This window comes from Sciurus carolinensis, chromosome 2 (genome assembly GCF_902686445.1).
Source record: "Sciurus carolinensis chromosome 2, mSciCar1.2, whole genome shotgun sequence".
Taxonomy (NCBI): Eukaryota; Metazoa; Chordata; class Mammalia; order Rodentia; family Sciuridae; genus Sciurus; species Sciurus carolinensis.
Genome location: NC_062214.1, coordinates 124,131,536 through 124,275,714, shown reverse-complemented (window position 1 = coordinate 124,275,714; position 144,179 = coordinate 124,131,536). Strand labels below are relative to the sequence as shown.

At 38.2% G+C, this 144,179-nt stretch overlaps 6 protein-coding genes, 1 long non-coding RNA gene, 1 other non-coding gene, 2 pseudogenes and 1 gene segment (V, D, J or C); 7 read left to right on the top strand and 4 right to left on the bottom strand.

Annotated features, from left to right (window-relative positions):
- The first annotated feature begins 25,798 nt into the window (after positions 1–25,798).
- Positions 25,799–26,746, top strand: LOC124978159 (olfactory receptor 4E1). The gene has a single exon (XM_047542286.1). It carries the CDS (start codon positions 25,799–25,801, stop codon positions 26,744–26,746), a length of 948 nt encoding a protein of 315 aa, XP_047398242.1.
- Positions 26,747–39,776: 13,030 nt separating this feature from the next.
- On the bottom strand, positions 39,777–40,703 carry LOC124978156 (olfactory receptor 1509). The gene has a single exon (XM_047542282.1). It carries the CDS (start codon positions 40,701–40,703, stop codon positions 39,777–39,779), a length of 927 nt encoding a protein of 308 aa, XP_047398238.1.
- Positions 40,704–57,753: 17,050 nt separating this feature from the next.
- On the top strand, positions 57,754–58,041 carry LOC124977465 (small ubiquitin-related modifier 2-like). The gene is made up of 2 exons (XM_047541024.1): positions 57,754–57,907; positions 57,965–58,041. The coding sequence occupies exons 1-2, from the start codon at positions 57,754–57,756 to the stop codon at positions 58,039–58,041; spliced, it is 231 nt and encodes a 76-aa protein (XP_047396980.1).
- A 1,585-nt stretch (positions 58,042–59,626) lies between these two features.
- On the top strand, positions 59,627–62,095 carry LOC124976508 (ankyrin repeat, SAM and basic leucine zipper domain-containing protein 1-like; annotated as a pseudogene).
- A 5,220-nt stretch (positions 62,096–67,315) lies between these two features.
- Positions 67,316–68,109, bottom strand: LOC124976507 (T cell receptor alpha variable 1-1-like). The segment is given in 2 exon segments: positions 67,316–67,686; positions 67,986–68,109. Coding segments are annotated over 2 exon segments (444 nt in total).
- Positions 68,110–77,951: 9,842 nt separating this feature from the next.
- Positions 77,952–78,908, top strand: LOC124977652 (olfactory receptor 10G2). The gene has a single exon (XM_047541353.1). It carries the CDS (start codon positions 77,952–77,954, stop codon positions 78,906–78,908), a length of 957 nt encoding a protein of 318 aa, XP_047397309.1.
- A 9,156-nt stretch (positions 78,909–88,064) lies between these two features.
- LOC124976790 (elongation factor 1-alpha 1-like) lies at positions 88,065–89,565 on the top strand (annotated as a pseudogene).
- Positions 89,566–92,269: 2,704 nt separating this feature from the next.
- LOC124972127 (uncharacterized) lies at positions 92,270–92,979 on the bottom strand. The gene is made up of 3 exons (XR_007106439.1): positions 92,850–92,979; positions 92,484–92,548; positions 92,270–92,394 (listed from the first exon to the last, which is right to left on the bottom strand). It is a non-coding gene; the product is annotated as an uncharacterized LOC124972127 (long non-coding RNA).
- Positions 92,980–109,717: 16,738 nt separating this feature from the next.
- On the top strand, positions 109,718–110,674 carry LOC124977655 (olfactory receptor 10G2). Its single transcript, XM_047541362.1, has one exon. It carries the CDS (start codon positions 109,718–109,720, stop codon positions 110,672–110,674), a length of 957 nt encoding a protein of 318 aa, XP_047397318.1.
- Positions 110,675–122,460: 11,786 nt separating this feature from the next.
- On the top strand, positions 122,461–123,402 carry LOC124977897 (olfactory receptor 10G3). The gene has a single exon (XM_047541817.1). It carries the CDS (start codon positions 122,461–122,463, stop codon positions 123,400–123,402), a length of 942 nt encoding a protein of 313 aa, XP_047397773.1.
- A 5,312-nt stretch (positions 123,403–128,714) lies between these two features.
- Trnaa-cgc (transfer RNA alanine (anticodon CGC)) lies at positions 128,715–128,788 on the bottom strand. Its single transcript has one exon. It is a non-coding gene; the product is annotated as a tRNA-Ala (tRNA).
- Positions 128,789–144,179: the final 15,391 nt, after the last annotated feature.

Genomic DNA, 144,179 nt, shown 5'->3' with positions numbered 1-144,179 from the left:
GACAACGAAATAAAATCCTTCCATGATAAACAAAAGCTAAAAGAATATACAAAAAGAAAGCCAGCATTACAGAACATTCTCAGCAAAATATTCCATGAAGAAGACATGAAAAACAAAGAAGCAAATCAGCAAAGGGAGGAGATATCCTAAAGGAACTCTCAAATAAAGAGGAACCAAGTCGTGGTCAAAAATAAGCAAATAAATGAATAAAATGAGTCAAATGACCGGGAATACAAATCATATCTCAATAATAACCCTGAATATTAACGGCCTGAATTCATCAATCAAAAGACATAGACTGGCAGATTGGATTAAAAAGAAAGATCCAACAATATGTTGCCTGCAAGAGACTCATCTCTTAGAAAGAGATACCCAAAGACTAAAGGTGAAAGGATGGGAAAAAACTTACCATGCACATGGACCCAGCAAAAAAGCTGGGGTATCCATCCTCATTTCAGATAGAGTGGACTTCAAGCCAAAGTTAATCAGAAGGGATAAAGAAGGACATTTCATAATGCTTAAGGGAACCATAAATCAGCAAGACATAACAATCATAAATATCTATGCCCCAAACAGTGGCTCACCCATGTATGTCAAACAATTCCTTCTCAATCTCAGAAACCAAATAGACCACAATACAATAATACTAGGCGATTTTAACATGCCTCTCTCACCACTGGACAGATCTTCCAAACAAAAATTGAACAAAGAAACCATACATCTCAATAACACAATCAATAATTTAGACTTAACAGACATTTACAGAATATACCATCCAACGAAGAGTGAATACACTTTCTTCTCAGCAGCACATGGATCCTTCTCTAAAATAGACCATATATTATGCCACAAAGCTAATGTTAGCAAATACAAGAAGATAGAGACACTTCCTTGTATTTTATCAGACCATAATGGATTGAAACTAGAAATAAATGAAAGAGCAAAAAACAGAAATTACTCCCACACCTGCAGATTAAACAATATGCTATTATATGAGGAATGGATAACAGAAGATATTAGGAAGGAAATTAAAAAATTCTTAGAGGTAAACGAGAACAAAGAAACATCGTATCAAATCTCTGGGACACTATGAAAGCCGTACTTAGAGGAAGATTTATTTCATGGAGCGCATTTAATAAAAGAAGTAAAACTCAAAAAATAAATGAACTAACACTACAGCTCAAAGCCCTAGGAAAAGAAGAACAGACCAACACCAAAAGTAGTAGAAGACAGGAAATAGTTAAACTCAGAGCTGAAATCAACGAAATTGAAACGAAAGAAACAATACAAAAATTGACAAAATAAATAGTTGGTTCTTCGAAAAAATAAACAAAATTGATAAACCTTTAGCCACACTAACAAAGAGAAGACGAGAGAAAACCCAAATCACCAAAATTCGGAATGAACAAGGAAATATCACAACAGACACGACTGAAATACAAAACATAATTAGAAGCTATTTTGAAAATCTATATTCCAACAAAATAGAAAATTTCGAAGATATCAACAAGTTTCTAGAGACCTATGAATTGCCTAAACTAAACGAGAAGGACATACACAATTTAAATAGACCAATTTCAAGTAATGAAATAGAAGAAGTCATCAAAAGCCTACCAACAAAGAAAAGTCCAGGACCTGATGGGTTCTCAGCCGAGTTCTACAAAACCTTTAAAGAAGAGCTCATTCCAATACTCCTCAAACTATTCCATGAAATAGAAGAGGAGGGAACCCTCCCAAACTCATTCTACGAAGCCAATATCACCCTGATACCTAAACCAGACAGAGACACATCGAGGAAAGAAAATTTCAGACCAATTTCCTTAATGAACATCGACGTAAAAATTCTCAACAAAATTTTAGCAAATCGCATACAAAAATGTATTAAAAAGATAGTGCACCATGATCAAGTGGGTTTCATCCCAGGGATGCAAGGTTGGTTCAACATCCGGAAATCAATAAATGTAATTCACATATCAACAGACTTAAAGTCAAGAATCACATGATTATTTCAATAGATGCAGAAAAAGCATTTGATAAAATACAGCACCCCTTCATGCTCAAAACACTAGAAAAAATAGGGATAGTGGGAACGTTCCTTAACATTGTAAAGGCCATCTATGCTAAGCCCATGGCTAATATATTCTTAATGGTGAAAAACTGAAAGCATTCCCCCTAAAATCTGGAACAAGGCAGGGATGCCCTCTCTCACCACTCCTATTCAATATCGTCCTTGAAACTCTAGCCAGAGCAATTAGACAGACCAAAGAAATTAAAGGGATACGAATTGGAAAAGAAGAACTCAAACTATCCCTATTTGCTGATGATATGATTATATACTTAGAGGAACCAGGAAATTCCACCAGAAAACTCTTAGAACTCATAAGTGAATTCAGTAAAGTAGCAGGATACAAGATCAATGCTCATAAATCCAATGCATTTTTATACATAAGTGATGAATCTTCAGAAAGAGAAGTTAGGAAAACTACTCCATTCACAATAGCCTCAAAAAAAATAAAATACTTGGGAATCAATCTCACAAAAGAGGTGAAAGACCTCTACAATGAGAACTACAGAACACTAAAGAAAGAAATTAAAGAACACCTTAGAAGATGGAAAGATCTCCCATGTTCCTGGATAGGCAGAATTAATATTGTCAAAATGGCCATACTACCAAAAGTGCTATACAGATTCAATGCAATTCCAATTAAAATCCCAACGATGTACCTTACAGAAGTAGAACAAGCAATCATGAAATTCATCTGGAAGAATAAGAAACCCAGAATTGCTAAAGCAATCCTTCGCAGGAAAAATTAAGCAGGGGGTATTGCAATACCTGAACTTCAACTTTACTACAAAGCAATAGTAACAAAAACGGCATGGTATTGGTACCAAAATAGACAGGTAGATCAATGGTACAGAATAGAGGACACGGACACAAACCCAAACAAATATAATTTCCTCATACTAGACAAAGGGGCCAAAAATATGCAATGGAGAAAAGATAGCCTCTTCAATAAATGGTGCTGGGAAAATTGGAAATCCATATGCAACAAAATGAAAATAAACCCATATCTCTCACCGTGCACAAAAACTAAACTCAAATGGATTAAGGACCTCGGAATCAGACCAGAGACCCTGCATCTTATAGAAGAAAAAGTAGGTCCAGATCTTCAACATGTCGGCTTAGGACCAGACTTTCTCAACAGGACTCCCATAGCACAAGAAATAAAAGCAAGAATCAACAACTGGGATAGAATCAAACTAAAAAGCTTTCTCTCAGCAAAGGAAACTATCAGCAATGTGAAGAAAGAGCCTACAGAGTGGGAGAAAATCTTTGCCAATCATACTTCAGATAGAGCACTAATCTCCAGAATCTATAAAGAACTCAAAAAACTCAACACCAAGACTACAAATAATCCAATCGACAAATGGTCTAAGGAAATGAACAGACACTTCACAGAAGAAGACCTACAAACAATCAACAAACATATGGAAAAATGTTCAACATCTCTAGTAATAAAGAAATGCAAATCAAAACCACCCTAAGATTCCATCTCACCCCAATCAGAATGGCGATTATCAAGAACACAAGCAACAACAGGTGTTGGCGAGGATGTGGTGAAAAAGGTACACTCATACATTGCTGGTGAGGTTGCAAATTAGTGCAACCACTCTGGAAGGCAGTATGGAGATTCCTTAAAAAACTTGGAATGGAACTACCATTTGACCCAGCTATCCCACTCCTTGGCCTATACCCAAAGGACTTAAAATCAGCATACTACAGAGATACAGCCACATCAATGTTCATTGCTGCTCAATTCACCATAGCCAGATTGTGGAACCAACCTAGATGCCCTTCAGTTGATGAATGGATAAAGAAACTGTGGCATATATATACAATGGAATATTACTCAGCCATAAAGAATGATAAAATTATGGCATTTGCAAGCAAATGGACGAAATTGGAGAATATCATGCTAAGTGAGATAAGCCAATCTCAACAAACCAAAGGAAGAATGATCTCGCTGATAAGTGGATGATGATACATAATGGGGCGTGGGAGGGGTTAGTTTTAGGGTTAGAGTGAGGGTTAGGGAGGGGGGCAAGAATGGGGGAAGGAAGGACTGTATAGAGGGAAAAGAGGGATGGGAGGGGTGGGGGAAGGGAAAAAAAATAACAGAATGAGTCAAGCAACATCACCCTATGTAAACGTATGATTACACAAATGGTATGCCTTTACTCTATGTACAAACAGAGAAAGAACATGTATCCCATTTGTTCACAATAAAAAAAAATAAAGTAAAAAATAAAAAATAAATAAATAAATAAATAAAAAGCCACTTAAATTTGTGAAAAAAAAAAAAAAGAAATAAATAATAATTCAAGAATAATGGAAAGGTCAGCATGTGACTCATGACAAAAGAATACTTGTGAGTTGAAAGTTAGCCAAATCAAATGTGACAATTAAGCATATTTAATTGTGTTCAGCATCTCACTTCATAAAAACACATAATGATAAAGTTGCAAAATACCTTCAAGGAGTTAGTGTAACTCTGATTATGTAAGTGAAGGTATTGAGAGTAGCCAGGCATGATGGTGCATACTTGTAATCCCAGCAGCTCAGGAAGCTGAGGCAGGAGGATTGCAAGTTCAAAGCCAGCCTCAGCAACTTAGCAAGGCCCTAAGTATCATAGTGAGAACCTATTTCAAAATTTCTTTTTTTATTTTAAAGGGCCATGGATGTGGTTCCATGATAAAGTACCCATGGTTTCAATCCCTAGTACCAAAAAAAAAAAAAAAAAAAAAAAAGATATTAAGAGTAAAAAGGTGGAAGGAATTGTTCAAAATCAAACCTTTAATGGAGGCAGGCTAGAACACAGATCTCGTTACCATAAGCAGACTGCACAGTCTGGCCACAATCAGGAGATCTGCCCACACCATACTTTGTTATTCCAGCCTGGTTGTCAAGAGCTCTTATGAAAATCAGTGGGATATGAGATGAAGAAATTAGTATAACCCCTTCACCACAGTCTCCCATAGTATTTATCAACAGTGCAAACCCTCCTAGAAATCTCATTTATTAGATAACTAATTAAAGAGCAAAATATATATTTAGGGAAAGGGGGTGTAGCTCAGTGAACAGATTCCTGCAGATTCCTGCTAAGCATGCCTAAGGCCCTAGGTTTAATCTCCAGCACCAAAAAATAATTTTATACATATATATTTTTAATTAATAAATATTTAATTATTTAACTAAATTAGTTTGATTTTAATACATTAGTTAGATGTACAAACTATACGAGATTTTAATGTACTGATGTTCCTATCAGTCTTATGAAATATATTTTACTTCTCTCAATTTTCACTGAACAAAATGAAATTTGGGGAGGTTAAGCAAATTTCTTGGGACCAATCCATCAGTAAGAGGAAGAGTCAGAACTTGAACTCAGGTCCTTGCAGTATCAATTTCTATAAACTTCCCACTTCTACCCTGTCATTTTCTCCTATTAAGCATTAGTATTCTTACCTGTAAATACATTATTTATATTGTAATGAATATTTGTGTCTAAAAATCTTTTATATGTTTATCAGTATCCATGTGGGAAGGCTCAAATTTTTAAGTGTGTGAAACCAATGAAAGTGATTAAAGTTTTTTCTAACAGTTTTGCTTCCAAATCACTTGAAAACCTACCTTAGAACAGAAGCATGGAGCATGGGGTTGGGTTTCTCATGAATCTGAAGAATAAAATTCACAGACACAGGGTGAGAACAAAGTAACACAATTTATTAGAGTAAATAGAAAGAAAGCAAAGATCCCAAACAAGGAAGGTCCTAAGAGAGGATACCCAAGAGTGGCTATTATCTAGGGTTTATATACATCTGTAGGTTTAAAGAAGTTAGCCCATGCTCAATCCTGGATAAGACATCCAGTGTCCATGAGGTATTCATGCAACCTTTAGCCAATCAAAATATGTCAGGCATTTTTCCTTCTTTGGAAAGTCATGGACCCCAGTCATGTAAGTCATGATTTTAAAATAGCCTTTTTGTAAGTTTCTTAGCAAATATCTACAGGTGCTGTTTGTGCTCTACTGCTCAGGAAGTTATCCAGGGACCCATCTCCCTGTCCTTCCAGCCTTATCTCTTCTGCAATGGTGGGCAGGGTGGGAGGTGGGTGAGGACTAGGATCCTATCTTAATTTGCTTCTCTTCCCAAGGTTGTCACAGATAAATCTTTCACAAATGTTTTCAAGAATGCAGATGGTGCCAAAAATATGCAATATATCATATTTTATTAATTCGGTTGTGGACATAATTTTCAGGGTGGACATATGTGGCAAAATGTGTGGTCTCTTTTAATGAGAAATTAGTGAGTTTGATTCGTATCAAAATCATTCAGCATGATTGTCGTCACTTATTTGTTAAAATGCCACTTTATTTACATCTCTTTGACCAATTATGTCTCTCTAAATAGAGTAATCACAACATAAGCAAGAACATGAACAGCTAACAGCTGAACTCATTTTCTCTATTAGCACTAACAGCCCCAGAGAGCAACCCAACACAGCGCCTCCCCAAATCAGGCTCTCACTGTCTCACTCCGGGGCTAGGCAGACTCCTTCATCATGGGAAACAGGCTGGAGACAGACTCCACACAGCCACAGGGTTCCTTATTTACTCTAGAAAAAGATAGAAATGATCCCTCCCCAGTGTATCAACTGGGTGAGAAAAATTCTAAATTGAACAGATTCCTGCAGAGGTAGGACAAAGATCTGTTTAGGCAGCGTGTCTGTAGTTTTGAAACTGGTAATGGTTTTGTGCCCTGCAGGTGGTGGGGATCGGAAGAGAAAGAAAGCAGGGATACATCTAAGAACACTTTTGTTGCTTTTCATGCCCATTTTTTGAAAGACGTGAAACAGAAAATACTCTCCAGAACCAGTCACAACTTAAAGTCATAGGACATTGTTAAAAGTTGAAAGACTATAATCCATTCCTTTTTCTTCCTTATCCTTCTCCTATAATATTTTAGAGAAAACAAATTCCAGATTTTTTTTCTTTTCAGATTTTTTTTAATATTTGCCAACATGAAAAAAGAAAAATTATTTGCCAACATGTACAGATGCCAGAATTAAATTTTCACAGTAACTGATAAGCGGATGATGACACATAATGGGGGGGGTTAGTGTTAGTGTTAGGGTTAGGGTTAGTGTTAGGGTTAGGGAGGGGGGCAAGAATGGAGGAAGGAAGGACTGTATAGAGGGAAAAGAGGGGTGGGAGGGGTGGGGGGAAGGGAAAAAATAACAGAATGAATCAAACAACATTACCCTATGTAAATTTATGATTACACAAATGGTATGCCTTTACACCATATACAAACAGAGAAACAACATGTATCCTATTTGTTTACAATAATAAAAAATAATGATAATAAATTTTCACAGTAAGACTCTGTAGGGGGTGGGGGATGTGGTAAAAGAGAGAATAAAAGGGAGCTAGAAGACCTATAGTTATGGATGAGAGAAATAATATAACTAAATGCATATATTATGCATAATATATATGTAATGAGCCTAAAACTTATGAAGCCTCTAAAGAAGAAATTTTCATTTCCATCACAATGCCCAAGATGAGTGACATAGCCTCTCAATTGTAGTTAAAACAATAACATCCTACATCCCATACAATAATATGAAGTTCAGATTTTTCAAAATGCCCAGCAAGTTGTTTATATCTTATTTTTCTCATTATTCTAACAGTATCAAACAAGTTCCAATTACATATCAAACTTTCGATAATAATATATATTTAAACATGCATGAAATAAATTGGGAAAAAAAAGTAATACAAAATACAACTTCTTCCATTGTTCATAACATTAAACGTCAGTTGTTGGGTTATATTGTAATTCTGTTTAACTTTTTAAGCAACTACCAAACTGTTTTCCACAGTAGCTACACCATTTTATATTCCCACCAACAATGGATAATGATTCCAATTTCTACACATTCTCAACAACATTTATTTTCTTTATGTTTTAATTACAGTTATCCTAGTAGAGTATAAAATGGTACGTGATTGTTTAAATCAGCATTTTTGCTGCTGTGACTAAAAGGATCTGACCAGCACAATTGCAGAGGAGAAAGGGTTTATTTGAGGGATCATGGTTTCAGAGATCTTAGTCCATAGAAGGCCGGCTCCATTCCTCAGGGCTCAAGGTGAGGCTGAACATCATGGCAGGAGAGGGTAGCAGAGGGAAGCAGCTCACATGATAATCAGAATGCAGAGAGAGTCTCCACTCTCTGAATACAAAATGTATACCCCATAACCACACCCCAATTCCCACCTCCTCCAGCCACACCCTCCCACTGCAATTAATCCCATCAGGTACTAATTCACTGATTTGGTCAAGACCCTTACAACCCAATCATTTCTCCTCTGAACTTTCCTGCATTATCTCACACATGAACTTTTGGGGGACACCCCCCATCCAAACCATAACAGTCATCATTTTGATTTACAGTTCCCTAATGACTAAATATGTTGATTATCTCCATATGTTTGCACATCTTTGTAGAGATGTCTATTCTGATCTTTTGCTCATTTGTTAATCAGATTATTTATCTTTTCATTGTTGAGCTATAAGGGGGTTTTATATGTTCCGATAGTAGGCCCTTATCAGATACATGATTTGTAAATATTTTCTCACATTCTTTAGATCGTCTTTTTACTTTCTTGATACCGCCCTTTTATGTAAAAATGTTATTAATCTTGAGGAAGTCCAATGTTTCTACTTTATCTTTTATTGCTTGTGCTTTTAGTGTCATTTCTGAGAATCCATTACCAAATCTAAAGTTATGAAGATTTACTCTTATGTTTTCTTCTAAGAGTTTTATAGTTTAGTTCTTTAATTTGTTTTTTATCCATTTTGAGTTTATTTTTATAAATGGCATAAAGTAGGATTCCAGCTTCATTCTTTTGCATAGAAATATCCAGTTGACCAAACACCATTCATCAAAGACACCATTCTTCCCCCATTAAAAGTTTTAATCAACAAATACATGAAAAACTGCTCAATATCTCTAGCAATTAGAGAAATGCAAATCAAAACTACTCTAAGATTTCATCACACTCCAGTCAGAATGGCAATGATCAAGAATACAAGCAACAATAATGTTGGCAAGAATGTGGGGGAAAAGGTTCACTCATACATCATGCTGGTGGGATGCAAAGTGGTGCAACCATTATGGAAAGTGGTACAGAGATTCCTTAGAAAACTTGGAATGGAACCACCATTTGACCCAGCTATTCCACTCCTCAGTTTATACCCAAAGGACTTAAAATCAGCATACAGCAGTGATGTAGCCACATCAATGTTTTTGTTTTTTGTTTTTTGGATACCAGGGATTGAACTCAGGGGCACTCAGCCACTGAGCCACATCCCCAGCCCTATTTTGTATTTTATTTAAAGACCAGTTCTCACTGAGTTGCTTAGCACCTCACTTTTGCTGAGGCTGGCTTTGAACTCAGGATCCTCCCGCCTCAGCCTCCAGAGCCACTGGGATTATAGGTATGTGCCACTGCACCTGGCTCCGCATCAATGTTTATAGCAGCTCAATTCACAAGAGCCAAGCTAAGGAACCAAACTTATCCAACGGAAGAATGGATAAAGGAAATGTGGTATGTATACACAATGGAATATTACTCAGCCTTAAAGAAGAATGAAATGATGGCATTTGCCAGTAAACGGATGGAGCTGGAAAATATCATGCTAAACAAATAAACCAATCGCAAAGAAACAAAGGTCAAATGTTTCCTCTGATATGCAGATGCTAACTCACAATAAGGCGGGTGGCATGGGCTAGGGAAGAATAGAGTTAGTTTGGATTAAGTAAAGGGGAGTGAAGCAAGGGGAGGGAGTATGGGGGTAGAAAGAATAGAATGAATCAGACATTCCCTATGTACATATATGACTATACGACCAGTGTGAATCTATATCATGTACAACCAGAAGAAAGAGAAATTTTACTCCATTTATGTATGGTGTGTCAAAGGGAATTCTACTGTCATATATCACTAATTAGAACAAATTTTTTAGAGTGAAAAAAAAAGTTTTTGAAACTTGGGTCAACCAGGAACAACTTGACCCAAGGACTCTGACATCACCTTTGTTTAATATCAGTTGACCATAGATAAATGGTCTATTTCTGGTGTCTCAATTCTGTTCTATGAATTATATATCTATCCTTAAGCCATTACTACAAGCAACATTGTTATAGATCAGTGATTCTTAAAGTGTGCTCCCCAGAACAGCATGAACTGGGCACGAACTTGTAAAAACGCAGATTCTTAGGCCCCACCTGAACCCAAACAAATCAGAATTTTGTTTTAACAAGTCCCCCAGGTGATTTTAATACATGCTAAAGGTTGAGAACAACTTTCTAGTCTGCTGTTTTTTGAAAAACTATGACTGGGCTGAGGTAAAGCTCAGTGGTAGATCATTTGCCTGTTGTTTGTGAGACCCTGGATTTGACCCCCACTACTACAAGAAAATAAAAAATTAAAGAAGCTATGACTGACAAAGTACAGGATCTGAACCCAGCTCCAGCATGAACCCTGACTCAAAGCGCACATCTTCCTTTCCACCAAGTTTTATTGTCACTGCTTTCTTGACTCGTCCCAAATCTTCAGCCAATGTATCCGTTCTATAAACACAGAAGAGATTGGTGTCAGGCTAATTATTTGTGAATTCCTAGTTAAAATACTAACTTTTTGAATTTTGAACTATTTACCCAAATTTAATCTTCTAACATTTCTTTTGTTCTCCAAAAGATAACAGCAAAACAAAACTGTTCCTCCACAAGCAAGCTCAGTACTCTGCAATCTACTTTGTCTTGGCCTTGGGACACAGAGTCATTTTAAATGAATGACTCTACCTTATTTAAATGAATAAGTATCTCTACCATTTTTGAGATTCACAACTTTATTAATCATGTTTACCAGTTATAGAATGATTATCCCTGATTCAAAACAATGTTTCCCAAATTTCACACATCATGTCACATACTGAAAATTATGTTTGAGCAGCACACTGGAATAAACACATGCAACCAGGAACAACTTGACCCAAGGACTCTGACATCACCACCACCCCCTCACCGGGCCTTACCTGGATGATTCTAAGATCTCTGGACCTTTACAACATGTTAAGTGTACTAACTCGCAGGACAGAACAGGAGTCAAACTTTTATTTAGAAGGTGGAAGTTAAGCCAAGATTAAATTACATCAAAGACCAACCCTTCTTATCTGCAATGAGTTTTACTTTGGTTCATTCTGTGCTTACAGGTTCAAGAAATTACTCTGTACACACCAATGACAGCCTTTAAAAACACACACAAACCTGCACTTTGATTTTTAAAATGTGATCTTTTTTTACAGATACATGAGTAGAATACATTTTGACCTGTTATACAGATATGGAACACAACTTCCCACTCTTCTGATTGCACATAATGTGGAATTACATTAGTCATTTATTCATATATGAACAAAAAACAAAGGCTGAATGTTCTCTCTGATATGCAGATGCTAACTCATAGTAAGCAGGGAAGTAGGGAAAAATAGAAGTACTTTGGTTTGGACTAAGGGGAATGAAGGGAAGGGAGGAGGGTTGGGAGTAGGAAAGTTAGTAGAATGAATCAGATGTTACTTTCCTTTGTTCATATATGAATACACGACCAATGTAAAATGTGATTTTAACTGAAAACCACTCATGAAATCATAGTGTCTTTAGATAACTTTGCCCTTTCCTTCTTTGCAAGATTATCAAATTGCCATAATTTAATTTAGAAAGTCTATAATTTATATTCTTTTTTAGCATTCCTGGCCATGATGGAATCATATTTATCCTTTCCTTAATTTTTTTAGATTGACTTTCCTAATATCTAGGGAACAACTAGCTGTGCCCAACTGTTCCTCCCTGTTGTTGCAAACTCCAATTATGTTGAGTCATATTATCTTCCAAGATTCTGAAATTTCTATGACATATTAGTTGCTTATCGCCACTATGACCAATTACCACAAACTTAGTGGCTTAAAGCAACACATATTATTATCTATTATCTTACAGTTATATAGGTCAAATGTACAAAATGAGTCCCCTAAAACTTAAATCAAAGTGTTGATATGGTCACTTTTTCCTAGAGCTCTAGAGAAGAATCTAACTCCTTCAATTTTCTAGCTTCTAGATGCTACCTACCTTTTAGACATGTGGACTCCCAACCAACAGTCTCATTCCTCATGTCTCTGTCCCTGTCATTCCATTTTCCTCTCCAACTCTACATAGGGCCCACCCAGACATTCCAGGAAAACGTCTCCAACCCAAGGTCTGCAATCTAATCACATCTGCAAAGACCCTTTTGCCATGTAAAGTAATTATTCACAAGTCCACCAACATTAGGATACAGACATCTTTTGGAGGAGAATTATTCTACCTTCCACACATGTCATTAACAAGTTATTAACAGTTCTTTCCTAATAATCAGAATTAAATTCAGAGTTACAGTGTTCTCCATTATATTCTTGGCAATAAAATTGTCAGTGAGTCAAAATTTATTGAATTTTTTATCTTGTAGGATAATTTCAGTTGCAAGAAACAGAAATCTCAATTCAAGTTCATTGACTCACAAAACTAGAGTGCCCACAAAAGAAATAGGACGTTTGGTAAGGCTTAAAGCAATATATCTCAATGACTCCACTTATTGACTTAGATCAATTACACCTATTACTGGAATGGGAAATTGGACCAATCAATTAATTCATCCTTCCCAAACTTCAAGATGCAACACAATAGAGAGGAGTGGTTAGAAATTGGGAAGGCAACCAATATTGCCCATGAATATTCATTCATACTTAGCATAATAAGACTCCTAATGGATGATTTTATCAATAGCAAACACCTTATAGTGTTTTATATCTTAAAAAGACTTTCCACATATACATAATTGTTACTTTTATTTTTCTTTTGTGAAACAGGGTCTTGCTATGTTTCCTAGGCTGTCCTCGAACTTATGATCCTCCCACCTCATCTTCCAGAGTAGGTAGGTTTACAAGCATGCACCACAGTGCCCTGGATTTTATTGTTTTGAACAGTTAAAATAAGTGTAATTAAATCCCATTTTATCTGAAAATCCATTTGTAGCAGAATGAAATTTAACCCCTATCTCTCACTCTGCACAAAATTCAACTCAAAGTGGAACAAGGACCTAGCATTAAACCAGATACCCGACACCTACTAGAAGAAAATGTAGGCCCAACACTCTATCACGGTGGTTTAGGAACTGACTTCCTCAACAAGACTCCTCAAGTGCAAGAAATAAAATCAAGACTCAATAAATGCTGGGCATGGTGATGCATGCCTATAACTCCAGCAGCTCAGGAGGCTGAGGCAGTAGGGTTGTGAGTTCAAAACCAGCCTCAGCAACTTAGCAAGGTCCTGAGCAACTTGATGAGTCCCTATCTCAAAATAAAATATAAAAAGTGCTGAAGATGTGGCTCAGTGATTAAGGGCCCCTGGTATGGTATCTTCACAACAAAGGAAATAATCAAAAACATGAACAGAGAGCCTACAGAATGGGAGAAAATCTTTGCCACCTGCACCTCAGATAGAGTGTTAATCTCTAGGATATATAAAGAACTCCAAAAAACACAAATAACCCAATCAATAAATGGATAAAGGAACTGAATAGACACTTCACATAAGAAGAAATATGATTAGTCAACAAATATATGAAAAAATATTCGACATCTCTATCAATTAGAGAAATGCACATTAAAACTACACTGAGATTCCATCTCACTGCAATCAGAATGGCAATAATCAAGAATACAAATAACAATAAATGTTGGAGAGGATGTGGAGGAAAAGTTACCCTCATACATTGCTGGTGGGACCACTCTGGAAAGCAGTATGGAGATTCCTCAGAAAATTTGGAATGAAACCATTTGACCCGGTTATCCCACTCCTCAGCTTATAACCAAAGGTCTTAAAATCAACATATTATAGTGACACAGCCAAATCAATGTTTATAGCAGTTCAATTCACAATAGCCAAGCTATGGAACCAACCAAAGTGCTCTAAAACAGATGAATGGATAAATAAAATGTGGTTTATATACACAATGGAATATTATCAGCCATAAAGAAGAATGAAATTATGGCATTTGATGGTAAATAGATGGAACTAGAGAATATCATGCTAAGTGAAACAAGTCAGTCCCCAAAAAACCAAAGACCAAATGTTCTCTCTGATATGTGGATGTTAACCATAACAAGGGAGGGTAGGGAGGGGAAGAATAGAAGTTCACTGGATTAGACAAAGGGGAATGAAAGGAAGGGAGAGATGATGGGAATAGGAAAGACAGTAGAATGAATTGGACATAACTTCCCTATTTTCATACATGAATACACAACCAGTGAATCTCCATATTATGTATGACCAAAAGAATGGGATCCTAATTAGAATAAGTTATATTCCATGTATGTATAATAGGTCAAAATACAGTCTACTGTCATGTATATATAAAAAGAACAAATTAAAACATTAAAAATTTAAAAATAAATCCATTTTATGAGTGAAGAGAAGCATAAGTTGCAAGTACTGAGACTCAAGTTCAGGTATTCTAAGACAGGGGCCTTATGAGAAATAGTCTTGAGATTCATACCTCACCTGATGACTACCTTGCCTCTTTACCAGATTTGTGATTCTGATTAAGCAATATGTAGTATTTGTTAAGAAAACATTCCTTTTGCTCTAAAGTAACCTCATCCAAATTCACTCTGACACACTTCACTCAGTTTGTGGGTTTCCATGCAACTGTGTGCTTGTCAACATGCACCCTGCTTCAGATGTATCTTACAGATGATGGAAACTTTCTATTCTAATCCTCAATCACATCCTGATGAGACTTGATAAAAACATATCAAAGCATGTTTTATAACAACCATTAATTTTCAAATTCTTTCTCTATTATTGCTAAACTGTATGCCATTGTGTAGAGATATCTTACATCTCCTTTGTATTTTTCAAAGATACTCATCATACTAATCTTTCTCTACCATTTTCTTTTCTGTGCCACACCTGATTTTCTCCATATTATTTAGCATTGTGGTTTTATCTTGACATTCTTTATCCAGTCTGCCTCAAATTTCAGTCTGTAGTGCAATTATGATAAATATGCTGATTCCTTCACATGAGCAGATTCTCTACTTCATTGATTATACATTCTCTGAGATATTACCTATTTTTAAGTGTTTAAGGATGACCTCTTTTCTTGGGGAGGCAACATAGCACATAAATGAGTTCAAGTTTAAAGCTCAAGTATAATCCTAGATCTGTGACAAAATTACTGTAGAAAAATTACTTCACTTTTTTTTTTTTTTTTTTTTTTTTTGGTACTATGGATTGAACTCAAGGGTGCTTTACCACTAAACCACATCCCCAGCGCTTTGTATTTTTTAATCAAGGTCTCGCTAAATTGCCAAAACTGGCCTTGGAGTTGCAATCCTCCTGCCTCAGCCTCTAGAGTCACTAGGATTAGAGGTGTGCACCACCACACCCAGCAACTTAATCTCTTTTAACTTTAGTTCAGTGGTAATGATAGTATCTACTTATGAATAACCATGAGGATTAAATGATATAGACAGGGGCCTGACACACAATAAACATTCAACAAATGTTAGTATCTGTATTAGGGAGCTATCAACCACTTCTGTTCATGGTCTCCTCCTGCGCTTGTGTTTCAGTCAGCCTTTTCACTGCTATGACCAAAAAGACTTGACAACAACAATTAGAGGAGGAAGTTATTTGGCTTTAGAGGTCTCAGTCTATAGATGGGTAACTCCATTCCTTGGGGCCTGAGGTGAGGCAGAAGGTCAAGGTGGAAACAGTGTCGCAGAGGAAAACAGCTGGGAACATGGCACCAGGAAGCAGAGAAAGAGCAATACTCGAGTACAAAATATGCACCCCAAAGGCATGTGCCCCAATAACCACCTCCCCCAGCCACACCCTACCTGCCTACAATTACCACCCAGTTAATCCCTATCTGTAGATTAATTTACTGATTACATTAAGACTCTCATAACCCTGTCATTTCACCTCTAAGCTTTCTTGCATTGTCTCACACATGAGCTTTTGGAGGACAACTCATATCTAAACCACAACAGCTTGTAACAAAACCATAAATATACCTAATTGCATTTTTAAGCATAGGGTGCCCTTTCTGTTCAGGATATGCACTTGTAACCTATAGCTGGAGTCTTCTGCATACTCGCATAATGTTTTTATTTAAATAGCCTTAATAACCCATTCTAGCCATCCAAATTATGTTTGAATTCTCATTTAAATATCTTAAACAAATAATAGTCCAGTTTTTATTGGAAATTTCTCTATTCTTCCTCATTCTCTAATAAGAAATGGTTCTGTGAGCTTCAAGTCTCATTTTCTTCAGTCATTGTAAACTTCCACAACAGTATAATACCTATCACATAAGAGTGCTCTCACAGGAGACAGCTAATTGGTTTGTCTCCATCTGAAACCATTCTTTCCAAGTTAGAAGCAACATTTTGAGGGATACAGGGTCTTTCCATGTTGCCCAAGCTGGCCTCAAACTCCTAGGCTCAAGCAATCCTCCTGCCTCAAGCCTCCCAAGTAGCTGGGACTACAAGTGTGCACCACTGCACCCAGCTGCAGCTGCATGTTCTTGTTGAAGCTCAAAAGCTAGTTCAAAAACCATCTTCAAAAAGATTTGTTTCCAATTTTCTGGATTCACCAACACTTTTTTCCTTTTTTGTTCATGAGAGGTTTGTACAAGCACTAGAATGCTGACTCAAATATAAGAAAATCATCCAATGTCAGCTTCTAATTTTAGTCTCTCCCTTGATCCAAAAATTAACACACATCACCTTGTCTATAAGCTGGATCAGCAGTGAACAACATTTAGTTAATTTACTTCTCAGGTTTACATGAAATTTAATAGTTTCCCACACTGTACAGACTCTTCAAATAACAAAAGTCCCTCAAACTCAAATTCCCCAATATTTTAGGACTATTTCCTAAAGTGCTTTTCTTGCATGCCCTACCATCAGTAACGTCACCCTGGGACAATTGTGAAAGTGGAATACAGAAGGAAACAAAGCCTCAAGGTCCCCTTGAACATCTCCAAATGGACTTTATGCAAATGTCCCAGCAATGGGCTATAAATACGACCTGGTTATTGTTATTAATTCTCAGAATGAGAGTTAGGTGTAAAGTGTGACCAAAATGTTGATTCTCTTTTTGTTCAATTTCAAAAATTCTAACTTATCATTCAAGTAATGAGGTCTGTATTCCACTGTACTGTTACCCAAGAACTCTGTAAATCTTTACCTTTTACTCAAAACTTCACTATACTTACCTTCTGTAAACTCCAGGAAAAGTGAGAGGCTAGGTGTGTGATGCTGCACATCTGTAATCCCAGCAGCTCAGGAGGCTGAGGCAGGAGGATCACAAGTTCAAAGCCAGCCTCAGCAATTTAGCAAGGGCCTAAGCAACTTAGTGAGACCCTGTCTCAAAAATAAAGTAAAAAGGGCTGGGGATGTTGGCTCAGTGGTTAAACGCTGAGGTAAGTGGCTAATTCCTGGTACAAAAAGAAAAGAAAAGAGAGTAAATGAAATTCTAAAACTAAAATTAGAATAGTTTTGAGTTGGGCATGGTGACACACACCTATAATCCTAGCAACTTGGGCGAGTGAGGCAAGAGAATCACAAGTTCAAGATTGATCTTGGCAACTTCTTTTTTTTTTTTTTTTTTTTTTTTTTTTTTTGTGGTGCTGGGGATTGAACCCGGGGCCTTGTGCTTGCAAAGCAAGCACTCTACCAACTGAGCTATATCCCCAGTCTGATCTTGGCAACTTATTGAGATCCTGTCTCAAAATAAAAAACATAAAGGACTTGGAGATGTTGCTCAGCAATAGAGTACCCCTGGATTCAATCCCCAGTACTGGAAAAGGAAATCAAACTTCTATCAGCCTTAAAGTCATCAAAATCTGCCTTCTCAAGGACCCACATGTCATCTCATGAGCCAAAAACAGGCTACCCCATTGAAAATCCTACTTCTAAACCTAGATTTTACTCTATATTTTACCAACTAATGTTAGTAAATATCACAAGACTTGTGTGAGATCTCCAGCTCTATTACCAACAAGTTCAAGCTGCATTTCCAAACACTAACTATGTGATCTGAATCTGGAGATAATATGTTTTCTAAAAAAGACATCAGAAAAAAATCGCCCTTGAGCCCCAACAAAAAGAACCTTGGTAGGGACTATTAACAACAGACAGAACATTAAATCTTCAAGGTATTGATCCCCAGAGTCATGCTTCCTAACTAAATAATAATCATAATAATAATAATAATAATAATAATTAATAAATAAATAATCAAATAAATTTAAAATATTACCAGGTTCTTAAGCCCTAGAAATTACCAGGTTCTTAAGCCCTAGTTGGGAGCCTTTAAGTTGAAAATTCCTAAAAATTCTCCAGAAGCTGACAGAAGTGAATAACTGCTACCCAAGACAACAAAACAAGATTTTCTCATTCTGGTGTCCTTTTTCATTCTTTTTGATCTACCATTAAACTTGTCTATTATTGTATTCTAATCTTCTTTATTAGCCAACTAAAAAGTTTATCCATATGGTGTTCCTGCCTTCATCCTGTTAATTTTGATATCCTTTGGTCTTCCTACCACTTGGAAGAAAAGCAAACTTTTCACATGTGTCTTTTTGGGACCCTTCTCCAAATACTACTAACAAAAGTAGTTGTTTCTTTAGATAGTTCAGAAAGTTATTTTTTTTTTCTACATATCTGACCGGGTACTTAAGTTTTTCTCACATAATTAACCCCAAATTTCAGTCTTATAAATTTAAAACTGGGAATGTGAATCAGTGATAGAGTACTTACCTAACATGTATAAGACCCTGAGTTCCATCCCCAGCACTGCAAAAACAGAAAGAGAGAGAAAGAGATTTTAACACCATATCAACAAAACGCTTCTTCTGAGTTCAGCATAATCCTAACAACAAAACCCAGGCCATCAGAAATGGAAACTAATATTAAGGCTCTCTTTGTTATTGTATTCATTTGTTCTTTAGAGAACATCCACACTGCTTTGCAGGAAGCATTTAACTCACTTTAGAAAATCTTCTTACCTTAAAATGGAACCAAGGGTTACCTCCCTCTGTTGAGTCAGGTGACACACGCCCTGTGCAGGCAGTGCTCTGTAAGTCACTACTGTTGGTGGAAATGCAGCAGACGCTCTGGAATCCCCAACAGCAGTTTCAATTTATGTTCTTCATCACGGATAAGCATATTACTCTGAGTTTCCTCTGAGCCATGAAATGGAAAATATATGCTTTCATAAACACTTCTTGATGCACCTATAAAAATACTGCAGATCCAGTAAGACAGTTAGTTACTAAGCTAAAAGAAAGGTCTTACTGGCTCTCTGCAAAGATCAGCTCCCCTTTGGTTTATGTTTTTATTTCCTGAGTTTGATCACTTAAGCCCCTGTCCTCAGGATTCATTATAAGAACTAATTACCATTTTGTTCCTGTTTATTTCTTGTGTTGCAGTTAACCAATGTATACCATTCATATTCTGTGTGTGTATATGTGTGTGTGTGCATGCACGCACATGTGCGCACGCATGTATGTGTTACCAGGGACTGAAATCTGTCATGTCAAAGGATTAAACAATGCATCCTGCAAAAAAAAGAACAAAAGAGACTAATCCTAGTCCCAAGACAAACAACATTCTCTGAACAAACTTATGATTGACAAAATTTTGACACCAGTAATAACATGGATAACACAGTTTAATATCCGGCTGCCCACCTTTGTCTGGTTTCAGCTAAAAAGGAAAAAACTGTGAAAGACAACTAGAAAATAGCCTTGTCAAAACTAGAAGATAGACCTGGCACTATCATGGAGGAGTTGATGCATCTAGAAGTTAGTCCAGAGCGTATTGTTAGGCCATGATGAGCTCCCACAAAACAACAACTTCTCGAAACCCCGACATCTGGCAAGTCCACCCTATCCCATAAGGCAGCAGAAGAAAAACAAGACTGTCCCATAGTCATGTCTGAACACAGATGATATGAGACCATATCCAAACCATAGTAACAGTCAAATACTATCTTGGCCCTATCTTGGCTTTTTGAGTAATTGTTTCTTTTTTTGCCAATTAAAATTTTAAACTTCTCTGTTCTTCCTGCTTTTAGATGAGAGTCATCAAGATAACCAATCATAGAATTATCCCCACTTCCTAACAGCATTTATTCCAGAGGAAAAAAACTACTGCTTTTAATTCTTCCCCTGACCACCAAACACAAGCCCCAATCCTTTAAGTTCTTTCTAAAATCCTCTTACTTACTGAGACTTCTGTTTTAGCCATAATGTGATGTGATTGGAAGGAGCCCATGGACCTGGTCAGTTTGACTGCAGGTTTGTTTCTGGTGGTCATTGTCTGGAGGTCATTGACAACAGAATTAGATTGGGAAGGTGTCCTTTTTTGGCAACCTAGTCAAAGAAGTCCTCTCTCAAGATGTTTTGTCAGAGGTCTGAAAGTGAAGCAGAGATAACGTGGAAAAGTATTCTAGACAAAGGGAACATCCAGTGCAGGGCCGTGAGAGAAGAGATACATGTCAGAAAGACAACGTGGCCCATTCAGTGAGCAAGAAAGGACAGCTTGGCCTGGTGGCACAGGCCTGTAATACCAGTGACTTAGGAGGCTGTGGCAGGAGGATAAGTTCAAGGCCAGCCTCAGTAACTTAGTGAGACCCTCTCTCAAAATAAAAAATAAAAAGGACTGAGGATGTGGCTCAGTAGTTAAGTGCCCCTGGGTTCAATCCCTGGTACCAAAACAAAGCAAAAAAAAAAAGAAAAGAAAAGAGGGAAGTGATGACTTATGAAAGAAAATATCTATAATATATATAATGTGTATATTATATATATAATAATAAGTAGAATCCTCAAAAAATTAAAAATAGATAACATATGATCCAGGAATTCCACTACTGGTATATTTCCAAAGAAAATGTTAATAGTATGTCAAAGAGACATCTACATTCCCAGGCTTATTACCGACTATTCACCATAGTCAAGAGATGGAAACAACCTAAGTTCTTTTAACTGATGAGTGGACCAAAAAAAAAAGAATCATCATGGTGTGTGTGTACAATGGAATAGTGCTCAGCTATTTAAAAAAAAAAAATGAAATCTGCCACTTGAGACAACACGGATGGAACTGGAGATCATTCTGTTAAGTAAAATAAGCCAGGCACAGAAAGACAAGTACTGCATGATCTCACCAATATAGAGAGTATTTTTTAAAAGGTCTCACAGAAGTTGAGAGCAGAATGGTGGAACCAGAATCCATGGAGAGTGGAGGAAGATAGGGTGAGGTCGATGGGTGGGTATTAAGGTATGGTTAGATAGAAACAAGAAATTCTGGTGTGCTCTTGCACGGTAGGGTGACTACAAGTAATAATAATGTATAACATATTTTTAAATGCTGGAAGAAAGAATTTTGAATGTTTTCACCATAAAGAAACAACACCTTTTTGAGGAACTAGATATTTTTAATCTGATTTAAACATTACACAACGTACACATGTATCAAAACACCACAAGAACCCGGAACAGTGGTGCCACCTGTAATCCCCACTACTCAAGGAGGCTAAGGCAGGAGGTTAGCAAGTTCAAGGCCAGTCTAGGAAACTTAGTGAGACTCTTTCTCAAAATAATAAATAAATAAAAAGGGCTGGGGATGTGGCTCAGCGGTGGAGTGCCACTGGTGCCACTGGGTTCAATACCCCATACCAAAAAAAAAAAAAAGAAAGAAAGAAATCACGTGGTACCCCTAAATATGTATGGTTTATGTTTTTTATGTATTAGTTTAAAATAACTTTAAATTTAAAAACCAAAGAATAATCTTTAACTCTCCCCTTTGGATTCTTCTTTCAGCAATTTAAATCACCAAGCTCATATAGGGAGAGAAAGCAAAGGAGAACTGGAGCAGAAAATTCTAAATTTTCACTGTTATCTAAAATAACAAATAATTGAAGTCAGAAATTATGACTGGTAGTTGGCAGTGGTTATTATTGCTATTGCTGTTTTGCTTTTTTTTTTTTTTTTGCTTAAATTGCATATTATACAGTTATGCGAACATATGTAATACACTAATGCCAAATGCTTTGCAATGATTTCAAGAGTTCTAAAAAATTTAAGCATTATTATTCATGCTTTATGGATGAGAAAACTGAGGACCAGAGACATGGAGTAGCTTCCCCAAATTCACACATCTAGGATATTGGCATTTTCACCCAATCTGGCTCTAGAATCAAAGCACTTGCCCTCTTTGTTAGAGAGCTGACTGAAATCTCATCTCCATTACCCTTCTCTCATCTCTGTTTTTATATGAATTAAATAAGAAAACATGAAAGCCCATCACCTAATAATTAGCACTTAGTAGGTGATCACTAAATAGTAGTTCATTTGATTATAAAAAAATACAATACCTCCTCAAGAGTCAGACGCTTAAGTCCTGCATTTTCATTAAATTCTCTTAGCGATTGCAAAGTCTGTTATGTCAGTCCCCACAGAATTAACTTTTCAACCAGGGCAAGCTGATGTCATTGCTGAAAAGTTTCCATGTACATAAAGCCTATATAATTCAGGTAGAAAACACCAGCACTACAGCTGCCAATCCCAGCTGCCTTCTTTCTCTATGATTCCCCTTCAGAAATTTAAGGTGGAATATTCCATCTAAAAATAACAATACAACACTTGGCAACTAACAAGTGTGCTGCCATGGAAAGATGCTTCAGTCACACGGGTTTTCTGAATAATTACATAAAGCTCTGTTTTAGAAGCTCCCTAATAAACTAGCATGGCCAATGAAAACAGTTTATTGTATCTTTTAATCCTATCTCACATCTCAGTTAACTGGAAACCAATCCTAGAACATCCTACTGCAGAGTTACATACCTTTATGTATTGAAAGCAAAATATGTTAATACTATAGGAACAAAAGTGTGATATTTTTCATCTCTGAAAAATTCTGAAATTCTACCTCTCACCAGAAAATATTACCTAATACATCTACTGTGACCTGCCTCCAACTGTGAACAAGACTCAAAGGAATTGCGAGAGCGCTCACCTTCCTTATGGAAAAAACAAGGTAAATGAGGTTATTTGACTTGTCCAACTTCATATAGATTGTTATTTCTACGGGAAGATAATAATCTTGGTATTGAAACTACAGTCGTTTTTGGAAGTACTGAAAGCATCAGAAACCACTCAGAGTGAGTTTTATCGACATTTTAGTTCTATTCTAGTTTTACTCTTAATAATTTTCCCCCTTCTCCTGAAATGTATGCAGTTTGTGCACCATACTCTTGACATAAACTAACACCAAATTTCTACTGCAGTCAAACACAGTCCCATTTTTCAAAGTATTTTTGCCTATGGCTCCACAAAAATAGAAAAAAAATGCTGATGGTAAATAAAAGTTAAAAAGGTATATCTATATCCTATGAGGAAGAGATGGAAGTCTTTATTTCACTTGGTTCTTGGTCCACACATACATTCCTATACAGTTGAAATTTCTCATACTGAGTTTAAAATATACCTCTGGCACCATTCCTGGTCAGTATTCTAGCTTTCAATTTTGCAACCAGGAAAACATGTAAATCTTTTAACAAAATAGTTTTTTGGAGAAAAATCTTTAAATCATGCTCTGAGAAAAGTTTCTAAACAGTAACATTAATCCATAACTACATTAAGATGTTAGTGTATTAATCAAAGCAACAGATCTATTTAATGTTTAAATGTTAATTGAAAGACTTCTCCTGCCCCAAAACAAAAAATGTATCACAGATCTTCCTTGCTAGTTCCTTGCTTTGACACTATCATTTTGTCCTCTGATATAAACAGCAAAAGGGACCATTACCTGCCGGAGACCTGCCTGGTGAGATATAGGAAATATTCGAGAAGAACAGAGGGAGCTAGGAGCAGAAAAGAAGGTTTCTCTAATCTTTTTTCCGTACATGATGTGGAGTTTATTGATATATCTGGCAGTAAACCTGATCTCAAGGGCTGACACAAAGCACGAGTATTGATCTATGATAGGCAGGAGGTAGCATAAGATGAAGCCCAATGAACCATAAGAAACAGTCTCCTGGAAGGCTGTGCACCAAGGCAGGATGAGGGGGCAAAACTTCCACAAGCTGGTTCAGGACACCTTGGAGAGGAAGAAGGTCACTAAGACATTCTACTTAACTCCCTGGTTATGCCAACCACACAGAATTTCAGATCAAAGTGGTGGTAGAGTGGAAAAGCCAGGACCAGAAGTCTGGAGACCTGAGTCTGAGACCCACCTCCAGTTGTCTTGCCTATCCATGCCTCATTTTTCTCTATTTGTGAAAGGAAAAATATGGGGGCTGGGTATATAGCTCAGTTGGTAGAGTGCTTGCTTTGTAAGCACAAGGCCCTGGGTTCGATCCCCAGCACCCAAAAAAAATAAAAATAAAAAAAAATAAAAGGAAAATTATTTAAAATTCAGGAAACTCTCAGGTATCTTTAAGGATTAAAATTCTGTGACCCTATATGATGCATAGAACTTATTATTTTTAAAAAAATATTGACACTGGGGTCATACATAGGCTAATCCTGTAAGTTTTGATTTACCTGTGGACCAGTAATTATTTACTTAAGGTAAAGACACCTTAATATTTCCTCCAGTAAAAATCTATAACTTAAATCTAAGCCCTGATATCTAAGCATAGACAGCAGAATCGGCATTTTTAAAAAGCTGGAGATAATCTAGTCAACAGTGAGGCTAGTGGGCCTGGGCCTGAACCTTGACCTCCAATTTAAGGAGGTACCTAATTTCAGCTGAGGGCTGGAGGATTAGCAAGTCTCCTTGCACTCTCTCTGGATTTTCCAAGACTTCCTGAATTTTATTCACCCTCTTCTAAAGAATTGTTCAAAAAGCATCACAGCTACCTTGTCAGTTATCCAGTTGCTTCATGAAACACTGCTACCCTCTGAAAACCAGATCATGCAAGGTACTGTCTCCAACATCAGGGCAGAACCAGCAGGGAAGCAGAAACGTTGGCTTATCAAGAAGTACAGTTGACATTACAATAAAGAAACTACGTCTGAGGATCAGATTTATGGGTTCTTGAACAAACTACTTATTTAGGGTAAGGAGAGCCTTACTATCTCCTCTTGTAAAATTTTGTAATGTAAATCTAAGCACTGAGATCTTGCTATAATAAGGGAGAAATTGCACCATTGGTCTTTCCATCTCCCTCTTCAAGGAGGATTTATGGCTCTTAGTGAATCAAGATTCTGCACTGTGTTATTCCATAAGTGTGTTTTCAGCACCTACTATACATTTAGCATGATTTAAGAAACACAAGGCTGGAGGTGTAATTCAGTGGCTGAGCAAGTGCTTAGCATGTATAAGCTAGCATCAAATCTCCAGCACCAAAAAAAAAATTTTAAATAAAATAAAAACAGAAGGAAGTAAGGAAAGGAAGGAGGGAAAGAGGGAAACACAAAACAATTGGCTACCAATTCTTCTAGGTGGATATAGAAGCTGCAAACATGCAAGAAATTCAATAACTAAATGATTAATGCAGATATTAAGTGTTACATTGACTTAATTTTTTACTTCTCAGCAGGAGTGTTGAACAAAGAGAATGGAGGAGGCTGTCCTACTCAATCAATCTTCTTTAGTGACGTATTTCCGGCTTAGAGGTTTATCTGTAAATCAGAAGGTGCAGATGGCTGTGTTTTCCATATTCCTTGTTTTCTATGTCCTGACGCTGATCGGGAACATCCTCATTGTCATCACTATCATCTATGATCGCCAGCTCCATACCCCTATGTATTTCTTCCTCAGCAATCTGTCCTTCATCGATATCTGCCACTCCACTGTCACTGTCCCCAAGATGCTGAAAGACACCTGGTCAGAGGAGAAGCTCATCTCCTTTGATGCCTGTGTGACTCAGATGTTCTTTCTGCACCTCTTTGCCTGCACAGAGATCTTCCTCCTCACTGTCATGGCCTATGATCGGTATGTGGCCATTTGTAAACCCCTGCAGTACATGACAGTGATGAATTGGAAGGTATGTGTGCTGCTGGCTGTGGCCCTCTGGGCAGGAGGAACCATCCACTCCATATCCCTGACCTCCCTCACCATCAAGCTGCCCTACTGTGGTCCTGATGAGATCGACAACTTCTTCTGTGATGTACCACAGGTGATCAAATTGGCCTGCACTGACACCCACATCATTGAGATCCTCATCGTCTCCAACAGTGGGCTGATCTCTGTGGTCTGTTTTGTGGTCCTTGTGGTGTCCTATGCAGTCATCCTGGTGAGTCTGAGGCAGCAGATCTCCGAGGGCAGGCGGAAGGCCCTGTCCACCTGTGCAGCCCACCTCACTGTGGTCACGCTGTTCCTGGGACACTGCATCTTCATCTACTCCCGCCCATCCACCAGCCTCCCAGAGGACAAAGTGGTGTCTGTGTTTTTTACTGCCGTCACCCCCCTGCTAAACCCCATCATCTACACCCTTAGGAATGAAGACATGAAGAATGCCTTGAACAAGATAATGGGGAGGAAGGAGAGGAAAGAAAAAAAATGAGAATGTCTAAGCCCTCAGAAGGCCTGGTGCTCCAAGTCACAGAAATGTCTGGCAAAGAATGCATTATATTTATCAGACTACATTATATATATATATATATATAATATATTATATATATCAGACTGATTATATTTATCAGACTATATGGCTTATAAAATTATCCTCTGACCCAATATCTAACATCATAGCAATAGCTATGATTAGTAATACCTTTCATTTCCTATAAATTATTCTAAGCACTGTGCATCAACTTAATTCTCACAACAACCCTGTGAGGTAGGTATTATGCTTATTTATACATGAGAAAATTAAAGCTTAAAAGAGCAAATAGACTGCCCAAAGTCACCCAGTTAGGAAATATTGACTAATTTTTACTGAGCACCTTATTTGTGCTAGGTACTAGGTTTAGAGTCACAAATAAAACATATATATAGTCTCTCCACCAAAGATCTAGTGGAAATAAAAATGAAAATATGAATAAATACATTGTAATTATAGATGGGATGAATGCTGTAAAAGAATGGAGCAAGGGAGAAAGGAAGAGACTAGAGTGTCTTTAGACTGATTGGACAGGAAGGCCTCTCTGGGTTGATTTAGGCTGAGATAAGAAAGATGAAAGGGAGCCAACCATGGGGAAGGAGAGGTGATGGACATTCCAAGCAGAGGAAATGGCAGGTACAAAGACCAATGCTGGGAAAGTCCATGGCTTGTTCTAAGACATAGAAAATCAGTGTGGTTATAGCTTAGACTATAAAGCAGAGCGTGGCAAGAGACTGTAGGTAAAGAGGCACGAAGCACTTTCCAGGTTCTCTTGAGGAGTTTAGAATCTTCCAGTACCATGAGAAGCCACGAGAATGAGGTAAGCAGAGAAATGCTATGATATGATTTACATCTTAATAAATCATTTATTCATTATGTAGTGAATCCATACATTACCACATCCTTAATAATCACCCAACATTGCTCTAAGAGTTAGGAAAAAATACCAACTTGAACGAGACATGATTCAAGCCAACACTTTGAATTTAGCTGTGGTGGTACACACTCTAGCAGAGTGTCATGTGCTGAGTGGACAGGGAAAACCAGGAATATAAAGAGAGTATTGCAGGCAGTGGTATCTCTATACATATTTACAAAAGAGTATGGCATGTTGGACATCACCCTTTCATTCTGACTGTGAGAAAGTCCCTCTGAAGTTCAGCAGGGATTTCCTAGCCCATCAGTGAGGATGTGATCAACAAAGTTTTAAACCAAAATACACACACTGAGGATTGAACTCAGGGGCAGTCAACCACTGAGCCAAATCCTCAGCCCAAACCCTTCACTTTAAATGGTACTTTTGCCAGAAAATGTGTTACAGAGGAAATTCCAGCTACACAAACCATTTCAGTTATCCAGGGACCTGGAGAGGTTTTCAGATAGCACAGGTTAACTTCTAACAGACGTATCTAGTGGGTAATAGAACAGTCTCTTTCCCAAAGATAACTCTGAATAGTATAAAACTGTTCATTTGTACTGGTTGATGCAACAACTGAACCAAATTAGAGAATTATAGAATTTGTATAAAATAAATGCTTTAGTATAGGAAAGACAGATAATAAGGAGAAATAGCTTTCTAAAGAGCCCATATGGAACTGCTCTGTGTAGGAATTAGCCACACAGAGGAACATATACAACATGACAGACAGTGCTTCTGACACTCATTAAGGCCGTAGCTGGTAACACTGTGACAGAATGATGTCCTGTGGCTTATTTTTTCATAGGAAGCAAAATTTATAACACTACCCATTTTCAGTCACATTAATTTTCACAACTGTCTGAGGAGGTAAAACTAAACATTTATTCTCCATTTTTCAAAAAATATTTTAAACTTGGGGATAAGATAAAAATGAAATGAGTCCTTGCATAAATAGAAAGTAAAGAATAAAATGAAAATGTCTTGGCTCTGTAGTTCACTTATTTAAAGGAGAAAGGGAGGTCATTATCAATATAAAAATGTGTTCAGCAAGTTTTTATTCAACAATTAAATTTCTCAGATGGCAACAATCTTCTAGTTATAGACTACAGTAACTAATGTTGCCATAATACAAATAAACAAAGCACTGGGAATTTATTTCTGCATGAAAGATAATAATGTATATGAATACCTTTGCATATTAAAGTCCAGAAGGCAAGGTATAATTACATCCTTTTTCTCAGTTTTCAACTTGTGTAAAGTAGTAATATCTGGACTTCATCACATCATAGATAAATAAAACTCTTACTTTACTTGGGTTTTATGTGAGAATCATAGGGTATTGACAATATTCTACCCTTGTCAGTTAGCAAGTCATGATATTTAAATATTTCATGAGCTTCTCCTGATTTACTTTGAAAATTGCTATTGTCTCTTTTTCTGCTTGAGTACTTTTGTCATTTCAATCTTTTATTGCCTTTCAGTTAAGGTTAATGGATCAGTCACTCTGTATTGTGTATGTCTATGATGTATGGATGTCCACGTTATCTGGAGTTCCATTCTCCATAATAAGCACCATTTCTAGAAGTGAACAGAATAACTGGAAAATAGTGACCTGTTATGGTTTGGAGATTAAGTGTCCCCCAAATGATTCATGTGCTGAAGGCTTGGTTTCCCTAGTGCAGCAATATTCAAGGGTAAGTATTTGGAGATGCAATTGGATCATAAGGTCTCTGACTTCATCACCCAATTAATCCATTGAGGGATTCATAGTTGAATGGACTATTGGAAGGTGGTGGAAAACAGAGAGTAAAACTTAGTTATAGAGTATGCCCTTGGGAGGGTCTCCTTAGGGACTATATCCTGTCCCTGGTCCCTTCCTCTCTCTGCCTCTCCCTGCACTTCCTGGCTGCCACAAGATGACAGTTTTCCTCTTCTATGACCTTCTGCCATGATGTTCTCCCCCACCTCAGGCCTGAAACAATGGAGCCATCTGACCATGGACTGAAACCTCTGAAACCATGAGACAAAATAAATCTTTCTTTAAGTTGTTCATGTCAGACATTTTGTCACAGCGATGAAAAGCTGATTAAATTATAACCCATAGGTCCATGGATAATGTAAGCCATTAACCCTACCTCAGGGCCAGCTGATTAGCAAACTTATCTACAACCTTAATTTCCCTTTGCCACACAACCTAACATGTTGACAGGTACCAAGAATTAGGATGTACACATCTTTGGGGGACCATCACTCTCTGCCTAACACTCTATCTGTATCCCTTTTTTTTTTCCTAGAATTCCAATGTGTTCAAACTAAATTTAGTTTTTAATTATAACTAGCTCATCACTATTTTCTGATACATGCATTGCTCAATCCTTATAAATTTTGATTTCTATTTTATTTAACAGAAGTGTTATATTTTGATATTAACATTTTTATAAAATAAAGAGGTACAGATAGTGTATTCAGACTCCTATTTGTTTCATTCATCTTACTAAGTAAAAACAACCTAGAAATCCAAAAGCATTATATGCAAGCCTCGGGCATGGAAAGATTGAGAAAAGTTACAGGATTGTTTTCTGGAGACTTGCACTCATGGTCTTCAGCATCACCTGAAAGCTTACTAGAAATGCAGAATCTCAGGCCCCAATCCAGATGTTCTCAATCAAAATCTGTAAAAAGTCCCCAGGTAACTTGTACGTATACTATGTTTAAGAAAAAACATCTAGACCACTATGTGTTGTGGGATGAAAAGAAACAATGTTAGAAACAGATGCTTTGTAATGAATAGTGTTATCTTGTTTACCTACCAAAAGTTTGAACTTGCACAAACATAGACCTTTGGACAGACTTAGTTTTTGCACATAACCTTGTATAATCTCACAACAGAGCCCAGACACATGAGATAAATATCTGTACACTCTTTTATTACAGATTTTTTTTGTTCTGGATATCCTTGATATTACGACTGTCAAAAACAAAAACTGGCATTTCAGATCTATTTCTGAATTTTTTTAAGTTATTGGGATTGAACCCAGGAGTACTGTACCACTCTATCCTCATCCCTTTTTATTTTTTATTTTGAGACAGGGTCTCATTAAATTGCTGAGGCTGGCCTGGAACTCCCAATCCTTCTGCCTCAACCTCCCAAGTAGATGGGATTATAGGCAGGCACCACTGGTTCTGACTGCTGATGAGATCATTTTTTTCTAACAAAGGATAATCAATTCATTAAAATAGTTGACTTAGACACTTGGAATGGTGACTTCAGCCTCCACTCCTGGCTCAGTACTGGTGAAAGTAATCTGCTTAACAACCTCGGAAGGACTGTGCAAGTCAATGAGTCACTTGTGGATGGAGTCTCATCTGGACACCATCCTATGTCTTGGAATCTTCATCACAAGGTGTTTTTTCTTATAGTGATCCTCAAAGTCTTGATAGGTGTGCAAACAGGTTCTTTCACTTTGAGATTCTTTTCCTTTACGCCTCTGATCAAATCAGCACACACTTTCTCCAGTAATTTCACATTGCAGCTGGTGAGGGTAATTCTAATTCGATGAATCGCCACCTCTGGGTTCCACAGGTGTCTTTCTGGTATCTTAAAAGCCAGGGGTGCAGTGCAGCTTCTTAACTGACCTGTTCCCCAGGGAAAGAGAACAGTGGTGAATCAGGAACAGAAGCCAGCAGAAAGGTTCTCCAATGCACACACAACCATGTTGCTTTCAGAAATCTGTTTCTGAAATCTTTAAAGCTAAAATCACATGCAAGAATTGACTTGCACCACTCTGGAAAGCAGTATGGAGATTCCTCAGAAAACTTGGAGTGGAACCACCTTTTGACCCAGTTATCCTCTCCTCCGCTGATACCCAAAAGACAAACTCAGCATACTACAGTGACGCAGTCACATCAATGTTTATAGCAGCTCAATTCACAATAGCTAGACTACGGAACCAACCCAGGTGCCCTTCAACAGATGAATGGATAAAGAAAATGTGGTACATACACACAGTGGAATATTACTTAGCCATAAAGAAGAATGAAATGATGGCAATTGCCAGTAAATGGATGGAAATGGAACTATCAGGTTAAGTGAAATTAGTCATTCCCAAAAAACCAAATCAAATGTTCTCTCTGATATGAAGATGCTGACTCAAAAGGCCAGAAAGAGGGAGGAGTGGAGGTTCACCAGATTGAACAAGGGGAAGTCGGGGGGAAGGGAGAGGAATGGGAACAGAAAGGCAGTAAAATGAATCAGACATAGCATTCCTATGTTCATACATGAATACATAACCAGTGTAACTCCACATCATGTACAATCACAAAAATGGCAAGTTATACTCCATGTATACATGATATGTCAAAATACATTCTACTGTCATGCATAACTAAAAGGAACAAATAAAAAATGTTTAAAAAAAGAATTGACTTGCAGGGCTGGGGATGTAGCTCAGTGGCAAAATACTTGCCTAGTATGTGCAAAGCCCTGGGTTCAATCCCCAGTACCACATTAAAAAAGACACACACACACACACACACACACACACACATACACACACACAAACTGACTTGCAGTTATTAATTTTGACACTTGTAGAGCTGTATAAAATTGTGTTGTGTTGAATATTTAGTTTTATCTTTATGCACCACCAGTATATTCATTTATACCATCTAATATATGACAACCTGTTGTAGTACATATAATTTTGTGCTCTTTATTTCCCTTAATATTCATTTTAATTATTTAAATAAATTGCTGAATTGTGATTTTAAAAAAGAAAGAAAGAAAAGATGCAAGTGGTGAGAGTAGTATGCAAGTCCCTAGAACCCAGGTTAAAAAGGAAAATAGTGGCCAGAGCCAGGGGTCAGACGGGTCACTGCTTTATTCTATCAGGATATTTCAGATATTCTTCGTTCTTTATTCTCTGAATCCTGAGGTCCCCAATACTATCTAGCAAAAGTTACAAGAGTCATATAATATTCATGGAAACACACCCGTTTCAAAAAGAAGGATGTCCCTGATGCTACAGGGATCAAGCGTGAGAGAAAGAACCTCCACTTCCTGTCAAATAAAGTCTGCTTTTCTGATCTGTCATCAAAAACACTCCACGAGTTTCACTGCCCCTCCAGGTCGTGTATCCCCTACCACACTTCAGTCACCCCACTCCCCAGGAAAACTATCCACTCTGCTTTGCTTCCAAGAGTCCAGAGCTTTGCTCCTTGAGTCCTTTTCTCTCTCCAGTGTCTCCTGTTAAGCTTTCGTTCATCTTTCAATCCCGTCTTAGAGCCAGCCTCTTCCTCACTTCTCTGCTTTCCCCAATAGCAAGCAATCTCTCTCACTAATGTACTGGCTTAGAAATATATCTGTACCTTTCTTAACACACTTATCACGTTCAGTCTTGCATGCATTATAATTATTTGTATGTCTAGAATTTCAAAAACTGAGACTGGTTCATAGTTTTATTTATTTAGATTAGAAAAAAATCTTTCCTATGAGTTTGACTTATAATTTTGGTTTATTTCGTTTATGAGTTAATTCTCATGCCTATCACTATTTCCAATAGTGCTTTATTATTTTGTTTGACTTTTATTTAATCTCCAGTTAAGATTCTGGTGTAAAATGGAAGGTACAACCATCATAAAGTTTTACCAAAAATTAATTGGGCTTCTGGATGTACACATTTCCAGTGATAAAATCTTTAAATAACATTCCCTTCTATTGATGTGACTTAAGTCAAGAATAACAGTAAGTGAAGGGGGTTCATAGTCCTACCATAAAGGAGTAAAAGCTAAAGTAAATTTTAATTATATACTCACTGACTACCCAGCATATGCAAAAACAGAATCTGGGAGTGATGAAAACAATAGAAGCCTCTATCATCCTCCAAAAATGACTATTTGGTTATACTTGAGATAATTAGATCAATATGGACAGCTAATACATGATGATGATATATCATGTATTACTTTATAACAAAATGTGTTACTTTATAACAAATCACCACACACACAATAACATAAAACAACACACACTTATTACCTCTCAGGCTCCGTGGGTCCAGAATCTCAGCACAGTGTAGATGGACTCTCTATTTCAGTGTCTCTCACAGGCTGTGATCAAGTTATGAGTGGAGATGAAAATCTCACCAAAGGCTCTGCAGGGAAGGCACGCTTCAAGTTCAAGTAGTTTGGGGAGAATACGTGCCTCAAGGGCAACTGCCCCTGGGTTCCTGTTCTTATCTGTCAGTTGGTCAGAGACTGCCTTCAGGTCAGGGACTCACGGGCCTTCCCAACCTGAGGACTTGTTTCATCAAAGTAAGCAAGAGGGAGAGTCAGCTAACAAGAAGAAATCACCATTGTATCTGACCTACTTATGGAAATGACACCCCATCTCCTTTGTCATATTCTACGATGAAAGGAAATCACAGGTCCCAGTCACACTCAAGCAAAAGGCGTCACACAGAGGCATGGGTGCCAGGAGGTGGGGGTCATGAGGGATGGGTAGAGACCTGAAAACCCACACATTTGGAATAGAAATAAACTAGCCACAGAATACAAGAGATTCAACACTCATCCTGATAAAGCTTCCAAAAATAAACCTCAAAAGTTTGCCTCAGGTGGCTCAGGAGGCTGAGGCAAGAGTTCAAAGCCAGCCTCAGCAACAGCGAGGGGTTATAAGCAAGACTCTGTCTCTAAATAAAATACAAAATAGGGCTGGGATGTGTCTCAGTGGTCAAGTCCCCTGAGTTCAATCCCCGGTAACTCCCGCAAAAAAAAAAAAAACAACCCTTAACACCAAATAAACAAATAACCCAATCAATAAATGGACTAAGAATCTGAACACATTCACAGAAGAAGAACTACAATCAATCAACAAATAAATGAAAAAATGTTCAACATCTCTAGCTATTAGAGAAATGCAAATCAAAACTACCCTAAGATTCCATCTCACCCCAATTAGAATGGCGATTGTCAAGCTTTCTCTCAGCAAAGGAAACTATCAGCAATGCGAAGAAAGAGCCTACAGAGTGGGAGAAAATCTTTGCCAATCATACTTCAGATAGAGCACTAATCTCCAGAATCTATAAAGAATTCAAAAAACTCTACACCAAGAATACAAATAATCCAATCGACAAATGGGCTAAGGAAATGAATAGACACTTCACAGAAGAAGATCTACAAGCAATCAACAAACATGGAAAAATGTTCAACATCTCTAGTAATAAGAGAAATGCAAATCAAAACCACCCTAAGATTCCATCTCACCCCAATTAGAATGGTGATTATCAAGAATACAAGCAACAACAAGGTGTTGGTGAGGATGTAGGGAAAAAGGTACACTCATACATTGCTGGTGGGGTTGCAAATTAGTGCAGCCACTCTGGAAAGCTGTGTGGAGACTCCTTAGAAAACTTGGAATGGAACCACCATTTGACCCAGCTATCCCACTCCTTGGCCTATACCGAAAGGACTTAAAATCAGCATATTACAGAGATACAACCACATCAATGTTCATAGCTGCTCAGTTCACAATAGCCAGATTGTGGAACCAACCTAGATGTCCTTCAATTGATGAATGGATAAAGAAACTGTGGTATATATAAAATGGAATATTACTCAGCCATAAAGAATGATAAATTTATGGCATTTGCAGGCAAATGGATGAAACTGGAGAATATCATGCTAAATGAGATAAGCCAATCTCAAAAAACCAAAGGACGAATGATATCGCTAATAAGTGGATGATGACACATAATGGGGGGTGGGAGGGGTTAGTGTTAAGGTTAGAGTTAGGGTTAGGGAGGGGGGCAAGAATGGAGGAAGGAAGGACTGTATAGAGGGAAAAGAGGGGTGGGAGGAGTGGGGGGGGAGGGGAAAAATAACAGAATGAATCAAACAACATTACCCTATGTAAATTTATGATCACACAAAGGGTATGCCTTTACTCCATGTACAAACAGAGAAACCACATGTATCCCATTTGTTTACAATTAAAAAAAAAGAAAAAAAAATGAGACTTTACAAATTAAAATCCATGCTTTGTTCAAAGTAACACAGAGAATTGCTTAAAGAGATAATCGTTTCTTTGAAAAAAAAAAAAAAAAAGAATGGCGATTGTCAAGAATACAAGCAACAATAGATGTTGGCGAGGATGTGGGGAGAAAGGTACACTCATTCATTGCTGGTGGGGTTGCAAATTAGTGCAGCCACTCTGGAAAGCAGTATGGAGATTCCTCAGAAAGCTTGGAATGGAACCACCATTTGACCCAGTAATCCCGCTCCTCAGTTTATACACAAAGGACTTAAAATCAGCAAACTACAGTGACGTAACCATTTCAATGTTTATAGTAGCTCAATTCACAATGGCTAAACTATGGAACCAACATAGGTACCCTTCAACAGCTGAATGGATATAGAAAATGTAGTATACATACACAATGGAATATTACTCAGCCTTAAAGAAGAATGAAATGATGGCATTTGCCAGTAAATGGGTGGAACTGGAGAATGTCATGTTAAGCAAAATAAGCTAGTCCCAAATAACCAAAGGCCAAATGTTTTCTCTGATATGTGAATGCTAATTCACAATAAGGAAGGGTGGTTAGAGAAGAATAGAGGTACTCTGGATTAGACAGAAAGGAGTGAAGGGAGGGGAGGAGATATGGGGGTAGGAAGAATAGTAAAATGAATTGGTCATTATTATCTTATGTGCATATATGATTACAATGACTAGTGTAACTCTGCGCCATGTACACCAGAAGAATGAGAAGTTATACTTACCAGGTGTGGTGATGCATGCCTGTAATCCCAGCAACTCAGGAGGCTGAGGCAAGACAATCTCGAGTTCAAAGCCAGCCTCAGCAATTTAGCAAGGCCCTAAGCAACTCAGCAAGATCCTGTCTCTAATAAAATATAAAAAGGGCTGAGGATGTGATTCAGTGGTCAAGCATCCCTGAGTTCAATTCCTGGTACCAAAAAAGAGAGAAAAAGAAAGATATTATACTCCATTTATGTATGATCCGTCATAATGCATTCTGCTGTCATATATAACTAATGAGAACAAATTTTTAAAAATAAAAAAAAAATCCAGTACCCATTCATGTCAAAAATTCGTAGTAAATTACCTATAGGAGTTGTACAAAGACTATCTAGCAGAACCCTATGGTTGACATCATACTGAATGGCGAAAAACTGAAAGTTTTCCCCTGCAATCAGGAACAACGTTGTTCTCATCACTTCTACTAGCCACTGTCCTGGAAGACCCTGTCAGTACAATAAGACAAGAGAAAGAAACAACTATCATACAGATTGGAAAGGAAGAAGAAAATCCATCTTTATTTGCAGATAACATCACTATGAAGACAAAAAACTCTAGAAACCTGCAGAAGGGCTAGGGATGTAGCCCGGTGGTAGAGTGGTTGCCTAACAGACACAAGGCCCTGGATGTGACCTCCAGCACTGAAAAAAAAATCTACTGAAACTTGTAAGTGACTTTAGCAATGCTACAGGCATAAAGTTAAGATATACAAATAAATTGTATTCCTACACACTACAAATAAACAAAAGAAAATGAAATTAACAATAGGATCAAAAAACATAAGGTAATTAGGGACAAATTTAATGAAATATGTCTGACCACAAATGACTAACATTGCCAAGAGACCTTAAACTAACCTAAATAAATAAATTCATAAATTGGAAAACTGACTCTCCCAAAATGATCTATAGATTCAATGCAATCCCAATCTAATTTCCAACGTTCTTCTTTGTAGAAATAGAAGACTTTTTCTGAAATGTATATGAAAATGCAAAGGGCTTGAAATAGCAAAGCAATTTTGAAAGGACATTGAGGGCTCACTTTATATAATGTACAGACTGGTATAAAGTTCAAATAACCTAGACAACGCGCTAGTGGTGTAAGTACAGCCATATAAGTGAACGGAACAGAATAAAGAACCAAAAATAAATTCGCACTTGAAGGGTTATATTATTTTCAACACAACTGCCATTTGAAAAGACTAGAAAGATTGATAAAAATGAATCTCAACCTTTATTTCATACTATAATAAAAGTAAACTCAAAATAGATCACATATCTGGAATTTAAAACTAAAATTATAAAATATTTAGAATAAAACAGCAGAAAATCTTGAGACTTTGAGGTAGCCAAGGATTTCTTAGGAATAACAAAGCATCAACCAAAAAATAAAAGCTGGTTAATTAATCAAAATTTTTAACTTTTCCTCTTCAAAATACACTATTAAGAAAATGAAATTGCAAAGCAGGAAGTGAGAGAAAATATTGGGAAAATATATGCTCAACAAAGGTCTTATATCTGGAATATACAATCTACTTGCAGGAAGTCAAAAATAATAATAAATAAATGAACAAAGTATTTGAACAGAAATATCACAAAACAAGGTATATGAAGGGATAATAAGCAAATAAAGAGAAGCTCCATATCATCAGTCGTTCAGGAAATTAAAATTAAAACCATGTGCTCACTAGAACGACTAAAATTAATGACCAAAAATGATTATCATTAGATGTAAAACCTTCATAAAATCATACAATCTTTTATGTTTAAATTAATTATTGATATTGTTGAAAACAAAGAACACCTGACATGAAGGTCAGTTGAAAATTGGGTAAATGTTAGATTTGATGATATAACATTCAGGAAAACAGGTTGAATAGTCCTGCTGTCAGGCTCAGAGAGAAGATTGTTGGAATGCTTTTGTTGCAATTGTTCATTCTCTCATTTATCATATAGTACACAGCAACAGATTTATTGTTTGTTAACACTTGTTATTTTGCAAATAAAAAATAATATGTACATAAAATAATAATTTAAAAAATCATACAATCATTTCAAAAGAAGTCTTTGTTTCTAACAAAATTAAACATTCACTTACCATGTGATCCAACAACTTTCGCCCTAGGCATTTATGAAATCATAAAAACACGTATCCAAAATAACCAGTACATAAATGTTTATACCTACTTTATTAATAATTGTCAAAAACTAGAAAAACCAAATGTCTATTAATCCATGAATAAAAAAATTATAGTACAACCATATACTGAAATATTACTCAATAATGAAAAGGAACAAACCACTCATATTCACAAAATGAATTACTCTCAGAGACAGCACACAGAGCAAAAGAAGACAGGCACAGAAAAGTATATACCATACGATTCAATGTATGTGACACTCTAGGAAAAACCACTCTTATCTATAGTGACAAAAATCAGATCCTTGTATGCTTGAGTGGAGATGGAAGGGTCTCAAAAAAACTTTGAGGTAGTAAAAGTGTTCTATATCTTGATTGGAGAAGTTGTTATATGGGTGTACATATACCCTTGACAAAACATCAGTCAGGCATGGTGGTACATGCCTGTAGTTTCAGCTACTTGGGAGGCTGAGGCATGAAGATTAATTAAGGCCACAAGTTTAAGATCAGCTTAGACAACATAGCAAGACCACATCCTCTCCCAAAAATTTATCTAACTGTACAATTAAAACATGAACCTCCTATGTCACATAAATTTTACCTTAATAAAGTTTACTTTGAAAATAAGTTCTTTACACATCTTCACCTTGATTTCAAAATTAAAGTATTATAAAAAGTGCAAAATAGACCTAGACATAATGAGAGAAGTACATTCAAAAGTGAGTGTAATTCAACATAAATAATTAAAGCTTTGTTTATTTTATTGAAAATATATTTAAAAGCAAAACGGAAACCACTGTAAGGCATAAAACACAAATGTGATGTACAGCTTCCCAGAGGCAAAGACCCAGGAGAAGAGCTGTTCCCAAAAATGAAACTGAACTGGGTTCTTCAAATGGTATTCTTTCACTGGTAACATATTCTTTAAACTTTTCAGGGACCTTGTTCCTTACATGTTCCACTATAACCTTTTCCTTTATTTAAATAATTAATAAGCTTCTCTCTTTAATGCAGAAGTCTGTCCCACCCAATCCATCTTCTTCTTTTCTTTTTTCTTTCTCATTAAGGATGTAGCCACAATTATGTCTATAATCCCAGTGCCCAGGATGTATATGACTTCATGAAAACACTTTTCTCTGCCTCAGCTGCTTCATGGCACTTTTTACCTCCTCATTCCTCAAGGTATAAATGAGAGGATTCAGCAAAGGGGTGACCACTGTGTAGAAGACAGACACCATCTTGTCACTGGAGAAGCTGGTATCTGGCCGAGTGTAGAGGAAGATACATGGCCCAAAGAAGAAAGCGACCACCATGAAGTGGGCTGAGCAGGTAGACAGGGCTTTCCGACGTCCTTCAGCTGACTGCTTTCGAAGAGAAACCAGGATGACTGTGTAGGAAGTGACTAAGGCCAGGAAACAAGTGAGAGAGATGGTTCCACTGTTGGACACAATCAGCATTCCTGTGAGGTATGTATCTGTGCAGGCCAGCTTGATGACAGGAGGCACATCACAGAAGTAGCTATCAATAATGTTGGGGCCACAGTAGGGCAGACGAATGGTCAAGAAGGTCTGCACTAGTGAATGAACAGTGCCCCCCAACCAGAGAGCAAAGACGAGTTGTACGCAGATCCTCATGTTCATTACACTGGGGTAGTGTAATGGATTGCAGATAGCCACGTAACGATCATACGCCATGATGGTCAACAGAAAGATCTCAGCACAGGCAAAAAGATGGAGGAAGAAGAGCTGTGCAATGCAGTTATCAAAGGAAATGGTCTTTCTTTCCAAAAGCAAACCCTCCAGCATCTTGGGCACAGTGACAGATGAGTGGCAGATGTCAATAAAGGACAGATTGCTCAGGAAGAAATACATGGGGGTGTGGAGACGTGGGGTAAAGAAAATGGTAACAATGATGAGACTGTTACCCAAAAGGGTTAGCATATAAGTGACTGAGAATGTCATGAAAAACAGTATCTCCAGCACCCAGTTCTCAGTGAGTCCCAAGAAGACAAATTCAGGCACTCTTGTTTGGTTTAGAGCTCCCATCCAATGAACTTTCCAAAGGAACTTGCAGGGGAAGGAGGGGGAAAGTTAATTTAGCTTTAATCTTATAGGAATGGAACTAATCGATATGATTTTGTATTCCTATCTAAAATGCTTATTTATTATCAAGCCTTAAAAGGATATAAGACCAACTTAATAATAATTGTTACAATATGCCCACTACATATCAGGAGCCAGGTCAAGCACTTCCTGTACACCCTTCTATTTAACCACAATCACACCCTTGCATAGATGTAATTGTTTCTGTCTTGCAGATAGGATCAGTGAGCCTTGACCAGAATAAATAAACTGCCCAAAACCCTTACCCATTAGTTAACTGGCTTTTTCATTTCAGACTAATCCATTCTTAGCATCAAATTATAATCCCCAAATAAAATCACTCAGTATTTGACTTGCTATCAAGTTAAATGCACATCCAAAGCCTGTAATGGTCTATTGCATGCTCATCTTTTCTAATGTGGTGTATTTTTTTATTTGTTTTCTTCTCTCCAGTCAAGCAATTCACTGTGCTCCAGGCATACTACCTCCACCCACCTATTTTCCAAAATCTTTGTTTGCATTTATTATTTTCCTTCCACTCAGAAAACATATCCTGTGGGAGGGTGGGAAGGGGAAGAATAGAAGTTCATTGGATTAGACAAAGGGGCATAAAGGGAAGGAAGCAGAGAGGGGGAATAGGAAGGACAGTAGAATTAATCAGACATAGCTTTCCTATTTTTGTATTTGAATACACAACCAGGGTAACTCCACATCATGTACGGCCACAAGAATAGGATCCTAATTAGAATGAGTTATACTCCCTGCATGCATAATAAGCCAAAATATACTCTACTGTCATAAATATCTAAAAAGAACAAATTAAAAAAAAAAACATATCCTGTAACTAAGTGTACTCTCCTCACCTCATTGCTGACTATTAAAATTCTATTCATCTTTTATCTTTGACTCTCTCAAACAGTACTACCTTTAAGAAAACTTTCCTCGTGAAACCGAAGCTTACCTTTTCCTTTTAGTGTTTCTTTTATGGTACTTGATTGTAAAGGAAAGTAAAATAAGAGATTTAATTTAGCTCACAATTAAATTAAAATTTTCTTAAAAAGTAATGTGTGATTTATCCCTCACAGCACTTAGTAGATGTTTTACACACAGTAGGTATGCAAAAATATTTTCATTTTAGCCAAACCTAATTTTTTAGATAGACTAAAGAAGAATCCAATCCTTCCTACATAATGAAGTTCATGTTACTTGAGAAATTTAATTGTTTTAATTTTGTAATATGATTTGTCCTCTAGGAGATATTATTGTTCAAATATTAAAGTTATATTACCCCTAAGTCCCTAGTGGTTGACTGGCCAAAAACTAAAACAGCTTGGGAAATAATCTTCACAAATTAAAAAAAAAAAAATTGTACTTTATCCAATTACTTCACTTGTAGGAATCTCCTAAAGCATTCAAACACAGAAAAAAGCTAAACTCAAGGAAATATTAACTATAATGTTATTTTTAAAAACCTAATTTTTTAACTCGAATGAATGTAGAAGAACTTGACTAGAATTGTATGCAGCCATTAAGAATTATAGTGACAAATGCAGTCTGTAAAAATAAAAATAAATAATTTTTTTAAAAGAATCATACTGACAACTAATGAAATAGTGATAGAAGGAGGTCACTTGAGTAGAGCAAGTTAATCAGGGCAGGAAAGAGGAGAAGGAAAGGAAATGTACTTGGGAATGAGACTGATCAAACGATGTTATATGCAGGTACAAATGAGGCAAAATGAATCCCACTGTTATATATAATTATAATGCAACAATTAAAATTTTTAATAGAAAGAATGATAGTAACAAAAGATTATCAATATGAAAGACATTGAAATATAATATATATAAGATTTAATAATATATTCTCAACAACTTGAAATAGAGTTAATGTTCTGTTATCAAAAGATAAACAGGAAGCCAGAAAAAAAAATATTAAAACATGTATGTCCAAAAATAGAGAACATTCCTTTATTCAAAGATCTCAAAACTTGATAAGAAAAGACAAGCAATTCAAATGAAAATGAGCAAAGAATACGAATAGAAAAACCACAGGAAAACACTTGTGAGATGTAAATATGAATAAAAAGCTATTTAACTTCAATAGTAGGTGAAAAAATACATTTTGTCTTTCATCAAATTGACAAAAATATAAAGAACTGAGCACTCTTTGCATGTTACTCTGAAAGCAAGTATTATTAAGACTTTTGGGAAACAATCTGGCAGGACCAATTAAATTTTTAGAATCCAGACCAAGGAATTTCAGTTCCTGTAAGAAATGTATTTTGCAAAAATAAAGAAATGGTAACTAAAGGTACATTTTTAAAAAAGAATACAAGTTTTTTAAGCATTTTAGTAAAACAAGATACTGGAAACAAACTGAATGCTCACCAACAGGAGAATAGATAAATACTTCTCATAGCATGGAGTATTATGGAGTCATTAATGAGAATGAGTTGGATCTACATGTATTAACCTAAAGCAGTAGTTTCCAACATGGCTACATATTAAAACCTCCTAAGGAATTTTTACAAATTTGATGCCCCAGGCTCACTCCAAACAATTAATTAGAATCTCTGGGATTGGACCCATCAGGACTGTTAAAGTTCCTTAATGATTCCAATGTAAGTCAGGATCACAGATTACTAACTTCAAGGAATGCCAGTAACATATTGTTGAGTAAAAAGAATCTATAATGAATCTATATTTTAAACCTGGAAGAAGGAATAAAAGAATGAATGAAAAAAAGGAACAAAGGAGTCAGTGATTTGTGTGTGCACATGTATAGATAAATGCATGTATGTATGCACATATGCTTGAACAAATTCAAAAATGATTACAAATTTATGAATTATGTTTGTATATATTTAGTCCTAAAAGGATAAAAGATAGATAGTGAAGAATACACACCAATTTTCACATTGGTTCCCTCCAGAAGTAAAGAATTGAAGGGAATAATAAGGTTTTATTAATTTTCACATTATACTCTGTAATTGTTTAAGTTTCTGTATTAGTATGAGTTACTTTGTTATAAAAAAAAGTATTAAAAGACTGTATAGGGGAAAAGAACAAGAAGCAAAATTCTCATTTCATGGAATTACAATTTTCCCTTCTGTGTCTAAGAGATTATGTTTTGAGTATTTTTTACTCTTTTTTTTTTTTTTTTTTTATGTATTGGCAATTGAATCAGGGCCTTGCTCATACTAGGCCAGCACTCTACCACTGAGTTATTGAGGTTCTTTCCCATACACTCCTGGTCAGCAATTCATTAGAGCAGAGAAACAAGAGCTTTTTTTACTTTCATTGAGAAAGGAGAGAATTTAGGTTAGTCATAAAAGCATATACAGTGCATTCATATGACTGATCTTTAGCATTTACCTTCCTGAACCACAGTTTTCTGAGTTGTAAAATGGGAACCCGATGTATTATTCTGTATGATTATGTGTGTGTATACATATATATAATCATATATGTGTGTGCACATTATATATATATATTTTATATATATACACATATGTATATATACACATATATATATGTGTGTGTGTGTGTATATATATATATATATATAATATATATATAGATGAATGATGGCTGGTCTCCTGTTAAAAGGACTGAAAAGTAGGGAATGGAGAGAATTTCAGGCTTCAGGGTCTCCATGGCACAGAAGATCCAGAGGATCATCATTAAAAATTGGAGCCAATCGTGCACATTTTTTTTTTTTTTTGTAGAAAAATCTAACAGGAAGCAAGAATCTTGGGATTGGCTGAAATTCACAAAACCAAGGTAATTTCCCTTGGTGTCCCTAGGCTGTTTCCTCGCAGCAGACGGTACCTGTTATGTCTTCATCACCAGAGTGATCTAAAGTGTTAGCAAAAAATGAGTTTGAGTTCTAGATTTTGACTCAAATCATTTAACTTGGGAAAAATATGTGGCCTTTCTGGCCTTCATTTTTCACATTTGTACAAATAAAAATATTCAAACCTGCTTCACGGAACTGTAAGAGAAGAGCTTAACATATTGCCTGCACTTGAAGTGCTTAAAAAGTTGGTCATTTTCATTGATAACTAAGATATTCCTGTGAGAAAATGTCTCATAAAGTTTCCCTAAGTGGGGCTGGGGTTGTAATTCAGTGGCAGAGCATTTGCCTCACATGTGTGTAGATTAAGTGAGAGTCAGAGCAGGATCTTAGCATGTGGAAAATTCTTCCCTCAGATCTTCTCTTGGCTCTCCTTTCACATTTTTAAAGTCCCAGATATCTCTCATGGAGACCCTCCTGACCATTATTAAGAAAAAAGACACTCCCTGATTACACATTATCCTGGTTCATTTTCTTTATAGCACTGGATTTATCCAAATTATTTGCATACATGAATTATTGTCTGCCTCTCCAAATATTAACCCCTCGAGGGCAGGGGCTAGGCCCGTCTTTACTGCCATTTCCCCAACACTTGTGTTCATCAGGGGATGAGATCCCAACACTCAATCCACAATATTTTTGTCAGTAACTAAGATCAGTACTCCAAGAGAATAGAAGCCACTGCAGAAATGTTGAGAAACTTCTGCCCTAAAGACTTGTTTCAAACAAAAACATTTAATTGAAAGATGGTGGAATGAGACAGACATCATTACCCAATGTACATGTATGATTATACAAATGGTATGACTCTACATCATGTACAACCATAGAAATGAAAAGTTGTACCCCATTTGTATACAATGAATCAAAATGCAGCCTGTAAAAATAAAAATAAATAAAATAATAAAGGAGAAATGCAAAAAAAATTGAAAATGATAAACAAGAATATAGGCCTGTTGGAAGTAGAGATTTATCACTCTTACGGCTTTTTTGTTTGGGGGGTGTTTTTTGCAGGGATTACTGGGGATTGGACCCAAGGCCTCAAGCATGTATGTGCTTCATGCCTAAGCTACATCACTAATCCCTGGTTTTTTAAGATTCTATTCTGTTTGTTTGTTTGCTTTGCAGTGCTGGAGATCAAACTCAGGGTCTCCCACATGCTAGACAAGTGCTGACCACTGAGCAACATCCCTATCCCTTAAAATTCTATTCTTCTAGCCAGGTGCCGTGGTGCACACCTAACATCCCAGTGACTCAGGGGGCTGAGACAGAGGATCACCAGTGTGAGGCCAGCCTTAGCAATCTAGCAAGACCTTCAGCAACTTAGCAAGACCCTATCTCAAAATAAAACAAAACGGTCTGGGGACAAATCTCAATTGTAAAGCATCCCTGGGTTCAATCTCCAGTATCCCCCACAAAAAATAAAAAAACATTCTCTTCTAAAAGTTGCAGAGTGCCTCCTTCAACCTTTCCACTACACCTTACTCTACCTCACCATTCTTTCCCAGTCCTTGCCTCCCATCATACTAATAATTTTCTCTTCTCTTTCCTATCCCCCGAAAGTTTTTTTAAAAACTAACCTAGCTAACTTAGGAAGCATTAGAAAAATTTGAATAAGTGAGATGTATTGGGGTGGTCCAATAAATCTGCAGAAAAGAAATGTGCCCACAAAGATGTTGTCAGTGACATTTGAGCAGTGTTGTGTTGCTGTGAACACCTGAAGTTTGGCTCCTTGACTCACCCAGTGAACACATAGATGAATAACTTAGCAGACGGGGACTTTCATACGGAAAGAAGTTAAACTTAGGGCTTACAAAATAAGGGTGGGCTGGAGTCGTGACTCAGTGGTAGAGCACTTGCCTACCATGTGTGAGGCGCTGGGTTCAATTCTCAGCACCACATATAAATAAAGTACCTTGACAACCAAAAAATATTTAAAAAAATAAAAAGCATTATTTCCTTAATTCTTTCAAAAAAATAAAGATGTTAAATAGAAAATACTAAATTTAAACCCTTGAGTTAAAAATGCCCCTTTGAGGCTGGGGATATAACTTAGTAGTAGAGTGCACAAACCCCTCTTTTTTAATATTTTTTAATTCAGTACCAAGGATGGAACCCAGACCTCACACATGCTAGGCAAGTACTGTCTCACCGAGTAACATCCCTTTTATTTTTTATTTTGAGACCGACTTTCGCTAACTTGCCCAGGCTAACCTTGAACTTTCAATCCTCCTGCGTCAGACTCCCGAGTAGGTGGGATTAAAGGTGTGCACCATCACACCTGGTATAAAACCTCTTTTATCGACTTAGTAGTAGAACTTTGAAAGAAAAAGTAGCTTCATTTTAAACTCACACTCCAGTGTATAAAAATTGAAGCCTTGAATTAAACTTTCACTTGTAATTTAGAATTCTCATCTTTTAATCTACCAATAGATTTAAAAAATAATTAGATCATAAGTGTTGTGTTCAGAAATTAATCATAGAAATAATATAGGAGTAAGCTACTGCCACAGGGAGGAAGAACGCCGACTTCCTCTGATGTAGTAACAAGTCCTTCCTTTAGAAGGTGTTCTTTAACAAGCACCTTGGTGGCGGAAATCATTTTTAAGGCATCCATTCTGCCCTGCCCCTTCATCGAAGCTACCTCGAAGAAGGCAGGGTGGTTGTTCTTTTTTACTCCAACAATGATTTTTCATGGAGTCCTTCATAGGACCGCAAAGGTTTGATGGGCTAGTAGAAGTTGTGAGAACTCACAAAGAGATACAAAGACATAACATTAGCAAGGATGAAGAACCGGAGTGGAGGCGCAGAGGGGAAGAGGCAGTCCTGGGGACTGAAATGAAGGAACGCACAGCATTATGCAAAATTGGACTGCACCAATAAAAACACTGAAAAAAGAAATGGAAAGACATAATATTTGAAAGGATAAAGAATGAAAAGAACCAGAAAATCCACCAGGCACAGATGGGTCTTCCAGATGCAAGCTCATGCTCCTCCCAGCCATGGCCATGACCACTACTCAGAGAACTCAAAGAAATGAAAAGTCCCAAGTGCAAATGTATTAGTAGCAAGCAAACGCTGCCATTCCAGTCCTCTGACACCTTCCTCCTCTGTTCTCCAGGCCTCCTTCTGCCCTTGACTCTCTCCATCATTACTATCTTCTACTCCAGACTCACTGAGCCTAAACTTTTGGCCTCTGCTTCTCTTGGCCACCCCTTATCTTTAACACCACATTCATCCTGATCTCATATTTTTACATAAGTTCTTCTTAGAAAACTAACATGAGTACATAAAGTAAAATCTAGTGGGAAGAATACCTCTGGTCCCATAACCTAACTTGATTAGTATCATATTCTTGACTTTGATTTGTTCTAATTGCATTACAAACATCTAATTTTATATTCTATTTTTCACTCAGTCTTTTAAGCATGTGCCTGATTGATATTTCATCATGTGTATATACATATCAGAATGTACCTACACATTCTGTCTTGTGGCCATCATGATGTTTCTAATTTCACTTTTTAAAAACAATAATATAGCCTGGCATGGTGGCACACACCTGTCATCTCAGCAGCTTGGGAGGCTGAGACAGGAGGATCACCAGTTCAAAGTTAGTCTCAGAAATAAGGTGAGTAACTTAGCGAGACCCAATCTCTAAATAAAATATAAAAAGGGCTGGGGATGTGACTCAGAAGTTTACTGTCCCTGGATTCAATTCATAGTACCAAAAAAATACTAGTAGTATAATCTGTTCTTAACATAACAGGGAGAAATTCTATTAAAATACAGTTCAGACCATGTCATTCTACTAATCAGACTTCCAATTGTTCCCCATTCATACACTGTAAAAGTGAAGTCTTCACAGTGACCTCCAACACCCTAAATGATGCAGCTCTCCATCTATGACCTTGTCTCCTACCTCTCTCCACTTCATTGCTTTACTCAACTTTAGTCATTGCTCTCATCACTAGTCCTCAAATACTCAGAGAACAGTCCCTCATTAGGACCTTTGCACTGGCTGCTTCCTCTCTTCAGAATCTCTTCCCCAGATACCACATGGTCAGCTCCCTCACCTTTTATTGCCTTTGCTGAAACATCACTTTCTCAGTTTATACTGATGCGTGTATTTAAAACAAACTCACACAGAATCCCCAGCATTTATAATTCTCTTTACCTTGATTTACTTTTTTTCTTTTTGAAAGCGCCAATCACCTTCTAGAATACTATGGAATTCACTTATTTAATTAGCCTATTGTTTATTTTCTATATCTTGCTGCCAGAAATTCAACACGACATAGACAGGTTTTTTTTCATTCAATGAAATATCCAAAGTATCTAGGAAACTGCACAGTAGTAGCTCCATAAATACTTCTGAAAGATTCAAACTTCAGGGCTGGGGATAGAACTCAGTTGGTAGAGTGCTTGCCTTGCAAACGCATGGCCCTGGGTTCAATTCCCAGCATTGCAAAAAATAAATAAATAAAAGATTAAAACTTCTTCAATATTATAAATTATTCATCTAGGAATAGATTATTATAAATGAATTTACTGGCTCAAAAGTTGTGACCCAAACAACCCAAATCTGTCGCTAAACAGATTTCCAAATTATATGCAGGGTTAAGTAATTCACTCATGGTCACTCAGTTAGCAACTGGTTGAAATGGAATTTGAACTTTCCAGCACCCACACTCTCAACCACTCTGCCATACTGCTTAAAACAGACTAAATGAAAAACAAACAAACATAAAGTGATCTTTCAGGAGAAATAAGATCCAACTAAGCACCCCTTGAAGGAAGGGAAATATCTCATTCATTTCCATCCACATAGCAAAGTACATGGCACAAAGGAGAAACTCACTAAATCTTTGTTAATTGGAAAACTGTTAAACATTACAAATAAGAAACATAAAAAGTTCTGAATTTGGTGAGACAAGTTGATCCGTGAATCAAAATGTTTTTAGACCATCAGTAGAAATCTAATCTGCAGTGGGGCAATTGAACCATCCCCAGTGAACGTGAGCATTGTATATATTGGTGTGTGCTATGTGTATTGATATTCTTCAGACAGGACTGAGGTCAATGGTAATTTGTTCCTTTCTCCCTTTTGCCTGCCTTTGCACCTCTCTCACACAAGCTCTGGAATTCCTGAAGTGGTTCCACAGTGCAGACAGGAACAACTTTCCTTTTTTGAAATCACTCCTCTGAAAAGTATAATGACTGGATAGGAATCAGACTCCTTTATTTCCAGACTCCCCAGTTTCAACCTACTGGTTCTTGCTGTTTCATCAAAACCACCCCAAACCCTACCTGTCTCTGCTCCTTTTATCTGTTTCTACCTCATCTCCATTTCAGTACAGCAGGCACAATCATTGGCAAGAACACATCTCAAGGAGGCTCCTTTTGCAAATAGGAACATGAGTTTCCATCATAGACAATGATTTTAGCTCCAAATAAATTGTAAAATCCTAAGTTGCTGAGACCTTGCTTAGATGGACCTGTTATGACAGAACAGCCTACACGATTGGAATGTCAGGGTTTAAACCCTAAAGAAGAGACAAGGTAGATGCTTTAAACTTTTGACAGCTTTATTTTCCTAATAAAATGAAATACAACTGTGTTTCAGGGTGTCTTATGGCTTGTCCAGCTTTTGCATGGCAGGTTTGGAACTGAATTCTAGTCTCCTACGTCTTTCCACTACTCAGGAAGCAGGCTGCAGAGCTGAATTAGGTTAAATCTTCAATTTTAGTATATAGTATTTAGTCTCTTTTTTAAAGATTTTATTCTTTACAGCATATTGCATCCAGTTTTGTTTTTTTTTTAACTGAGCCTTCACAGTATATAAAGAGATTGTTTGGTTTCCAACCAAAACAGGGAAAGAAACCTTTGAGAAGATTTCCCTGAGGTTTCAGAGGTGAAGGTTGTTTAAGATAAGAACCACATGATGTCCTCATCTCTGCATACAGAAAAAACCCTCAACATCATGTAACATGTAGTCATGGTGAGTCATGTCTCAGAGAGTAACCTTGAGTATAGAAACCCAGGATGGGCTGAGAAAATCACCATGCCTTACCTGGAATCCTCCATGTCTTCTCCAGAACATTCCTGGGGATTGAACCCAGGGATGCTCTACCACTGATCTATACCCTAGTCCTTCCTTTTTATTTTGTTTTGAGACAGGATCTTGACAAGTTTCCCAGGCTGACCTTAAACTTGTTGTGGTCCTCCTGCCTCTGCCTCCCAAATACTGAGATTACAGGTGTGTGGCACCACATAAAACTCTGAATCTGATCTTTATGCTGATTTTCAGAGCCCAGAAAGATCAGGTTTACTGTGGTGATCATAAGGAGTCCTTTGCTTTGACAAATAAACAAAGACTAGATGATTTCATACCAGTAAAAGAGATTTGCATTTTTTGGAAGATTATATCATGTTCAGCATTCACTCTCTAAACAATATTCTAGGTACTGCAAGGGATTTAAATATACAGGGAGAGGCAGAAAGAAGGATGATCTTGACCCCTTCCAATCATAAGATTCTACACTCCTGTCCTATCTTTTTAGTAACTAGGAAAAAGAAATGCTGTAACGAGATTTAAAAGACAGCAAGTCATGATCCCAGGCTTCTTGAGAAATCCTGGATGGGTGGGTGGGTGTGGGTGAGTGTGTGTGTGTGTATGGTGTGGGTGTGGGCGTGTGTTTGTAAGTAGGAACCTTCATAGAAAGTGGCACATTAAAAACAATACTGATCCTGAAAACAGAAGAGAGGTTAAAATAACTCTAAATTAAAAGACCTTCTGTTGAACTTTTAAGTATACATTTATGCAACTTACCAGACAAGTGGCTAGAATTGGGTCTTGCTCAGTGCCATGCACATAGATGCAACCTGTGTAGACCCACAAATGCATGGTAAATTAAACAATGCTAGTAAAGAGGTGGAAAGGGCTGGGGTATGGCTCAGTGGTCGATCACTTGCCTAGCATGTGTGAGGCCCTGGGTTCAATTCCCAGGACCACATCAAAAAAGAAAAGGAAAAATAAAAACAGATGGTAAAACTTACCAATTTGCTCCAGTTGTGCAGGGATAGCTCAACTAATTGTTATAATATTATTATGTTCTTTCATCCACTTTTCTCATAATTGCTTCCAGAAATAAAACACAAAAAGCAAATTTTTTTAAAAACAGAATGTGCTCTCATTTGGGGTATTAGTGACTGGGTTTCTGTTAGAATGGTTTCACCTTTTAATATTTGTCCCTGGATTTTTTAATTCTTTTCCTTTTTTGCAAATTTTGACTTGTCCTTTTAAACTATTTTTCCTTTTTCCTGGCCAACTAAGGTGGAACTAAATCTACTTGACACTTTGAGCAGTAACTATCATGGGCACCTTTAGAACTTCCCAAAATCTTTTACTCAAATGTCAGTCATTATTTCAACAAATATTTCTCTTAGAAGGAAAGCAATTATTTCTAGGTAATATGAGTAAACGGTATACTTCAGGGGATGTGACCTGACACAAATACTAAGTTTAAACTTTTGTGCTAAGAAAATAAAAGTTTTTAAGGAGTTCATGCCAAATCAAAGCCAGTTAGTCTTAAATAAAAGTCAGTTAGTCTTAGGCTCTATTGCTATCCAATTGAATTAATAAACTATGTGAAGACATATTTTATAAGTTAATATATCTAAACTTTTAGAGTCGGCTTCTTTTTATGCCTTTAACTAACTCATATATTTCTGAATATACCCGGGCAAGTCACTTGATGGTTTTCATTATGGAAAGCAGGTAATAATTGTATTTGTTTAATTATGCTGATGGTTAATATTATGTGTCACTTTGGCTAGGCCATGGAAACCTAAATGTTTAGTGAGTGATCTAAATGTTGCTGTAACGGTATTTTTTAAATGTGATTAAAACTTATATCAGCATTCTGTGAGTAAAGCAGATTACCCTCAATAATTTGGGTAGACTTTATCCAGCAGAAGGATTTAAGAGAAAAGACTGGGTTTGCAAGAAGAAAAAATTCTACCTTCAGATTGTAACATTGACTCCTGCTGAAATCTTCCAGGTTGCCTACTTGCCCTGCAGATTTTGAACTTTCTCTCTCCCTGTCTTCCTCTCTTCCCCCTGTCCCAAAACTTTGCTTTTTTTTTTTTTTTTTTTTTTTTTTCCTTTTTTTGGCAGTGCTGGGGATTGAACCCAGGGCCTTGTGCTTGCAAAGCAAGCACTCTACTGACTGAGCTATATACCCAGCCCCCAAAACTTTGCTTCTAATTCTCTGGAGAACTTCAATACAAGTACCTTTTTCTCAATGGCCTTAAAGATAGGAATGTGGTGAAGTTTAGGAATATAGGAAGGCCATTGTTCACTTATCACTCTAGGGAGAGAGACTTTTCTTGAGGATCATATGATTTCCTCTCTCCTTCCTCAACACATCTGCCTTAAATAAGTAACAACAAAAGTGAGACAGCAAAACATAAGAAAACTCAGAATCATCAAATTAATCAACTCAGTAACTCTATTAAATTCTAGATCTCTTTTAAGGTCCAAAGAATATTCTTCAATATACAGTTAGTAAGGTATATCTATAGACAAGAACTATTTATCTTACTTGTTTAAAATAAATGTCCCAGCTGACAACATACACCATCCATTCCACACCTCCTCTAATGATTCAATCTCTTCTTATACCCTGATACAGAAGCCTAAGATATAAAATTGTAGAGCACAAAATTCTGCAAAGGGTGAATTTCAGGCTTGAAACCTTTGTGATTTTTATCCATCTGACATAAGATTATAAAGCAATCATTGCATGACTATAATTGAACTTGCCATCAAAGAATACTCAGGAGTATTATTAAAAGTTTCCCCTATCGTACACTTCCTGCTATTTGTCTTACTCATTTAGTAATTTGATAAGTGGACAATAAAGCCAGCAGCCTCTAAACGTGGAAGAGCTCCAAATCCTTGGCAATTAGCATGACATCAGTTTGTGTAGCCACTGTTTTAACCTCTGTTGAACACAGCAGGAATTCAAAGTCCAGGAACAGTGAAACGTCAGCTTTGAACCCTAGGTGAGTGCCAATCCACAGATACCCAGATTGCCCGATATACCGTCTAGAACTAACTTAGTTTCCAGAAAGATCTCATTGAAACTTCTTCATTCATCTTGTCTACTGCTTGAGCAAATACTTAAAGTAAAAAATAATCTTACCAGAAGAATGAAAAATTATACTCCATGATATGTGATATATCAAAGTGCATTCTACTGTCATGTATAACTAATTAAAACAAATTTTTAAAAATAATCTCCACACTTTACAGATTGTCTACGTGAGGCAATCTCTATAAATGAGGAAAAAGTATCACAATGTTTGTACTTAGTTGGTTTTTAAGTCTCTCTAAAACTGCTAACTATTTAAAGTCAAAATAATAATAATGTGTTGTGGAATTTGTAACATGCAGAAGTAAAATATAGGAAAATAATAACAAAAAAACTGGAGAAGGAGGGGCTGGGGTTGTGGCTCAGTGGTAGAGCACTTGCCTACCATGTGTGAGGCACTGGGTTCAACCCTCAGTACCACATAGAAATAAATAAGTAAAATAAGGGTCCATCAACAACTTAAAAAAATACTTTTTAAATTTATTTTTATTATAAACAAATGAGATACATCTTGTTTCTCTGTATATGAAGCCGACAACTTAAAAAAATACTTTTTAAATTTATTTTTATTATAAACAAATGAGATACATCTTGTTTCTCTGTATATGAAGTAGAGGCATACCATTTGTGTAATCATACGTTTACATAGTGTAATGGTGTTTGATTCATTCTGTTATTTTTCCTCCCCCCCACCCCTCCCACTCCTCTCTTCCCTCTATACAGTCCCTCCTTCCTCCATTCTTGCCTCCCTCCAATCCCTCATTATGTGTCATCATCCGCTTATCAGCAAGATCATTCGTCCTTTGGTTTTTTTGTTTTTTGTTTTTTTTGTGGTGCTGGGGATTTGAACCCATGACCTTGGGCTTGCGAGGCAATCACTCTACCAACTGAGCTATATCCCCAGCCCATCCTTTGGTTTTTTGAGATTGGCTTATCTCACTTAACATGATATTCTCCAATTTCATCCATTTGCCTGCAAATGCCATAATTTTATTATTATTTATGGCTGAGTAATATTCCATTGTATATACATATATATATATATATATACCACAGTTTCTTTATCCATTCATCATGTGAAGGGCATCTAGGTTGGTTCCACAATCTGGCTATTCTGAATTGAGCAGCTATGAACATTGATGTGGCTGCATCCCTGTAGTATGCTGATTTTAAGTCCGTTGGGTATAAGTCAAGAAGTGAGATAGCTGGGTCAAATGGTCGTTCCATTCCAAGTTTTCTAAGGAATCTCCACACTGCTTTCCAGAGTGGCTGCACTAATTTGCAACCCCACCAGCAATGTATGAGTGTACCTTTTTCCCCACATCCTCGCCAACACCCGTTGTTGCTTGTATTCTTGATAATCACCATTCAAATTAGGGTGAGATGGAATCTTAGGGTAGTTTGATTTGCATTTCTCTTATTACTAGAGATGTTGAACATTTTTTTCATGTATCTGTTGATTGCTTGTAGATCTTCTTCTGTGAAGTGTCTGTTCATTTCCTTAGCCCATTTGTTGATTGGGTTATTGTATTCTTGGTGTAGAGTTTTTTTGAATTCTTTATATATACTGGAAATTAGTGCTCTATCTGAAGGATGAGTGGCAAAGATTTTCTCCACTCTTCACATTGCTGATAATTTCCTTTGCTGAGAGAAAGCTTTTTAGTTTGAATCTATCCCAGTTATTGAGTCTTGCTTTTATTTCTTGTGCTATGGGAGTCCTATTAAGGAAATCTGATCCTAAGCCAACTTGTTGAAGATTTGGACCTACTTTTTCTTCTGCAAGGTGCAGGGTCTCTGGTCTGATAACAAGGTCCTTGATCCATTTTGAGTTGAGTTTTGTGCAGGGTGAGAGATAGGGGTTTAATTTCATTCTGTTGCATATGGCTTTCCAGTTTTCCCAGCTCCATATGTTGAAGAGGCTATCTTTTCTCCATTGTATGTTTTTGGCACCTTTGTCTAGTATGAGAAAATTGTATTTATTTGGGTTTGTGTCCATGTCCTCTATTCTGTACCATTGATCTACCTGTCTATTTTGGTTCCAATACCATGCCATTTTTGTTACTATTGCTTTGTAGTATAGTTGAAGTTCTGTTATTGCGATACCCCCCACTTCACTCTTCCTGCTAAGGATTGCTTTAGCTATTCTGGGTTTCTTATTCTTCCAGGTGAATTTCATAATTGCTTGCTCTATTTCTGTAAGGTATGTCATTGGGATTTTAATTGGAATTGCATTGAATCTGTATAGCACTTTTGGTAGTATGGCCTTTTTGACAATCTTAATTCTGCCTATCCAAGAACATGGGAGATCTTTCCATCTTCTAAGATTTTCTTTAATTTTTTCTTTAGTGTTCTATAGTTCTCATTGTAGAGGTCTTTCACATCTTTTGTTAGGTGATTCCCAAGTATTTTATTTTTTTCAAGGCATTGTGAATGGGGTAGTTTTCCTAACTTCTCTTTCTGAAGATTCATCACTTATGTATAAAATGCATTAGATTTATGAGCATTGATCTTATATCCTACTACTTTACTGAATTCACTTATGAGTTTTAAAAGTTTTCTGGTGGAAGTTCCTGGTTCCTCTAAATATATAATCATGTCATCAGCAAATAGGTATAGTTTGAGTTCTTCTTTTCCTATTCATATGCCTTTAATTTCTTTGGTCTGTCTAATTGCTCTACTAGAGTTTCAAGGACAATGTTGAATAGAAGTGGTGAAAGAGGGCATCCCTGCCTTGTTCCAGTTTTTAGGAACTTGTTGAATAGAAGTGGTGAAAGAGGACATCCATGCTTTGTTCCAGTTTTTAGGAACTGAAAGTTCCAACTTTCAGTTTTTCACCATTTAGAATGATATTGGCCATGGACTTAGCATAGATGGCCTTTACAATGTTAAGGAATGTTCCCACTATCCCTATTTTTTCTAGTGTTTTGAGCATGAAGGGATGCTGTATTAAAATTCGGAATGAACAAGGAAATATCACAACAGACAGAAGTGAAATACAAAACATAATTAGAAACTATTTTGAAAATCTATACTCCAACAAAACAGAAAATCTCGAAGATATCAACAGGTTTCTAGAGACATATGAATTACCTAAACTGAACCAGGAGAACATACACAATTTAAATAGATTAATTTCAAGTAATGAATAGAAGAAGTCATCAAAAGCCTACTAACAAAGAAAAGTCTGGGACCAGATGGGTTCTCAGCCGAGTTCTACGAAACCTTTAAAGAAGAGCTCAGTCCAATACTTCTCAAAGTATTCCATGAAATAGAAGAAGAGAGAACCCTCTCAAACTCATTCTATGAAGCCAATATCATCCTGATACCTAAACCAGACAGAGACACATCAAGAAAAAAAAAATTTCAGACCAATATCCTTAATGAACATCGACGCAAGTATTCGATTTGCCAAAATTCTTAACAAAATTTTGGCAAATCGAATACAAAAATATAGTAAAAAGATAGTGCACCACAATCAAGTGGGTTTTATCCCAGGGATGCAAGGTTGGTTCAACATCCGGAAATCAATAAATATCATTCACCATATCAACAGACTTAAAGTCAAGAATCACATGATTATTTCAATAGATGCAGAAAAAGCATTTGATAAAAAATATTTTTTAAAAAAACTGGGAGAAGGAAAACAGACCTTTGAAAGTTTCTTATACAGATAATGGTATAATACGTTTTGAGGGTATACTTTATTAGAGATGTACATTTTAAATCCCAGAGAGTAACAGCTAAAATAAAGTGGTATCATTATAAAGACGAATGGTGGGAATAAAATAAAAACAAAACACTTTGTATGAAAAGAAAAAGAATACAAAAGAAAACAGAAGACAAACATCAAGTGATCAATTTAATTCCAATTGTATCAATAATCACATTACGGCTCCTGGAGCTGTTTGTGTGCTCGTTCAGTAGGAACCTGGTACCTCTTTTGTGAAGCGGCAGCTGAGGAGGCTCTGGCGCTAGCCATGGCCGACAAAAAGCCCAGGGAAGGAGTCAAGACTGAGAACAACGATTATATTAACTTGAAGGTGGCGGGACAGGATGGTTCTGTGGTGCAGTTTAAGATTAAGAGGCATACGCAACTTAGTAAACTAATGAAAGCCTATTGTGAACGACAAGGTTTGTCGATGAGGCCGATCAGATTCCCATTTGATGGGCAGTCAATTAATGAAACAGACACACCTGCACAGTTGGAAATAGAGGATGAAGATACAATTGATGTGTTCCAGCAGCAGATAGGAGGTGTCTACTAAAAGGGAACCTGCTACTTTACTTCAGCACTCTGTTCCTACAGACCAAGAATATATTCTTAATTAGAAACTGCAATTTGGTTCCACCACATCCTGACTACTACAGTATAGTTTTCTCTACTCTTTCATTTTCCCCTTCCCCATTCCTTTATTGTACATAAAGTAACTGGTGTATGTGCACAAGCATATTGCATTTTTTTTAACTAAATGGCCTATGATATGTTTTGATTGACATCAAATGGAGATGGGATGGGGAAAAATACTGGTTCTGTCAAATTATCCCCTTTCTCCATTAGTGGCATGCTCATTCAGCTCTTATCTTTATATTCCAGTAAGTTATTTTGCCCTCACTGTTGTAACAAAAAAAAAAAAAAAACCTGAACAACATAAAAATCCTTGCATATCTTGTTCGATTGGAGAATTTTAATGTTTTTCATTTATCATTGTAAAACCAAGGACAATTTTATAACTTTTTTGTACATAGCTGTTACATGTAGGGCAATCTGTCTTTAAGTAGGGGTAAATTACTCTTAAAAAAAAAAAAAAAAGATTCCTAGATAGTTTTCCCTTCAAGTCAAGCATCTTGTTGTTTAAATAAACTTCTTGTTTAAAATGAAAAAAAATAATAATAATAATCACATTACATGCAAAAGGTATAATTCATATACAGAATAAATTAAGTCTTTTAACTCAAAATTTTAAAAAGACAACTAACACAAAATTGGGCAAGGACTGGGGAATATAACTTAGTGATAAAGCACGTGTGAGGCCATAAGTTCAATCCTCAGCATCAAAAAAGAAAATTGGAGGCCTGGGGAGATAGCTCAGTTGGTAGAATGCTTGCCTTGCAAGCACAAGGCCCTGGGTTCAAACCCCAGCACCGCAAAAAAAAAAAAGAAAGAAAGAAAGAAAGAAAATTGGGCAAAGAATTGGAATAGAGATTTTTCCAAAGCAGATGTACAAATGGTCAATAAACTCATGGAAAAGTATTTGACATAATTAGCCTTCAGGCAAATGCAAAGCAAAAGCATAATTATATATTATTTCATATCTACTAGGATAACTATAATCTAAATGACAGACAATAACAAGTGTCAGAAAGAATGTGGAGAAATTAGAATCCTCATGCACTACCTGAAGAATTGTTTTTGTGGGGAGGGAATTGAACCCAGAGGCATTTAAGCACTGAACTACATCACCAGCCTTCTTTATTTTTAATTTTAAGACAGGGTTTTGCTAAGTTGCAGGGGGTCTTGTTAAGGTGCTAAGGCTAACCTCAAACTTGTGATTCTCCTTCCTCAAGCTCTCAAGTCACTGGGGTTACAGGTGTGCACTGCTGTACCCAGATCATTACTGATAGAATTGTAAAATGGTAAAGGCAATGTGATTCAACTGTGCCCTTCTGTGGGAAGGGGACCCAGCAAGAAACTGAACACATACATCTGCCAGTCCTCACACTACACCCAATCAGGCAAACTGCCTGCTAAACAGAAGACTGAATAGGATCCAGAGTTTGATAATATAATATACATAATGCCAGGCTACAATCAAAAATCCCTTCTCACTCCCAGAAGTACGAAATCCTAGCATGAATGAGAAAAAACAATCAACTGATGTCAACACCAAGATGAATGAGGTGCTGAAATTATTCGACAAGAATGTCCAAAGTGCCATCACAAAGTGCTTCAACAAGCCATTACAACTTCTCTTTTTTCTTTTTCTTTTTTTCTTCTTTAATGGTACTGGGGATTGAACTCAGGGCTTTGTGCTTGCGAGGCAAGCACTCTACCAGCTGAGCTATCTCCCCAGTCCTACAACTTCTCTTGAAACAAACAAAAAACTAGAAAACCTCAGCAAAAAATTGAAATAATGAAAAAAGTACAAAGTGGAGAATTGAAAATTAAATAATAAATTAAAAAGCTCTCTGGATAGAATTAATAGTAAAGTGGAAATGACAGAGGACAGAGTCTGAACTTGAGAACAGATCAGTAGAATTTACCAATCTGAAAAACAATGAGAAAATAAACTGGAAAAAAATCAGTGTCTCAAAAACCTGTGAAACAATAACAAAAACTCTAACAGTCACGTCATTGGAAACCCAGGATTAGAGGAGAAAGAGTAGGACTGAAAAAGTTTTCAAAGAAATCATGGCTTCAAACCTCCCAAATTTGGCAAAACTATACTGGTAGAGGTAATTGGCTATTATCATAAGTACATAGAATTACTACAATATAAAGGGTGTAGAGAGAAAAGTGGCTGGAACGTGGGATTTACAGGGACAAGTCTTGGTGGGTTTTGCCTAGTATACTAGTAAACTGGTAATTACATCAATCGAGGTGTGAAAAGCACATGATAACCAAGGACTTAGGCCCTTCAGGCATGATGGTCTGGGTCACCCACTAAGCAAGTGACCAAGACCAGCAGTAATCCTGAATGAGCAAGTGAAGGAATCTAGAAAAGAGGGAGACAACGAATAACAATATGGTTTTGGGACCAACCGCAGCTGCAAGGATATACTTGTCCTACTAACTCTCCTATTTCAGGTGACTTTTTGTTGCTGTTGTTGTTGTTGTTCAGGTTTTTTTGTTTTGTTTTGTTTGTTTGTTTGTTTGTTTTAAGAAACTATTATCAGTTACCACCTTGAGGAATCAGCGACAAAACAGAGTGAATAGGGGGCGTGGCGGTGACTGGCGGAGAGGAGAGTAGCGATAGCCAGGATGACGGCTGGCAGATCGGGTACCTCGACCAGGCCTCCCAGGTAGGGCCGGGGCCTTGTGTGTACGGTTTTCGAAGGCGAGGCCCTCCCAGAAGCTTCTTACCTCCTTCGGGTGTTTCCCTTTTCACCAGCGTTTCCAAGTTCCGGCGTTTGGACTGAAGCAAACCCCTCGTTTTTCCTTGCGTTCCCCAGATGAGGTTTTCACGGGGGCACTGCTTTGGCTCTCAGGCAGCTCCTTGCTCAGAAATTAAAAAGGCCGTTGCCTTCAGAAGAAAAGAATGAAACGTTTAAGAAGGCATTGACCACTGGAGATACTTCCTTAGTGGAGGAGCTCCTGGTTTCTGACATTAGTGTACATTCCAACTTTGATGTGGATGGACCCCTCTGATGTATGCTGCTAGCGTTGCCAATGTAGAGATGGTTCGGCTCCTTTTGGACAGAGGTGCTAATGCAAGCTTTGATAAGGGAGACTGATGACTCCCATTATGTACGCTGCACGAGATGGCCACCCTCAGGTGGTTGCTCTCCTGATTGCACATGGAGCAGAAGTGAATGCAGGACAAGAATGGTTATGCTGCTTTAACATGGGCAGCACGTCAAGGTCATAAAAATGTAGTTTTGAAGTTGCTTGAACTTGGAGCTAATGAAATGCTACAAACCAAAGATGGAAAGACACCAAGTGAGATTGCAAAAAGAAACAAACATCTTGAGATCTTCAGTTTTCTTTTTTTTACTTTAAATCCATTGGAAGAAAAGCTTCAAGAGCTAACTAAAAAAGAGGCTATTTGTAAACAATTGACAGCAGATTCTGATAAAGGAAAAGATCACATATTTGGTTCATACACAGCATTTGGAGATCTGGAAATATTTTTACATGGTCTTGAACTGGAACATGTGACAGACTTACTAAAGGAAAGGGATATAACTTTAAGACACCTTTGACCATGAAAAAAGATTTGCAAAGTTTGGGATTACCAATAAAGATCAGCAGAAAATTCTGGCTGCTGTTAAAGAACTGGAGGTAGAAGAGATAAATTTTGGAGAGTTACCTGAAGTGGCAAAGTTGGAAGTCAGATAGTCCTGGAATGGGCTTCTCCCCAGAATTTTACTTCAGTTTGTGAAGAACTTGTTAGTAATGTCGGAGATCTGAGTGAAGAAGTTTGCAAACTAAAAGACTTAATTCAGAAGCTGCAAAATGAACAGGCAAAGGATCCAACTCATATACCATTAATGGAAGAAGTATCTACATGGAAGAGTAGAATTTTGAAGAGGAAAGCTATTACAACATGTGGATTTGGGCTGATTCTTTTCATTTGCAAGCTAACATTTCAGAGAAAATAACCCTAATATTTGTTTTAAAATTATGTACATTTTATTCAAATTATCCCCTTATTGCTTTTAATAACCATCTGTGGTACAACATCACTTCATTCTTTGCCTATAATCCATAGAAGAATTATGATAATTACAAAGGAGAGAATTTTTCTTTAGAAAGTGATTTTTCAATTTGAGTTGTAAATATAGTTTATTATATTCTGTTAATTTTGATCAAGCAGTAAATTATACCTAATCATTTAGTTTGAACACACAAGTAAATCACAATCAAAATAAAAGTTTTATCTAATATTCTTTTATTTTAAAGTGTGCTCAATTGTCATAGATAATCTTAGAGACTTTGTAAAGAGTTCATAAGTCAATAGCTTTACTTCAGTCCTTATTTACCCCTTCTATTACTACAAAATAAGGACTTTCTTGCTGCATTTTTTAAGTTATATTTTAGGATATTATTAATTTTGAAAACATTTCAGAAAATGCAAAAGATGAAGGTAGGAAGTAAAAGTTTTTAATTGTGGATTAAGTACATAGGGAAAATATTCCAAATGTAAAGTACAAAAACAGAAAATCAGAATAGTGTGAAAAACACAAAGTACATTAGTATTTTCCATGTAAAGTATTTCTGAAATATGACTGAACATAGGTATAACATTCTGAGGGATATTCTGAAAGTGGAATTTGACATATGTTTTCTCACATCTAAAATAAGATTTATTTTATCATAATCAAATTATTGATATTCAGATTTTTAAAATGAAGTGAATAAAAGAACAGTCCCAATTTAGCAGGCAAAATGGTATTTAAATCTTGCATACTTAAAGCAGATACAGTTATCTAAAATTGCTTGAGAAGTAAACATCAAGCAAAGAGAAAGAATTCTTGAAAAATTTCATGATGATTTTAAACCCTTTTTTTCTGTAACTTTGAAAATGTGGAATGTGTACTGCTCAAAAGTAAACTGATCATATTGTAAAAAAAAAAAAAAAAAAAAAACAGAGTGAATATAATGCTGGACATGTGTATATCAAAGCAGCACCAGGGCGAACTGTAGCTGTTGAGCCCTTCCACACCTAACCCATGAGCATTTTTCGTGCATGAGTACACTGATCCAAACTCCACCTGTCAGTACTGCAACTCTGCCCAAGGGGTCTTTCTGGCAACTAGAGCTTTTTTTTGCTATTGATGGTTCTGAGATGTTGGCAATCGCATATGCATAGTAAATCTGAATACTAGAAAATCAGTATATCTGATAAGAACCTCTCAAATAATTGCTGGCAAAAGGCAGGCATGGTGGACTATACCTGCAGTTTGCCTACTTGGGAGGTTGAGGAGGGAAGGATCACTCAAACCTAGGAGTTCAGGACCAGCCTGGGAAACAGCAAGACCCCATCTCAAAAAAAGTTGGTAAATAGTAGCCAGTTATCTGGGTGCACTTGTGCACACCTGTAAGCCCAGCTACTTGGGGAGGTTGGGGCAAGAGGATGGCCAGTTTGAGGCTGGCCTAGGTAACATAGCAAGACCCTGCCTCAAAATAAAAAGAAGCCAATCAACAAGATGACTCCAATTATTTCCATCAGCTCTGGGATTCTTGCTATTGTGTAATCTCCTTTATGAATGTATCATGCTGGGTTTGTGTGACCAATAGAATATGGCAGAAGTGATGGTATGACACATCTGAGGCTAGGTTATAAAAGATACCTCTCTTCCTCCCTCCCTCCTGTGTTCCCTCCCTCCCTCCTGTGTTCCCTCCCTCCCTCAGTTACTCTCTCTGGGGGAAGCCAGTCAGCATGTCCTAAAGACACACTGTAGAGAGATCTGTGTGATAAAGAGCTGAGTCCTCTTGCTGACAACCCAAGTGAGTGAAACACTCGGTCGTGCATCCTCCAGTCCTAGTCAAGTCTTTAGATGATTTCGACTTGACTGAAACTTGGTAAAAGACCCTGACCCAGGGGTGGGTGTAGTTCAGTGCTGGAGTGCATGCTTAGCATATGCAAGGCCCTGGATTCAAACCCTATCGTTTTTCCCCCACCAAAAAAAAAAAAAACTCTGAGCCAACACTACCCAGTTCAGCTGTCCCCAAATTCCTGACCTTGTGAGAAAATGAATATTTGTTAACTAATCTTTAGATACTGTTACGGTTTGGGTGTGAGGTGTCCCCCAAAAGCTCATATGTGAGACAATGCAAGAAGGTTTAGAGGATAAATGATTGTGTTATAAGAACTTTAACCCAATCAGTGAATTAATAGCCCATGGGGTTAACTGAGTAGTAACTGAAGACAGGTAGGGTGTGACTGGAGAAGGTGGGCATAGTGGGTGTGCCTTGGGGTACATATTTTGTATCTGGCAAGTTGAGTCTCTCTTTGCTTCCTAATTACCATGTGAGCTACTTCTTTCTGCCACACTCTTCCACCATGATATTCTGCCTCACTTTGAACCCAAGGAATGGAGCCCCCAAATAAACTTTTCCTCCTTAAAATTGTTATCACCAGGTCTTTTAGTCATAACAGCAAAAAAAAACTGATGAAAACACTGTGTTTGAGGTAATTTCTTTTGCAGTAGTAGTGGATAAACATCACAATTTTGTTACCCTTCTAGCAGAGTAACTCTAAGTTGTGTTCTTTGGGTTTCAGAATTTTCTAGCAGGGTTAGTTCTAGTTGCCCACAGGAGTAACCTTCTTGATAATGTACACTTTGCTGGCTTCCTTTCCTTCTCCATCTCACTTCCCTATCTCCTGCCAGTGTTACCTTTAAAATAACTATTCTGTACTCAAACACCTGCCTTGGGGTCTGCTTTTGAAGATCCTAACCTAAGACATTATCTAAGAGAGAGAGAGAGAGAGAGAGAGATATCAGTCTATACACATGAAGACTTAAAGTAAGGGAAACACAGTAGAGTGTTGTTATTCATTTCTACAGTTTTTCTATGCTTAAAAGTTTTACACAACAATAATCATTCATTTTATGCAGTTATGCACCATGTTCTTCTTGATTTATTATTGTATCATAAGCAGTTTTTTACATTTGGATTTTTATACAGTGTTAACATCATTTATTGGCTGTGTGTTAGGGAGAGTTTCGAGGAACAGTCCAAGATTCCATGCCCTAATCTTCAGAATCTTGAATATAATGAAATATCACTCTGATGATTATGTTGTGTCACATGGCACAGTTGACCTTTGGAAAGGGAGCTATCCATGTATGCTTTACCCAACCACAGGAGATTTAGAAACACATGCACTTTGTCCATTAGCCTGAAAGATTCCATGGGAGAAAGATTTTACTTGCTATTGCTGGTTCTGAGATGGAGTGAATCACATGGAAGGAATGCAGCTACCCTTAAGGAGCAAAAAGATGCCCCCAGTCCATAAACAGCAAGGAACAGTTAGCTAAGTCCCATAACTACAAGGAACAGAATTCTGATAGAAATGGAAATGAACTTGGAAGAGGACCCTGAGCCCCACTTGAAAACTCAGCCTGTCAACACTTTCAGTTTAGCCTCGTAATACCCTAAGCACAGGACGAGCTAAACCATCAGCTAAGGAATGGATGTCATGGTAACTTGTCATGTAGCAGTAGAAACTAAGTCAGCTGTAAATGTTCTATTCATCATAACACACATGATATGGTTGCCCATATTTTGCCCACATGAATATAATGCTACTATAGTAACTCTCCATACTCACCAACGTCAAGCCTCTAAATCTCATTTCTAGCCTGTATCTCTTTGACAGCTCAAATACGGAAATATCAGGTAAAAGAAAAATGAATTTTAATGACCTTGATTCATATTATCAGATTGCTTTTCAACTTATGCCCATTCAAATCCATCTGAAAGTCAATTTTATAAATTTGAATAAAAAAAATCACTCCACCTTATCCAAAAAGAATTTTTTTTTTTTGTACCAGGATTGAACCCAAGGGCACTTCACCACTGAGTCACATCTCCAGCCCTTTTTTGTATTTTTTATTTTAAGACAGGGCCTCGCTATGTTGCTGAGGCTGATTTTGAACTTGTGATTCTCCTGCCTCAGCTTGCAGAGTCGCTGGGATTATAGGCGTGTGCCATCATGCCGGATTTTGTTTAATCTTTGATTCCAAAATTTTATATATAACACAAGACTAAATATCCCTTAGGTTAACTTGGGGTGTTCCTAACTTTTCACATCCAAATAACATAAATCTGACATTTCATTACGTGGTCAGTGTTATTGTCTATGGAGACAACCTCCACAGAAATCATTTGTTCTCTAAACCTTGCTTACAGTACACCAAAATATTTAACAAACTTCACTGAAAGATTTGAAGATGATATAAGGGAGTTACAAATTAGGAAAAGAAAATATTAAAATCGACTATAGATTTTTACTGTTCCTAATGCTATTGACTATGCCTGGTCATAGGAATTCCCTAGTGACTCCTTCATCGCCCTGAGTTGTCCTATGTTGCTTAAGTTTACTCTTCTTTCCAGTCATCTATAGATTCTCTTGATTAGTCCATACTCAAGTATAAAACCCCTAAACCTCATTTCTAGACTAACATGTAAACTTCCAAAATATATTAAGATCATATTTATTTTTCAAGAATATACATAATGAAGATAGCCTTAAATAATTAATTGGTATTCTGAAACATTTGCATTTGGATTTCCAAAGTTGAGTATCTCCTCAAAGAAAATAAGTATCACCACAGGGATCCCGCCAGAACAGAGAACCTACCCCACAGGAAAACTCCATGCTGCAGCCTGAGAGCCACAAGATACAAATCATTTTCAGGATTCCATCTTCCACAAACAAAGGGTAGAGAAATACTGAGATCACATACCAGAACCCTGCCACATAACATGTAGTTCAAGATTAGAAGTAAAATAACTAATTTCATAGAGTCTCTGTCTTTCTGCACTATTCTAAGTCACAGACAATATACATATAGATTCACTAGTCACAAAAACCCTATGAGGCAGTACTAATATTCCCATTTTATAGATGAGAAAACAAAAAAGAAGAAAGTTAAAGTGACCTGCATAATGCCACCAGCAAATTTGAAAATGTCAAAGTCAGGGACTGGGGTTGCAGTTCAGTGGTACAGTGCTTGCCTAGCACGTGTGAGGCACTAGGTTCAATCCTCAGCACCATATACAGATAAATAAAGTATTGTGTCCATCTACAACTAAAAAACAATTTGTAAAAAAGAAATAGAAAGTGACAAACTCAGATCCAAACTCTTAAGTCATAGCAGACATACACAGGAAATACAGCTTCTCACTGCTTTGGCCCCTGAATCTTGCTGCAGCCTTATTGGTCCCATAGTCACTGTGTCTCTCACAGCACACAGGTAAGAGGCAGAGTCTTTCATCTGGAGCTCCCTCAGGAGGAGGTAACCATACCCATCAGACCGACTAAGGAATGTAGAAAAATGGCCTCTCCTCTCCACACCATCCAGAACACTGTAAGAGAGGAACAGGGGTGCTCTGCCGTCACGTTGCTGGTACCAGGACAGCCCGTTGAACCCAGATGTCCGGTACGTGCAGTTGACCTGGATGAAGGCTCCTTCCACAGCCGTCAGCTCAGTGGGCTGCTCAACACTTTGTCCTGCAGCACCTGTGAGGGGACCCAAGACTGTTACCTGGACATCCAGCACTCTTGGAAGCCACATGGTTATCAAAATGGTGCTTCCCTGTGGACACAGGAAAGCTGCCACTGACAGGGGATCGCTTGGACAGAAACAGAATAAAAGAAGCAGCAGCAGCAGAGTTATTATTGGATATTCCATAATAATAGGAATATCATCATAAGTCTACCAGGAAAGACTGCTACAAAAGTCAGAAGTTGCATTCATTTAGCTGGAAGAAAATTACTTTGAAACTGCCAGCTGTGTTGGCTATTAAGTTGAGACTTACCTCCCACCATCAGGGAAGCGTAGAGCAGGAAAAATCCCCACATCTGCTGCAGGACAACACCAGCCTGGCACATCACCCTGGCTCCTGAGCCTCGAGCCTCTGCAGAAGACAAACCCTCCCTGTGAGCGGGGGAGGGAAGCTCCACCTGGTGAAGCCCAGAGGGACACAGGGGAGGAGCTGCTTGCTTGAGGGGTGACTTCAAGCTTCCTCCACAGGAGCAACTGTGGGGTCCTTGCAGGAACCTCCTCCCATGAACATTTCCAACTGACCAACCTTTGGGTTTTAATCCAAGTGATTCTGGTGAAGATTGACTATCAGAATTGCATGTAACGAACAGAGAAGACAAATGTGATCATAAACAAAGGCAGAAGGAGTCAATTTCCCCATAATAAGTGTTTCTTTTCCCAAAACAAGAGAAAATAAAAACAGAGGTGCAATAGCAGTGGGTCATGAACATATTGTGTGTGTTTGTGGTGGTGTTCTTGTTGTGGTAATTGTTGTTTGTGACAGTAGCTAAGAGTTGGAAAGGTTTTCAACTATCTAAATTTATCTCCAAATATAAGATCAGATAATAATTAAAGGGGAAAAAATATATATAAGCACATATACATATTTTGTATGAATATAGAAGAAGAAATGGAGAAATAAACTATTAATATTAGTTCCTTTGGAGGGTTGGAATTAAGAGAATAGTGAAAATATTAACCTTTTGTTACACATCTCTGTTTTGTTTGACTTGAAATGTTTTCATGCACTGAAGTGAGAACATGAAAGAAAGAAAAGGAAGAGAAAAGATGAGGAAGGTGGAAAAAAGACTGGAGGGAAGAGAGGGAGGAAGAAACCTATATTTCAAATTATTTTCCAAATATTACAAATTGAAGTTATCTCTCTTTGACATATAGTTTCCCCAAATTAATGGATACTAACATATGGTATCTTGACTAAAGTAATCTGTATCTCTAAATGAGTCCTCTAGATTTATTTCTATTTACTCTGTCTTGGAGAATGTAGTTTTAATAAAGATGTTACTGCCATCTTGTGGCCAGATGCAACCTTACACACATACATACACATTCTCTCTCTCTCTCTCTCTCTCTCTCTCTCTCTAACATTTTTATTCCTTAGTAATGAATTAGAAACTTGAGAGGGCTGGGTTATAACTCAGTGAGAGAGCACTTGCCTAGCATAGTGGGAGACCACAGGTTCAATCCCCACTAACAAAAAACAAAACAAACCAAAAAAAAAAAAAAAAAAAAAAAAAAAAAGAAAGAAAGAAAGAAACTTACAGCTGGAAGTCATGGTACACACTGTAATCTCTGTGACTCCAGAGACTGGTACAGGAGCATCTCAAGTGTGAGTCCAGCAACTTAGTGAGACCCTGTCTCAAAGTAAAAAACAAAGAGAGCTAGGTATGTAACTCAGTGGTAGAGTACCCCAGGGTTCAATTCCTAGTATCCCCCAAAAAAGTTTTAAAAGGAACCTTAGAAATCATTCAGTCTTTCTTCCAGTTCCATCATTTGACAGTGAAGGTTCCAGAAGCTTTTATCACTCTCCAGGCTCCAATTCTTCACTTCTAGCCAAATTCCCAGTATTCCTTAGGTAAAATTAATTTTTATAAAATAATTGTCTCTCCAAAGCTACTTGCTCTGGCATATACTATCTGGACCAGAGCATGCACTTGAGAATCAATTTGATATCAAATGTACTCCAGGTAACTTCAAATGTGAAGTCACAGTTGTTGTTACTGTTTTATTTTTTTAATTTTTTTTTTATTTTTACAGACTGCATTTTGATTATTGTACACAAATGGGGTACAACTTTTCATTTCTATGGTTGTGCACAATGTAGAGTCACACCATTCATGTAATCATACATATACATAGGCTAATGCTGTCTGTCTCGTTCTACTATCTTTCCTTCCTCCACCCCCTCCTGCCCCATTTTCCTCTACACCATCCAAAGTTCCTTCATTCTTCTCTTCCCCATCCCCCACCACTCCCCCCTCATCATGTATCCTCATCCACTTATCAGAGAAAACATTCAGCCTTTGGTTTATGGACTTGGCCTATTTTACTTAGCATGATATTTTCCAATTTCATCCATTTACCAGCAAATGCCGTAATTTTATTCTTTATGACTGAGTAACATTCCATTGTATATATGTGCCACATTTTCTTTATCCATTCATCTATTGAAGGGCATCTAGGTTGGTTCCAAAGTTTGGCTATTGTGATTTGAGCTGCTATAAATATTGATGTGGCTGCATCACTATAGTATGCTGATTTTAAGTCCTTTGGGTATAAATGGAGAAGTGGGATAGCTGGGTCAAATAGTGGGTCCATTCCAAGTTTTCTAAGGAATCTCCACACTGCTTTCCAGAGTGGCAGCACCAATTTGCAACTCCAACACCAATGTATGAGTGTGCCTTTTTCCCCACATCCACACCAACATTTATTATTGCTTATGTTCTTGATAATCGCCATTCTAATTGGAGTTAGATGAAATCTTAGGGTGGTTTTAATTTGCATTTCTCTACTTACTAGGGATGCTGAGCACTTTTTCATATATTTGTTGATCACCTGTATATCTTCTTCTGTGAAGTGTCTGCTCAGTTCCTTAATCCATTTATTGACTGGGTTCTTTGTATTTTGGGTGTAAAGTTTTTTAAGTTCTTTATAAACTTTTGAGATTAGTGCTCTGTCTGAAGTGTGTGTGGTAAAGATTTTCTCCCACTCTGTCGGCTCTCTTTTCACATTATTGATTGTTTTCTTTGCTGAGAAAAAAGTTTTTTAGTTTGAATCTATCCCATTTATTGATTCTTGCTTTTATTTCTTGCACTACAAGGGTCTTGTTAAGGAAGTCTGGTCCTAAACCAACATGATGGAGATTCTGGCCTACTGTTTCTTCTATTTGATGAAGGGCCTCAGGTCTAATTCCTAGATCCTTGATTCATTTTGAGTTGAGTTTTGTACAGGATGAGAGATAGGGGTTTAGTTTCATTTTACTGCATATGAATTTCTTTCACCACTTTTATTCAACACCATCCTTGAAATACTAGCCAGAGCAATTAGACAGACCAAAGAAATTAAAGGGATACAATAGGAAAAGAAGAACTCAAGCTGTCACTATTTGTTGATGACATGATTCTATATTTACAGGTTTCAAAAAACTCCACCAGAAAACTTCTAGACCTAATAAATGAATTCAGAAAAATAGCAGGATATAAAATCAACACACACAAATCTAAAGCATTTTTGTTCATAAACAATGAAACATCTGAAAGGGAAATGAGGAAAACAAATCCATTCACAATAGTCTCAAAAAAAAAAAAAAAATACTTGGGAGTCAATCTAACCAAAGAAGTGAAAGATTTCTACAATGAAAACTACAGAACATTAAAGAAAGAAATTGAAGAAGACCTTAGAAGATGGAAAGCTCTCCCATATTCTTGGATAAGCAAAATTAATATTATCAAAATGGCCATACTTCCAAAGGCACTATACAGATTTAATGCAATTCCAATCAAAATCCCAATGACAAAATCCCCATGATTGCTTTCTCATAGAAATAGAGAAAGCAATCATGGAATTCATCTGGAAGAATAAAAACCCAGAATAACCAAAGAAATCCTAGGCAGGAAGATTGATGCAGGAGGTATCACAATACCAGACCTTAAACTATACTACAGAGCAATAGTAACAAAAACGGCATGGTATTGGCATCAAAATAGACAGATAGACCAATGATACAGAATAGAAGACACAGAGACATACCCACATAAGTACAGTCACCTCATACTAGACAAAGGTGCCAAAAACTTACAATGGTGAAAAGACAGCCTCTTCAACAAATGGTGTTGTTGCTGTTTTATATCCTCAGCATTTAGTATGTGTGGCTGTTTCCTCTATTAATTCATTCAAAAGTATATATTGAGCCAAACTTGGGAGACTGGGGCAGGAACATTAAAAGTTCAAGGCCAGTCCAGGAAATTTAGCAAGACCCTCAGCAACTTAGCAAGACTATGTCAAAATAACAAAAAGTGTCTACGAAGAACCTATGATGAGGGCTTGAGGAGAGTGCTTGCCTCGCATGAACAAGGCCCTGTGGTCAATACCCAGGATCACAAAAAAAAAAAAGAACCTACTATGGCCAGACTTGTGGCGCACACCTATAATCCTGGTGGCTTGGTAGGCTCCGCAGGAGTGGTGTAGTTCAAAGTCAACCTCGACAACTTAGCAAGATCTAAGCAACTCATTGAGATCCTGTCTCTAAATAAAATTTTAAAAAGGGCTAGGGATGTGGCTCAGTGATTGAGTGCCCCTGAGTTTAATTCCCAGTACCAAAAAAAGAAAAAGAAAAGAAAAGAACCTACTATGTGCAAGACCCCGCAACAGTAATGCTTCAGATTCCACAGGGAGGAAAAGCCCCTCCTTTCATAGAGCTACATTGTAGGAAAGGGAGGCAAACAATAACCCAACAAGTAAATATAGTAGGTCAGATGCTGTTAAGTGCTACTAAGAATAAAATAGAGAAGGACAATCAAGAGAGACCTCACTCATTAGGCAACATATGTATAGAAACCTGAAGAAGATGGCAGAGGAATCTCCACGAACGTGTTGGGAGGGAGGATGAATAGAGAGCTCATAAAACCTTTAAGAAAGTCAAGGTCTTTCAAAACTATATTGATGAGATTATACCCCAAATCCCCTTTTCAGGGATCAACTAGAAATGTTGCCTGCTCTCTCTCACAACAAAATAATGAGGATTGGGGGGGGGGGGAAGTCTCATCAGGGAAATACTTTGGAGTGGGATTCCCCTTAGGGTTAAAATTTTTCTTCAAATCTCTTGGCAGTGTCTTTTTCTTAATCAGAGCTATAAAGGCAGCAGGTGATGAAAACAGATGCAAAATATGACTCAAAAATGGAGACATTACACTGGTCAAAGCATCATGAAAGGCAGGTACTCTGAGATTCTGAATACTCGGTTTGCCAGAAGGACTCCTAAAAAAATGCTAAAGGCTTTCCAAAACAGCTGAGTCAGCTCAACTGACCTCCCCAGAACATCTCTTCCTCTGCTGGACTGTTTTAGTCCGGGACTGCCAACCTCCTCCACAGTTCTGCAACTCTGTGCATGTAAGTCTGAAAGGGTGGAAAGCAGTGTGGAAACATGCTGCAATCAAGATAAGGAACTTAAAGATTCTGCTATGTTGTCCAAGTGTTCATTTAATTGGTCTCTTTTCTCCATGTTCTCCCTCAATTCTTTCCAAAAGGAATTAAGTTCCTTCTTCACCAACAGGGAATTTCTTTTGTGTGGAAAAAATAACTCAAAAAAAATCTTAACAGGGCTGGGGAGATAGCTCAGTTGGTAGAGTGCTTGCCTTGCAAGCACAAGGCCCTGAGTTCGATCCCTAGTACCACAAAAAAAAAGAAAGAAAAAAAAAATCTTAACAGTATTTTTTTCTTTTTTCTTTTTATTAGGGCAGCAATAAAGGGCAGAGTTGGTCAACGATAAAATCACAGAGGACATTGAGAAGATTCTTTGTTAATTGTGCAAACACAAAAGCCAGATTCACAACCTTCCTTTTCTCCAATGAAGAGGGCACTGAGTAACTTTCCTAAGGCAAATTCATTTTTGTTTAACCTTTAGTAAAGGACAATAATCTATTCTATGGATTAGATAAAATCTATCTAAGCCATCCCAACATTCTTTGGTACTGTGATTGACCCAGGGTTGCTTTACCACTGAGCTACATCCCTAGCACTTTTTTTTTTTTTTTTTTTTTTTTTTTTTTTTGAGGCTGGGTCTCACTCAGGTTGTCCTTGAACTTGAAATCCTCCTGCCTCAGCCTCCAGAGTCACTGGAATTACAGGTGTGGGCCACCTTACCCAGCTAAGCCACCCCAAATTCTATGCATATCCTCTATTCTGCCCTAGCTCTACCAGGATGTCTAACTGTGAGTGAATGGTGACAACAGGAAAATCTTTCCAGAAACAGATTTGGATTGAATCTTGTCCCAAGGATAAATAGGAGTCCTTTCATCCCAATATGTCCAACACACCACTAAACCAATCTTTGTTCCTCATATTTACAATTTCATAACTATTTCCTAGTAGCTGTGGAAATCCAAAGTTTCAATTGCTGGGTAAAGTCTTGCCCTTCTCTCAGCCGCTCTAAATGGAAATGTACTTCAGGAGAAGCATTCACATCAAATGAGTTTGATCTGGGGCAGGGGCACACAGAAAACAGCATCTTGTGAGCCCATAATGCCAAAGAGATCCCTGGAAGGTGTCCTGGTCCCTCTCTGCCCTTCCCTTCGCAATCCCATCCCCACACCCTCTCCCTAGGGTTTCCAGGGTAATTATTTTTTTTTGAATGCACTATTTAGCCAGGTGCAGTGTTGCACACCTGTAATTCCAGTGACTCTAGAGACTGAGGCAGAAGGATTGCAAGTTCAAAGTCAGCCTTAACAATTTAGTAAGACCCTAAGCAACTTAGTGAGACCCTCTGTCAAAATAAAAAGGGCTGGGGATGTGACTCAGTGGTTAAGCAATTCTGAGTTCAATCTCCAATACAAAAAAAAAAAAAATTATTCTCTAATGTCAGTGGACTCTTATCTTCAGATGCTTTTCATATTGAATTTTTGCCTTTTGTTATTATTATGTGCTTCAGTTATTTGGAGTTATTTGGATTCTGACCATTTTGCAAATGATTTTAGCAACATTATATACAGTGTAACTTGGGAAATATAAAAATATTTTGGTTATCTAATTATCCAGGGTACAGACACTAAAATTGTTTTCAATTCTTGAAGTTTCAACAGAAAAAAAAAAAATAGAGGCAGATCTCAAACAAAAGACAATGACCTGGAAAGCTACAGAATGAGGGAGAAAGAACAGGACACTCATGTGGCTCTTTTGTTTCTTCCAAGTTGAGCCCATACTGTCTTCCTCTCTCATCCAGAGTGCAATCCAACTGCAAATAAATTATGAAGTTCTCCATCTAGAAATCTAGATTCTTCTCCTATGCAACCCCTGAACACCACAAGCCAAGTTAAAACCATCATTCTTAGCCAGACATTCTATAATCCCAACAACTCAGGAAGCTGAGGCAGGAGGATCACAAGTTCAAGTGAGACAAGGCTCAGCAACTTAGTAACACCCCATTTTGAAATATAAAGGGCAATCCCCAGTACTAAAAATAAAAATCATTCTATGCCAAGTCAACCTGGCAAAGTAGATTGTCCTTAAACCCACCAACTCAAACCGCCTCAATTTCCTGGGTGCTACCAGGCAGAACTCCCAAAACTTAGAGCAGTAAAAAGAACTTTTTTCCAACAGGGGACCTGGGATAATGAAACCAGTCTTATGCACAATAATGGGAAAAATCAGACTGACAGAACAGATAAACTAGGGAGAAACTTTTCGCTAAACATAAATACATGTTATAATACTGAAGCAAATACGAATAACTGCTCCAGTGGTATGGTTCTGTCTAATTTGATACACATTAATTGTTTTTTCATCAATTTTTCATAAATATATCATTTGCCTAAGTAGAAGTACACTGGCATTACATGTTTGTAATTATTGGATTACAATTAATATTTTATGCATAATTTTAAAATTGATTATTTCTTTTTTAGATTCTAGACAAAAAAATAAGGACTAGTCTTCCCACCCATTTTCAAATAAATCAAAGCATCCTCCTGAAACAAAAGCAGTAAATATCTAGTATTTCTTCTTTTTTTTTTTTTTTTTTCTGTTAGGGCATGTTTAACATTTCCTATGGGCCTTGAAGAGCCAGGTATATTTAGCATCATTATTATTATTAGCTCTTAAATTTTAACATATGAGTTAAGCTATTTTAGAGAATAATCAGGATAAAATTCATTTGGATGAATTCTGATGACATATTCTTGAGTACATTAATAGTCAAGCTATTTATAATTAATCTGTTACAATTTTAATTTTTTTCTGAAAATACCCATTTAATTATAAACATACTTTATAGTTAAATGACAGGTGGATGTATATCAAACCCTAGTGTGCAGAGAAAATCTTTAACAAACAACCTATTCAACAGAACGAATGAATAAACACATTTTTTCCCTCTAGTTTTCTTGTCATCTGGTTCAGATACTTGAAAATCTTTAAAGTTCTTTAGACAGTTGCTGTATGATACACTGAAATATATATACATGTTACACACAAACATACTAAAGATCAAGACATGTATTAATCAATGCTTTCATAAAAAACAATGAAATCTCCTCTTCAATCTCATATTTTTGAAAATCCAATCTCAAACCAATGAACCACATAAGTCACTTAATGATAGTCTAAAACAATCAAAAACCTGATTGGCCCTTGGAGTTTGTTACATTAAAACTAGACCCACTTTCCATAAAATACAAGATGGTGCCTTTCCCTGGAATTCCCAGCCAGGTGGAAAAGAGGGTTAAACAAATAAGATCAGCCGAAAACACTATCAGATCAGGAGGATTTGGCAACAGCCACTCAATCAACAATTCAGTCATTCAGAAAATACTTATTCATCACATTTACTGTGCTGGTGGTAGATGAATAAGAAACTGAACAATATAATGTGATACATGCTCTGTATAAGCATGGTCCTTGGCAATTAGGAAAGATTTCTCTTTTTTTTTCAGTCTTTAATTTTTTATTGTGACAAAAATATACATAACATAAAATTTACATTTTAACCATTTTTAATTGTAATAGTGGCATTTACACTGAACAACCATCATCACTATCCATTTCCAGAGCATTTCCCTCCTCATTTCCTTTTCTACATATTCTGTAGATATTTTCGTTATGTTTACCATGGGAATTGCATTTATCACCCTAAACTTTTAACCATCTATTTTAAATTGATGCCATCTTAACTACAATCACATATAAAAATTCTTATTTTTTACAGCTCTCCCCACACTACTTTATGACACCAATGTCACAAATTAGGTATTGTGTGCCCATTGACATATTAACATGTCTTTTAAATCCTATACAACATGAAAAACAGAATTACAAACAAAAATTATACTGTTTTTTAATATTTTCCCATGTATTTATCTTTACCAAAAACCTTCACATATTCATATGGCTTCAAGTTACTGTCTAAAATCTTTTCATTTCAACTTGAAGAACTCCCTTTACCATTTCTTTTTCTTTTTTTAATTAAAATATTTTTTATTTTTCCTTTACCATTTCTTGTAAGACAAACTTAGTGATAATAAAGTACTTAAGCTTTCATTTATCTGGGAATGTTTTAATATCCTCCTCATTTTTGAAGGTTTTTCTTTAAGGTGAGGATCTCCAAACTGAATCCCAATAGGTGAAGGGAACAGAAAAGGTAAGCATGCACAGGTTCCAAGTGAGCGCATACTTCTCTGACAGCCCTGGGAGTCCCATGCATCCCCAATACTAAGAAGGAATTGCAAGGGGTGTAATAGGGTCCAAACAAGGGCCACATAATGATATCTGTGCATGCTCTGGAGTTGAAATATGACTTTAGCTGAGGAAGATAGAAGCACTGCAGTGATGGCAAGGGAGTAGGAAAGTAGATGTCATAATCGTAGGGTGTGTGCTCCATACTACTGTGCACCTACGTTAGCCTCTCTTCACTGAAATCCCTGTTGATTAGAATTTCTGTCCTCTCATATTATTTACCTGTTCTTCTCTTTCTTGATCTGCCAAATCTTGCTTCTCAGACTCTCCTAATGGACATGAGCTTCCACCTTTCTAGGAAATGAACCAACCTCTGCAAGTTTTCTTCTATAACATAAACCTAAAAAACTGATAATGACAACACCTTTTCTTCTCAAAAATTTGTTACATAAGTTAATTCCTCTTATAATTCCTGGGCATTATTTATCTGATAAAGGTATCTTCTATAACATTTCCCATGTCTGACTTCACCATTCATCTTAGCAGACTGCAGAAAGACATGAGGAGGAACAAAAACACATCACTGGACACCTCGGTGACAAATTTCATTCTCCTGGGCTTGTCTCATCCCCCAAATCTAAGGACCCTCCTCTTCCTGGTCTTCTCCATCATTTACATCCTGACTCAGCTGGGGAACCTGCTCATTCTGCTCACAGTGTGGGCTGACTCGAAGCTCCATGCCCGGCCCATGTACATTCTTCTGGGAGCGCTCTCATTCCTGGACATGTGGCTCTCCTCCGTCATAGTTCCAAGACTTATTTTAAACTTCACTCCTGCAAGCAAAGCTATCCCATTTGCTGGCTGTGTGGCTCAGCTTTATTTCTTTCACTTCCTGGGCAGCACTCAGTGCTTCCTCTACACCTTGATGGCCTATGATAGATACCTGGCAATATGCCAGCCCCTGCGCTACCCTCTGCTCATGAACGGCAGGCTATGCACCATCCTTGTGTCTGGAACTTGGGTGGCTGGCTCCATCCATGGGTCTATACAGGCCACCTTGACCTTCCACCTGCCCTACTGTGGGCCCAACCAGATAGATTACTTTATCTGTGACATCCCGGCAGTGTTGAGACTGGCCTGTGCTGACACCACTGTCAATGAGCTTGTGACCTTTGTGGACATTGGGGTAGTGGCCGCCAGTTGCTTCATGCTAATTCTGCTCTCCTATGCCAACATAGTCCATGCCATCCTCAAGATCCGCACTGCTGATGGGAGGCGCCGGGCCTTCTCCACCTGTGGCTCCCACCTAACCGTGGTCACAGTCTACTACGTCCCCTGTATTTTCATCTACCTTCGGGCTGGCTCCAAGAGTCCCCTGGATGGGGCAGTGGCTGTGTTTTACACCGTCGTCACTCCATTACTGAACCCCCTCATCTACACCCTGAGGAACCAGGAAGTGAAGTCTGCTCTGAAGAGGATAACAGCAGGTCGAGGGACTGTGAATGAAAATAAGTAGCTACGGGCTCAGGAGCCATCCACACCACCATCACTACCACTGTTTTCAGCTGCTGCTGCGTGTGACCAATGCTTAATGAACTGTTAATGACTTAAATTGAATTTACTTCTAATTGAAAGAAACTTAGGAACTCTTTGGATCTGTAATCTTTTCATTACATGAAATTGTCTCAAATTGTTTTATATTATTTATTTAGGAATAAACTCATACATTACTTCTATCACATCTGACTACCTTGTGAAATGAGAAAATGCCTTATTAAAGGCTGAACACAGTAGAAAAATGTGTCAGTGTCTTAGAAGGCATATATACCAGAATATTTGGAAGGAAAAAAAATAGTGTAATGCCACCCAGTTCTCTTTTTTTATTCTTTTTGCTCTTCATCTTAGAGCTCTATAGATTCTGTGTTTCTTTGCTTACCCACAACATGAATATTCCCAAGCACTTGAACTTGAAATTCTGGATCATTTATGTTTCCTTCCTGTCTCTCCCATGAGCTAACATACCAAATTCTGTCTCTTCAGCCTTTGAAATGTCTTTCTTGATTCCTTAACTCATCTTTTGTCTTGTTTTTTAATTGTTTTTAGTTGTTGATGGACTTTTATTTAATTGATTGACTGGTATGTGGTACTAAGGATCGAACCCAGTGCCTCACACATGCCGGGCAAGCACTCTGTCACTGAACCACAACCCCAGCCCAGTCTTTGGTCTTTTTCCTCTTCATTTACACCACAGTAAAAACCACCCTTCTGACACAGAGAATCTGTAGGACTCTCCAGTGAATGTAGATTAAAGCCAGACTCTAACCTGGAATTCAAAGTTCAATATAATCTGGATCCTACATGCCTTTTCCTCTAAGACATCTCTAGCTACCCTCACTGATTTATCATCACTCTTTGAGTCTGCCCTAAGCTTGCTTGCTTGCTACTCTTTTGCTTCCTCTACTTTGAATATACTCTTTCCTCTCCTGATTGACCAAGTGAAGGTTTATACTTCCTGTGGGTCCATATCAAACACATCCTCATTAGTTTTCCCAGGAAAGACTTAGCTCCTCTTCCCTTGCGTTGCCATAGCTCTTTATTATAGACCTTGTCCCAGCCTCTCAGGCATCACAATCAAGAATTCATCTCTTTCTACCCCCAGTAGATCGTAAGTCCTTTCAGGGCAGATGGCATTCATTGTGTTTATGTGTTTCCTCTCCTCTAAAAACCAGGAGCAGATATAGAAATCAGTGTCTATTGCTGAATTGAAACAGCACTGCGAAAGTCTCCTAAAATGCATTATAAACAAAATAAAGACATTTTTTTCCAGGTATTCCTGTTACCTGTCCTGTTCACACCACAAAATCAGAATAACATTCAAAAGAAACTGGAAGATGCAAGTACATGGCAGTCTAAGAACAAACATGGACAGTCAGTTACTTGGTGAATAATAAAAACAGGGTTAATTATTTCTTTTTTAATTTGCTCTTGTATTTTTCACTTCTTTATATGTGTGGTGTCATGCTGGCCCATTTTAATCATGAAATGAAAACAAAAGGGCTGGGGATGTAGCTTAGGGGTAGACACATGGTTAGCATGTGCAAGGCCCTGGGTACCATGTCCAGCACAAACAAAAAAAGAAGAAAGAGAGAGGGGGAGGGAGGGAGGGAGAGAAGGAGGGAGGATGGGAGGGAGGAAGGAAGGAACAAGCAAAAGTATGGACAGACTCAAAATTAATAAAATTCAAAAATATATCAATATAAGAATCATATTATCTTGTAAAAAAAGTTAATAATATCAGGAATAATACATAGTTTTGCAGAAGATAAGCAAAGAAATACAGGATCCACAATAATTTACTACGGTGGAAACAGCACTGAAAATGACCAAATGAACATTTGAAAAATTATCATTTTAAATGGAATCTCGAAGACATTGACAGGTCAGACCTTTCATGAGTCTCTTAGACCAGTGTACCATATTATTGCTAGAAGAGATAAGATCTTGAGATGATATGTAAGTTAATCCACAAAATGTAACTCCTCTTAGGGTTATACACGTGAATGCCAAGTTCATCATTAAAAAGGAACTGATCTGAGGGATACCAAGTGATGTTGTGTAACAGAGCTGTTAGTAAGAATTCATCTAGCTTCCGCATGAAGCAAGGTACAAGTCAAACTATGAAACCAAATCAAACTCTAAAACAACGTAAACAAACACCAGGTGCCCCTGTGCTGTATCTGTCCTAAAACCTGGGGCCCTTCATTTCAACAGTATCCTTCCTGAGATCTACTTCTGCCTCCTCTTCCACAATCCCTTCCTTCTTCCTCCTTTATTCCATCCACTTTAGGATAATTTTGCTTCATCTAAAGGAGCTAATTAAGCCAATTAGTGGCTTAAATATGAAAGAATAGTGGTTCATTTAACTTCCCATGGTATTTGGCCATCAATTTAGGTGGTTGGTGAAAAAGAATTTTACTTCAGTAACTTCGAGTTTTAATGAGTTAACTCAACTACCTGATAAACTTTTCAGCTTATTTTCCCACTTTTTTTTTTTTTTGCTGTGCTGGGGATTATGAACCCAGGGCCCTGGCTTGTGAGGCAAGCACTCTGCCAAGTGAGCTATATCCCCAGTCCTTATTTTCCCACTTAAAGAAAGGACAGAGTACTTTTCTTCAGTACTGGGAATTGAACTCAGGGCCTCACATATGCTAGGCCAGTGCTCTACCACTGAACCACATCCCCTGCCCTGTGAACAGAACCTTGATTCTGCCATCGACTAACTGTGTGTCCTTCCTTGGTCAAATCTGTCTTTCCTGAATCCTGGTCACTTTATACATAAAATAGACAAAGTAAAATTTACTTAACAAGGTTTTTAAAAGCATTGAATGAAATAGCTGCTATGAAGTTCTTAAAATATTTAATAAATGATTGCTAAAATCATCATCCTCACTATCATTGTCAAGAATTTAAAGGCGGGTCGCTCTTAAGAGATGAACAAGAGATTATAACAAAGTGTGGATACAGGGAATATTTTGGGGTGAAAAGGTCACCATTCCCTGCAGAGAAGGGAGTAAAATACTGGAGGATGAATGACTGTTCTGCCCACAGCCCAGTTGTGCTAAGGCAATGGGGTAAGTTGTTGAGAGACCAAAAAAGACAACCAGAGACTGCATGTGAGACATAGGTTTATTGAAAATTGCTGTGGAGAAGATCCAGTGGCAACAGGCTGGACAGAGAGCACCTCCATCCCTCCTGGTAGTTCACCCGTTGGTGGCTGGCTGGATGAGCACTTATCCTCTCCACAGCGCTCTGTTCCACACCAGTTGCCTCAGGGAGCAGGGTTTTATAATTTAGGTTTGCTTTGTCCCATATATGAGCAATATTCCAAGGAACTTAATGTCATATAAGAAAACAGTTTCTGTAGATAGCACTTGTTGCCCAATTTTCAGTGCATAAGACAGAAAGAAAAGAAATCAGTGACTTTCAAGATAATTCTACCTGGACATTGTGATCCAGACCTGCTTTCTTTGTTCTCTTGAGCTTGCTAGGGGATTGGGAATGGAAAGGGGTGTTTCAGAGTCCTCCTTTCAGTAAAAGTGGTGTTTTACTGTCCTCCTTTTTTTCCAAGAATAACACCATGATCAAGAAATTAGACACATGGAGAGTTCATTATCAACAGTAACAGAACCACAGAAAGCCTTTGCATGTTCACAGAGCACTAGGAGGACCTACTGATGCTGCTTCTGGCAGACAGCAACCCAGATCTAAGTAACTTCCAGTTACTGGAATTTTATAATCTCCCCAGACTGGCTTTAATTATCTGAGGATCTTCAACATGCAGTTAAGAGACTTCTCTTCTTGGGCTAGGGATATAGCTCAGTTGGTGGAGTGCTTGCCTTGCAAGCACAAGGCCCTGTGTCCAATCCCCAATACTGTAAAAAAAAAGAAAAAAAAAAGAAAACAGAAAAAGAGTCTTCTATTCTTTATTTTCATATTTATCTCTCAAAAGGAAAAAAACACTCATATTTAAGGTCTCTTTAATGTGTCTTTATTAAAATAGCTACTAACCTGAGAAGACCATCATGGCCTTGAGAAAGGATTTGTTCATTTGCAGATATTCTCCAAGGAGTATGAAGGCAAAGACTGTGAGAGGAAAAAAAGCCTTGATGTTTCCTAGTTGCCCTTTGATCTGACCATGAATTTCACATGCCTCAATTTAGGTTGGACCCAGTGTTTCTCTTTCTCTCTCTCTCTCTCTCTCTCTCTCTCTCTCTCTCTCTCTCTCTCTCAGTACTGGGAATTGAATCCACAGGTGCTTTACCTCTGAGAAGCATCCAAAGCCCTTGTTTTTGAATTTTATATTGAGATAGGTTCTTTCTAATTTGCTGATACTGGCCTCAAACTTGCAATCCTCCTGCCCCAGCCTCCAGAGTTGCCAGGACCATATGCACCACCACGCAGCTCATGTTTGTTTTCTAGAGAACAGCAGGTAAATGGTATGAGAGAAGCCCAGGATGAAAGAAAGGAATGCTGACAATAGTAACCACCTGTCCCTCATCTGCCTCAGCATCCCAGACAGAACTCAGTCACGGTTGAACCCTTGCACAATAAGCTCAGGTGACATTTCAGTTCTGGGGTTTACTTCTAATTTGTCTTTTAAGACCATAGTTTTCCAAATTTGTTGCATTTACAATCACTTAGGAGCTTTTTATTTAAATAGTAGTCCCCAGGTTCCACTACCAGGGTTCTAATCTAATTGATCTGGGTTGGACCTAGGTATAGGAAATTTTTTAATAAGATTCTTATATGAATTAGAAACAACTGCTCAAGAGGATCTCATAGGCCCCAGAAGAATCTCACTTTCCAAATTAAGTGCTGGTTATCAAGGAGAAAAGCACGGCTACTTTTCAAGTTAGTCCCACAGTCTTAGAAGGTCAGATTCCCAAGTCCCTTGAAATTCCCAAGGTAAATTAAATAGACTTTGAAGTGTAATACTTTTTCTTCCAGTACTGTCTACCAATAAGTCACAAAATGGGCACAGGCCTCCCTTGATCAGTACTGTTATCCAAACTATGTGTCTATCTAGGAAAGTAAGTTCTGGAATTCTTCCTAATCCCTTCTGAAGTTCATAGGACAATACAACAGCAGAGACTAGGTGACCCTTGATAATAGAATGACATACTTTATTATATGATACATCTGCTTCTTCAAGACCCCTCCTTCTTCACACTCACTGACAAAGTGATTTCACAGAAGTCAAGCCCATCTGAAGCAACAATTGGAGAATGACTAGGACAAAAATGGAAGATGAGTATAGAAACCCATGCCAAAAATTGGTCCAGGAGATCAGTAAGTCAGGGAAATGCTCATTATGATCAATTGATAGATAAAAATATAATGTATACAAAATCCAATAATGAATAGAGATTAGCATCCGGTAGTCACTATGAGGACATAGTCAAAATACACTGAAAAGTTTAGAAGATATGTCAAGCCAAATGTATAAGTTGATGGGCTACAGGCATGAGGACCAATGAGACCAAGGCATGAAGAAGTCAACTGAGATTCAGAAAGATGGTGTTTCAGTCTGCTTTTTCACTGCTGCAACTAAAAGAAATGACAAGTTTATTTGGCGGCTCACAGTTTCAGAGATCTCAGTCCACAGACAGCTGGCTTCATTCATCAGGACTCAAGGTGAGGCAGAACATCATGGTGGAAAAGTGTGGCAGAGGGAAGCAGTTCACCTGATGATCAGGAAGCAAAGAGATTCTCCACTTGTCTGATACAAAATTTATACCTTAAAGCCATGCCCCTAATGACACACCTCCTCCAGCCATACCCTTCCTGCCTCCAATTACCACTCAACTAATCCCCTCTGAGGGTTGGGGTTAAGTCTCTCATAGCCCAATCATTTCACCTCTGAAAGTTCTTGCATTGTCTCACATGTGAGCTTTTGGGGGACACCTAATATCTAAACCATAACAGATGGAAAACAGGAAAATTATGTGTTTTCACTTGCTAAAAAGCCACCCAGACTACTGCCTGACAGAACACTCGATCAGAGAACTCATTTTCTGTCTGGAATTGAAATTATTCTTTAGAAAATATATAGGTTTCTGAAAGACACTGTTGAAGTCCAGTTGGTGCCTCTGGATATCAGCTTTCTCCTGTTTTTTCCCTTGTTGCAGTGCCCAAAATACATCCTGGGGTTGTGTGTTCACCTGGTCCTTCACCTCTTCTCTCCTAACTCCAGTAATACAGGGCACACTTGTTATTTTCCCCCCAATTTCATATTATAAAATCTCTTAAGAACTTTTCTTAGAAAAGTTCCAAACTCCAACTCCCAAATTGTAATGCCCTTCTTTTTTTTCTGAGCCACATCCCCAGCCCTATTTTGTATTTTATTTAGAGACAGGGTCTCACTGAGTTGCTTAGCACCTCAACATTGCTGAGCCTAGCTTTGAATTTGCAAACCTCCTGTCTCAGCCTCCCAAGCCGCTGGGATTACAGGCACACTCCACCATGCCTGGCTGTAATGCCCTTCTTAATGAGGATCTTGGTCTCGAGGGTTCTTCCCACTGACCCTCCCTGTCCTGTAACTTGGAGTACACATGCAGATAACTCTTATGGTGCACCAGTGATGCTGACTTACCAAAAGCTAATCATAGATGGCCCATTCAAAATAGGATAATTTGAGTTTTCTTTGCATAGAGACTATTTACAAAGATGTGTGAGTGGAAGAACAACAATGAACATTTGAGTAACCTAAGCATTACAAACAACTCAACTATTTACCATTCCTAAGCCAGAAGGACAAGGTTCTACTGAGGTATTTATATAACAATGAAGAACACACCCCTCGGATGCAATATAGTTGTTAAGGTTTGGATATTAGGTGTGCCCCAAAAAGTTCATGTGTTAGGAATGTTCAGAACTGAAATGATTTAGATTATAAGAACTGTAATCTTATCAGTGGATTAATCTATTTGATGGATTAATAACTTAAATCAACTACTAGGTAGTAAGTGTAGGCAAATGGGACATGACTGGAGAAAGTAGGTCACTGGGGGTGTGCCCTTGGAATATATCTTGTCCCTGGTTTCTTTCTCTGCTTTCCAGCTGCAATGAGCTCAGCAGTTTTCCTCTGCCATACTCTTCCACCATGATGTTCTGCCATCACTTCGTCCAGAACAATGGCACTAGCTGACCATGAACTGAACCTCTGAAACCACATCCCCCAAATAAACTTTTCCTCCTCTAAATTGTTGTTGTCAGATATTTTGTTCACAGTGACAAAAAGCTGACTAATGCAGTAGTCTTTTTGATGAGAACATTTCCATCACTGTTATTCTAGTTATTTTCCTGGGGAACTAGAACTGCAGAGAGATTGTCACAGCGAGAACATGCCCCAAACATCTAAGTATCAGCATGACTGTTGAAACTCCACAGACACCAAAGAATAGAAAAATAAATGGACAATGGGTTGCTCTACCTTGCCCATGCTGAGGGACAGAGACAGGTCCAAAGATAAGGTCTCAGGGAGACATTCAAAAGCCAAACTCATCTCCAAGTACTCAAGGGACTAAGGCCAAAGATATTCAAAAAGCAGAGCTTAACTCAAACATTTTTTTTTTATTGTATACAAATGGGATACATGTTGTTTCTCTATTTGTACATAGAGTCAAGGCATACCATTTGTGTAATCATACGTTTACATAGGGCAATGATGTTTATTTTTTTTCCCCTTCCCCCCCACCCCTCCCACACCTCTTTTCCCTCTATACAGTCCTTCTTTCCTTCATTCTTACCACTCTCCTTATCCCTAACCCTAAACCTAACCCTAAACCTAATGCTAACCTCTCCCACCCCCCATTATATGTCATCATCCGCTTATCAGCGAGATCATTCGTCCTTTAGATTTTTGAGATTGGCTTATCTCACTTAGCATGATATTCTCCAATTTCGTCCATTTGCCTACAAATGCCATAATTTTATCATTCTTCATTGCGGAGTAATATTCCATTGTATATATATGCCACAGTTTCTTTATCCATTCATCAACTGAAGGGCATCTAGGTTGGTTCCACAATCTGGCTATGGTGAATTGAGCAGCAATGAACATTGATGTGGCTGTATCTCTGTAGTATGCTGATTTTAAGTCCTTTGGGTATAGACCAAGGAGTGGGATAGCTGGGTCAAATGGTGTTTCCATTCCAAGCTTTCTGAGGAATCTCCACACTGCTTTCCAGAGTGGCTGCACTAATTTGCAACCCCACCAGCAATGTATGAGTGTTCCTTTTTCCCCACATCCTCGCCAACACCTATTGTTGCTTGTATTCTTGATAATCGCCATTCTAATTGGGGTGAGATGAAATCTTAGGGTAGTTTTGATTTGCATTTCCCTTATTACTAGGGATGTTGAACATTTTTTCGTATATCTGTTGATTACTTGTACATCTTCTTCTGTGAAGTGTCTGTTCATTTCCTTAGCCCATTTGTTGATTGGATTATTTGTATTCTTCGTGTAGAGTTTTTTGAGTTCTTTATAGATTCTGGAAATTAGCGCTCTATCTGAGGTATGGTTGGCAAAGATATTCTCCCACTCTGTAGGCTCTCTCTTCACATTTCTGATAGTTTCCTTTGCTGAGAGAAAGCTTTTTAGTTTGAATCTATCCCAGTTGTTGACAAAGCAATAGTAACAAAAACGGCATGGTATTGGTACCAAAATAGACAGGTAGATCAATGGTACAGAATAGAGGACATGGACACCAACCCAAATAAATACAATTTTGTCATACTAGACAAAGGTTCCAAAAATATGCAATGGAGAAAAGATAGCCTCTTCAACAAATGGTGCTGGGAAAACTGGAAAACCATATGCAATAGAATGAAATTAAACCCCTATCTCTCACCCTACACAAAACTCAACTCAAAATGGATCAAGGACCTCGGAATCAGACCAGAGACCCTGCATCTTATAGAAGAAAAAGTAGGTCCAAATCTTCAACTTGTTGGCTTAGGATCAGACTTCCTTAACAGGACTCCCATAGCACAAGAAATTAACTCAAACATTTTAGAAGATACTTTGGGTCAAAAATACTCCAGTTTTTTTGCAATGGGTTTGCCGCCAGAACACAGGTGTCATGAAAACCACTGCTAAATCAAAGCCACGATGGGAAAGGAAAAGACTCATATCAACATCGTTGTCATCAGACACATAGATGCAGGCAAGCCTACCACTACTGGTCATCTGATCTACAAATATGGTGGAATCAACTAAAAAAACCATTGAAAATTTTGAGAAGAAAGCTGCTGAGATGGGAAAGAGCTCCTTCGAGTATGCCTGGGTCTTGGATAAACTGAAAGCTAAACGTGAACGGAGTATCACCATTTACATCTCCCTGTAAGACCTTGAGACCAGCAAGTATTATGTGACTATCTTTGATGCCCCAGGGCACAGACACTTTTTAAAAAACATAATTACAAACACAGTTCAGGCTGACTGTGCTGTCCTGATTGTTGCTGCTGGTGTTGGTGAATTTGAAGCAGGTATCTCCAAGAATGGGCAGACCCATGAGCACGCCCTTCTGGCTTACACGCTGGGTGTGAAACAACTAATTGTTGGTATTAACAAAATGGATTCCACTGAACTGCCCTACAGTTAGAAAAGATATGGGGAAATTGTTAAGGAAGTTAGCACCTACATTTAGAAAATCGGCTACAACCCTGACATAAGTAGCATTTTTGCCAATTTCCAGTTGGAATGGTGACAACATGTTGGAGCCACATGCTAATATGCCTTGGTTCAAGGGATGAAAAGTCACCCATAAAGATGGCAGTGCCAATAGAACCACACTGCTTGAAGTTTTAGACTGCATCCTGCCACCAACTGGTCCAACTGACAAGCCTTCGTGTCTGCTCCTCCAGGATGTCTACAAAATTGATTGTATTGGTACTGTCTCTGTGGGATGAGTGGAGACTGGTGTTCTCAAGCCTGGCATGGTGGTCACCTTTGCTCCAGTCAATGTTACAACTGAAGTAAAGTCCGTTGAAACACACCCTGAAGCTCTGAGTAAAGCTCTTCCTGGAGACAGTGTGAGCTTCAAAGTCAAGAATGTGTCTGTCAAAGATGTTCATCGTGGCAATGTTGCTGGTGACAGCAAAACGACCCAGCAATGGAAGAAGCTGGTTTCACTGCTCAGATGATTATCCTGAACCATCCAGGCCAAATCTGTGCTGGCTATGCCCCTGTACTGGACTGTCACACAGCTCACATTGCTTACAAGTTTGCTGAGCTAAAAGAAAAGATTGATTGCCATTCTGGTAAGAAGCTGGAAGATGGTTCTAAATTCTTGAAATCTGGTGATGCTGCCATTGTTGATATGGTTCCAGAAAAGCCCATGTGTGTTGAGAGCCTCTCTGACTATCCTCTTCTGAGTCATTTCGCTGTTCGTGATGTAAGGCAGACAGTGCTGTGGGTGTCATCAAAGCACCCACGAGAAGGCTGCTGGAGCTGGCAAGGTCACCAAGTCTGCCCAGAAAGCTCAGAAGGCTAAATGAATATTACCCCTAACACCTGCCACCCCAGTCTTAATCAGTGGTGGAAGAATGGTCTCAGAACTGTTTGTCTCAATTGGTCATTTAAGTTTAATAGTAAAAGACTGGTTAATGATATCGATGCATGGTCAAACCTTCAGAAGGAAAGGAGAACGTTTTGTGGACCATTTGTTTTTTCTGTGTGTGGCAGTTTTGTTATTAGTTTTTAAAATCAGTACTTTTTAATGGAAACAACTTGGCCAAAATTCTGTCACAGAATTTTGAGATCCATTAAAACAAAAGTTTAATGAAAAACTATATATATACTCCAAATGCCTTCCAATTAAGAGAAACTTTTAATCTGTGAGACATTTTCTGAACACTCTATGGAACCTGGATTCAAACTTAGAAATATCTGACTACCAAACCCCAATGCAGCTACTGCTCTTTGAATATGACAGTTGAGCTTAGTTCCCAGTTTGACCAGCAGTAACTTTCAAAACCTTGGCTTTTGCCTATTGGCAATAGTTCTTACATCTATCACCAAATCTTGTTTCAAGTGGAAGTAGAAGAAGTTGCTGGATGGGATAGAGGAGAGAAATTCTACTAACAAAGTCTCAAAGAGTGATGACCTTTATTTTGTAAACCCCCATGGTAGAAAAACATGTGGTTTAGAAACTGAAGGTTTTAAGGGAAAATAGATAAGGAAACAAGGTCAGAATAAACCTATTGATGTCCTTATTAATACCCAGTACAAAAAAAAAGGGTCCTTATGTATACTTTTCATTGTGACTAAATTAAATACAAAGATGGCATACAGAGGAATGAGAACATCAATAAATTACCTGTCTTTAAATTTAAGAAGTTTGATATTGTATAATTTATTTGCATTTACCATTTACTCTTTGCTAGAATATTTTTAGATTCTATTCCCCTCAAAGTTTCAGTGAAGTGCTCAAATTTTTTTATTAATTTTCCTTACAATACCATGTTAATGGTCATTTATATCAGTGTTAGATTCTCCATTCAAATGATTGGTATTTTTCTGAATTTTTGTGGAGTCTCACAATGAATCACATACATTTAAATAATTCAAAAGACTGAAGCTGGACATGGTGGTGCACACCTGTAATACCAGCAACTTGGGAGGTTGAGGCAGGAGGATCTCAAGTTCAAAGCCAGTCTCAACTACTTATCAAGGCCCTAAGCAACTTAGCAAGACCCTGTTGCAAATAAAATGAATAAAATAAAAAATAAAACAGTCTGGGGATGTTGCTTAGGGGTGAAGCATCCTGGGCTCAATCCCCAGTACCAAAAAAAAAAAAAAAATCTTTGGATAACTTGGCTTATAGTCTTATAATCCTCCAATGTTATATATTCCTTACTAGCTTGTAACCAATTTATATTATAAAATTTATAACGAGCACCTGACATTAGCAACAGCATTGCTTACATGTATCTCAGTTCTCTTTCTCTTAAAAACAATGAAGTCAGTTCTGAGGGTCAAGTATTTTCAAAGGTACATTTGCTAAAAAGTCTACTCATTCTCTATTTTCACTAGAACATGAGCAATATGAGTACAGAGATAGTTTATTCACAGATGCACCCTAGCAACTGAAAGATTGCCTAGCACATCTTTGATGCTCAATAAAAAAATTTGTTCAGTCAAATACATCCATTTCACTTTCTTTGCTAGTTCCTACCACTTAGACAATCCTATTAATCCCAAAAAGAGTAATTCAAGATTAGCTAATAGAAGAAATTAACTCCCAAAGCTAAGGAAAAAAACTATATAAAGTAAAAATACATAGTAAGATGTAGAGAAAGAGAAATGTATATATAAACAAGTAATTCTGCTCTTCCTTTTATGGACAGAACATTTAGGTAATGTCAGGAAAGTTTCAAAGACCTTGGAATGACATATACAAATTGTCATTCAGAAAAAGAAAATTTTCAAACTGAATGTTATATTTTACTACCTTCCATGCCCATAATGCAGTGCTTTCTCAGGAATTCCCTTCTGGCCTCCTTCCTCCCCACCAAATGCCCCTCATTCATGACTCACTCTCCTGTTCCACAGAGAGGAGGTCTCCTTGTCCTCCTCACCCTCTCTGTGCCCAGCCTCCACAGCCTTCAACATACTGGGTAAATCCACCAAAATGTAAATCGTGCCCAAATAACCCCTCAGAGAAACATAACAATGAAGACAAACTTGACAGAAATGAAATCTTTTCATTCACTTCACACATTTCAGAACTTCCTAAGGATAAATGAATATAGTATATAGCTCACCATTGCATAAATAATTAAGGCATTCACCGAGGAATCCCTCCCTTGAATAAAAAGCTTCCTCCTAAGCCAATTCTATCTTTCATCCTTAAGATCACAGAATATAGCCAGAAATGGTGGTGCACACCTGTGATCCCAGCAACTGAGAAGGCTGAGGCAGGAGGATCACAAGTTTGAGTCCAACCTCAGCAATTTAGCAAGACTGTCTCAAAATAAAAAGGGCTGGGGATATAGCTCAATGAACACATCCCTGGACTCAATCCCCAGTACTGGAGGGAGAAAAAAAAATCTTGGAGGTACAAATAAACAGGATAAAGAGAGAAAGAGGAAAAAGAAAAAGAACAGTTGACCCTTTCTTCTAGCAATCAGTGGTACAGAAAGTAATCAGGCTTGGTCTCAGAGTCCTATGGTACAGTAGGTTGAGTTTGAAGTCAGACATGTAAGCAAGCATACACTCAGGAAGTACTAAAACTTTTCAAGCCTGCCTGTTTCCCCTCAGGTTGATATTTGGATCTTGCTGCAGCCTTATTGGTCCCATAGTCACCGTGTCTCTCACAGCACACAGGTAAGAGGCAGAGTCTTTCATCTGGAGCTCCCTCAGGAGGAGGTAACCATACCCATCAGACCGACTAAGGAATGTAGAAAAATGGCCTCTCCTCTCCACACCATCCAGAACACTGTAAGACAGAAATAGGGGCGCTCTGCCGTCACGTTGCTGGTACCAGGACAGCCCGTTGAACCCAGATGTCTGGTACGTGCAGTTGACCTGGATGAAGGCTCCTTCCACAGCCGTCAGCTCAGTGGGCTGCTCAACACTTTGTCCTGCAGCACCTGTGAGGGGACCCAAGACTGTTACCTGGACATCCAGCACTCTTGGAAGCCACATGGTTATCAAAATGGTGCTTCCGTGTGGACACAGGAAAGCTGCCACTGACAGGGGATCGCTTGGACAGAAACAGAATAAAAGAAGCAGCAGCAGCAGAGTTATTATTGGATATTCCATAATAATAGGAATATCATCATAAGTCTACCAGGAAAGACTCTGCTACAAAAGTCAGAAGCTGCAATCATTTAGCTGGAAGAAAATTACTTTGAAACTGCCAGCTGTGTTGGCTATTAAGTTGAGACTTACCTCCCACCATCAGGGAAGCGTAGAGCAGGAAAAATCCCCACATCTGCTGCAGGACAACACCAGCCTGGCACATCACCCTGGCTCCTGAGCCTCGAGCCTCTGCAGAAGACAAACCCTCCCTGTGAGCGGGGGAGGGAAGCTCCACCTGGTGAAGCCCAGAGGGACACAGGGGAGGAGCTGCTTGCTTGAGGGGTGACTTCAAGCTTCCTCCACAGGAGCAACTGTGGGGTCCTTGCAGGAACCTCCTCCCATGAACATTTCCAACTGACCAACCTTTGGGTTTTAATCCAAGTGATTCTGGTGAAGATTGACTATCAGAATTGCATATAAAGAACAGAGAAGACAAATGTGATCATAAACAAAGGCAAAAGGAGTCAATTTCCCCAAACTAATTTCTTCCTTTCTCATGACATAATAAAATGGAATCCTAGGGCTGGGGTTGTGGCTCAGGGGCAGAGTGCTTGCCTAGCATGTGTGAAGTACTGGTTTCAGTTTTCAGCAATGCATATAAATAAATGAATAAAAATAAAGGTCTATCAACATATAAAAAAATATTTTTTAAAAAAATTTAAAAATAAATAAAATGGAATCCTAGATCAATTAGAGATGAGTGTGTGTGTATGTACACATATTGAATATTGTGTTTATGTGTCATATATGTTTCGAAACTAGAAAGAGAATTTGCCTATAATTAAGTGTACTTAAATTTGCCTATAATTAACTAATGTATAAATAATCTTCAAAAGATTCAAAAGTAAGGTGCAGAGTGATGCATGTGAAATGAGGTTGTTATCATGAATATGCATATGTAGTATAAACTTTTTAAAGTGCAGGAATGCCTACAGTCAGCTGCTTATATTGTTATGTTAGGGGTTGTGGACGGACAAAGGAGATAGGTCATGTTTTTCCTTGTTCATCTTGTATTGGTTGATGTCAAAAGGAGCATCCTTCATTATATAACTAAAAGAAACAAAAATTAAATAAGAACTGAAAGAAAGAAAGAGATGAGAAGAAAAAAAGGAAAAGGGGAAAAAAGAAAAACTTTAACTATAAATTTAACTATGTATCAGTATATCACAGGAAGAAATTTCTGTGATCTCTGATCAATACTTTGCATACTTATTGACCTCTCAATATGACTTAATAGAAAAGATGGCTATAAATTTTAAAAAGTGGGACCATAATAGGTGTTGGCAAAGATATGGACAAAACAGTACACTAATACATTGCCGGTGGGAAGTCACTTGGGAAAGTTTTGTCAGTTTTTCAAGAAATTAAGCAAGGGCTGGGTTCAATCTCTGTCACCAAAACAAAAAAGAAAAAAGAAAAAGTTAAACATAGATTTACCACATGACCCAGCAATCCAGCAATTCTAAACTTAGTTATAGACCCAAAAAAAAGAAAAACGTATATCCACACAAAAACTTGTTCAAGAATGTTCATAGCAGCGTTAGTCACATTAGCCAAAAACAATCCAAATATCCATCAACTGATAAGCAGATAAACAAAACATGGTATGTAACTGTACAATGGAATATTTTTCATTAGTAAAACTGAGTGAAGTATTGATACATGCTACACTATGAATGAGCCTTGAAAACAGACACTAAAAGCCACATTAATGTGATTCCATTAATATGAATTGTCCAGAATACGCAAAGCAGTAGAGACACTACATACATTAACGGTTGCCAGGAATTGGGAAGGAGAATCAGACAGGTAGCAAACTGCTAATGAGTATGGGATTTCTTTTAGGAGTGATGGAAATATTCAACAATTACATAGTACATAGTGATCAATGGACAACTTCATAAATATACTAAAAACACCTAAACTGTGCAATTTAAAAGGTAAACTATGTGGCATGTGAATTAATCTCAATAACGCTGATATTTTATACGGTACATGTGCGCATGCCTATAATCCCAGTGACTTGGAAGATTGAGGCAGGAGGATCACAAGTTCAAGGTCAGACTCAGCAATTTAGATGAGAACCTCAGCAACATAGCAAGACTATGTCTCAAAATTTTTAAAAATAAAATTAAAAGGACAGGAATATAGCTTAGCTTAGTGGTATAGCACCCCTGGGTTCAATCTGCAGTACCAAAATAATAATAATAATGATAATAATAATAACTAAATAAAGTTGATTTTTAAGATGTATTTAAGTGACTATTGATAGATATTGAAGACTTACTCTACTTGAAATTAATGTACTTGGGTTGGGGCTGTAGCTCAGTGGTAGAGCACTTGCCTAGCACATGTGGGGCACTGGGTTCGATCCTTAGCACCACATAAAAGTAAATAAACAAAATGACGATATTTTTAAAAAGAAAAAAAAAGAAATTAGTGTACTACATGCACGAAAAAAGAAATCACAAAGCTGTTTAACTGAGATTATCCATGAGCTGAGTTCTGCTTTGGGAACCTACTAAGATTTTGAATCTTTGCTGCCTGTTTTTGTCACACAGAATCAGACTCATCTTCCCTCATGGAAAGCCAGTGGAATCTAGACTGTTAATACTACCTGCTGACTTCAGGTTCTCCTTGTCTTTTTCAAGTGCATATTAAACTCTTTATGCATGCTGGATTCAGTCTTTTGTACAGTAGACTTTTGTGCAACAGCAGATGGATAGCAAATGTGTAGACAGGTGCTGCCTGTCTTCTCATCTTACCCAATTTATCTAAACAGTACTGGGTGTTTTGCCATGTTTTATAAAAATTAGTAGAAAATGGGAAAATTAAATTTTTAGTGCCTATTTTGAGAATATCGAAATACACTTCATGGAACTTGGATAAAGATGGAAATAAACATGCTGGAGGCAAAAAATCAAAGGCAATTTACATCCCTTGTGAACCCTCTGAAATCGTTATTTTCTACTTCCTGTACAGAATAGACCCTAGTACCAGGTTATAACAAATATAACACTGCCATCTTGTGGCACCACATATCATTGATGTTTTGTACACGCCCCCCTATCAAAAATATAGGCATTTAGAAACAAAACAAAAATTTTAAATCTTCTAGTCCTTTTCAGTTGTCTCATTTTACAACTGACATTATATAAAACTAAATTAGGCAGCAAAGTTCTTTATGAGACTTTGTTCCTATGTCTGACACTAGATTCTTCCTAACTGTTGCTCAAAGCTTGATTAACCGTTGTTAAATGAAGTCAATCCTGCGACTCTTCATCTAGCCCTGTGCTGAATAGACTGGTCCAGATAAGAGTCACCTTGGTTACTAACATACCCCTGCAATTTGGACGTCCATTCTCTCTCCTGGCACTGACCAGGATTTCCCACCAAGCACTTCTGACTTGCTATTTTTTGAACCCAGGAGCCCTTTACCATTGAGCTACATCCCCAGCCCTTTTTATTTTTTTATTTTGAGACAGAATCTCACAAAGTTGCTTAGGATCTAAGTTACTAAGACTGGTCTTGAACTTGCAATCCTGCAATCTCATCCTCCCAAATTGCTAAGATTACAAGTATGTGCCACTGTGCCTGGCTGGCTTACTACGTTTTCAGATAAAGAGGTCCCTCCTCTGCACCCTGAAAAAAAACAACAGGCGCTGGAAGCACACCCAAGGGAAGGGGCTCATGGAAATAGTGGTAAGGGATATGAAGAGAGATGGGTAGAGAATCAATGTTGCCTGCAAAGGCCTATCTCTCTTCTAATCCTGTCTTTACACAGATGCCCAATTGTAAGAGCAGTTTACAATTTCAACCTGTCATTTTCCTACTTAAAACCCTCAATGGTTCTCCAGTGTCTACAAAGCAAGGATAGATTATTTCAGTGTATAAGACCCCAACTACACATAATTTTAATTCCACTCACAATCTATGCTACAGATACTCTGTATCGCTTGTCTTTCCACACTCTTGCAAGGTGCTTCAGGTTTCCTCAATTTTGCTCACATTTCTTTTTCTCTCTCCTGAAGTGTCCCTCCATGTCTACTGACCTTCAAGGAGAAGCAGGAGTGTGAAATTTTCCTAGCATCTGCCTCTAGCCTTGCTAAAACCATCAGTAACCATAACTACTCTTCTTTGTGGTCCCACCTTAACCTGTAGTTAATATGTAGCTCACCAATTTTTGCTACCCAAAAAAAGGTGTGTGCATGTGGGTGTGGGTGTGTGTGTAGTCGTTGATGATCTGACAAACAGGTTTGATGAAAGTAGAGAAGGAGGAATCCTACTAATCTAAATTGAAGAGGTAAAGTCAATATACTGAATATTAAGGAATCTTTGAAGAATTCTGTTTTAAAAAGGATGGTGGAAATAGAACGGATGTGGATCAAATTCATACAATATATTATGTATAATATTTTATTGTAATGAAACTTTGTTCTCCCAAAAGAAACATCAACGAGACATAAATCTTGAATGAGAGTGAAGGGAAAGATTGTCCCCATGGTTTGAGCTTGAACTTAAAGCTGAAATAAAAGAAGCTTCCTGGAACCGTGTGGGGCAGAAAATGGGGACACTTTGTTGAAAGAGAGCTATGCTTATTTGAGTTGACCCAAGAGCCAGGTCACTCAGGAACTATGGCAATAGCAGCCCAGACTGTGGAAGCTGTGGGAAACAGCCTGACCATGGTGGTGAGAGAAGAAAGACTTCTGTCCTACACCACAAGAAAAGAGGTGATCCTAAAATGAAGGGAACTTGCCCATGGCACTGAGGCAGACAGAGATGGAGAAATATCTTCTGGACCACCACCTACACTATAAAGCCAAAGATCACATGACTCACCTGATGAAAGCAATTTTTCAATTTTTTTTTTTTTTTTTTGGGTGCTGGGGATTGAACCCAGGGCCTTGTGCTTACAAGGCAAGCACTCTACCGACTGAGCTATCTCCCCAGCCCCCTGAAAGCAATTTTTCAGATTTCCTTTTCTAGAGTGTGTTGCCATTATACCAAATTCTAGAAATGGCTGGGTCCCTGGGTCCTTGGACTTTCCACACATGAGGGTCATGGTGGAACAAGAACGTTTTCAATGTAGCTGCACGGAGACTCCTGAAATTGATTCTAATATTAAAAGCTTCCTCCTTATTTCATACAACAAGGTAAGTTGAGACATGCAGTTCCTTATATTCCTCCCAGTTATAGAGGGTACCTACCCTTACATCTGTCTGTTCTTTTTTATATATCAAGTAATATTTTTTACATACCCTAACGTCCTTTGATTGGTGTGCCTTTGAACAGGCCCCTATCCCTGGCTACCTAAAGTATTAATACAGTAAGGAGGGTGGAGGGTGGTGTCAAGAGAGATCAGGATAGCAATGTTAAAGTAGAAATAAATGAAAAAATTGCTTTTTAGCTTTTGGTGGTCAAAATAAGTTTTCATGTCTATAGCAAGACAACCAGCTTGAAAGTCAGTATTTGTCATGAGACAAAAAATCCGAAATTACTTTATCTCTCACTGCAACCCATCAAGTCAGTCTTGGTGGATTTGATTGCAGAATTTATATGGTGAAATCTTCAGGCAAACTGAATCAAGTGAAAGCAAGAATCCTTACCCTTGAAAATTTGGGAAGAATGTAGAGAAAAGAAGGGAAAAAGAGATTAGATGCCAGGTTTTTTGTTTTCCCCAACTGAAACCAAACCTCAGAACAAGTGGGAGCCTTAAGGAATATTAAGCAAACCAAAGGTCACCAGACACCATAGCATGTTTGTGGGGAAATGGCACAGAGAGACTCCGAATCTTAGAATAACTCTGGTTATTCATTCATAGTACAAGAGAAATAAGTATATAAAACTGGTTTCCAGTACCTGGAAATAAGGGAACCAAAGGTGCCTGTATGTTTTTCTAGGGGAGACAAAGGAGTATGGGGAATTATAGATGGTGCTACAGCGCACGCTGGGACCAAAGTGTCCCCTGCTGGGTGGGTTCTTGTGCTATCAGAAGAATCAGATAAATGCACAAGTGGGATGGAAACAAGGATTTTGACTGGGGGCTTCTTATGGAGGAAGAAGGTAGACACAGCTCTGACTATCAGGCTGACTCAAACAAAGGACAGAGGTATACAGTTTTCATTGCATCTTCAGGGTAGGTATTGTCCCCACATGTAGAAGTGGAAATTATTTGTGCTCTTCTTCATCATGTCTCTTCATGTGTCCCATGTCTCATTACCATCTTACGTTTCCACCTGAGGGGGAGAATTTACTATGCTAATAAAGTAAAGGTAATTGCACGTTACTTTAGTGACTACTCTACACAAGCATTTGCCCCTCGCCACCTGGAATTTGCTCCTTTTCATCTGGGAAAGTCCCTCATATTATTTTCAGAACAGGGAAGGCTATTGTCCTATCTCAGTGGGTTTGATTTTAATGACCTTGTCTCGCCTTGCTGTCTGACTCCTTGGTATTTCTGCAGGCCACACAGTCTCCAAAGGTTGAGCTGACTTCCCCACCTCCTATCTCCAGGACATTATCTCACTTCCTTAGCCTTGAAGACTGGTCCACTTTTTAACCCCTAATTCCCTGGTAGTCTGATAACCATATGAGAATGAGATTTAGTTTGCCTGTCTCATTCTCCCCTGAGAGATTTGACTCCCTTAGTCCTAAGGGAGTCCTACTTTTCATGGGAGGAGGAGGGTGACCCTGACTGTCTCAAAAGCAAGGTCACCACAGAATGAATGTACTCACTTCCAGACCAAAGCCAAGAACAGGGGTTGTGGGTTTTGAACAGTGGCATGCTGGTAAATTATTAAAACTGGTTCTAAAAAAAAATAGCCAGGAATGGTGGTACACACTTGTAATCTTGGCTACTCGGGAAGTGGAGGCCAGATCAAAACTGTGAGACCAGCCTGGGTAACTTAATGAAACCCTGTCTCAAAATAAAAAAGAGTCAGGCATGTACTCCCAGCAACTTGGGAGGACTGAGGCAAGAGGATCCCAAGTTTGAGGCCAGCCTCAACAACATAGCTAGACCCTTAGCAATTTAGCAAGACCCTGTCTCAAAATTAAAAAATAAAAAATAATTGGGGATGTAACTCAGTGATAGAACATACTGGATTCAATTTCCAGTGCCACAAAAGAAAACCCAAAAAAAAAAAAAAAAAAAAAAAGACAACAGAAGTAAAAATAGACAAAGATGATTACAATAAACAAGATGCTTCTGGATAGTAAAAGAAAGCAACAACATGAAGAGACAACTTACAGAAAGGGAAAAAATATTTGCAAACTATTCATCCAACAATGGTTAATATCCAGAATATACAAGGAACTCAATCAATTCAACAGCAAAAAATAATAATAATAATGATAATCCATCTAAAAATGAACAAGTGACCTATTTAGACATTTTGCAAAACAGGACATACAAATGGCAACAAATTTTTGAAAGTATGTTGAACGTCCTTGACCATCAGGGAATGCAAACTAAAACTACAATGAGATATTATTTCACCCCATTTACAGTGACAAAAGATTACAATTGCTGGTGAGGATATAGAGAAAAGAGAACCCTTGGGTACTAAGATTTGTAAATTAGTACAGCCACTACAGAAAGCAGTATGCAGGTTCCTCAAAAACTAGAAGTGGAGCCAAGTGCAATGGCACACACCTGTATTCCCAGAGGCTCAGGAGGCTGAGGCAGGAAGATCTCAAGTTCAAAGCCAACCTCAGCAAAAGTGAGGCACTAAGCAACTTAGTGAAACCCTGTCTCTAAATAAAAAATACAAAATAGAGCTGGGGGGTGTGGCTCAAGTTGTTGAGTGCCCCTGAGTTCAATCCCCAGTACCCTCCCCTCCAAAAAACTAGAAGTAGGCCTACTATGTGATCCAACAATGCCACTACAGGGTATATATACAAAAGAAATGAAATCAGCATACCAAAAAGATACAAGTACTCCCATGTTTCCTGCAGCATTACTCAAAATAGCCAAGGTATGGAATCAACCAAGGTATGCATAGACAGATGAATGGAAAATATTGGAAAATATGGCGAGAGTTGGGGGGGGCTGTAACTCTCCACCATGTCAGCTTAAAGCACAAGAAGTAAAATCAAGACTCAATAAATAGGATGCTATCAAACTAAAAAACTTCACCACAAAGAAAACAATCAAGAACATGAACAGGACTGGGGATATAGCTCAGTTGGTAGAGTGTTTGCCTCACAAGCACAAGCCCTGGGTTCAATCCCCAGCACAGGGAGGGACAGAGGGGCTTGGGTTGTAGCTCAGTGGTAGAGCCCTTGCATAGCATGCATGAGGCACTGGGTTCGATCCTCAACACCACATACAAATAAATTTCAAAAATAAAATAAAGGTCCATCAACAACTAAAAAATAAAAATAATTTTTTTTAAAAAGGAATACAAGCCTACAAAATGGGAGAAAAACTTTACCACCAGCACCCCAGATACAGCATTAATCTCCAGGATATACAAAGAACTCAAAAAATTTAACATACACATGAAAAAAGAACACAACCCAGTCAATAAATGGACTAAGGAACTGAACAGGCACTTCACAGAAAAAGAAATACAATCAATCAACAAATATATGAAAAAATGTTCAACATCTCTAGCTAGCAATTAGAGAAATGCAAATCAAAACTTTGCAGAGGGCTGGGGAGATAGCTCAGCTGGTAGAGTGCTTGCCTCAAAAGCACAAGGCCCTGAGTTCGATCCCCAGTACCACCACAAAAAAAAAAAAAAAAAAAAAAAAAAAAAAACCAACTTTGCAGAGATTCCATCTTACCCTAGTCGGGATGGGAATTATGAAGAATACAAGCAACAATAAATGTTGGCTAGGATGTGGGGGGAAACGTACACTCATACATTTCTGAGGGGACTGAAAATTGATACAACTACTCTGGAAAGCAGTATGGAGATTTCTCAGAAAACCTGGAATGGAACCACCATTTGACCCAGTTTTCCCACTCCTCAGTTTACACTCAAATGACTTAAAAGCAGCATACTACAGTGACATGGCCACTTCAATGTTTACAGCAGCTCAATTCATAATAACCAAGCTATGGAACCAACCTAGGTGTCCTACAAAAGATGAATAGATAAAGAAAATGTGGTATATATACACAATGGAATATTACTCAGCCATAAACAAGAACAAAATGATGGCATTTGATGGTAAATGGATGGAACTGGAGACTACCATGCTAAGTGTAATAGTCAGTCCCAAAAAAAGCAGAATGTTCTCTCTGATATGTGGATGCTAACCCACAACAAGGCAGGGGAAGAATAGATGTTCATTGGATTAGACAAAGGGGAATAAAGGGAAGGGGCAGTGGGAAAAGAAAAGGAAATAGAATGAATCAGACATATCTTTCCTATTCTTATATATGAATACATGACCAATGTAATTCCACATCATATACAACAACAATAATGATATCTTAATTAGAATTAGAACAATACTATGTAGATATTCTATATATGTATAATATGTCAAAATACACCCTACTGTCATGTATATGTAGAAAGAACCAATAAAATAAAATATGGGGGACTAGGATTGTAAGTTGGTGGAGCGCTTACCTAGCATGTGGGAGGACCTGGGTTCAATACCCAGCAGCAAAACACACACACACACACACACACACACACACACACACACGGACTCACACACAGTATACATATATAGACATGTGTGTGTATACACATGCAATGAAATATTATTGAGCCATGAAAAAAACGAAATCTTTGCCATTTGCAGCAACATGGATGGAAATGAAAGTTAATTCATTAGTGAAATAAATCAGGCACAGAAAGACAAATATTGCATGTTCTCACTCATATGGGAAAGCTAAGAAAGTTGATTTCATAGCAGTAAAAGTAGAATAGTGATGACTACAGGATAGGGAGAGTAGTCTGCCAGTACAGATAGGAAGGGGAAGAGAGAATAGAGAGAGGTTTGATGATGGTATGAAAATAAAGTTAGCCAAGAAGAATAAGTCCTAGTGTTCTACAGCAGAGTGGGGTGACTATAGCTCACACTAATTTATTATATTTTTGTGTGTGTGGTGCTGGGGATTGAACTCAGGGCCCTGTGCATGCAAGGCAAGTACCCTACCAACTGAGCTATATCCCCAGCTCTTATATTTTTCCTAAAGAACTAGCAGAGAGGAATTCAAAGGCTCCCATTAAACTGATTAATGTTTAAGAAGCAGATGCTAATTACCCTGCTTTGATCACTACACACTGTGTACATATATCAAAATATCACATTGTAGTCAATGAATATGTACAATGATTATACATTAATTTTAGAATTAAATTAAAATTTTAAAAAGCACTGATTGGTAATGCCTTCCAATTTCCTCGGTGTAAATTCTACCACCGCAATTTCAACACAGCATCCCTGCACATGGAGTTGGTAAGGGAAGTGTGGTAGCACACTATTATATGGTAATTATATCATAACGATATGATAGATGTGAGGAAATTCATGGATATTAGGAGAACATAATAATTAGAAATCAATGTTTTTAGGATTACATTTGTTTAAGTATAATTTAATTGAAATTGTGTATTTAATTGCAAATGTATATTTTAATGGCAACTTTAATAAAGAGCTCACAGAATTTATGAAAACTTAACAAACAGCTATTGTAAGCCAGCATAAGCCAACTCCAGCACACAACTATGATTTCAACTATGAATAAGAATAAGTCACCCCAGGGGTCTAGATGGCACCATCATCACCTACATGGCCCAAGGAGCCAACCCAACCTGCCATATCCCAATAAAGAAGAGCAAATATCCAAAGAACACTCCCAACAATTTGCAGCCATCCTCTTTCCCCAATGCTACAAGAACAATGGACTCATCCCAGAGATAACTAACTTCACTCAATTGAGCTAAATTGGAGGGATTTGTTTTTCTCAGTATCAAGAGAAGTGAAGAGATGTAAGGAAGACTAGCTCAATTATTGAAATTAAGTACAATTTCAATGCACTTCTGAGGATAATGTGGGTAAATGTGTTATTCCCACAACTCTTCAAAGAAAGGAATCACAGAAGTTAAAGATTATCCAAACTGATAATACTGTTCTTCACAGCTCACTTTCTAAATGTGTAGACGTGATTCCTGCTTGCTGTCAAAACAAAGCATAATGAGGTCCTGGGGAACATAGTTCTCATGGGAGAAATGCTTCTGAGTAGAACTCCCAGGAGGTGAATATAGTGCTTTCCAAATCTCTCAACAGTGTTTTTTAAAATCTGGATCAAAGGAGAGCTAGTTAATAATGGAGTTGATTCAAGCCCATAAGCAGAGTAGTCACACTCTATAAAGAACTTCCAAGAGCAGGAGATAAATAGACTCTAAAATCAGTCCATGGTCAGATCCCCTGGAAGGTTCTGATTCCATTCCAAAACAGAGATCCAGTAGCCCATCACTACAAGCCAAAGGGATGCTCTGAAGGTTGCTGTCCTCCCCTTCTGGACCCTTCCACCTGAGAGCAAACCCCGCCTCCAAGATTTTGCTGCTGTGTCCTTGTGAGTCCAAGAAGAAAAACTTTCCTAAAGTTGGGTCAGTTCTAGACTTTAAAAGTTGTATCCAAAAAAAAACAATATTTAGTCTTTTTTCCCCAACTTCTTCTTCAATTCACCTTCTACTCCCAGAGTTGATCCATTAGGTATATTAATATTTTTTGTACTGGCAATAGAACCCCAGGGGCTACTTTGAGACAGGGACTCACTAAAATGTTGAGGGCCTGGCTAAGCTGCTGAGGCTAGCCTCAAAAGTTCTATCTTCCTGAGTCACTGGAATTACAGGCGTGCACCACTGCACTCAGCCGGCATATCAACGTTAAATTGGCCTTTCTCCAGATGTGGGAATTTTCTCTTTTGAATAGAGAAAAAATATTTTCAATATTTACCATTTCTTTTTTGTCTATTTGGGGAAGTTGATAAAGCAAAATAGATGATACATCAGATTCAGTGTTACTGTGCAAACACAGTAAGAAGCAGGTTCCTTAACCCTTCTTTTTCCAGTGATGAACACAGTCAACCTACTTTAAGTCGGGAAGACCTTTGTTTCAATTATCTTTTCATTTGGGGGCGCAGGAGGGCGGGGGTAAGGAAGTTGGTTACTGGAGATTGATCCCAAAGGCACTTTACCACTGAGCTACAGTCCCAGTGCTTTTTATTTTTCATTTTGAGACAGGGTCTCACTAAGTTGCTTAGGTCCTCACTAAATTGCTAAGGGTGGTCCTGAACTTGCAATCCTCCTGCCTCAGCCTCCTTAGCCACTGGGATTACAGGTGTAAACCACCATGCCTGGCATCGAGTACCTTATCTTAAACAAACTCTTTTACTTATAATTTAGAATGTTAGGATGCAAGTGGAATGAATAATCAGAGCAAGAAAACAGGGACTCTGCCTCTTCATTGTGCCCATTCTCCTTGCTCTGCCTCTGTATTCAAGTCACCTAATTAACTAAAAGGACTATCATCTGAGTCTGGTCCTAAAAGCAAACACTAGTGAGCAACTCAACTCTGGTCACTCTTTATCCCACAGTCTTAAGCAAATCATTTATGCTCTGAAAGATGACCACAACCCACAGGTGTTCCATAGAAAAGCCCAGCTCAGTGCAAATGTGCCAAGAAAGGTAAAAACCCACTCTGGGATGCTCTGGTTTATTTGTTTTGTTTTTGAGACAGGGTCCTACTTAATTACTGAGGCTGGCCTCAAACTTTGGATCCTCCTGCCTCAGCCTCCCAAGTCACTGGGATTACAGGTATGCACCACCACACCTGGCTATACTTTAATTTTTTGCAAGGTAAGAAAAGGCACCACCTCTAAGGGCTTAGAAAGTCAGCCTCCTAGTGAAGGAAGCATAACAAGCATCTATTCTGTGGCTTCCTGCCTGACCCTGTATGAGGGTCCTGGCCTTCCACCTTACTGTTTCCATCCCTGGGGACCTCTCCCTTGAATCTCTAGGCCAGAGCCCCTGAAACCTGCTGTTTTCAAGATCAATACTATGAGTGATGTTACTGGATTCTTATTTTCTTTCATCAAATACTTTTAATATTAAATTGCAACTTTTGTGTAAGATGAATTTAACCATACTAAATACTATTTAAAACAAAATTTTAAAATATGTATGTCCAATTAGCCAAGATGTAGATATTTTTTAAATGTTTGATGAATCCAAGTTTGCCTCACTCCCCAATTTACATGCCTAAGATTCCACAGCTCCAAAAGATTAGTAAACCTATAAAATGTTACATTTAAAACATTTTCTAGAACTGCTCCATCTTGGTGACTCAGTCCTGCGCTCCCCCAGCTCCAACAGAACTTCCACCTTCAGGTCTCCTCTACCCATGTCACCAGTCTACCTCCCATTACGGCTCCACCCTAAATCAAAACCACCATCTTTGCTGTCTCTGCTCTGAACTGGAGCCTGTCCTGGTGATACTGCCGTAAACCGGTGACGAGTTCTGCTCCCTCTAATGTTGAAGTTTGAACTCTAGAGAAGCACGCCAAGGCAAGCATATAAAGCAGGTTTTATTTAAAGGTAGTAATAATACAGACTTCTCCCAAGAGGGAGAAGGGGGCCATGGCTGATGTTCTAGAATCCCAAGAAGTGAGCGCACCCTACATCTTTTATAGGTTAGGGTCTCTTTTGTTCTCCAGTTCTCTCCCCCCTTATCTCTCCTTCCTGCCTACGTGACTTGGCCTGGTTTTGCATAAAGTGAGAAGCCATGGGCAGGGGGAGGGCCAAGGTGATTCAGGCAGGTAAGGGCCCATTAATTAGCAGCTCCTCACTTGCAGTCCTTGATAAAGGCAGGTGATTTGGTAATCAATGAGCTCCGGAGATTCTTGACATTCCATTCTCCCAGGGGCGGTCTCCAACTTCCAGAGGCAGATGGCTTTCATGGCTTCATTTCCTCAATTTGACCCGATCCCCTATTTCTACACTAACTGCCGGTCCTTAATTCTGGCTTCACTGGGCCCACCAGCCATAACCACATGGGTGTCCCTACCCTGCCAGCCAAGATGCCCAGGGCCAGATAGGAAGGGAACAAGTGCAAGGAGCCTTCTCCCAGCAGAGCCCTGGGGAAGATGCGTCTGGACATGAGCACCACAGCCCAGGGGGAGTTCAGAGTGGTGAAGAAAGACATTGTATCAAGCATAGAATTCATCATGTACATTATTTTCATTATGTATGAATGCCCAAATAATTGTCTTCTTAGTATAATCCTGGTATGATGTGATTTGTGAAAACTAGATTCTCATTAATATTTTAAAGCCACATAATTTCCCAAGACAGAAGTACATTTATAGTCCAAATTTCCTTACTGATAGAAAATAAATTTGGCTAATAATTGGCATCATAAACATGCTCTCAAACTGTTCCATCTCTTTACTTCTAGGCAGACACTACCACATCTATCCTAAAAGAAATCAATGTATTCCTCCTTCTGAAAATAAGGTAATAAAAATTTAACATAGTCTTCTCTTTGTGGAGAAAGTCTACAATTAACATTTCTATGGACTCTATAAAGTGTGATACATTCATATTATTAATAATTACTGGATAGTATCATTTGCAATTAATTCTTTTTAAGTAATATTAAAGGTGAAATATGTTTGAGACTGGTGCTATGTAATTAGACTCTTACTAGTTTACTAGTTTATTGTCACTAAGTTGCTGAGGCTGGCTTTGAACTTTCTTTTCTTTTTTTTTATTTTATTTTATTTTTTATTTTTACAACTGCATTTTTTAAATATTTTTCCTTGGGTTTAAATGGACACAATACCTTTATTTTATTTTATTTATTCTTTTTATGTGGTGCTGAGAATTGAACCCAGTACCTCATGCATGCTAGGCGAGTACAACTGAGCCACAACCTCAGCTCCCAGATTGCATTTTGATTCATTGCTCACAAATAGGGTCCAACTTTTCATTTCTATGATTGTGCACAATGTACATTCATCCCATTTGTGTAATCATACATGTACATAGGGTAATGAAGTCTGTCTCAGTCCACCATGAATCCTCCTGTCTCAACCTCCAGAACTGCTGGGATTACAGGCACAAGCCATCCAACCCAACACTAGTTTACTTATTGTTGTTTCTTTTTTTTTTTTTTTTTTTTTAAGTTGTAGATGGACACATACCTTTATCTTATTTATTTATTTTTTTTTTTTTTTAATGTGGCACTGAGGATCAAACCCAGTGCCTCACATATGCTAGGCAAGTGCTCTATCACTGAGTCGCAACCCCAGCCCCTTGTTTTTTAAAGGCTACATACAAAGCAGCAGATATGTAGGCTGAACAAATCTAATGATTTAATAAACAACTTGAGGATTATAGTTAATTATATAGTTTTATATTTAGGATCTTTGCTAAGCAAGTAGATTTTAACTGTTCTTGCCACACCCACAAAAAAAGAACAACTATGTGAGATGATGAATACGTTAACTTGTTGTACTGTAGTAACCATTTTACTATCTTTATATCTCTCAAAAGATCATGTTGTATACTTTAAATATACACAATAATTTTTTTGGCCCTGAGTTTTGTACTCAGGGGTACTTTACCACTGACCCATATCCCCAGAAGTTTTGATTTCTTATTTTGAGACGGGATCTCGCTATGTGGCTCAGGCTGCCTGGAACTTACCATGCTCCTGCTTCAGCCTCCCAAATAGCTGGGATTACAGGAGTACATCACCACACCAAGCTAGCGTGTAGTTCTTTAACACTATACTGCAATTGCCTTTTATAATATAAGTCCTTATTGCTTAGGGGATAGTCTTCTAGAGTAGAACTCTTCCCAAAGGAGATAACAGCCAGAGTGAATCTTTTTTTAATATTTTTTTACTTGCAGATAGACCCATTACCTTTATTTTATTTGTTTACTTTTATGTGATGCTAAAGATCGAACCCAGTGCCTCACACGTGCTAGGCAAGCACTCTACCATTGAGTCACAACCCCAGCCTCAACCAGAGTGAATCTTGAGGAACAAAGTTAAATTCAAATGAATTAGGGGAGGGCTGGGGAATATGGCTCAGTTGGTAGAATGCTTGCCTCTCATGCTCAAGGCGCTGGGCTTAATCCCCAGCACCACACACACACACACACACACACACACACACAAAATGAATCAGGGGCTGGGAGTGTAGTCCTGTGGTAGGATGATTGCCCTAGCATCCCAGAGCTTTGGGTTCCACCCCAAACAAAAGATGAATTAGGTTAATTGGGTTACTCATAGGTCCAGAAGGAAGAAGGGCATGGTCCTCTGAGGACACAGAAAAAAAGACTGTAGAAACATGCAAATTCAGCTGGTAAGGAGGATCAAAAGTTTAAGGTCATCCTAAGTAACTTAGCAAGACCCTGTATCAAAAATAAATAATAAAAAGGAATAGGGTTTAGCTCAAGGGTATAGCACTCTGGGTTCAATCCAGGTAGCAAAAAAAAAAAAAAAAAAAAAGAAACATGAAAACACCAGATCACAAAGGCTCATACGGAGTCCTCATGGGAAGAGACAGTTTGAAGATATGAAGTCAGAAACCAACAACAGTAATGGCAAATGTGGAGTAAATTGTTCCATGCTACTCCATGCCCACAAAATTCATTTCTATGTGGTCCCTCTTTGAGGCACAGGGCCGTCGTATGCACTACTATGCACACACTTCCCTGTGCCTGACCTTCCAACACTTTTGTGTAGTGTCTCCCTTTAAAGGAGTATTTCAGGACACCTGGAAACCAACCAGATTCAGAGGGTTGTCTTGCCAAGCAAACTCGGATGATTGCTAGCAAATACGTTCTATTTAAATGTAGAAGTCCTCCGGTTATGTCCTAGGCACTGGTCATCAGACAAAAACATTCTCTAACCTCCTCACTGTGACATTTCCCATGTCTGACTTCACCATTCATCTTAGCAGACTGCAGAAAGACATGAGGAGGAACAAAAACACATCACTGGACACCTCGGTGACAAATTTCATTCTCCTGGGCTTGTCTCATCCCCCAAATCTAAGGACTCTCCTCTTCCTGGTCTTCTCCATCATTTACATCCTGACTCAGTTGGGGAACCTGCTCATTCTGCTCACAGTGTGGGCTGACTCGAAGCTCCATGCCCGGCCCATGTACATTCTTCTGGGAGCACTCTCATTCCTGGACATGTGGCTCTCCTCCGTCATAGTTCCAAGACTTATTTTAAACTTCACTCCTGCAAGCAAAGCTATCCCATTTGCTGGCTGTGTGGCTCAGCTTTATTTCTTTCACTTCCTGGGCAGCACTCAGTGCTTCCTCTACACCTTGATGGCCTATGATAGATACCTGGCAATATGCCAGCCCCTGCGCTACCCTCTGCTCATGAACGGCAGGCTATGCACCATCCTTGTGTCTGGAACTTGGGTGGCTGGCTCCATCCATGGGTCTATACAGGCCACCTTGACCTTCCGCCTGCCCTACTGTGGGCCCAACCAGGTGGATTATTTTTTCTGTGACATCCCGGCAGTGTTGAGACTGGCCTGTGCTGACACCACTGTCAATGAACTTGTGACCTTTGTGGACATTGGGGTAGTGGCCGCCAGTTGCTTCATGCTAATTCTGCTCTCCTATGCCAACATAGTCCATGCCATCCTCAAGATCCGCACTGCTGATGGGAGGCGCCGGGCCTTCTCCACCTGTGGCTCCCACCTAACCGTGGTCACAGTCTACTACGTCCCCTGTATTTTCATCTACCTTCGGGCTGGCTCCAAGAGTCCCCTGGATGGGGTAGTGGCTGTGTTTTACACCGTCGTCACTCCATTACTGAACCCCCTCATCTACACCCTGAGGAACCAGGAAGTGAAGTCTGCTCTGAAGAGGATAACAGCAGGTCGAGGGACTGTGAATGAAAATAAGTAGCTACGGGCTCAGGGGCCATCCACACCACCATCACTACCACTGTTTTCAGCTGCTGCTGCGTGTGACCAATGCTTAACAGAAACTGGATTAAACTGAACTCAATGTAATTCTACAAGGAAGAAAAGCTTCTGATGCTACATTCGATCCCAATAAAGTGTCGATAGTTGTCTGACCCATCCCTCAGAAGTATACATATTCTGGCTATGCGGAATGAATGCTTTACCCAGGAGGAGGGAGAGTCATTCCAGGCAAATCTGGGGGAAACAAGGTCAGGTGCAGTAGTCAGCTACTCGGGAGACTGAAGCAGGAGAATCACAAGTTTGAGAACAGTCTGGGAGATTCAGCAAGACCCTGTCTCAAAATAAAAGGGTTGGGGAGCACTTGTGTAGCTTGCATGAGGCCCTTGTTTCAATTTCCAGTACATGAGAAAAAATGGGGGTAGGGAGGAACCAGTATAGTAGGGCCCCATTGCCTGTCATCTACTTGCACCCCTCCTAATTTCCCAAGCTGCAAATAGATAAAGCCAGACCATTTAACTTGGAATTTAAAGTTTTCCATATATGACCTCTGCACACTTCATCTCCCAAAACATCTCTAGCTCCTTCTTCTCTCTCAACTTCATTAATTTACCTGCCATTCCTTAAACACTCTCTATACTTTTCTGCTCTGAGACTTTGATTAAGATAGTCCCTTATGTGGTAAATTGGGGTTTTATGCTTCTTTCAAGGCCCAGGAAAAATCCTCATTTCTACAAAAAGCTTTCTCTGGTTCTCTTAGTTTTGACTGATATCTTCTTCCTGTATTCCTGTAGTCCTTTGAATTTTGTAATGGTGCTTCTCCTTGGCTATACAAGAGTCCTGGAGAACAGAAAGCAGGTTGTATTGGTGTTTTTGTGGCAACACCCTTTTCCCTAATATCTATCAGTAGCTACTTGTCATGGAGTTGGCTATCTGTCCACTGAACTCCTTTCTCCCTTTTTTCCCTTATTAGACAGTTGGAGTTAGAATGTTACTGCCCTTCTGTGAGCCCACAATAATTTAATAATGTTGGAATGGCAATGTTTTTTTAAAAAGTCAGTAGTGAAATAAATAAAATCATATTAAATAAAATCCTGAGTTAACAGGCATGAGGTTTGTATAAAACCTAAGTTTGGATAGTAAACTGGTAACTCACAGATGGAGCCTGAGCCTGTGCTGGGAACTTCCTGTGCAAAGGTGTAGGACAAGATTGCCAAGTTGCTATGGATCTGCCCCACCTAAAGAGGTTCTGTGCAAGGCACAGGACTATCATTCTTAACCCTGAGTTTAGACACCAGCTGCCAGGGCTAGAGAATTATGAGCACAAAAAGATAATTATAATTGTCTGCCAATACTTTGCCCTTCAGCCTGCCTGCTTTGAAGAAACTTTCTCACAGAAAACCCTTCTGATAGGCTGGAGTTGTGGTTCAGTGTTAGAGCATTTGCCTAGAATGTGTGAGGCATTGGGTTCAATTCTCAGCACCACATATAAATAAATGAATAAAAAATAAAGGCCATAATAAAATTATGGCATTTGCAGGCAAATGGATGAAATTGGAGAATATCATGCTAAGTGAGATAAGCCAATCTCAAAAACCAAAGGATGAATGATCTCGCTGATAAGCGGATGATGACACATAATGGGGGGTGGGAGGGGAGCAAGAATGGAGGAAGGAGGGACTGTATAGAGGGAAAAGAGGGGTGGGAAGGGTGGGAGGGAAGGGGAAAAAATAACAGAATGAATCAAAAAACATTACCCTAGGTAAATGTATGATTACACAAATGGTAAGCCTCTACTTCAAGTACAAACAGAGAAACAAGATGTATCCCATTTGTTTACAATAAAAATAAATTTAAAAAAATAAAAAATAAAAAAAATAAAGGCCTATCAACATCTAAAAAAATTTTAAAAAGAAAACACTTTTGATGACAAAACCTATATAATAAATGAATGAACTAGCTCTGGGTCATTGTTCCTCCATCAGAGGACAGTGTCCCACCTGGTCCCAGCCTTCTCTCTATATATATATGTTTGTCTATATTTTCTAATCCCCCATCGCCACTTGCTGGTTTCTGAATTAACAGCTGTGCAGGTCTCAACAATACCTCTTTACTGTTGTCACAGGAATGAGAGGCTATTAAAGCCATGAGATCTCAGGTTCATACTTAAGTTCAATACATAAGACCTAAGTTCTCTCTTAGGGGTATACATATCATTACTAATGTCATCAATAAATATAAATACTCACAGGAAATACAACATGATTGTTGTGGAACAGCAGCTAACAAGGACTCAGTCGATTTAAATACACAGCAGGGCATCAGTTCAAACCATGAAACTAGAAAAAGTTGTGAACAACTTAAAAAGCCATAAACCTACCCCTGTGCATTGTCCCACCTCACCAGGTACCTCCTCACACACACAGGTTGTCATGACAAACCTGGACCCACACAATTAACAATTTCCTTTCTGAAAACTAATTCAAGTGAAATCTCCTTCCTTCCTGAAGTCCTACCTTTTCCTTCCCTTCTTCCTTTGGTCTATCAAAAAGACTTCCATCTTAGGAAATCTTCACCACCTACACCTCAAATAGAGCATTAATCTCCAGGATATATAAAGAACTCAAAAAACTTAACACCAAAAAACAAATAACCCAATCAATAAATGGGTAAGGAACTGAACAGACATTTCACAGAAGAAAAAAATATACTCCATCAACAAACATATGAAAAATGTTTAACATCTCTAGTGATTAGAGAAATGAAATTAAAACTACTCTAAGATTTCATCTCACTCCAGTCAGAATGGCAATTATCAAAAATACAAGCAACAATAAGTGTTGGCGAGGATGTGAGGGAAAAGGTACACTTGTACATTGTTGGGAGGACAGCAAATTAGTGCACTCACTCTGGAAAGCAGTATGGAGATTCCTCAGAAAATTTGGAATGGAACCACCATTTGATCCAATTATCCCAGTCTTCAGTTTATATTCAAAGGACTTAAAATCAGCATACTGCAGTGACATAGTCATGTTTATAGCAGCTCAATTCACAATAGCTAAACTATGAAACCAACCTAGGTACCCTTCAACAGATGAATGGATATAGAAAATGTGTGTATATATGTATATATATACATACATACATATACATATATACACAGTGGAATATTACCCAGTTTTAAAGAAGAATGAAAATGGCACTTGCCAGTAAATGAAACTGGAGTATATCATGCTAAGTGAAATAAGTCAATCCCAAAGAACCAAAGGCCAAATATTTTCTCTTATATGCAGATGCTAATTCACAGTGGGAGTGGGGTAAAGAATAGAGGTACTTTGGATTACACAGAGGGGAGTGAAGGAAGGGGAGCAGGTGTGGGGGTAGAAAGGGTAGTAGAATCAATCCGACATTATTACCCCATGTGCATATGTGATTTTGCAACTGGTGTATCTCTACATCAGGTACAACCCAGAAGAATGAGAAGTTATACTCCATTAATGTGTGATGTATCAAAATACATTCTACTGTCATTTATAACTAATTAGAACAAATAAAAATGAAAAAAATAAAAAAGAAAGAAAATACTCTAATCTTATCAGCAGGATCTTAGCCAGCATTGTTACGGAAATGATTAAACCATACTAGATAAGAATGATTGATTCACCCTCTGACTATTTCAGACATCTGGCCATTATATTGTTGAGGGATACTAGGGAAAGGCTTTTCTGGAAGGACCCAGGGTTTCTGCTGACTTTAAAGAGAGTATTCTCTGATCTAGTCCTAGTATTCCGTTAGAGAGATATAATGATCTAGTGGAGTAGACAGAGCAAAGGTTTTAATGAAAGACACTAGATTTGAATCCTGATTCTGCCACTTACTGATTACATGACCCTGTGCTAAGTTCTCATCAAATTCTCCGAGCTTAATTGCCTCATCTGTAAAATGATATTAATATCAGCCTCAATATTTTTGGATATGGATTAAATAAATTAGCATTTATAAAGGTCTTAAACATAGTAGGCATGCAATAAATGATAATAAACATCATCATCCTTGTTCAGTAGAGTAGCAGTATAAATATCTGAAGATTCTAAATCAGGAAATGTCAAAAATTTGAGAACAGGGGCTATAGGCTGAGATTGCAAAACCTGGATGGCTATGAAACCAGAAAAATTCTCTGGTGAAAATGGACAAAATCCCCTACAGGAGGCAGAGTGAGCAGTCCTACTAGAGGTAACCAATGAGACCAAAAAGATATGTTTTAAAAGAATTGACTTTTCATCAAAGGAAGACATGAAAAAACAAAATGGAGATTCACTGAGTAATCACAATGGTACAGCACATAGTTTGAACCAAATGGTGCCTCTTTCTGGTGGGGAAAATAAAATACCCCAGTCCCCAGAGCTGCCCTACATTTAAATTCACTCCCAGTTTCTGACCAGTCCAAGTCTCCATGAGGTCTGGCTCTGGGGCAGATCCTGTTTTTCTAGACAACCTGGCTGTCAGAATTTATATATTTTGCACTTTCCACATGTAAATATACAATAGAGTTTTACCTAAGCTAATCTTAATGTATTTCTGTTCTTTGTCACCTAAAAAAAATCAAGACAATAAAAAGAATCATCTTTATTAATGGTCATTTGAAGATGACCTCCCAGAAACATGCAGAAAGAGATGAGAGGAAGAAAAAAAATGGATTTCCCAAGTTACTCCTTAATTTAAACATGATATTTGTGAGGAAGGAAACCACAAATCCAAAGTCAACAACAAGCCTCAATAAGCCCCAAAGACTGTGTCCCACCTGGTATTATAAAATAAGAAAATTTAGAAAAATAAGGAGGTCTCCCAGGAAATAGATTATAGGTATTATCTTGCCTTATCACAGGGTGCTATTACAATATTCCCTGAGCTAAAGGTCTCACACACCATAAATGACCCTTGGGAAAACAAAAGAAGCAACAGAACACAGGAGGGACCAACTTAGTAGTTACCTTCAGTAGGAGCCACAAATCTTCCCCCAGTTTATAAGGAAACTAGAAGAGAATACCCACAAAAAGCAAGCAAATAAGAATGAATTCAAGTTTCAGTAGTTTGGTCCTGGACTTTTGATTCAGCCAAAACTGTTGGAGTCTCCTGCCATGAGTTCTTCACGAGAACTGCTGGCCCTGTGAGATACTGACACCTCTCTAGCAACAGATTTGCATCCCTTCCCACAGATTGCAAAAGAATTTTCAGTGAATGCTGACACCTCCAGGTGAGGGTGACTCCTTCTTCTCCAACTAGAACATGCCACTGTCCTAATCCCATTTCCCAGAGTTAAATATCTCCTCTAATGTGCAGGGGTACTAAAAGAAAAGGAAGGTATTCCCAAATACAGAGTAATCATTAGATATAGACATATGTTAGGTCCAAACACTGTATAAGAGGTTTCTCCACTCTTAGTCACCTCATCAGCCGATGCCTTTCTTTGTTTAGTTACTTAATATAATTTTCTTTCTGGTCTCATAGAAATTTTCTTTCTGTTCTGCTAAATCTAACTATACAAAGTACCATTTAGCCTCTTTAATTCAGGGTGACACTGTCTCTCCACACTTTTCATTGGCTACATTTTTCTCCAAAGATATTCCCCATCAACAGTTCATTCACTGCCCATCTTTAATACACACCAGACAAGGGAAGAGCATCCTGCTGTTCTGTAGCAGTTCCTCCTTTGCTCCATTCTGTGTGCTCTTGCCAGGTCCCTTCTCCCCCATGTAAGACAAGTTTTCTGTGTAATCTGATTTCTATATTAGTGAATATTTTAAACAGGCAACTCAAAGTTATTGCTAATAAAGGTTTTATGTTTTAATGGAAGCTATTAATCTCATGTCTCAATTTAGTACCTCAGTGTTTTCTCATTACGTATGTATAAACTCATTCAATGTAACTCATCTATAGATTATTTTCAGTTTAAATGTCTTACTGTAAAATTCAGAAAAGGACAGTAGGCTACATTAGTTTTCTAAATACTTGAAATTCTTTTTATAAATAAAGAAAAGAAAATGTGCCTTGAGTTGGTTTTTAGAAAATGGATTTTCTAAGTTTTCTTCAGGGTCACTTGAGAGATAGGCTGACTGGAATAAGGGATGTATTTTAGAATGAGAAGTAAACAAAAGTCATCTGCTGAAATAGAGCTAAGCTTGTACCCTTTGCCTCATTAGAAGGTGTCCAGTCAGGTGTGGTGGCACATGCCTATAATCCCAGATACTCTGAAGGCTGAGCAGGAGAATCCTAAACTCAAGGCCATTCTCAGGAACTTTGAGAGACCCTGTCTCAAAATAAAATTTAAAAGAGCTTGGAATGTAGCTCATTGGTAGAGAGCACCTGGATTCAATTCTCAGAAATACTGCAAAAAGGAGGAAGAAGAGGAGAAATAGAAGGAAAAGGAGAAGACATAGAAGGAGAAGGAAAAAAGAAGGAGGAGAAGAAGAAGAGGAAGAGAAGGGAAGAGGAAGAAGGAGAAGAAAAGGAAGTAAAAGAATCAACACATTATAGGTAGAATGGAATTCCCTATGAACAGCAAATTTTGTAGAAGAAATAATCCTTGTCAGAGAGTAATTCAGAGAACATTCCCTAACACAAGCATGACATTGATCTGGAAATGTAAGGAAAAAAAATAATTAGGGCATTCTAAAAAATATGTTATTTAGGAAAATACTTTTTTTTTTAAGGTGTCATTGAAAATAACAAAGGCAATCTAAAAGAGATATATACTCAGGAAAAAAGAGTAAAACTTTATCAATGTGTCCATACTACTGCCCAAAGGAAAAAGACGATGTATCTGAATGTTGTGAATGTTGAAGAATCCCCTTAGACAAAGATGTGTGTGAGTCTCCAGGCATAATTCATCAGATCCTATTGCAGCCTAAATTTATTGTGCTCCATCAAATTCCTTTTGCTCTCATCCAAAACTCAAAACTACATAGCTGATTCCTAATTTCACTTCCAATTATTAATAAATAGCTACCCTGGGTAGTAGACACAGTATTTTAATCATAAGAAAGAGATCTTAACCACTGCAGATGAATAAATGGTTATTTTTATAAATCATTCTTTCAAATACTTTGAGTGAATTGAATTCCCAGAGCTTGATTCTCCCAAGGAGATATGACTGAATAATGCTTCTAAATCTGAGAAACTTAACATCAGACCTCAGTGATCCCAAAAAGAAAAGCACCCTATAATACCCAGAGTAGAACGGCTGCCTGAGCTCACTCAGCCCAGAAACACTGGGCACGGCCATGAATTTCTCAAGAATTTGGGTGGGAATGTGAGCCCTCTGCACTCTCTGAAGTTGGGGAGTGAGAGAAGAAGTCCCGTATGATGGCTGTGGCATCTGGAAAAGCATGGTCACCTTTTTAAAGATTGACCATTACTGCTTTCCTGTGATTAAAATATTTAAAACTGAAAAATCATAACACTTCTCATTCATTTGACAGAGGACAAATGGCATGGGATTAAAGGATTTACTGCTTCTTTGAGGGGACTCCCGCAACAGAGGTGGTTAACTAATGAGAACTAAGCTTGACAGAGCACGAATATAATGGATTTAGAGTATTTGAAAATTGTTGATTATGACTACCCATTATTGTTTGCTAACTGCCAGAATTGGGTCCACAGTTTCATTCCCCATCCTCATAGCTCCAATGAGGAAATCAAAACCCAGAGATGCTGTGAAATTCACTCAGACCAAGAAGCAAGCAAACGACCAAGATTCATTATAATGTTCACATTTGGGGTTTTCAGTAGGAAGCAGGACCACTAGTCCATAATGTCTTATTCCTTGACAATGGTTGCCATTTGCCTGCTCTCACAGCCCTCTGACCCAGGGCAGAATGCTACCCTGCATAGGAGTAAAGGTGGAGAAACCATTCATTAGGGAGCTTCTGACATCCCTATTAATCTCACTCTCCTCCTTCTGAGTAAATGCAAACCAGTCCAGAGGGAAAAAATCAATCAAACCATTTCAATTTCTTTGATATCCCACCTCAAGGGCTTTTTTTATTCAAAATTTTTCATTCTTAATTGACAACAATTGTGTTCTTTGGGGGATGTAATACAACAGTCTGATATATGTATACATTGTGGATGGTTATTTCAGGCTCATTAACATATCCATCACCTCACATATTTATTTTTTTGTAGTGAGAACATTTAAAATCCATAGCAATTCTGAAGTATACATTAAATTATTATTAATCATGCCTACCATGTCGTGCAATAGATCTTGAAAATTTATTCCTCCTAAACCACTGAAACTTTGTACCCTTTGATCAACATTTCCCCATTTGCCATTGCAACCCCCAGCCTCTAGTGACCACGAGTCAACTTTACTTCTGCAAGTGAGGCTTTTTTTAGATTCCACATATTAGTGAGCTCATGTGGTATTTGTCTTTCTGTGTCGGCTTATTTTACTTAGCATAATGTCTATAAGGTTCATTTGTTTCGGCAAATGACAGAATTTCCTTTTTCTTTAAGGTTAAGAAGTATTCCATTGCATGTATGTACCATGTTTTCTTTATCCATTCATCCATTGGTTGTATCGGTATCTTGACTATTGTGAATAATGCTGAAATGAACAGGGAGTATAGATACATCTTCAAGACACTGCTTTCAATTCCTTTGCATATATACCCAGAAGTGAGACTGTCAGATCATAGCAATGATATTTTTAGTTTTTTGAGAAAACTTCATACTGTTTGTTATAGTTGAGGTATTAGGTATCCCCTAAAAGCTCATGTGTGAGACAATACAAGAAAATTTAAAGGTGAAATAATTGGGTTATGAGAACCTTAACCCAATCAGTGCATTAATCCCCTGATGGGGATTAACTGAGTGGTAGTGTAAGGATGTGACTGAAGGAGGTGGGTGACTGGGGCATAGCCCTTAGGGTATATATTTTGTCCTTGGTGAGAGGAGAAGTCTCTCTCTCTCTCTCTCTCTCTCTGTTTCCTGGTATGTTGTCTGAGCTGCTTTCCTCTGACACACCCATGGTGTTCACCATGATGTTTTGCCTTACCTGTAGCCAAGAGCAATGGAGTTGACCATCTATGGACTGAAGTTTCTGAAACCACAAACCCCAAAATAAACTTTTCTTCCTCTAAAATTGTTCTTAACAGGCCAGGCACAGTGGCACATGCCTGTAATTCCAGCGGCTAGGGAGGCTGAGGCAGGAGGATCATGAGTTCAAAACCAGCCTCAGAACAGTGAGGTGCTAAGCAACTCAGTGAGACCCTGTCTCTAAATAAAATACAAAATTGGGCTGGGGATGTGGCTCACTGGTTGAATGCCCCTGAGTTCAATTTCCAGTACCAAAAGACAAAAAGAAAAGAAAAGAAAAAAGAAATTGTTCTGGTCAGGTTTTTTGGTCACAGCAGCAAAAAAACTGACTAAAATACTGTTTTTCATAATGGCTATCCTAATTTACATTCCTACAAACAGTGTAAAAGGGTTTCCTTTTCTCTACATCCTCACCAACACTTATTGTCATTAACAGGTTTTTGTTTTGTTGTCATTGTTTGAAGTACTCAGGATCAAACCCAGGACCTCAGGCGCACTAGGTAAGCAAGCACTCTACCACTGAGCTACAACCCCAGACCTCTTTCCTGTTTCTATAATTGCCAGTGTAATATGAGTCAGGTGATATCTCATTGTGCTTTTAACATGCATTTCCCTTATGATTAGTAATGTTTAGCACTTTTTATAAAACTGTTGGTGTTTACTGGTCTCCTTTTGAAAATGTCAATTTTTGCCTGGTTTTTAACCAGGTTATTTTTTTACCACTGAGTTGAGTTCCAAATATATTTGAAATATTAACCCCTTTTCAGATGTATGACTTGCTAATATTTTATCCTTGTCTGTGGATTGTTGCCTCACTATTACACTTGGCTGCACAGAAGCTTTTTGCTCTGATACAATCCCATTTGCCTGTTTTTGTTTCTGTTGCCTATGCTTTCAGGGTCCTATGGGGAAAAACAAATAATTGCCAAAATCAGTGTTGCAGAGTTTCCTCTGTGCTTTTGTTTTTTGTTGGTGGTGGTAGTGGTGATGGTGGTGGTCATTTTACAGTTTCAGGTCTTACTGATTTCAGTATATTTTTTCCCTGCAGGGCCTTGAACATACCAGGCAAGTACTCTACCCCTGAGCCATGCCCTCTGCCCTATTTTAGTTGACTTTTTATATAGTAATAAAATAAGGGTCCAGTTTTGTTCTCCTGCACATGGATATATAGTTACCCCAACAGCATTTATTGACAAAACTATTCTTTACCCATAGTGGAACCAAAAAGAGTCCAAATGGCCAAAACAATGTTAAAAGAACAAAGGCATCACATCACCTGATTTCAAAATATATTACCAGCCAGGCACTGTAGTGCACACCTCCTATCCTACTGATTTGGGAGCCTGAGGTAGGATTAAAAGTTCGAGCCAGCCTGAGCAACTTAGTGACTGTCTCAAAATTAAAACTTAAAAATGGCTGGGAATGTAACTCAGTAGTTGAGTATCTTGGATTCAATCCCCAGTACAAAAAATAAAATAAAATAAAATAAAGAAATTTAAGAGTTCACTATCTCAAGTCTTTTCTTTCTTTGAAGAAATGCTAGTCGAGGGATTATACTTAAGTGTATGTGTGTGTGTTACTGGGGACTGAACCCAAGGGCCCTCTGTCACTGAGCTACATCCCCAGTCTTTTTTTCTTTTGTATTTTGAGACAGGGTCTCCCTTACTTACCTAGGTTGCCCTCAAATTTGTGATCCTCCTGCCTGAGCCTCACAAGTTGCTGGCACTACAGAAGTGCACCACCACATCCAGCTTGGACTAAGAATTTAAAAATAATTCTTCCACACAGAGCTGTTTGCTCTGCACTTGCTACCCTCTCATCCTGTTCCTTACCTTCTCTAATCATCGCTGCTTTTCCATTAATCTCTGACTTCTCACTGCAACCTTGCCTCTTTTCTTTCCTCTCTCTTCTCTCCTCTCTTTCTTGACTGGGTCTCAAGGTTAAATGATTACAAATGAGGCAAGCGAAATCCCAAGCACCAAGTACCAACCACAGTGCACAGTGATGTTCATGCCCTGTTTACTTGTATACTTAACAGCCTCCTGGCATTTTCCTCCTTTGAACGGTATAGAACTTGGAGAAAATATTTGCACATCATAAAGCAGTGTCACGCCCAACTAGCCATTCAAAGGAAATTCTACTTCGTTCTCTCTACAACAAAGGGTAAAAGGAGTTCCCTCATTTCCCATGTAAGTTTTTGTCCTGGCAGAGATAAGAATGATCCAGTGGCCTCTGAAAGATTCTGAACTGGAAGAGCATCTCAGGCAGAAAATTCCCTTTCCCATAAACATCAGATTTCCAGGAACCCCTGGCCTGTGCTGAAACGACAGTCAATAACTATGTTTTAAAGACTTCCGGACATAAACCCCTAGACAGAAACTTTTTCTAAGACCCAGGGAGTTTTTAAGTCTTGCCATCACAGCGCCAAAACAGCTACAGACAGTATATTTAAAAAATGAATATGGCTGTGTTCCAGTAACATTTTATTTATAAAACTCCTGCCAGAGAACATATCTTCTCCCAATTGGCCATCTCTCTTCAGAAGAGGGGAACTTCTCTGCCACTACCCCAAGTTTCTATAATCTCTTTCTCTAGTTTCCTCTCACTTCCCTCTCATCTCTGTGCTAACTGCTGTTTTGTCCATTCTCTAGGAAAGATCTCTTCGGGAGAATGCAAAGAGTCAACCACACACTGTTGACTGAATTCATCCTGACAGGAATTCCCTACCCACTCAGGCTAAGGACGTTCCTTTTTGTGTTCTTCTTGTTAATCTACATCCTGACTCAGCTGGGGAACCTTCTGATTCTGGTCACTGTCTGGACGGACCCACAGCTCCATGCCCGCCCAATGTACATCTTCCTTGGTGTTCTCTCCATCATTGACATGGGCATCTCCTCCATCATAGTCCCTCGCCTCATGATGAACTTCACTTTGGGTATCAAACCCATCCCATTCGCTGGCTGTGTGGCTCAACTGTATTTTTATCACTTTCTGGGAAGCACTCAGTGCTTCCTCTACACCTTGATGGCCTATGACAGGTACCTGGCAATATGTCGGCCCTTACGCTACCCTGTACTCATGACTGCTAAGCTTAGTACCTTGCTTGCAGCTGGGGCTTGGGTGGCCGGCTCCATCCATGGGACTCTCCAGGCCATTCTAACCTTCCGCCTGTCCTATTGTGGGCCCAACCAGGTAGATTACTTCTTCTGTGACATTCCTGCAGTTTTGAGGCTGGCCTGTGCTGATACCACAGTCAACGAGCTGGTGACCTTTGTGGATATTGGGGTGGTGGTTGCCAGCTGTTTCTCCCTGATCCTCCTCTCCTACATTCAGATAATTCGGGCCATCCTCAGAATCCGTACAGCCGATGGGAGGCGCCGAGCCTTCTCAACCTGCGGAGCCCATGTAACTGTGGTCACAGTCTACTACGTGCCCTGCGCCTTCATCTACCTGAGGCCTGGGACCAACAGCCCCCTGGATGGGGCAGCTGCTCTGTTCCCCACAGCCATCACCCCTTTCCTCAACCCCCTCATCTACAGTCTGAGGAACCAAGAGGTAAAGCTAGCACTAAAGAGAATGATAGGAGGCCCGAGAACCAAGAGCAAGGTTTGAAAGGGTCTATCTCCCACTGGGAAAATCTCCACATTAAGAATGTATTCTCAAAAAAAAAAAAAAAGAAAAGAAAAGAAAAGAATGTATTCTCTAATATAAGCCTTATAAAAAGCAAGAATGAAAGTTTTCATTGTAAATTAATGCACTGGAATGTAGGCTTGTGTACTGGTCTTCTGACATGGGTTTGTGTGAGTCATCATCCTCAAGTGGCATCAGCATTAGGATTAATGCTCTTAACTTGTGAGAATAAGGATCAGATATGTAATTGCAGTGACTTAACTGGGGTCATTCTCCAAATGGATCACATCCTGTCAGTCTCTTTATGACCTCACTTTAAATTCCATTATGATCTTTAAACTCTAGCCCATATTATACAGTGCACATAATTTCAAATGTTTTTATTCACAAAAACTAAACTGAAAAAAGCCTAGAACTCACTAGAATGATTCATGTGGATGATAATAAAAATAATAACTGCAATAATCAAAAAAATGTATTCTAATGTTTAGGTTTAGTGAGGTTCTTTCTTCTTGCTTTTTGTCTTTTATGTGCCCACATTATATCCATACAATAAGATCAAACACAGTTTAAGGTAAAATACAACTTCACAGCAGTTCCTTGGTGCCCCCTCCAGATAAACAGCTTCCAGCTGCTACAAGGGTAAAGAAAGAGACTAAAGTCACTCAGAAGACACCAACAGATGGCACACCTAAACATTCAGAAGACTGGTGTACTGGAAGCATCCAACAGGTTTTCCATTTTCCCGCAATGGTTGGTCAGGTCTCTGTAAGATAAACTATAGTCCTCTTGATGGGGGAATGTTCTTCAACTCTGTTTCAATTAGATTTATACCCTTAAAAGCATGTGCTAGGCAACAAACTAAGGATCTCATGATGTGTGCATCTTTAATCCCCCATCCCCCCCCTGGTACTAGGATTGAACCTAGGCATACTCTACCACTGAACTACACTTGCAGGCTATTTTTTTTTTTTTTTTTTTTTTTTTCCATTTTAAGGCCAGGTCTCACTAAGTTGTCCATGCTAGCCTCAAACTTGCAATCCTTCTGTCTCAGCCTCCTGAGTCATTGCAATCCTTCTGTCTCAGCCTCCTGAGTCATTGGGATTGCTGTGTGCATCTTAACAGGGTCTGGCTTTGGAGACTTTCTGAGGACACTATGGGTGTGTAAAAGAGAGACTAACATGTTGTTTTAGTCAGCTTTCCATCACTGGGACCAAAATACCTGACAAGAACAACTTAGAAGAGGAAAAGTTTAATTGGGGCTCACGGTGTCAGAGGTTCAGATCCATTATCAGTCTGCTCTATTACGCTGGGCCTGAGGTGGTGGCAGAACATCATGGCAGAAGGGCATGCCAGAATAAGGCTGCTCAGTTCATGGCCACCAGAAAGCAGAAAGGGGCATAAGGAGCCAGATACAAACTGTAAATGTCAAAAGGCACATCCCCAGTGACCTTCTTTCCCTAGTCACACTCCATCGGCCTGCATTATCACCCCATACATTAGTCCTTTCAAATTATTAATCCATCTAATAAACTAATCAATGATTAGGTTACTAGCAATGAGTTTTCAGGGGATACCTCATATCCAAACCATAACACACACTTACTCTTTCTTGCCTGCTAAAGGAATAAGCCTCTCTTAAACATGTTTTCACAAACAAACCAACTAATCAATCCAAAAGCAAAATGCAATAAAGTCCATTCAAATGTTTCAATAATAAATTCCCCACACAATAAAAAGTAAATTCCTCACACAATAAAAAGTAAATCTCAATATGAAATTCCCCACTAAAAGAAAACAAGAGAAATTAATCAGGACACCAGGATTGTTTATACAAATTAGTATTCCATAGTAATCTATGTGTGGGTTGATGAACTTTCATGAATTGGTCAGGACCTAATAAAGGTGGTTCCAACCCCAGAGCATCCAGTGTTGTCCTGTTCTTCTGCCTCATTCTCAAGCTTTTAAATTGGATAGTTGCCATAAATGAAACCTTGTTGTCTATAAAGCAAGTCAGTCTAGGCAGATAGTCAATTCTGGTCACGTGAATGTTCATCTCTTAGGGATTAACGAGTTCACCTAATTTATGGAAGAGATTGAAAAACCAACCATTCTCCATAGATGAAGCTGACCCACACGATTTCTTTGTACTTTGTTCAGAGAACAGACAATACACTAACAGTTCCTGAAACTGTAATATTATTTAGCAAATGTCTAATCTTTCAAAATATTTAACAAATAAAATGGTCAAATAATGAATTATAAAATAAGCTTAAGGACTTAAGGGATATAGTTCAATGGTGGGGCATTTGCTCAAAGCTTCAGGTCCTGGGTTTGATCTCAGAATCTCCCAAACCAAAAAAAAAAAAAAAAAAAAAAAACATAAATTTATACTGGTGAGCCAAAAAGAACTTTCCAAATCCTATAATAGTTCCTTTTTTTTGTACTAGAGATTGAACCAGGGATGCTTGACCACTGAATTACCTCCCCAGCCATTTTTTATTTTTTTATTTTATAATAGGGTCTCACTAAGTTTGCTTAGGGCCTGACTAAGTTGCTGAGGTTGGCTTTGAATTTGTGATAATCCTGCCTCAGCCTCTTGAGCTGCTTGGATTACAGGCAGTGCCACCATGCCCTTCATCTATTATAGTTCTTGTATCCTCTTTTCAGAGTGGTTAACATAGTTGTGATTATAACCGACCTTAACATAAAATAACATTAAAACAATCTGTAGGTGTATAATAAAAATACAGATAAAAAATGGAATAATTCTGAAGCAAAACATTTGTTTTACAAGTATGTCAATGGTAGAGCACTTGCCTAGCACACACAAGACCCTGGGTTTAATCCTAGCACCAGGGAGGAAAAAATGTACACGTGGCACACAGTACGAGCAATTAGGCCTTCCACACTCATGAAATTTAGATCTTAAGCCCTAGCAATTCAAATAAGAGCACAACTATGAAGTTATTTCTTCTTTCTCATATGCCATTATTAAATTTATATTACATATTAAAGTTTCAAATAAAGTGACAGGTCATCTTCCTTAGTGGCAGAGAGTTTGTCTAGCATACATGAGGCCCTAGGTTCAATTCCCAGCATAAAAAAAAAAAAAATCACAAATATTGTTTCATTAGGATGATAAACCACTTTTAATTCTTTGCTTACAAATATTGTACAATTCACCTTGAGTCATTTAATCACAAGTACTTACTTGAATGATTATTATGTGTTTAGAGCTGTCCTTGGCAATTGGGGAGGACAGTGGTAAATAAGGACAGCTTACTAATATCAAGCGTATAATCTATGAGAAAAGAGAAACAATTCATAAGTAATGACCAGAAGAATAAAGGATAACAACACATGCTATGAGGAAAAGAAAATAAGAGCCAGGCACAGTGGGCACACACCTATAATTCCAGTGGCTCTGGAGACCCGAGGCAGGAGGACCATGAGTTACGCCAGCCTCAGGAATTTATGGAGGCCCTAAGCAACTTGGTGAGACTCTGTCTCTAAATAAAATACAAAAAAATGGACTGGGATTGGTTCAGTTGGTTAAGTCCCCCTAAGTTCAATCCCTAGTACCAAACACAAAGTGAAAGAATAAAGAAAGAAAGAAAAGAAAGAAAGAAAGAAAGAAAGAAAGAAAGAAAGAAAAAAAGAAGGATGTACCAGACAAAGGAAGAGAAAGAAGAGAAAGAAATGAAAGAAAGAAAGAAAGAAAGAAAGAAAGAAAGAAAGAAAGATGTGAGTGTACCAGGAGTACTTTCAGCAACGAAAAAACTGAAAAATACATATTTTAGAGTTTATTGAGTTATAACTCATATTTCAGCCAAAAGGTAAGACCATAATCATCAGGGTCCACTCATGTTTTGCTCCCAGTGCTAGGAATTAAACCCAGGGCCTCATCCTGAGACAGGGACTCACTAACTTACCCAGGCTCGCCTCAAACTTGGGATCCTCCTGCCTCAGTCACACCGCAAGTAGCCTGTGATTACAGGAATGTGCCACTGTGCCCAGCCTTCTGTGGTTCTCTTGACTATGTCCCCTAAATCTTGTAGTCAAATGACTCTAGAACTTTTATACTCCGTATATGCATAGAATATCTCCCAGAGACTCTTTTTTATAACAGCAGAGAAACATTCTTGTCACAGGATAAGGCATTGGCCATGATAGAATTATCCCATGATGTCTGGGATTTTGTTTTAGTCAGCTTTTTCATCACTATAACTAAAAGACCTGAAAAAGCCAAGTATGGTGGTGTGGTGCACACCTGTAATTCCAGCAATTCGGGAGACTAAGGCAGGAGGATCGCAAGTTCGAGGCCAGCCTGGCAACTTAGCAAGGAGGCCCTAAGCAAGTAAGCGAGACACTGACTCAAAATAAAAAAATAAGGGCTGGGGCTGTAGCTCAATGGTAGAGTCCCTGGGTTCACCCCCCAGTACTACTACTACTAATAATAATAATAATAATACCCTGATAAGAACAACATACAGGAAGAAAAGTTTATTTTGGCTCACAGTTTCAGAGGTCTGTTTATAGATGGGCAACTTCATAGCTCTAAGTTGAGGCAGAACGTCATAATAGAAGGGTATGGACGGGGAAAGCAGCTCAGAATATGGCAATCAGGAAGCGAGAAAGCTCCACTCACCAAGGACAAAAAATAAACCACAAAGGCATGCCCGGCATGACCAGCCTCCTCAGCCACACCCTACCCGCCTACAGTTACCAACCAGTTAATCCCCATCAGTTGATTAACACATTGATTAGGTAACACTAATCATTTTACCTATGAAAATCCTTGCATTATCTCACACATGAGCTTTTGGAGGACACCACATATCTAAACCATAACAGATTCTTTTTAAAATAATCCAACAAACATAAGTAGATGCTTATGACCCATTATAACACATTATCAGATGGGGGGCGTGGGGTAGAGTGTAGGAACTCAATATTTATAACAGTTTGAACAGAAATGCAGGCAACAACCTGGGACTTGTAATTGGCATCTGAAATGCAACAGCTTAGGTGGGACTGAGCCCGATGGCCTGAACAATCTGATGAAAACTCCAGTTAGATATCAGAATTGAACTGAGAAACATGAAGAATTGTTCCACATGGAAAATCCACACACTTGGTGGATTTTCTTGAAAAAGTAATGAAGTATCTCCCTTGCCTGGAATCCCTCTCTTGCTTTAAATCTCTTGCTCCAGGAAGAACTCAGTCCTTTTAAGTGCTCACCTGAATAGTTTAGGTCCATGGAGGATTATCTTCCTATTTTTTTTTTTTTTTGGGGGGGTACTGGGGATTGAACCCAGGCCTTGTGCTTGCGAGGCAAGCACTCTACCAACTGAGCTATCTCCCCAGCCCCGCTATTTTAAGATCAAGTCATTTAGAACCTTATTACATCAGCACCCAGAAGAAATTTTTTAATTATTTAGAGAATACTTTATTAGCTTCTGTAATCAAACCCATGTAGATAAGACCTTACATATTTAATACAGTTCACTACCCCTGTACAAATGGGAAAAAATTAAGTTTAACATTTCTAGACCAATATGACTGTTAACTTCTGTACAATGCCAACTCAACACGGTAAACTGGGATACTTTTTCCGAAGTTGACAGCACAGCTAAAGTTTCCAAAAATTCAAATTATATGTGTGTGTGTGTTCAAAGTATTAAATTCAAATTATATATACATATATATATTTATATTTACATTAAAAAGACCATAGCAGTATGGTATGCATCAATAGCAGCTACAGATTTTCCAGGTTCTGCTGTCATCTGAACAAAATTATGGAGACATCCAGCATACTCCATTAAAAATACGGGGGGGGGGGGGGGGGGGGAACAAAACAAAACAAGAAAACAGTGGGGGCCAGGGTTGTAGCCCAGTGGTAAAGCATTTACCTAGCATGTGTGAGGCACTGGGTTCAATTCTTGGCACCACATATAAGTAAATAAAATACAGGCCCATCAACAACTAAAAAAATAAATAAAAAGAAAACAGTAAAGTTCTGTTACTGTTGTGATACCTGCCACCATTTTTTTTATTAACTTCTTAATCAACACCTGAAAATAAAACATTCCAGAGTAACAGCATTAAAAATAGCCCTGGGGGTTGGGGCTGTAACTCAGTGGCAGAGTATTTTCATAGCATGTGTGAGGCACTGGGTTTGATCCTTAGCACCGCATAACAAAATAAACAAATAAAATAAAGGCATGATGTCCAACTTCAAAAAAATTTTTTTAAATAGTTCTGACTACAGCACAGTCACTACTACGTATCAGAAGGATTTTTTTTTTTTTTTTTTGCCGTACTGGGGATCGAACTCAGGGCCTTGTGCTTTCGAGGCAAGGGACTCTACCAGCTGAGCTATCTCCCCAGCCCCAGAAGGAATTTTGATTGTGCTTTATTAAGTAACTGGGAGAACTGGGTGCATTGGTGCATGCCAATAATCCCAGCAACTGGTGAGGCTGAGGCAGAAGTATCTCAAGTTGGCCTCCAGCTTCCACGACTTGGTGAGACCTGGTCTTTTTTTTTTTTTTTTTTTTTTTTTTTTGTGGTGCTGGGGATCAAACCCAGGGCTTTGTGCTTGCAAGGCAAGCACTCTACCAACTGAGCTATCTCCCCAGCCCACGAGACCTGGTCTTAAAACAAAAAATAAAAAGGGTTGGGAATGTAGTTCAGTGGTAAAGCACCCTTGGCTTCAATGCCCAGTACCAAAAATGTTAATAATCTCCCCTATCATCTCCGAACCATGTTAAAAGCTTGTCATAGCCTTCCTTAACTTTCTCTGTGCTTCTAGAAGCATACAGAAATACCCACAGGAATAGTATTTTCTTTCCCTTCTAAATAGTTGATCAGATCATATATGTTATTCTAAAATTTGCTTTCCCGCCTTTCCCTCATCCCAACATATAGTGTGCATTCCTTCAAGGTCAATGCATATGGATCTAACTCATTTTTTCCTAATAGCCATATAATACTTCTTAGAATGGATTTTCACAATTTATTGATCATTCATCTGTGGACAGACAGTTTTCAGTTTTCACTATAATAGAAAGGATAGAAAGATATCTCTAGTTATGTATCCTATAGATAAAAGTATCCTGTCCAGATAGCTACTGATATCTATATCTATTTTAATAGATAGGTAGATAAAGTCTATTGGTTCTGTTTCTATGGAGAACTCTAATATAGTTCCTAAACTTTCATTTACCAATCTCTTTGGAGAAGCCCTAGTAATCAAAGGACCATACAAGGGGGCTGGAAATATGGTTCACTGAGAACTTGTCTATCATGCAAGGGTTTGATTCCCAATAAACATTCAAATACATACATTTGTAGATAGGAGTACTTTTTAAGAATAAATTTTTAAATTTTTGATTTCTTATATCAAAGAATACATAATTTTAATTTTAGTAGATACTAATATATTACAAAAATTATAGTAATTCAGGCTCCTAATGTATTCACTCTCTAACAATGTATATTTTAATGTGTGTGCAAGTGTGAGGCAGGAAGATCATGAGTCTCAGCAATTTAGCAAGGCCCTAAGTAACTTAGCAAGACCTTGTCTCAAAATAAAAAAAATAAAAAGGGCTGGGGATGTGGCTCAGTATTTAAGTGACCCTGAGTTCAATCACCAGTGCAAAAAAAAAAAAAAAGCAACTACCAGCCATATGTGGTGGTGCATGCCTCTAATTCAAGCAATTTGGGAGGCTGAGGCAGGAGTATCACTCAGAAACTTAGTGAGACCCTATCTCAAAATAAAAAGGATTTTAAAAAGAGGATGGGGGAGATCCAAGATGGCGGACTAGAGGGAGGCTGCATTCTTCATCACTCCATGACTCAGAATTCAAGCAGAGGAAATACTGTTTCTCTGAGAGACAGCCATTACTGCCCACCAGTCTCCAGCAGTTTATCCCCCATTCATCAACCTCAATCGCCCGCATTCTGCCAGCATATCCACCACCTTTTGGGTGCAGACTGCTAGCTGACTGCCACCTATATCCACCATTTGCCCATTTGCCAGCCTCTTGCCTGCCCATTGCACCTCCTTTCACCTACCCATCACTGGACATCCACCCACTGATCCAACACTGTTAGCCTACAGACTTCCCCCAGACTGCCAGCATATTGCCTACTGCTGCCCACTGTTGCATGGAAGTCCACTGTCACAGTACCGCAGGATTGATTACATGCAGCTGCTGCCATCTTGGGACTCCAGCCAGGACCTACAGTTTTGCCGCCACCATCTCAGGACACGGCCACCTTGATCTGGGGACACAGGCCAGGGCATGGAGATATATTGGGGTACCTGCAGGTCTGGTTGCACCTGAGGTCTTTTTGCTGGGTGTGGTAGTGGCTGCCATCTGGCTGCCTCTTTGCAGGGTCACTCCTCTGTGTGAGTGCATCCCTGGTGGTCTCTCTGCAAGTTGAAAGGGTATTGAAATCTTGGAACTGCAGCAAGATGGGTCCTGGGGAAGCTGAAGCCCAAGTCCATCAGACTACAGCTGGGTTTGTGTGGCCCAGTCTCGGTCTGGTAGCCCATGGAAAGCTAGAGATTAGGGGCAGTTCCGTGGTGGGGAGCACAGTTTGAAGAAACTGGATAAAACTGAGCTCTCTCTAGCTCAGTGAGTCCTGAAGTGTGCAGGGACGAAAGGGGCCAGCTACAATGGGTGGGAAGACTGTAAGAGGGTGTGAGGACATCTTGCTATCGGCTCACCCACCCAACTGGTCTGGTACCCACTGGACTGAAGCTAACATCAAATTCAGGCAACCCCACCTATCAATGAAGAAGAGAAACTAAGAAAACTTTTGAAAGGCAATGGAAGCAATCATTCAATTTTCCATTGATACTTTTCTTTTTTTTTCTTTCCACCCTCTCTCTCACACCTCTACCATCTTTGAATCCAAATATTTTTCATGCATCAATTTATTGAGGAATAGGATATCTGAATAGTATATTACAGTTTTTTTGTGTATTCTTATATTTTTACTTTTTTTTAATCTGTATCTATTTTTTCTCTCACCTATCTCTCTCCCTGGATTCTTTTTCTTACTTCTCTCATACTAACAACCAACTTCTATTAATTCCTCCCTCCCTTCCTTATAAACATCACATCTTACACTACTTCTATTCCCTCAAATTGTCCATCATGGGGCTGGGGAGACAGCCCAGTCAGTAGAGTGCTTGCCTTGCAAGCACAGGCCCTGGGTTCAATCCCCAGCACCAAAAAAAAAAAAAAAAAAAAATTATCCATCATTTGAAATGGTAAACCCTTTTAGCAAACTTACTGTTTATATTGTAGACAATAATTGATCACTTCACTTCTGTTTATTTCGACAAAACTATAAACACCTTAAAAGGAACCATTTGATTTAAGGTGCCATATTGTTTGCACTGGGTGCTGTTAACATTGGTCTCCCCCTTAAAGGTGAGATACTGGAAGCCTTCAGGAACATTATAAGACTACAGGATAGAATCTATATTGCCTCAGATTTATACCACTAGATGAGAAGCCACACAAAAGACATTTAAAAACAAGGGAAGAAAGTGCCTCAAACAAACCAAGATGTTCCAACAATAGAATCCATAGGCAACACAGTAGAAGAAATGTCAGAGAAGGAATTTAGAAAATACATAGTTAGATTGATCTTTGAAATAAAGATGGTATCAGAAAGAAAATACGGGAAGTGAAAGACCGCTTCAATAAAGAGGCAGAGATTATAAAAAGGAATCAAGCAGAAATTCTCAAAATGAAGGAAATAATAAACCAAATTAAAAATTCAATGGAAAGTATTGATACCGCCATTAACTGGTGAGAAGTCCTGCTTCCTCAGGTGCTGAAGTATAACGAGGAAAGTGTAGGGTAGAAAGTAAGGAGCTTTATTAAAGAAAAGTAAAAGCAGACTTCTCCCGGGTGGAAGAAGGGAACCCAAAGGCAGAATCCATCAGATCGGGCAAATCTTGTCCTTTTTATAGGTTCTATTCTCCCATTCTTTTCCCCCTTATCTCTTTCCTTCCTGCCTACGGTGACTAGGCCTGGTTTTGCATAAAGCTGATGCTCAGGGGGAGAGTCAAAGTAATTCAGGCAGGTAAGGGCCCAGGGGGCATTAGCATCTCCTTGTCTGTAGTCCCTCATAAGGGCAGGTAAATTTGGTAATCAATGGGATCCGGAGATCCTTGACATTCCATTCTCCCAGGGCAGTCTCCAACTTCCAGAGGCAGATGGCTTTCATGACCCCATTTCCTGGATCTGACCCAATCCCCTATTTCTACACTAACTGCCTGTCCCCAGTTCTGGCTTCAGTATCACCAACAGACTAGACCACTTGGAAGACAGAACCTCAGAAAATGAAGATAAAATATATACTCTTGAAAATAAAGTCAACCACATGGAGAAGATGCTAAGAAACCATGAACAGAACTTCCAAGAAATATGGGATAACATGAAAAGACCAAATTTCAGATTTATCAGACTAGAGGAAGGTGTGGAGATACAAACCAAAGAAATGCATGATCTCTTCAATGACATAATATCAGAAAACTTGTGGGGCTGGGGATATAGCTCAATTGGCAGAGTGCTTGCCTCGCAAGCACAAGACCCTGGGTTCAATCCCCAGCAGCACCAAAAAAAAAAAAAAAAAAAAAGAAAGAAAAGAAAACTTGCCAAATGTAAAGAATGAAATGGAAAATCAACTACAAGAGGCTTACAGTACCCCAACTGTACAAAATTACAGCAGACCCATATCAAGTCACATTATAATGAGAAAGAATAACATACAGAATAAAGATAGAATTTTAAAGGCTGTGAGAGAAAAAAATAAAATACCTAGGGGGGAAACCAATTTGGATTTCATCTGACTTCTCAACCCAGACCCTCAACGCCAGAAGGTACTGGAATAACCCACATTAAGTCCTGAAAGAAAATGGATGCAACTGAGAATTTTATATCCAGCAAAAATAAGCTTCAGATTTTTAAAAATATGTTTAGATGTTGACAGACCTTTATTTTATTCATTTATTTACATGTGTTGCTGAGCATCGAACCAAGTGCCTCACACATACCAGGCAAGCACTCTACCACTGAGCCACAATCCCAGACCTAAGCTTCAGATTTGAAGATGAAATAAATACCTTCCATAATAAACAAAAGTGAAAATAATTCACAATTAGAAAGCCTGCACTACAAAACATTCTCAGCAAAATATTCCATGAGGAGGAAATAAAATAAAAATTTTAAAAAATGAAAAGGGAGGAACTACACTAAAGGAAAGGTCAATAGAAACTAAGGTCAAAGAAGAAACTAAGTCAAGTTAAAAACTAAAATGACTGTGAATACAAATCATATGCCAATAATAACCCTGAATGTTAATGTAATGTTAATGGTCTAAACTCATTAATCAAAAGACATAGACTGGCAGATTGGATTTTTTAGAAAGACCCAACAGGGCTGGGTCTGTGGCTCAGTGGTAGAGCACTTGCCTCGCGTATGTGAGACACTGGGTTTGATCCTCAGCACCACATAAAATGAATTTTAAAAATAAAGGTATTGTGTTCATCTATAACTAAAAAAAAAAATTTTTAAACACCCAACAGGGCTGAGGAGATAGCTCAGTTGGTAGAGTGCTCACCTCACAAGCACAGGGCCCTGGGTTCGATCCCCCAACAATATGCTATCTTCAAGAGACTCACCTCCTAGAAAAAGACATCCACAGACTGAAAGTGAAACGTTGGGGAAAAAAACATATCACTCATAAGGACTGCGAAAACAAGGAGGGGTTTCCATCCTCATATCAGACAAAGTGGACTCCAAACTAAAATTAGTCAGAAAGGACAAAGAAGGACATTTCATACTGCTGAAGGGAATCATACACTGACAAGACATAGCAATCATAAATATCTATGCCCCAAACCCTTCTCAATTTCAAAAATCAAATAGACCACAGCACAATAATACTGGGTGACTTTAACACAACTCTCTCACCACTGGATACATCTTCCAAACAAAAACTAAACAAAGAAATTATAGAATTAAATAATACAATCAACAAGTTAGACTTAATGAACATATATAGAGTATTTCATCCTTCATTGAGGGAATACACTTTCTTCTCAGCAGCACATGGATCCTTCTCTTTAGACCATATGTTATGCCACAAAGCAACTCTCAGCAAATACAAAAATAAAATAAAATAAAATAGAAACACTACCCTGCATTCTATCAGAGCATAACAGAACGAAACTAAAAATCAAGGATAAAATAAAAAATAGAAGCTACTCCAACAACTGGAGACTAAATAGCATACTACTGAATGATGAATGGATAAAAGAAGAAATTAGGGAGGAAATAAAAAAAATTCTTAGCGGTAATGAGAACACTGATACAACATATCAAAATCTCTGGGACACTATGAAGGCAGTGCTAAGAGGTAAGTTCATTACATTGAGCTCATACATTAAAAGAATAAAAAATAAAAAGTCAACAAATAAATGACTTAACATTACATCTCAAAGCCCTAGAAAGGAAGAACAAATCACCACCAAAAGCAGCAAAAGACAGGAAATAATTAAAATCAGAGCTAAAATCAATGAAATTGAAGCAAAAGAAACAATTGAAATATTGACAAAACAAAAAGTTGGTTCTTTGAAAAAATAAATAAAATTGATAAACCCTTAGCCACACTAACAAGAAGAAGAGAAAACTCACATTACTAAAATTCGTGATGAAAAGGAAATATCACAACAGACACTGATGAATACAGAAGATAATTAGAAACTATTTTGAAAGTTTATATGCAAATAAAATAAAATATCTCGAAGACATCAACAAATTTCTAGAGACATATGATCTACCCAAACTGAAGCAGAAGGACATACACAGTTTAAACAGATCAATTTCAAACAATGAAATAGAAGACACCATGAAAGCTACCAACCAAGAAAAACCTAGGACCAGACAGATCTAAGCTGAGTTCTACAAGACCTTCAAAGAAGAATTAACACCAATAATCCTCAAATTATTCCATGAAAGAGGAAAAGGAGGGAACCCTTCCAAACTCATTCTATTAAGCTAGTATCACCCTGATACCAAAATCAAACAAAACACATCAAGGAAAGAAAACCTCAGACCAATATCCCTCATGAACATAGATACAAAAATTCTCAATAAATTCTGGCAAATTGCATACAAAAACATATTTAAAAAATAGTACACCATGATCAAGTGGGGTTCATCTCTGGTATGCAAGGTTGGTTCAACATATGGAAATCAATAAACGTAATTCACCACATCAATAGACTTAAAGACAAGAATCATATGATTATCTCAATAGACACAGAAAAAGCATTTGACAAAATATAGCACTCCTTCATGTTCAAAACACTAGAAAAACTAGGAATAGTAGGAACATACCCAACATTGTAAAAGTTATCTATGCTAAGCCCACGGCCAACATCATTCTAAATACTGGCACCAAAATAGGACATGCAGACCTATGGTACAAAATAGAAGACAGAGACAAACCACAAAAATCTGGTTAGACAATGGTGCCAAAAACATACACTGGAGAAAAGATCGCCTCTTCAACAAATGGTGCTGGGAAAAATGGAAATCCACATGTAACAAAATAAAATTAGACCTCTGTCTCTTACCCTGCACAAAAATCAACTCACAGTAGATAGAAGATTTAGGCACCAGAACAGAGAACTTGTGCCTAACAGAAGAAAAAATAGGCCCAAATCTTCATCAAGTCAGCTACAAGAAGTAAAATTAAGAATCGATAAATGGGATAGATTCAAACTAAAAAGTTTTTTTCTCAGCACAGGAAACAATCAATAATGTGAAAAGAGAGCCTACAGAATGGGAAAAAATCTTTTCCACACACACTTCAGACAGAGCACTCATCTCCAAAGTTTATAAAGAACTTTAAAAACTTTATACGCAAAATACAAAGAACCCAATCAATAAATGGGCTAAGGAAATGGGCAGACATTTCACAGAAGAAGATATACAGGTGATCAACAAATATATGAAAAAGTGCTCATCATCCTTAGTAATTAGAAATGCAAATTAAACCACCCTAAGATTTCATCTAACTCCAATTAGAATGGCTATTATCAAGAACACAAGCAATAATAAGTGTTGGCGTGGATGTGGGGGAAAAGGCACACTCACTCATTGGTGTTGGAGTTGCAAATTGGTGCAGCCACTCTGGAAAGCAGTATGGAGATTCCTCAGAAAATTTGGAATGGACCCACTATTTGACCCAGCTATCCCACTCCTCCATTTATACCCAAAGGACTTAAAATCAGCATACTACAGTGATGCAACCACGTCAATGTTCATAGCAGCTCAATTCACAATAGGTAGATTGTGGAACCAACCTAGATGCCCTTCAATTGACAAATGGATAAGAAACTGTGGTATATATACACAATGGAATATTACTCAGCCATAAAGAAGAATAAAATTATGGCATTTGCTGGTAAATGGATGAAGTTGGAAACTATCATGCTAAATGAAATAGGCCAAGCCCAAAAGACCAAAGGCCGAATGTCTTCTCTGATCAGTAGATGCTGATCCATAGAGGGGGATGGGTAGGGAAGAATGAAGGAACTTTGGATTATGCAGAGGGGAATAAGGAAAGAGGCAGGACAGTGGGGATGGGGAAAAAATCTTCAATAAAAAAATTAATTAAATAAAAGAGCCTGGGGATTAGCTCAGTGGTAAAATGTACCTGGGTTCAATCCCCAGGAGGAGAGGAGAGGAGAGGAGAGGAGCAACTGACACTTAAAGGACAAAAGAAAGTGAGCCAAACCAACAGCAAAATCTGTCTTTCTTAGCCTAAAACTTGAAAGTGAACTCATATATCCTGTGTATTATTTAATTCTAGTTGTCAACTTGACTGGGTGATGGGTCTACCCAGATAGCTATAAAGCATTACAACTGAATGTGTCTATAAAAGTGTTTCCAGGAGAGATTTGTCAAGAAAAAAAAAAAAAGAATTCTGATGCCAATTAGAAGCAGCGGACTGAGTAAGGAAAATCTGCCCTCACCTAATTTGGGAATGTACCATTCAAATAGTCGAAGATCCAAGGACTGGGGAGATAGCTCAGTTGGTAGAATGCTTGCCTTGCAAGTACGGGTCCCTGGGTTTGATCCCCAGCACTGCAAAATAAAATATTAATAGTTGAAGAAAACAGTCTCAGTCTCCTTCTCTCTCTGAAATGGTACATGTGTGAGGCACTGGGTTCAATTCTCAGCACCACATTAAAAATGAATAAATGAAATAAAGGTGTTGTGCCTATCTACAACTAATAAAAATTTAAAAAAGAAAGGATTTGATTCTAAAAGCTGAAAACTTTTGGAGGAGATACAATACAGAGTAGACAGTGTATCAAACATCCTCCCTCCTCTCCTCCCTTTCCTGTCCCTTCCAGGATAGGGAAATGTTCTCAGAAATGTTTCTGGCACAATGAGGATGCTCAATATTGTAATAGTTATTTTTTTCCTTATCCTTTTGGACAGAGCTTAAGTATCTCATGATGACAGGTGGAACGAAATGAATTAGACAATCTGCTTTTGTAAACTTTATGGTAATTTTACCCTCTGGGTGACTTCCTTGTTCTCTTTAGTAATCATGTTGATCAGTAGGGTGATGCCCCTGCAGGTAATTGCTCACTAGTAGCTGCACAAATATTCACAGCCCTGAAGAAAACAGGCTATATCAAAGAGACGAGGGAGCAAATATATTTTGCTTTGTAAGATAGCAAAGACTGCTCTCTAGAGGGAAACCAAGTACTGTCTACTCTAGTTTTACACTGAATTTGTGGCAACAAGATATTCATATAGGAAACATTATGGAGTTCGGAGCTATGACTAGATTTTGTGGGGCTGGGGGTGGAGCTTAGTGATACAGCATGTGCTAAGCATGGGTGATACCCTGGATTTGATCCTCAGCACCAAACAAAAAAACAAAAAAACAAACAAAATTTAGACTTCAGCCAGGCACAGTGGTACACACCTGTAATACCAGCACTTGGGGGACTGCAGCTAGAGAATCACAAGTTCAAAGCCAGCCTCAGCAATTTAGTGAGACCCTAAACAACTTAGCAAGATCCTGTCTCAAAACAAAATTTAAAAAATTTTTAAAAGACTGGGGCTGTAGCTCAGTAGTAAAGAGCCCCTGAGTTCAATCCCCAGTATTAAAAAAAAAAAAAAAAAAAAAACTAGACTTCATGTTCCCATATTTGGATTGGATGCAAAAATAAATAAATAAATGGCATCAATATAAAAATTATATTTAAATCTTGAAACAATGGACAGTGAGAAAGAACAACTGCTAAATGCATCTCAGTCAAACACTTTGCTGGGAGTGCCTCCTGAATGTTACATCTTTTCATCCTTTTCCTATTGCAGCAACTTAATAGCCTGCATTGCAGGTTTTCTCATGAATTAGGGTTTCTCTCCGTGGTAATTTTGCATTTCTACCACGAGGTGACGATGTCCCACTGCCTTTTGTCAAAGAGCAGACAGGTTCTCAAGAAATTGGGAAATTAGGAAGGGATTGGGTTATTCTGTTCTACTAGTTATACACATAAGCACTTGCCTTCATGCTCAGAAGTGAAAAGAATTTGGAGGGTGAGCTTAAGAGGTCAGCCAGTGGCTGCCTCTTCTCCCTTTTTGTTTTTTTTTTAGTGGCTTGGTTTCCATGGGAATCAGTGTTTGTGTAGCAACTCTGAATCCATTTTCTGCCCCTCCAGGCTTGGGGCTGAGCCCAGAGACAAGCTGTGAGGAACAGGAGTTGTAATGGGTGGGAAGAGGGAGAGAATTGGTAACTTTGGAGAGCAAGAGTTGCCTACAGTTACAGGAGTGGTGGGGTGGAGTGCACAGAGAAATGTGAAAGGCAGTCAATGCTTTTTAGCTCAAATAAGATTTGGGAGATTGAAATTTTTCAATCAAATTAAAAATCTCTTCAATCAAAGGTATTCTGCCCTCTCCCCACAGATCTCTTCAGGACAGCTCTGAGCCCTACACTACCAGATTCTCTCTATACATTTTCCAGAAACATCAAAAGATAGGTCAGAGGAGCGGGGGAGATAGCTCAGTCGGTAGAGTGGTTGCCTTGTAAGCACAAGGCCCTGGGTTAGATCCCCAGCACCAAAAAAAAAAAAAAAAGATAGGTCAGAACCTACCTGGGTTCTCTTGATGTGTCCTCCTGCTTTAAAAGCCCTTTGGAAGCAAGAGAAGAGAGTTCTAAGAATCTACACCATATTCCCCAGACATGGCATAGTACCCAGCATTCAGTGAGCTCTCAATAAAATGTTGAATAAACAAGTGAGAAATAAGATGACCTTGACTAACCTTACTTTCTTTGAATTTAAGATAAAACAAACTCAGGTCAAAGAACTTTTTTTTTTTTCATTACTAAAATCTTGAGGGCTCAGTGACACATGCCTGTAATCCCAGTGGCTCAGGAGGCTGAGATAGGAGGATCATGAGTTCAAAGATAGCCTCAGCAAAAGTGAGGTGCTAAACAACTCAGTGAGACCCTATCTCTAAATAAAATACAAAAAAATGGGCTGGGGATGTGGCTCAATGGTTGAATGCCCCTGATTTCAATCCCTAGTACCCGCCCCACAAAAAAAAGAAAATCTTGAGGATGTGAATGTCTTCATTCACATATTAATTCATTCAAATATTGATTAGGGAATTTTATTGTTGTTCTGCTTAAATCAGATGTTTTTCATATTTCATTACTAACAGGCCCCATTTCTAAGAGCATTTGCATTTCAGTTTGGGCCCATATTCTGCATCCATTCACAAATAGCAAATAATCTACAAATGAACTTTGAGATAGAATCAAGTTTCCTCTCTTACCAACCAGTCCTACCTTTCTCCTCACTTTCTCTTCCATTATCCTGTTTAATTATCACTCTGTAATTATCTAATTTCTTTGCTTGCATTTGTATTTCACCTCCTGCAGATGACTGATGACAAGCTCCTTTCTGCCTTGCTTCCTAAGCCTTCTCTAAATTTTATAGTCTAAATGTCCAAATTTTAATAGCAGATACCTCATGAGATTTTTATAAAAGAAAATGTTAAGTGAAGAGCCTCATGTAGAATTTTTCCAAAGAAGCAGCCCATGAACAGTGACTATTAACTTTACCTGCTTATCTGTTTCAGCTCCGTTACCAGATTAATGCTTCTTCAAGAGGGATCTGCTTTTATTCTCTTTGCATGTGACATCTAGTATGGTGCCTTTGTATACAGTAACTAATCGTATTCATTTGCTCAGTGAAAAGATGGGTGGGTGGATGGATGGATACTTTACTGCAAATGAATATGATTCCACTCCATCCAGAAATGTCTGGAACATGTTCCCTCCAGTCCATTTCTTAGGTCAGTCATTCATCATCTACTGCCTGGATTTTGGATTTCCAAAATCATTTTTTTCCATTATTTGTCTTCCCTATTTATTTATTTTTTCATTTTCAGTACTGGGAATCGAACACTGGACCTTGCCCATTCTGGGCAAGCACTGTTCCCACTGAGCTACATCCCCAGTCCCCCCTCTTTTTTTTTATTTTTTTTTTATTTTATATTTTTGTTTTAGTTGTAGGTGGACACAATACCTTTATTTTATCATTATGTGGTGCTGAGGATCGAACCCAGGGCCTCACACATACTAAGCGAGCCCTCTACCACTGAGCCACAAACCCAGCTCCCCCCTCTTTTTTTCCAATATGGTGGGAGAGAATTGAACCAGGGGTGCTTAGCCACTGAACCACATTCCCAGTTCTTTTTTACTTTTTATTTTGAAACTGGACTTAAACTTGCAACCCTCCTGCCTCAGACTCCCAAATTTCTGGGTTTATAGGCATGTTCCATGGAGAATAGTCCCCTTTTGTTTTTATCATTTTTATTTAAGACAGGGTCTTACAATGTTCTTTGCTCAGATTGGCTGGTTGGCCTCTAACTTGTGATCTATCTGCCTCAACCTCCTGAATAGCTGGGATTATAGGTGTATGCCATCATTCCCAGTTGTCTTCCCAATTCTAATCCATTTTCCACACTTTCAGTAGTTGAACTTTTAAAATACAACTTTGATTAAAACTCCTGATGGCTCCTTGTCAAGTTCAAACTTCGTGTGGGGCAGGTGGTATGTGCTGGAGATAATACCCTAGAATTCTCATGCATGATTCATGCATTCTGTCACTGAGAGGTACCCCCAAACCCCTCTCTCTCTTTTACCTTTTTTTTTTTGGGGGGGGGGCATTGTTTACCAGGGATTGAACTCAGAGCACTCAACCACTGAGCCACATCCCCAGTCCTATTTTGTATTTTATTTAGAGACAGGGTCTCACTGAGTTGCTTAGTGCCTCGCTTTTGCTGAGGCTGACTGAACTCTCGATCCTCCTGCCTCAGCCTCTTAAACTGTTGAGATTATAGGAGTGCACCACCGTGCCCTGTTCTTATTTTTTGAGAACAGATCCAGCTAAGTTGCCCAAGCTGGCCTTGAACTTGCAATCCTCTTCCCTCAGCCTCCTAAGTAGTAAAATTACAGATTCGTGCCACAGAATCCAGCTTCAATGTTTTGTTTCATTTTGTTTTGTTGGTACTGAGGATTGAACCCAGGGGTGCTTTACCACCAATCTATATCTCCAGCCCTTTTTTGTTTTGTTTTTTATCTTGACACAAGGTCTCAGCCTCTTGAGTTGCAGGTTGTGCACCGTAGCACCCACCAAAAATCTTAATGTAGCATAAATGTTCTTTCACAATTTAGCTCCAACCTTCCTTTCAAACTTTCTTTCCCTACTCATTTCTACATTTTAGTCAGACAGAAATCTTTGCTCTCTATGATTTCATACATGCAGTTTCCTTGGCCTAGAATGTCTTAACCTTTTTCTTCATTCCTCTAAATCATATCATTACCTACAACACACGCACACACACACACATACACAAAGTTATATCATGAATCACATTCATCTCACATGTGGCCTCCTCTCTGAAAATTCTTCCTAAATTCAAGCAGATAGCGTCAATTCTCCCTTCTTCCCAGGAAACTTTATGCATACCTCTATGACAGCTCTTCACATTGTGTTATGTTCATTTGTTCAACATTGCTCCTCATCTCAGTGACAGACAGAGCCCTTGTCTTATTTGCCTTTGTAATCCTAGCCTCCCAATTCTCTTGTCCTCTTTTACCATGAACATGGATATGATTCTATGTTGAAAGGTACCTACTGTTTTATTCTACCTAGCCCACTAAATACAGGCCCAGTGAGTAAAATATGAAATGCATTTGATAAATGTTGAATATGAAACTAACTGGAGGATGGAGCTAGGTGCTTATGTCCCAAGAGAAAGGATTTCTCTGGTCTGGGCTTGGAGTTAAATCCTAAGGTGATTCTGCCATCTGGAGATACAGAATCATGAACCTTTAAGCTGATTTGATTTCTGACTGAACTTATTTTTGGAGGTCACAGAGATCAGCAAGCCTGAGAGGGCTGCTGGTGGACTTTAATACTTAAATTCAATTTAATACAAGTTGGAATTTTTAATATGCAACTTAAACTGTAGTTGCCATCTGCAAAAGAGAGAAACAAGCTGGGTGATGTACAGCACACCTGTAATCCCACTACTCAGGAGGCTGATGCAAGATAACCACAAATTCAGGGCCATCCTGGACAATTGCAAGACCCTGTCTCAAAAATAAAATTAGGGGGCTGGGGA

What these genes read in the sequence shown, in the direction of transcription:
- LOC124977652 (XM_047541353.1), top strand. Translation starts at nt 77,952, where the DNA reads ATGAGGAGGAACAAAAACACATCACTGGACACCTCGGTGACAAATTTC.
- LOC124977465 (XM_047541024.1), top strand. Translation starts at nt 57,754, where the DNA reads ATGGCCGACAAAAAGCCCAGGGAAGGAGTCAAGACTGAGAACAACGAT. An exon ending in AGCCTATTGTGAACGACAAG is followed by an intron (nt 57,908 to 57,964) that starts GTTTGTCGATGA and finishes TTAATGAAACAG; the next exon opens with ACACACCTGCACAGTTGGAA.
- LOC124978156 (XM_047542282.1), bottom strand. Translation starts at nt 40,703, where the DNA reads ATGGGAGCTCTAAACCAAACAAGAGTGCCTGAATTTGTCTTCTTGGGA.
- LOC124978159 (XM_047542286.1), top strand. Translation starts at nt 25,799, where the DNA reads ATGGAGGAGGCTGTCCTACTCAATCAATCTTCTTTAGTGACGTATTTC.
- LOC124977897 (XM_047541817.1), top strand. Translation starts at nt 122,461, where the DNA reads ATGCAAAGAGTCAACCACACACTGTTGACTGAATTCATCCTGACAGGA.
- LOC124977655 (XM_047541362.1), top strand. Translation starts at nt 109,718, where the DNA reads ATGAGGAGGAACAAAAACACATCACTGGACACCTCGGTGACAAATTTC.